Source organism: Clytia hemisphaerica, unplaced genomic scaffold (genome assembly GCF_902728285.1).
Source record: "Clytia hemisphaerica strain Z4C2 unplaced genomic scaffold, Clytia hemisphaerica genome assembly, whole genome shotgun sequence".
Classification (NCBI taxonomy): domain Eukaryota; kingdom Metazoa; phylum Cnidaria; class Hydrozoa; order Leptothecata; family Clytiidae; genus Clytia; species Clytia hemisphaerica.
Genome location: NW_027104448.1, coordinates 1,985 through 146,163, shown reverse-complemented (window position 1 = coordinate 146,163; position 144,179 = coordinate 1,985). Strand labels below are relative to the sequence as shown.

At 35.0% G+C, this 144,179-nt stretch overlaps 9 protein-coding genes and 1 long non-coding RNA gene across 10 annotated transcripts; 5 read left to right on the top strand and 5 right to left on the bottom strand.

Moving 5' to 3' along the window:
* Positions 1-3,019: 3,019 nt before the first annotated feature.
* LOC136821054 (uncharacterized) lies at positions 3,020-4,168 on the top strand. The gene is made up of 2 exons (XM_067077288.1): positions 3,020-3,497; positions 3,642-4,168. Exons 1-2 carry the CDS (start codon positions 3,020-3,022, stop codon positions 4,166-4,168), a joined length of 1,005 nt encoding a protein of 334 aa, XP_066933389.1.
* A 3,927-nt stretch (positions 4,169-8,095) lies between these two features.
* On the bottom strand, positions 8,096-10,257 carry LOC136821035 (uncharacterized). Its single transcript, XM_067077270.1, has 4 exons — positions 10,113-10,257; positions 9,801-9,852; positions 9,291-9,461; positions 8,096-8,599 (listed from the first exon to the last, which is right to left on the bottom strand). Exons 1-4 carry the CDS (start codon positions 10,203-10,205, stop codon positions 8,319-8,321), a joined length of 597 nt encoding a protein of 198 aa, XP_066933371.1. The 5' UTR covers positions 10,206-10,257; the 3' UTR covers positions 8,096-8,318.
* Positions 10,258-20,045: 9,788 nt separating this feature from the next.
* LOC136821077 (protein maelstrom homolog) lies at positions 20,046-29,470 on the bottom strand. Its single transcript, XM_067077311.1, has 11 exons — positions 29,285-29,470; positions 28,509-28,637; positions 27,630-27,714; positions 26,235-26,375; positions 25,608-25,649; positions 24,807-24,934; positions 24,054-24,108; positions 23,110-23,266; positions 22,321-22,395; positions 21,257-21,492; positions 20,046-20,830 (listed from the first exon to the last, which is right to left on the bottom strand). Exons 1-11 carry the CDS (start codon positions 29,423-29,425, stop codon positions 20,307-20,309), a joined length of 1,713 nt encoding a protein of 570 aa, XP_066933412.1. The 5' UTR covers positions 29,426-29,470; the 3' UTR covers positions 20,046-20,306.
* An 18,368-nt stretch (positions 29,471-47,838) lies between these two features.
* Positions 47,839-57,299, top strand: LOC136821075 (uncharacterized). The gene is made up of 4 exons (XM_067077308.1): positions 47,839-47,979; positions 48,336-48,969; positions 55,282-55,437; positions 56,004-57,299. The coding sequence occupies exons 1-4, from the start codon at positions 47,963-47,965 to the stop codon at positions 56,466-56,468; spliced, it is 1,272 nt and encodes a 423-aa protein (XP_066933409.1). The 5' UTR covers positions 47,839-47,962; the 3' UTR covers positions 56,469-57,299.
* An 11,374-nt stretch (positions 57,300-68,673) lies between these two features.
* LOC136821038 (uncharacterized) lies at positions 68,674-73,556 on the top strand. Its single transcript, XM_067077273.1, has 3 exons — positions 68,674-68,789; positions 70,183-71,737; positions 71,974-73,556. The coding sequence occupies exons 1-3, from the start codon at positions 68,777-68,779 to the stop codon at positions 72,314-72,316; spliced, it is 1,911 nt and encodes a 636-aa protein (XP_066933374.1). The 5' UTR covers positions 68,674-68,776; the 3' UTR covers positions 72,317-73,556.
* Positions 73,557-75,921: 2,365 nt separating this feature from the next.
* LOC136821039 (homeobox protein Nkx-2.8-like) lies at positions 75,922-79,922 on the top strand. The gene is made up of 3 exons (XM_067077274.1): positions 75,922-76,166; positions 77,784-77,986; positions 78,710-79,922. Exons 1-3 carry the CDS (start codon positions 75,992-75,994, stop codon positions 79,139-79,141), a joined length of 810 nt encoding a protein of 269 aa, XP_066933375.1. The 5' UTR covers positions 75,922-75,991; the 3' UTR covers positions 79,142-79,922.
* Positions 79,923-80,232: 310 nt separating this feature from the next.
* LOC136821037 (uncharacterized) lies at positions 80,233-91,072 on the bottom strand. The gene is made up of 9 exons (XM_067077272.1): positions 90,962-91,072; positions 89,787-89,944; positions 89,010-89,178; positions 87,445-87,597; positions 86,110-86,262; positions 84,559-84,843; positions 83,365-83,523; positions 81,253-81,482; positions 80,233-81,023 (listed from the first exon to the last, which is right to left on the bottom strand). Exons 1-9 carry the CDS (start codon positions 91,005-91,007, stop codon positions 80,478-80,480), a joined length of 1,899 nt encoding a protein of 632 aa, XP_066933373.1. The 5' UTR covers positions 91,008-91,072; the 3' UTR covers positions 80,233-80,477.
* Positions 91,073-93,222: 2,150 nt separating this feature from the next.
* Positions 93,223-111,632, bottom strand: LOC136821036 (elongation factor G, mitochondrial-like). Its single transcript, XM_067077271.1, has 26 exons — positions 111,532-111,632; positions 110,942-110,974; positions 109,991-110,098; positions 109,618-109,692; positions 109,352-109,409; positions 109,107-109,195; positions 107,484-107,716; positions 106,789-106,862; positions 106,532-106,608; positions 106,091-106,171; positions 104,986-105,059; positions 104,491-104,566; positions 103,728-103,865; positions 103,093-103,194; positions 102,518-102,574; positions 102,251-102,340; positions 101,749-101,796; positions 101,105-101,190; positions 100,835-100,904; positions 100,003-100,098; positions 99,665-99,740; positions 99,142-99,210; positions 98,448-98,521; positions 97,215-97,301; positions 94,310-94,363; positions 93,223-93,991 (listed from the first exon to the last, which is right to left on the bottom strand). Exons 1-26 carry the CDS (start codon positions 111,598-111,600, stop codon positions 93,854-93,856), a joined length of 2,232 nt encoding a protein of 743 aa, XP_066933372.1. The 5' UTR covers positions 111,601-111,632; the 3' UTR covers positions 93,223-93,853.
* Positions 111,633-119,798: 8,166 nt separating this feature from the next.
* Positions 119,799-134,044, top strand: LOC136821012 (UV radiation resistance-associated protein-like). The gene is made up of 18 exons (XM_067077246.1): positions 119,799-119,882; positions 120,062-120,194; positions 120,539-120,573; positions 120,690-120,753; positions 120,981-121,084; positions 121,375-121,461; positions 121,625-121,681; positions 121,977-122,011; positions 122,220-122,325; positions 124,274-124,355; positions 129,246-129,290; positions 129,992-130,076; positions 130,598-130,685; positions 130,826-130,901; positions 131,796-131,961; positions 132,675-132,750; positions 132,932-133,023; positions 133,203-134,044. The coding sequence occupies exons 1-18, from the start codon at positions 119,820-119,822 to the stop codon at positions 133,960-133,962; spliced, it is 2,154 nt and encodes a 717-aa protein (XP_066933347.1). The 5' UTR covers positions 119,799-119,819; the 3' UTR covers positions 133,963-134,044.
* LOC136821028 (uncharacterized) lies at positions 127,038-127,649 on the bottom strand. The gene is made up of 2 exons (XR_010848677.1): positions 127,528-127,649; positions 127,038-127,351 (listed from the first exon to the last, which is right to left on the bottom strand). It is a non-coding gene; the product is annotated as an uncharacterized lncRNA (long non-coding RNA).
* Positions 134,045-144,179: the final 10,135 nt, after the last annotated feature.

The following is a 144,179-nucleotide window of genomic DNA, read 5'->3' as shown; positions in this document are numbered from 1 at the left end:
CAAATTAAATTGGTCTTGACTAAATAATTTTTAAATCTACTTTTAGCCATAAGGGGTCAGTACTAGAAAGTTTAAAATTCACAGACGTCATTCAGTTGGTGACATTGTGGTGCACTAAAGACTCAATTGTCCTTTAATATTACACCCCTGTGTCACAGATCCGCTGGGACTCCAGCCCCACTGAAAAATTACCAACCAGGCATAACAAGAAGTATTTTTGGTGAAACTTACCAAGGAAAGTTGTTTGATTTAATGAAGAATGCAGTCGAAACTTGATAGGTTTATGTTGAGCGAGGCAAAAGCCTCTTAGTTGCAAGCTTGGCAGAGAGTGCAGACGTCTTTCATGAAGAAGAAGAAATAGTTGTAAGAACTGAACTTTACCTTGTCAATTATTTGTGTCACTCCCTGTTTGTTGACCCCCAAGCAATTCGACTAAGTGGGAACTACATTGGCGACGAATAGACTTATGTTACCCAGTTCCAGATGATCAACAACCTAAAATAGACTCTTGTAGTTTCCAGAGTTTCCAAAGAAAAATTCCAAGTTTTGCTTGCTTCCAATCGAACCATCCACATTTTGTCTCGATAAGTCAAATCCAATATGGCCGCTAGAGGCGCTCTATTCCGCCCTCCCAACCTTCAAACGCCCAAAAGACGCGGGTGCCGCCCTCGATTCGTTCGATAAATATGTCAAGAAAGCAAACATGATTTTTGATACGGAGGACATTGACGAAGATAAGAAAAAGAAAGCTCTTTTGCAACTCTGGGGTGGAGACGAAATGATTACGTTTTTCGAGCACGAAGGAAAGGTGACGACAGAAGATACATACGCAGCCGCAATTGACAAAATCAAAAACTCCTTAAAGGGACAGATAAACGATGTTTACCCAGTATTTAAACTATTTAACGAGATGCCACAAGGGCAGATGCCGTTCACCGAATGGTACACAAAAGTTTTGGATCAAGCAAAGCTCTGCAATTTCGCCACCTACACTGCAAAGAAAGCTGCTCGCGACGCCATGATGATGCAGACGAATAACAATAAGCTCAGGAAACATGCCCTCGCGAAGGGTGCAAATTTCGATGATTTCGTTAAATACGGAATAGCGCTGGAATCATCATCGACACAAGCGCAAAACATTGAGAAACAGGAGAGTGTTAACTGGATCGGCAATAGAAGAGGACCAAGAAGACCAGATCCACCGAAACCAAACATCACGAGAGATTCGATCGGTAGGGGAAAGCAAACCGAAAGTTCCCCAAAAATTTGTGACTTTTGCGGATATGAACGTCGGAAAGTCCACTCAAAAGGAAAGTGTCCCGCAAAAGGGAAACGTTGCAATGATTGCAAGAAGAAGCACCATTTTTCAAAATCGCCAGTATGTCCTGGTGCACCAGAAACATATGTTAATGCCCTGGACGAATCGAGTGATTCGGACGATGAACAACTGATGGGTCACGTCTTGACCGTGAACTTCATCCCTCTGGTGAATGACCAAAATGAAATTGAAATGATCGATGTGGAAGCCAATGGTACGTGTTTGAAAATGAGAGTCGACTCCGGATGCAGAAACACTCTGATCCCAGAAAAAGACTTTCGCAAGTTTGCCAACACGACCAGACTGTATAAATCGAAAGTGAAGCTCCGCCCGTATGGTACTAAAGACCTGCTGCGAGTGAAGGGTAGGGCAAAGATCGAACCGACCACTAGCAGTAGAGCAACAGCCGAGCAACTCGTTTACGTGATAGAAGGAAACCACACGGAACCGCTCTTAGGTTTAGAAGCATCGTTGAGGCTCGGTGTATTGGAGATTCACCCAGAAGGCCGCAGAGACGCCAATGATCCGGAAACGCCAGTATACCACATCAACGAACCAGAGAAAGTCCCAACTTCAGTGACTGAAATCATCGACAAGCATCAACCTATCTTTGAGGGAATCGGCAAGTTCAATAAATCAGAAATAAACTTTGATATAGACGGATCGATCAAACCAATGATACAGAAGGAGTAGCCGATACCGTTCGCTTTCAGAAAACAAGTCACGAGCCATCTCAAAGAACTTTGAGACAATGACATCATCAAAGACCCGTTAGACCCAAGTGTTAACCTCGACTGGATCTCGAACGTTGTCATTACAAAGAAACCATCCGGGCAGATACGCATGAATTTAGACATGCGTCACGCAAATATTGCCATCAAAGATTCCCGTACCGACTGTCCATTCCTTGCGTCACAAGCTTAACGGCGCCAAAGTATTCACAAAGCTGGACATGAAACATTTATTTCACCAAACGCCACTCGGCGAGAAATCGAAAGAACTTACAAACTTTTACACGCACGAAGGCATCTACCGATTTAAGCGTCTTGTCATGGGTGCTGGACCTGCCAGTCAAGAGTTCCACGAGCGTTTGCGGCAAAGTATTGTAGACCTCGGTGGTGTGGAACAGATTGAAGACGATTTGCTAGTTTACGGAGAGAGCCAGCATGAGCATGACCTCCATTTGAGTGCTCTACTTGATCGATTACAATCCCTCGGCTTAACACTTAGACGAGAGAAATGTGTATGGAGTGCTCCAGAAGTTATTTGGTTTGGATATAAGTTTTCCAGCGAAGGTATGTCTGCAGATCCATCGAAAGTAGAGACTATCGTCAGACTCGCACCACCAACCAACGCAGCGGAAGTTTCTTGCAGATGTGTCAATATAACGCCCTCTTTATGTTCGGAGAGCCAGAGACTTACAGTGACATTTCAGCACCGTAAAGAAATCTAACGCGTAAGAAAGTTCCATTCCACTGGGATCAAGCTTGTCAGGACTCATTCGATAAACTGAAAGAGGGTTTATGTAACAACCGAGTAATAGCACCCTGGGCACCCGAGTTGACCGAGGACCGAAGGGTATTGGCGCCACATTGTTTCAAAAGGAACCCGACACTGGACATTACAAAACAATCAACTACTCGAGTAGATCGTTAACAGAGACAGAACGAGGGTGGAAGCTTAGCTATCTTTTTCGGCGTCATGACCAACCGAATGTATCTCCACGGAATAAAATTCGACACAATAACTGATCATGAGCCGCTGGTCTCATTGTACAATGATCAACGAAGACAAGCCCCAGCTCGCATCGAGAATCACCGATTGAAGTTACAACAGTACCGTATGACCGTAAAGTATGAAAAGGGAAGCACCAATCCGACAGATTACAACAGTCGACATCCATTGCCCATCACTGAACAACAGAAGATGCAAGCCAGTGAGGAAACCTTCCACATCAATGCTATCATCGACGACGATATTCCCGACGCTATGACCTTCGACATGGTTCGAAAAGCAACAAACGCCGATGACCAGCTCGCCCGCTTGAAATTTTGCATCCTTGAGAAAGGATACATTCCGAAGAATGCAAACGACTTACAGCCGTTCCGACACGTATTCGACGAACTTTCAGTTGCACGACAAGTCGTTTTACGAGGAGAACGACTTATTATTCCGGAAAGTTTGCAGCCTGACGTGATAGCTCTCGCTCATGAAGGGCATCAAGGCGCATCGAAAATAAAGCGTTATCTCCGATCGAAAGTTTGGTTTCCCAACATGGATAAGCTTGTGTAGAACTTTGTACAATCTTGTCATGCATGCTTAGCCGCTATACCTCAACAAAAGCATCAGCCGCTCATCACGAGGAAATTGCCAGAAGGACCTTGGAGACACATCGCCTCGGACTTCAAGGGCCCAATCGCCAAAGATTACTATTTCCTGCTTCTCATTGACGAGTACTCTCGATTTCCAGAAGTGGCTGTGCTAGATTCTACCACCGCCGACAAGGTGGTACCTCATTTCGACCGAATTTTGGCAACTCATGGCATTCCAGAGAAGGTCAAGACGGACAATGGTCCGCCTTTTAACTCGCACGACTTTACAAATTACGCAAAGAAGCGAGGTTTTAAGCACCAGCCGATTACACCAGAACAACCTTGGTCGAATGGGCTAGCCGAAAACTTCATGAAGGTAGCTCACACCGCCTATGTCGAATACAAGGACCCCAAAAAAGCGGTTCACAGATATCTTGTATCACAGATATCTCGTATCGGGCGACTCTCCATTCAGCCACTGGAAAGTCACCAGCGGAGATGTTGTTCAATCGACAAATTGCAACCTCTGTTCCAATGATGAAAAAGAAGGAACAAGATCGATCCGTTCTCGAGAAAGATACAAGTTACAAGGCCGCCATAACCAAATACCATGACCAACGACGACACGCGAAGCCCATTGACATCGACCTAGGGGACAAAGTCCTTCGCCCTCAAAAGAAGTCTACTGTTAAGACTCCTTTCGACCCATCACCATTGACTGTGGTGAAAAAGAAAGGTTATATGCTCACCGCCGAAACATCGAAAGGCAAATTTGTTACCCGTGCAGCAAACAAGTTCAAGAAAGTCCATGAGTGCGATCCGTTTTTCAGACGCTCACTAACACGAAATTACGTCGACGCCGACTCGGGTTATGATTTTCCGTTTCGTCACCGTCGCTATGATAACGATATTAATCCACCACTGCCCGACGACAGCCCTGTTGACGACACATCTTCGGGAAGAGAAAGTAACACGATTCCGTATCGAGAAGGAGAGAGTGAGATGGAAGACGTTGATCACGACGTTGAACACGTTGACCGTAAAAATTCAGGACTGGAAAGACGACGAAAAGCGCTACGTTATCTTGATGACTACGAGTTATAGTAGTCATTAATGTATATAAAATCTATGCCTTGGACTGAGAACCGCCAATAGCGAAGGCACTGTACATATGTAAATACCCAAAGGAAAGGAGAGGTGTAGTGACCTACCTTGATAGGTTTATGTTGAGCGAGGCAAAAGCCTCTTAGTTGCAAGCTTGGCAGAGAGTTCAGACGTCTTTCATGAAGAAGAAGAAATAGTTGTAAGAACTGAACTTTACCTTGTCAATTATTTGTGTCACTCCCTGTTTGTTGACTCCCAAGCAATTCGACTAAGTGGGTACTACAGAAACCAGCAGATACTTATATCATAGTCCGTATAAAAAACCCTGGTCTGGAAGCCTATTGTTGTAACTTTTGTTAGCTTTTTCCTTTGTTAATATCAAAAGATGAAAATCGATTTGCTTAGTTTTTGCTCACGTTACCAAATAGTCCTCTTGGGATTGGTTCAAGAGTTAATCACATTGTCAAAAAATGAGCAAAACAAGATAATTCCTCAACGCAAGTTCAAGTTCGCAACACTAGAAAGAAACAAAAGGCTTCCAGACCGGGGTTTCTTATACAGACTATGCTTACATAGAATGTAGATTAGTTTATAAGAAAAATCAGCTGATTAGAGATATTTGGTATGTGGATTTCTTCGATTTTCCTGAGCAAAACTTCAATATATTTTTGCCTCAACTATTTTCCAAAGTCGAGATATTCAAGTTTACAAGTTTTTGACTGTTAGTAAAAGAACACTGGAATTTTAACGTAAGAACCGTGTAAAAATAACGTCTTTTTTTTTAAGAAACACACTTTTAAGAAACATGAGGCTCAGAATGCCTAAAAACTAAGAAACATCTAAGAAACATGCTGAGGCTGAGAATGAGAAAATAACATTTTTAAGACGGTTTTATTAGAACCTTCCAATCTTTGCATGAAAAATAGGCCCGGGGGGGGGGCACTGGGTTTGTGGACTGACGGTATGTGCGGGCTAAAAATTGGCTTTTAAAATTGCACCCTCATAGTGCAGCAAAAATCAGTGAAAATCATACCCTTAGAGTGCATTTTCCCCCAAATTTTCGATCCCTTTCGTGCAAAAAATGGTCAAAATTCTAGCATTTTTGGTCAAAATATCTAGATTTTTCAAGAATTTTCTGAAATTTCTACCCTTACAGTGCATCTCTAGTTTTTCCGACCCTTACAGTGCATTTTAAACATATTGGAAAAGGTACCCTTAGGACCCGCACATACCCGTCGGTCCTTTTGCCCAGCTGCCCCCCCCCCCGGGAAAATAGGCTGATTATGTCAAAAAGTTTAGAAACATGTAAGAAACATTTAAGGCTCAAAAGGCCAATTTCTTAAGAAACATTGAGGCTGCTTGGTAAGACTAGTTTCTTAAAAAAAAAAAAAAACGTGTATTGTCAGAAGTTTCATATTGTGATATATTGACTTTGGAAAATGTTTAGAACAAAATACTTTCAAGTTATATTCTAAACAGGAGACCCGTCCTGTATTTTTATAATCTGATGTAAACAAGACGGGTATGAGCTGTGAGGCAGATTTCTGCCGTAAAAAGATTACAGTGAGAAATTCAAATTTAGCGCTGTCTTCACTTACTAAAATAAAAACCAAACTTCGGAACTTGCGTTCTGTCTAAGAAAGTGTGACCAGTAAAAGAATAACAAAATTTGATTGGCTGTGTTTTCAACTGTCATTGGGATCTGGGAAATTCAAACTCTCAGCCCATACCATGCTATATATTTCGCCATCAGTATATAGAATAAGAAATCATAGCATGGATCTCCAGGCTAGTTATACTCAGAACCACAAAATGTTTTTGCAGGCCAAATATCTCTAAACCGTCTGATTATCACTTCAAGGTCAAATTCGAATTTGTTTATTGGAAAAATGTTAATACTTTCAAAGAATAACAGTTTCAAATGTGTTATGACTAGATTTAACATTCCCATAATACCTTTCGCTCCTTGAGAAATTCATAAAAAACTTCTTGAGATTTTTGTCTGGAATAATAACCTTTTACGAGAATACGAAAACAAAAAAGATTGAGGTAATCCTATGTGGAAAAGTTGTTTTCATATACAGGTATCAACTCACCTTTTGCGGGGGAATTTGTATTTTATGAGAAAATTTCAAGAAAATCCAAGAAAATCTGTTGTTTTCGTTTCACTTAGTGTTATATTTAGTCCAGATATTTACCATACTGTACGCAGATCAGTTCCTTTTTGAATTTTTTAAAGTATTAATTTTGTCTTTATAAGAGTATTTGTTTTTAACTTTCCAGGGGTATGCAAACATTTCTAAGAATCTTTTTTCCCCTTGAAAAGGTTCATCCACCCCCTGTATGGAAATTTGATGGAGCAATAGAGAGCCCACAATAGAGTATATAGAGTGAAAACAATGTCAAGCACATTTAGAACACAATGGTAAAAGCAATGTTTTTCATCTCAAACAGAAAATAAATTCAACATGACAAAGTAGCCCTGATCTTTAATAATAGTTTGCTGAATTTTTCTAAATTCTAAGGGCGGAAAATTTTCTTTCATACTGTCTGAGAGAAAAGAAATGTGAACACAGAAAATACTATTTTCCCTGCTGTTTTTTTAAGCCAAAAAGACTATTCCGCTAAAGAACAGGTTAGTCTCTCCATGATGCATTGAAGATATATAATATGCGTGCAGTATAATTATAAAATTCCGTCAAAAAAAAGTCTACAATCTCGGTCAAAATATATTGAGAATTTTGGTTAGTTCCTCGTTTTTAATTTAAACTCAGAGTTAAAACTCTACCCCTTCCAAACTAAGTTAAAGCACTTCCAAATCCTTCGTGGTTATAAAATTTCGTGGGAATTTTTCTTTTTCTCAAATATTATGACTTTTATTGTATCTATTGGGTGCATAAACAACATCAGTAGATTCCAAATGTGAATATGTCCTTTCTGGCGTTCTATTTGAAGATTCAGCGAAAAAAACGAACGGCTTTTCAATGTACAGCTGACCAAGTCTTAATAAAGCTCTTTGAGCCAACTCGAAATGGGGCTTTCACCCGGGGGAAGGGGGGGGGGGTCACTTAGGTAAAATTGGGTATGGGGACGTGCCGCTGGCCAGGATCCCTTTTTTAGACTGAAACTTTCTGACAATTTTGCTACTCAAGCTAAGAATGCCATATTTACAGCATTTTCAATTATAAATTGCCAGTTACCCTTAAGTAGGGCTCACTTATTTCACAAAAGTACCATTTTACGCTTGAGAGATACTTAAAAATCTAGTCTGAATTAGGATCCTAACCTAAGAATGCTGTAAAAATTTTTTTAGGATGATTTTCCCAAAAAAGTTAAGAATATCCATTATGAACTGGATTTACACCATTCTTATAAAAAAAGCGTGTAATTCGATCTCAAAGGGACAAATTAGAAAGACATTCGAATTACAACTTTTCAGTCGAGTGGACCAATATTGTTTGAATTACAGAAATATTCGAATAATATAATTTCGAATTAGAGAGAAAGTCGACGTGTTGCCTGTACAGACGACCACAATTTTTGATCAATCGTGTGTCAGGATAGAGGCTAGACTGTACGTGGCATTACAAAAAGTTGATCATCTCAAAATTCGACACTAAACATGGAGCTGGGTCGTGATGATTGTCAGACAAACCAACAATGAGGTTATATGATTGTTTAGCTTGTGTATTCATCACAGAGTCTACTTCAACCCCATCAATTGAAATAGCATATCGGTATTGGCCATTGTTAACATAACGTTGGGAGATCTCAATGTGATATAGTTGGTCTATTTGCATGTCATTCTTGGAGTATATATAATTTCCATCGCCGTTCACCGTAGCTGAAATTTGCATCACATTATCTGAAAAATACAAAATAGCGTTCAAAGTATTTTTAGGCAGATTTAAATCTAGGGGCACGGGACGGCAAAAGGGAAGGTAACGCTGGAATTCACGGCAAGTTTGTCAAACACATAAGATATTGACTTTTTAAAAACAGGAAATGAACCTGGCCGATATAATGTGGAGCCTGACATGCCTGAATCTATCCATGAACTCTGATATTTTAGTAAAAGTGACAGAGATACAGTCTGACTAATACATCTTCCGAAATTTAGTGTTTTACTAAATATGTCATGCCCACCAATATTTTTTCTCTTAAGGTATGCAAGATTTAAAGGCACTAATTTTCTACATAAGTCGAGCGACACGCATGGTTTTCTTACAAACGTTGTATTGGAAGGAACATTTAAAACCGTTAAAAATGATAAATGAAAGACGCGAAAGCAAAGGAAGTGCTAAATCAGGCTCGGCGGAACAATCGTAAAATTGGAGAGGCTGAAAGCGCAAAATTAGATAAAATTTGCTAGGAATTTGAGAAAAAAATCTCATTTACTCAAAAGTGGGGAGGGTTAAGTCTCCCCAGTCTCCCCGCTTCCGCCGGGCCTGTAAATTCAATCTGCCACCGGCTAGTATAAAGGCTTTACTACTTGCCTAGGAAAAAATGAAAACTCGCCTCCAGCTTTTGGCTTGAAACTCAATGGGATAACTTACTCCAGATGTAAATACATGGATTTCTACTGCCATAAGCAGAATGTGTTACACAAAATATAGTATTCCAATATGATGTGACCGGAGCAGTCAATTTGAGATCAAATTCGATGTGCCATTCAGGAGAATATCGATATATGTTGGTGAGCAGATTGCCAAACGATGGACTTCTTTCTATAAAAAAATTCTCTAATTTGTCAATCATCTCTTAAAAATTCTATAAGAATACTGACAAATAGACCTTTTCATAAATTTTGTCACGAACATCATTTGTTTTGAAATTATTGCCAAGGTGATTAACTCCCAGCGGATTTTATTAGCACTTCTTTCTATTTGTAAAAAATTGTCTCAAGGGACGTAATCACCATGGCAATTGTTTGAATACGAGGTAAGTGATATTCGTGACGTAATTTATGAAAAGGACAATGCCAATGAGTACTGGCAAAATTCAACTTTTTCACACTGTGGAATGAACAAAATACTGGAAATTCCATTCAACAAAAACTTTTGTACCTTCTCGAAAAGCAGCAATTGGTTCAACCCCATGGTTATTCTTTGGTATGGACTAAAATGAAAGGAAAAATAAAAATGATATTTAGCTTGCTACCTCCATTAGAGAATGAAAATATTCAAAATTTGACCTTTAGATTTTTTCTAAGCCTAAGAGAAGAGACTTGGAAAAGCCGAAATCCCATCATTTAAGGTCCGTACATAATCAGCATTTTTTATTTTGCGCACCCTCCCACCGGGCTAAATTTTAGGAAAAAGATTATGTTCAATATAAAATGAATATATCATAGAAAGCCTAAATAAACAAATGTCTACCTTCTTATAGCATTTAAAAGACTCTATCACCACAATACGAGTCACCAATATAAATGACAAGGCAATTTTCCTAATGATACAGCCCTTGAGCATCGCATACAACTATCCTATCCTGTGACCCTCTATGTAAAAATTTGCTCGACAAATAATCACGATAAATTAACAAATATATAATTTTCTTCTTACTTAAGATTATATCATATGTTGTTATGAATAATATATTATTATCCTGTTTATATTACTAAATTGACGGTATTTTTATGTACATTGAGTATATTGTTTCAATCAATCATCAATCAAATGTGGAAATATATATATAGTGAAAAGAAAAATTAATGAATACGAAAATAATATAACCAAAACATTTATGAATAGGTATTAGTTATCGCATAGTGCAGAGTGCAATATGGGATTTATTTTTCAAGTTTTTTTATTTTTTACGAGCCTTTAGGCGAGTGATAATAACAGCTAAAATAAAAGAACGAGAAAAATCGACCCCTTTTGCACGAGGTATTATGTGATAATTGCTTTATCACAAGACTTGAAAAATCTACTTTCTTTATTTATTTCTCAAAGAAATTGACGTCAAAAAAAATTAAGCTGTTGCATTGATCAGTGCAATAAATGAAGCGCAACAGTTCAAATAAAACGAACAGTGCAATAAATGAAATTATTATCCGACGCGCGTAAATAGCGACATTTGATTGGCTTCTTTGCTGTCCAATATTTTCGAATATACAGGGTGTCCCTAATAAAAGTATCGAGTTTGAACATGCGATTGAGTAGAAAGTTTTAAGTGTGTATTCACAAAATTGTATTTTAAGCTCTCCCTCTTTTTTCTTTGTCATTACGTAACAATATGTGATGGAGAACGTTCTTATATTTTAGCGATAACACACACAAACTTTTTTACTCAATCGCATGTTCAAACTCGATACTTTTATTAGGGACACCCTGTATAGCTTCCAGGATGCTACATATTTCGAAAATTGACGTCACACAACGAGTTCAATGACAATTGAGCATCTTCTTTTTGATGTTACGTCACAAAATAGAAATAAGACTTTTGAATAAAAAACTACCAAGAAACCAGATTTACGAGCTTATAAATTGGAATTATGTTTGAAAACGAGAAATATTTTAGCGATGAACGAATAATAAACCATTTATTTGGACGCAGTCTCATCCAATATGAAAAATATTGGGCTACGAGAAAAGATATTGGACTTGGCGAAGCCTCGTCCAATATCTTTTCTCGCACGCCCAATATTTTTGCATATTGGATTCGTTTGGATGCGTTTTGGATGGGAAATAAGTGGCTTAAACTTTTCATGCCTGAGAAGGGTTAAAGTTGGTCTATAAATTTCACCTCTACTTCGTGGTACGCTAACAAAATTTTGCATTGCCCGAGTGCTAACGCTTTTTCACACTATTTCTTTATTTTTGCCACTGGAGGAAGCCTAAAGCTTCTGAGGATGGCATTCATAGCTTCACGCATAAGGAAGTTGGGCAGACATCTCATAATTTTGCGCGCGTTTTTCAGTATTTTAGTTCCGCTTAACGGTAGCATTCTTATCTTGCGGTCTCTCTATTATTTATCATCATCAAAAAGATTTTTCCGGAGTTATTTTGATCTGATTACTCATTTTGAAATTTCAGTTTGTCTTTTTCTTATCCCTGGAGAGTTAAATGAATCTAAGGAAGGAAATTCCCTTTTCTGGGAAATTCCCTTTTTATACCATAAGTAGTTATTAAGCGCTCTTCGTAGGTTAAAAATATTACTCAGTATTTGAACAGTTATTTTGCTAAACGTGCACATTAGTAAAATAACATATGAAGAGCAGTATCTTCAGATATATACGCTTTTATAGGAAAAACCAGTAAGTCATATGACTCTGGCTGGGCTGCTCTTAAATTTATATGAGTTTTTCAGTCTTAAATGTCAATATTAATTAAAATGGAAACATGTACTTCTCAGTAATTTCTGAAATCTGAGGTTCAGATTCTTCTTAATTTATTCTTAGGTTTTGGCCAAATTTCAGCCTCGTATTCTTATGAAATTGTTCTTATAAAAAACGTGTAAGACAAGGCACGGATGTCACTCTAAGTAGACTGTAAATCACTCCCTTGACATATTTGTTAGCATTTGAAAGAATTTTGTCTCAGATGAGAGGTCACTCTTAACAAAAATTACTGTAGGGCTAAGATCATTCCTTTTGAACGCAAATTCAACTCTACAGTATATGGCCCCCAAAACGGAGACGGCCCCCAAAACGGAGGTTTTCATTTAAATGAAGATTCTGACTTGTAGATTTATCAGAATTAAACAATTTTTGTTTATTTTGAAAGAATGATGGTTATACTTAAAAATGAGCATGTTTTTGCTGGTTTGAGACAGATTCAAAATAACATATTTGCGTCCAAAGGAAATATTTTAACACCAAAATTAGATAAAAATTGCATATAACTCACTCTAGCTCCTTGGATATTGAAAATAAGTTATGAAAACGGGGTATAGGAAACTTTTAACACCTAATGCCGTTCAGAAAATGCAAATACATCTGTGGCTTTAGAGGTTGGGTAAAAGATATAGCATCTTGAAGGTCAACCAGTATTTTGGAGCCCTAGAATCAGCATTGACAAACCGAAAATTCTAAATATGAGAAAAGCAAAAAATCGTGGAATTCTATTCCTATCACCTTGAGTTAATAGTTTATAACAAAAAATTAACATTATATATAAAAGTTTTCGCTGAATCAGCAAAAACGGTAAATTCTGTAATTTTTTTGCAAAACATAGGAGAAAAATATCTTCAAAGCTTAATATTTTCAGTTTCAGTTAAGCTTTTTTTCTAACATTGTGAAAACTTATTCCATACATGTATGGAACTATTTTCAAAAGAGATTTGTTTTCAAAAACTTGATTAAGACGTTGTTAAATCAAAATTGTCATTTTGAAAATCTCTAAATTTTCAGTTTGCACTTTGCAATATCGAAAATCTTGAAATATTTCATAAAAATCATAAATTTTACATCCATCGGGTCCTAAATTTAAGGGGAAACACAAATATGTTCATAGTTTTTCCCTGTATTACCACTGGGCTTAACTAGCCATAGCTTTCACTAACTGCCAACCGCTAGTACAGGGCAAAATTATTTTAAAGGGAACCAGAGACCTCCTTGATTTCAAAAGGACACTGTGCATAAAGTGAAGATTGTCATTGAATGATTTTAATTTCAGAGGATGCACAATAAAAAATGCTGAAAAATGAGAGCTCATACAAGTCTGTAGCACAAGCGAAACTAAAGTTATGGCATTTTAAAGCTCAAAAACTGCCCATTTTTTCCATGAAACAGAGTGTCACCCAAAAATTTGCATTGTTAAAGTGGTTAATAAATTGACACTGACTGATGATTATGCTATCAAAGTCATGATTTTTAGCCATAGCAACTATAAGACTTTGAGAAAATCAAAAAGATTTTCGGTAACACTCAACCAATTTTTTAAATTTATCATGAATGCGGTACACATGATATGAAACAGAATCGGCTGTAAAAATTTTATTTAACTTTAGAACCCTATATAGGGTTAATGGAATGGTTTTCAAGATAGATCAAATGCTTAGATTTTGATACAAAGTTACTGTATCAGCTTAAAAAATGTTTGAGGTGATATGGTTAAGTGAAAATTTCATAATTTTTATTTCAGTAAAGTAAGATAATTTTCCGTCATTCCGTAACCAAAATTGATTTCTCAATTAAAAACCAGTCTTCCCCCAATGACAATTAATTTATGCCTGGTTTGAAAGTACTCAGTAAGAGGTAGAAACTTGCCAAATATTTTACTCTAAAAATGTTTCCTTAACCCTTTAAGTGCCGATGTCGTATATATATGACATGGGCTATATAGGAGGGCGAAGCCCTCCTGTAATGCCCAGTTTGAGTTAGAAATCGTTATTTTTGGTCGAACTCGTAGGAATTAGATTGTCCTCTATGGTCAAGCAAAAAAAATTTCAAAAATGAGTCTTTCCAGCGAGATTTTAAGCAAAAAAGTCAAAAAAATGCAAAAAATTGACAAAAATTCACTTTTTTGAGATTCTGACCGTTTTTTGACTATTTTTGGTCAACGAGTGATCCAAGAACCTCCAAATTTGGCCCTGTTTTACTTTATTCTGTCTTCTAGTGAATTGATTTGAAGTTTTACCACTGGGCACCTTTCCATCAGTTCAGTCAGGTCCGCACAGCGGGTCTGACTGCTTTAATTCCCCTAACGTACCCCCCCCCTTGGCCGCCGCCCACCACGCCCTTCCTCAATCGGGCGGCGCCGAAGGCGCCCAAAAGAAAGAGGAGACTCTAAGCTATCCAACGAGCTATATACGAGCTTCTAATTCTTTCTAGATCAGGAGATATAAGCCCTTAAAGTTTGAACTAGCGATTTTTAAAAAAAAACTTAGAAAAAAAGACCCTGGCACTCAAAGGGTTAAAACTTTACAGCATTTTTTATTTTTCCGTCATTTCGTAACCAAGATTTTTGGAAAATAAAATCCTCAACCGTTCAATCCAGGGAAGGCCAAACATGCTGTAAATGAGTTTTCTTGATCAATTGTTGGCCTATGTTGGATTTTGAACAACTAAAACTGCAGCATTCATTGTATTTTTTGTGATATGGCCGTGGCTGATTTTTAGGCTAAAAAGCTTTAATTTCAAGGCTTTTTAGCCTAAAAAATGGCAAAATCATGTTTCGGAAGTGCTGTAGCTCTAAAACAACTGCAAACGAGTTTAAGATTCTATGAGAAATGATACATATTAATTTGAAAATGTTAACTGAAAAAAAATTTTCAGCTCCCAGATGCACTTTTTGGTTCCCTTTAAAATAATTTTGCCCTACAACAAATGCTTGTAAAAACTAATTAATGCTAATTAAGGCTTTTTAATGCTTTATAATTATAACAAAAGTTTGGAAATGATTTGGAATAGTTAGAATGATTCTTCTTAACAGCATTTTCTTTCAGATATCAATGAATAAGCTAACATAAATGAAACATACTTTTTTTCTAAAAATGTGAATTACTTTTAAAAAGAATAAAATACGAATCTTAAAACATTCATTAGGAAAAGTGTCCAGGTAGAATCAATTACAGACAGTTACATAGATACTAAACCAGTCAAAAGACATGCAACTATATTTATTTCAACCAATTTGAAATATAAATGAAACATAGTAGAACCAAACAGCATAAGAAATGCGGTTGGTTCGAAACGCAGGAGACAGGACACAGGACGCAGGAGACAGGACACAGGACGCAGGTCATACAAACTACAGACCGGAAAATTGTAACACACTCGTAACATATAATGTATAAAATGTTTCTAAAAACATTATACGCAATGGAAAATTATATATTATACAAAATACGCTATTTAAAAGATTTTTAAATGACAAGCCATCAATCCTTAAAACGAATAGAAGAAGGCTTCGAAAAAAAGGTGAGGAAAAAGTGAAACTTGATACATGTTTTTTCTTTTATAAGCTTTACACTTATAAGCATATCTAGACTCATGGAAAAATTTAAACATGTGCTAAGTATTACATTTAAGAGCCTACGAAAAATGAATTTTCCTGATCTTAGCTGGGATTTTACGGATTTTTGGAATTTTTCTTGGGATATAAGCATCCTTATAAGCATTTTTCAGACTTGTCAAGCCTCGACCTAAGCACCCCTGAGCCTGTTTTCAAATTTTTGTATGCTTACAAAAAAACATGTAGTCGGTTCAAGGGTTGAACAATCAAAAAGTGTCCCCGAAGGAAAAGGTAGTGGTACTCAATTTTTCTCAAATCGTAATGAACTATACTTAAAACAAGAATTTATCAATTTTTCAATTATCAATTTTAGGAGTATCAATTCTGATCTTTCTCGCTCTTTTAGCTTATTTCTCAGACACCTTCAAAATGTGGCAAGTTAAGAAAGTTCAAAAGCAGGACCTTTGGGAATCTGACGGGTGAACTTCCATGGGAATCAGACGTTGGATGGGACTACGATACGGTTGAGTCAACTGGAATTGTATTCTATCCAGGAGAAGGAGTTCGAGGACGAAGTAAACCACGAAGATTTTTGTGATGAAAGTTACGAACGTGAAAATTCGTATTACACTGATAGTGAATCGCAATATGAGACAGACGATGAAATTGATACTGAAAGTGAAAGTGGTGTCGAAGGGAACGGTGTTGAAGAGGATAGCGAAAGTGAAGATGAAGGACGTCGCGACCCGCATGCAGTTAAAAAAACGATGCATTGTGGGGTTGTTTCGGGGGTATTACAATAACAATCTCTCAGGAATTCCTCAAGGGAATTCTATTGTAATACCCCCGAAAAAATCCCACAATGCATTGCTGTTTTAGAAAAATCAAAAACTCCGATAAGATCAATTTTTAATGGACGGAGAGAATAATGATGATATCCTGATTGTTTGAAAGGAAATACATTGCGCATTAGAAATCAATTTTAGCCTATTTTTCATCCTTTCTCTTCACTTAAATTTGGGAGTTTTTGTATGTTTACGAGATAAAGAAAGTCTCCTCGTTGCTTTTTGAGCGTCTGCGACACACCCCCTAACCCTTACAGTAACCTGCATGCTTTGTCCCGGGCATCCATTGCTTATCTCCAGACTGGCCTTTCCTAATCTCAAATATCTCCAATAAGGCTTTGACATTGAAGAAAAAGGATACGTTTGAGGGACACTGGTCACGTGATGAATTCGTAAATCCATTCGTAGTACTGACCTTCCCTGATTACATACCCAGCGCTGCTGAGTATCTGCTCCGGCGCTAGAGTTAGTTCATCTAATGTTTCCAGTTCACCCAAATAGAGACTTATACGCATGCGTAATTTTGCGATCTTTTAAACCACTTGTAGTTAAATTCCCGTGAAAAACAAAGAAGGGGTGGTACAGTCACTTTCGGTAGGGGTTGTGGACATGTAAAAATGAAGATCATAGCACTACAAATTCTTTCTATGAGAATACAAAAATCCAAAAACTTGCTCAGAGATGCTTCAATCGAAAGATCGACAAGGCTAAAAATACTTAAGCAAAATTTAAGAGAAATTACCGAAAATCCATAAATTCCAGCCAAAATCGGAAAACTAAGGTAAGAAATTAAATTAAAAAATTAAACTGAAGGCTCAAGGTAATGCTTAGCATATGTTTAATTATTTGTTATATCTGAGTCTGGATATCCTTAAAATTGCAATGCTTAAAAAAACATGTAATCCATTGAGAATATTAAGTGAAACTCTTATATTTCTTTGTTTTTTCTTTTTTGATTATATTCCGCTCCAGATTATCTTTCTAACGAGCACAAAACCGTTTGATTCGAATTCTATTAAAAGTGACAGCCTTTTTTGTCTTCGCTGTACCTATTAATGCACACTCAAAAAAAATCAGGTCCGCTTAGCTCAGAGGAATGTAAAGAGATGGAAAAGCTTCTTGAAAACAATGGAAAAACGGCTCGTCATATACCAGGTCTCTTGCCCTTAAGGGAGTTTATGTCGAGTAAATAGGTTTCTTTTGTTGTCACTATAAAAAATCTGTATAATTAGCGTGTTGTGACAAAATTCTTTTGTTTTAAGCCTGATTATGCGTAAACTTTTAGGGCTTATATTTTGGGTACACCTCTCTTATACGAAAAAGTACCTATATCTTCTTGCTTAGAATTTCCTAGCGATTCTACTGATATAATCGCATCATGACCGCACCATAATATGGAAAGCTAGAGCTCGAGAACATTATAACTTCATCTTGATTTTACTCGACTTCTGACAGTTTTACAAGAACCAATTTAATATCATTGCGTTAAGAATTTCTTTTGCTATACATTGGTAAAAATATTGCTCCTTATTCTTAAAAATTGAATCGGCAAAAAAGGAAAAACAAATTTTCATTTTTATCGTCAAATCATGTAGAAACCGTCCGATTTGTATGGCGAGCCGTCTTTTCTGGACTTTTATTTAATGACCTAATCAACGTTTTTAAATTAGAATTTTCAATAGAAGTGATCGTTGAACTTTGAGTAATAAAGCTGTTTTTCCATCTCTTTACATTCCTCTGCTTAGCTTAAGTAAGTTTTTCGAAATGAAAATCGTTTATACATTTTTGTACAAAGGGTCAAAAGTTTGCTTTTTATTCAATTGACAGACGTTAAATAAAAAGGATCACGCCACACTTGGGGGTATTGTAGCTCGTAGTCTAAGTTTTTGATTTATAGAAGTTGTAGCCCTTAGAAATCGTTTCAGAATCCAGACCAATTCAAACTTTTAGAGAATCATAACATGAAAAATACTTTAATTACTAATTAGTAATCGTGTAATGTTAACAAAATATAATCTCTATAAAAATGAGAATAATAAAAACAATGCTAACACCAATCCCCCGTATCTATTTATGAAGGTTCTTATTTAAATCAAATTCACTAAAACAAATTTGTTTGGTCGGTCTTGGAATTTTTGCTGACATCAGCAATTACATCATAGTTCAGGAAACCTCACCCCCTTCAACTTGTAATAAGTTGTCATATTTTTCTAAGTCAGCATCGAAAATGCTTTCCAACGGTATGTAACATGACATATTCGGTAAAAATTTCATTATCTGGTCTGAAAAATACACAAAGAGGTGCCAATTGCTTGGATTTAGGTTTTAAATCGAATTTTAACCTCCAAACTATCACTGTGCAATGAAATAACTTATTAAAATCTTCCCTCGTGATATGTTATAATACCGGGTGACCCACGAAAAAGTTCGGACAGTTTTCTTTCGGCGTCTCGAGGCCGAACAAATGTCTCAAAGTGCTTGAAATTTTAATATGTAGAAAGTAGATATTCTATCTGAAAGTTTTAGCTATTACTTTTTAAATTTGACCCACAAGTTCCCTACTTATGAGCTTTTAAAGTAAAAATTCACTTTTCGGAAAGAGCGAAATTACGTCAAAAAAGAGGTATCAAATTGCTTTATTAGTGAGGTTAAGTAAATCAGCAAAATCACGACGACGAACGAAAATTTAACAAGCTAGTGAGTTTCAACCAATCAAATTTCGTATTTTCACTAGCCTATTACATTTTTCGTCCGTCGTCGTGATTATCCTGGTATGCTTAACCTCAGTATTATCAATCAACTAATTAAACGAGGTCGTAAAACATCAGCACATTCGAAAAACACAATGTTAAAGATAAAGAAAACAATTATAATTTGATACCTCATTTTTGACGTGTTTTTGCACTCCCCGATAATTGAATTTTGACTTTAAAAGCTCATAAATGAAGAACCACTGAACCAAATTTAAAAAGTAATAGCTCAAAGTTTAAGTTAGAGCATCCTCTATCTTTAAAAAAAAAGATTGAGTTTATATTACTTTTATTTCAGACCCTAGCCAACGAAAACCGTCCGAACTTTTTCGTGGGTCACCCGGTATATTATGTAATATCTAAGCAAAAACTTTATGCTATAGAAAATCTTGTCAAAAGTATAAATGTTTGTTAAAGCTTTGTGGTGTCATTTTAAAAATCAATAATCAATAAAAATATAAACAATACACTTTCAGATTAAAAAGACAACTTCAACTTTAGGGGTAGAAATTTCAAGCTAATGTGATAAAACATCTTCTGGATTGTGACAATTTGACTCCATGCTGGAAGAAATCAGAGACCGAAAAAGCTTAATGAATTTGAGGATACTCTCAAGTAGACTGGTTAACTCTCAGGTGTTCAAGCCTGCTTGTTAATTTTTCGATTTTACCCAAACCCCTGGACCTTTATAAGGTTTATCAATTCTTGAAATTATTTTCAGCTGACCAAGATTAGGTTAATTGTGTTAATTAGACACTCGAGAGTAAGGGGTTAGAGACGGGAAAGGTGAGAAAAGGAGGGTAGAAGAAAAATAGGACGAGGGAAAATAATAATAAACTGCTGAATAGATGTAGAATCAAATACAAGATTTGAGTATACTATCTGGGGACTATCTGCTAATGGTACATCAACAAAAAATAAAAATGCATTTTCAGTTTTGAGGGAGTCTATATATAATATAATACACTATAATACGATGCTAAATAGTCAAGTCGTCGTAAGCCATCAAAAGACTTTCATCTTTAAAACACAATGCTTCTCCGTTTCCATTCATAACTTAATATGGCCTAGATCTTTATTCAGGACATCCAAGCACGTGGTGGGCGGGGTGCCTCTGCTGCACTAGGGGCGCGTGTTGAGCCCGCCCATTTTTGCTCATCTTGACTATTGATTGTATTGTCTATTTGTTGTATATGAAGCTGGGTTCCTCGGCCACGCCCGATAGGGGCTCCGCTAAACCCGGGCGGTGGACCCGCTGAAAATCCAGGCGGCGGGCGTATGGAAGGATTTGAAGAAAAACCATTTGGCTGTTCCATAGTTGGGCTTGTTGATGCTTTTTCTCCAGGGCGTCTAAGATTTTGGATCGCTGCTGCACCTCGGCCACGCCCTCTACCCCTAGAGGCAGCGGGTGGTGGATTCGAGGGTTGGGCATTGTTTTGTTGCTTATTAGGGCTTCCCCTTAATGCCGCCCATCTCTTTTTTTGCTCCTCTTCCTTGGTGCGGGCGGCTTCTTCTTCATCTACGAATTGTTGATGGGCCATCATTCGATTGTTCTCTTCTAAACGTAATTTCTCTGCTACTCGAGCCGCTAAATCGTCAGATCCTGGTTGTAAGAGCAAGAAATACAATGTGTTTAAAAAAATCCATAGTTTTGCACATATGCTTTGTGGTTCCCCTTTGAATCTTACCGCTTTCTATAAATCCTCTACTCTCAAGTTTTCGGGAAAACGAAACAGAAAAAGAGAAAACAAAAGTACTTTATCTCGGTTAAACGAAATCTTTGATGTGAGCTATTTGAGTTTGGCACCCTAATGGTAACACTACTCAATTTGGGACTTTTTTAATAACAGACAAAAGGATCATATTATAAAATGAAACACATCGAGTTTTTAGTGCTACCATTAGGGTGCTAATAAAAAACATTCCGATAAAACATGGCGGATGACTCAGCACAAGCTTTTCATACAGGTTGATGCTGATACCTAATAAAATCCAAAAAAATAAGCAAAGCAAACAGAAGTTGTGAAACCTCCTATACTGGAACCAGGTGTTGAATAACCGCCAACACTATTTCCACCCCAAGTCGCACCTCCTCCGCCATTTTGGAATCGAGGCGACATTTGGTGTTGTTGTTGTTGTCTTCGCTGTTTGACGGCATCTTTACTTGGGATGACGGTATAACAGACGTCATTTTGTTTGGGTGGTAAATGACGGTCTGTAATTTGGATCTCGTGATTGGTACAAAAATAATCAGCCAAACAAAAACTGCAGGAAAACAAAAACAAAAGTCAAGGAAAGGGTAAGTTTTTAACATCGAACTTTATTAGCAGAATCAAGTGTGATTGCAAAGAAAAGGAAAAAGCTCAAAAAAGTGTATTCCCACGATTGATGCCATATACAGGGTGTCCCTAATTAAAGTATCGAGTTTGAACATGCGATTGAGTAGAAAAGTTTGTGTGTGTTATCACTAAAATATAAGAACGTTCTCCATCACACAGGCTTATTACAACAGGTAGTTACAACGTATAAATTAATTGTAATGACAAAGAAAAAAGAGGGAGAGCTTAAAATACAATTTTGTGAACACGCACATAAAACTTTCTACTCATAGTTGTGTTTCGACTCGATACTTTAATTAGGGACACCATATACAGTAAAAGCAATTAAACTCATCATTAAAATCGCACATTGTTAACTTCCAATTTTCCAGGCTGTTTGGGAATTTCATGATTGAAAGCTCGTTATTGAGACCATGTTCAGACGTTACGGTTTCGAATCGCTCCGGTATGGTTTCCGTTACGGATCAAGAGTGTTCATATTAGTTTCGGAACGTTTCGGAGCAAGAAAACGGAGCAGTTCCGTTACGATGAAAATAGTGGAGCGAAACCGTTTCAGTCTGTTTTGCTTTGTAACGTGTTCTCCTTTTTGACGTTTCGGAATCGTTTTATTTCGGAACGATACGGAACCGTAAAGTCCGAGCAGGGTCTAAGACTGACGACTGATATCGTTGTAATAACATTAAACTAAACGGGTTTCCGTCTACATTCGGAATACTTCAAATAGAACAAGGTTAACTTCAAAATAAGAATTCACCAGTATCGGTTAGCTTGGCCAAGAGCACAATGTTTTGTGTCCGTTTCGTTCATTTCGTCTTCATGAAATTCACATCTACAATTAGATAAAAAATAATTGGGGCTCATACTGTTTCGAGGTTCGATTACCTTAAGAGAAAAACTTCCGAGACAAGAAATTTTGGTTGGCTAGTGGGCGTTACAATTTGGTGAATCAACTAATAACTTTAATTTGACAAAAAGTAATTTTGAAGAATTTCGCGAGTTTATAGGAAAGGTCAGCAATAAACACCTGTTATGATTTGAATCTCTCTGTAATTTCGAAAAAAATTAGGTTCCCGTTTCAATCATCAATTTGTGAGAGTGAGCTTTATTCTTTTGATGACGTATTAAAATAAAACGGTAAAAAGAAAAGTCTTATCCACCTTAACAACAATAGGTTGGGTTCCGGTTAAGCTGGGTCAAATTGCAATCAACGTCATAATATTTGAGAAAAAAGGGGAATTCCCACGAAATCTTACAGCAACAAACGATTTGGAAGCGCTAACATTTAGGTTGGAAGGGTAGAGCTTTAACTCTAAGATGCAAAAGTTCAAGAATGGTCCAATAAAGCTCCAAATATAGCCTGGAAGTCTATAAAACCCATCCAAATTAAAAAATTCGATTACATTTAATAGATAGCCAAAAAGCGACTTTCTCTCCCGAACTTCAAATTTCCAAAAACGAGGAAATAATAACCGAAATTCTCTATATATTTCAACATAGATTGGAAGTCAAAATTATCAATATTTGTGAGACATGAAGTACGTACCTGCTTCCCTGGTCATAATCGAAAACGGAAGAGTTCAAGATATCAGTGGCAGGTTGTTTCATCTGCATCAAGTTCTGAGGTTCACCTCTCAAATGAGCATCCAGATCCAACATCAACCCTTCAAGTTCGTAAACACGTTTCAGGTGGTTTGCTCGACCTGCACGATTTAAAAAGAGAAAGATCGCCAAATTAATACCAGCTTTGTTGACCATGCTACACTTTGGAAGGTTATTCTAGATCGACATTTCTTTTAATGATGAATCAACACAAATTTGTTTGAGTTAAGGAAATTTCGAGTTATAGAATCAAATCGATATAATTTTAGGGGAGGACATTATGGATAATACGCTCATTCACACTTTTCACAGTGTACTCATTATCGCCTAGGGTAACTATTCTTTACCAATGCAATCAATTCTATACACTGTGAATTAACCCTTCGCTCGAGATGCATACAACCATTACAAGCCTCGTCTTCGAAGTCCCCCTTTTAAAATTTGGGGACTTAAGGCCGCGAAAATGAGCAAACATTTTTTGACAATCGTTTTTGCCTGCAGAAAAGATTACGTCATTAAAAAAGTTTCGAGCGAAAAAAATAAAAAGTTAAAAGAAGTTCTACTTTTTTAAATCGTTACGTCAGATTTGCCCAATGGAATTGCTTCATTTTTCAAACGACCAATGATCTTACAAAAACGTTAAAATTGTTTCGCTCTTTTCACGCGAAAGTGGAGGCCGGCCTTTAAAGGCTTTTTGACAAATCTTTTTTTCTGGGGGGGGGGAGTTCAACAAAAGGTTATCCAAAGTACGATAAATGAAATAAAAACAAGGAGTAATAAAAATGGACACCAGCCATCGATAATTCATTCCCAGACTACCTTAACTTGTTATAATTCTATCAACGAAAAACTAATTGGCAGTCAAGATAATAGTGAGAACTGTTTTACCAGCATTGGTTGCCAGCCACTTCAAACATTCTTCGACGCGTTCACATTCTGACATCTGTAGAATTAAGAAAGAATTCGAATGTCATCAAACAAGCCACAAATCATGTAAATCAATGAGCCATCTGTCCCACAAAAGAGCTGAAAACGGGTAATTCTCCCTGACTCAAAATGAGAATAAACTGTTGTATTATTCCCTAAAAAAATGACACATTCTTTGCTAGTTTTTAAATAGTTATAATTTGGAAGGACCCACCACGATTGATAACATTTGATAAAAGATTAGCGAATCGAAGACTGGCTAAAAAAACTCAAGTCAAGATCTTCGGAACATAAATTCCCTGCTTTTCCCTGACTTTTACTTAAGGGCTACACAATATATTGTCAGGCAATATATTGATGATATATTGCTGAATGTCGACAATATATTGAAAAGGTGTCTGCAATATATTGTCAGCACGATTTGCAATATTCCAACAATAAAGGGGGATTGTTTACAGAAAGAAAATTCCTTTTTATAATAGAGTACCAGTTGTTTACTTCGTACATTACGGTCCGCAAACCATATTGTCGAATATTGTTCGTCAATATATTGTGTAGTCTAAGTAGCCCTTTAAAAGAGGCTCGTTTCCACATTTTCCAGCTATTGGGAAACTGCGCAATTTAAAAGAAATAGTCCTCTCGATAAAAAACTAAAAAATGTACTTAAACATTTGATCTCTCTCTTTACCAATAAATTTTTTTTTCAGTTAGTACCTTCACGTGTATAGGAGGGATATGTCGGCCTCCTTTCGATAAAAAATGAAAAAGTTCGTCATAGATTTTGGTGTAATCATCTCCCAGCTGCATCTTTCCGGTCAGTGGAAGTTTGTGGGTAAGATCACCTGGAAATAGGATTGACAATTTAGAAGATTAGTTAGTATCTTTGGACATTTTGTTGTTATGTGGCATACATCTGTTAACTCTTAGTGGCACGGTCAGCTTTTGTGAGACTGGTGACGAAAATACAAAGAAAATTTTTCTTAACGGCGGTATAGAAACACAAGTGTAGAAGTGGTCGTGTCAGATACCCTTACATGGAAGCAATCAAGTAACGTGAATACAATATACTTTATAAGAATATTAATGATGAAATTGGCCAAAAAATTAAGAACATGGTAAGAATATCACCATCAAGGAATTTGGCTAACTCAACCTCAGAATGCCAGTTTTATAGAACATTTTACCATCAACTTGTCAATTATTCCCCAGCAATGCTAAAAGGTTCCACAAAAATGCCAAATTTTTGCCTGAGGTATGTTTTATTACACGTTAGATTTTTGCTGGCTTTGGATCCAAATCTAAGAATGTTGTAAGAATGTTTCATGATGATTTCCCCCCAAAAAAGGTTAAGAATATCCATGATGAAATGGAAAAACACCATTCTTAAAAAGCCAACCGCACGGCTAAAGGTTGATTGTATATTTTACTTTAATCGTTTTTCCTTAAAAATCTAAAAACAAAAATAAAACTCTTTAACATCTTACCAACAACGCTAATCACAAAATCAAAACTTACTGTGTTGTTGTGCCTTGAAACGGTAACCTTGAGGAATTGGTCCTGGACGTAAGAAAAAAATTAAGAAAGTAAAATCAGAAAGTCCACGCTCGTATTTTTCTAAAAGATTCAATCGTTTTATAGTTAGAGATGACAATTTGTTAAGCGTTTTTTTATCAAATTGCTTAGTGCGGAAAGGGGTGTGACCTCCCTCTTAAATGACCCCCCCCCCTTCTTGGCATCCCCGACCTTTAAAAATGCCTATCCCCCATGGATTTTGGATAAAAATAGCTAAAAAAATATATATATATATGAAATATCTTTAGATCGAGAGAAAGTGAAACTGAGTGAAATAATAAACTTCTTTCTTCTTTTTGAAACCAAATTTCATAACAGTGTGCTTGAAATAATCTACAACATACATGCAAACCCCCCTTTTTAAACTACCCCCCCTTCCTTGCTATCACCCCCTTTTTCATGAAAATTTCTGATTCCCCTTCTCCATTTTTTCGGAGGGGGGGGGTCCGAACTATGAATTGAAAAAATTCATTTATCTAAAACAGACCTTTTTGCTTAGAAAACTGTGAGCAATGCCCTACTAGAGCCTAAGGTAATGCAAACAATGAGTAGGAAATGAAGCGATCAAACCTGGATTTAAATGTCTGTGGAAACTTCGTTCGCGACCACCCAACAAACTGAATTCGGTCGCTGCAACTTCTATGGGTTGAAATGTCGGTTCCTCCAGAAGACAGATGAAAGATACGAAGTAAAACTTCTGGTCCAAGACGCCTTTTAAAGTGAAAGAATAATAACAAATAATAATAATATTTTCCCACCTTAATTGTTTCAGAGAACAGATTCCAGATGAATTATCAGGCTTTAGTGTATAATCAAAAAAGATATGGATTTTGACAGGGATTTTTGACTTTCAAGAAATAGACCAAAAGAGAAGTAACTACAATCATGGTCGAAATATATTGAGATTTCAGTGCATTTTAACGTTTTTCAGAATTTAAAGTTCCGGCGGGAATTGCTAATTTAGCACTTCCACTTTTTTCATTGAATATTTCGACTTTGGAGGGGTTCGGTAGCTTCTAGGCTATATTCCAAGCCTTATTGGAGCAAATTTTGATCTTTTAAATCCTGAGATCCTAAGGTCTTAAGAGCCATTTTTTTAAAAAATCTTCAGAATAAAGAAAGTCTGATACCTCACCCTCTTAGATCCTATTCAAAAACTTTTTAGACTCATTCAGAAATCCTACTTTGATAATAATTTGCGCTTTACCACAAAATTTCTAAGTCCAAGTGTCATGATTAGCTTTTAGACTGTTTTTTTCGGCCATTTTTGACAGTTACACAAAGATGGAAATCCTGAAAATGTTATTTTTGTGGCCAAAACCCACCAGTAAACCACTCCAGGTCAAAAGTTTACTTCAAAAAAGTCCCAAGGACCATCAGCAGCCAGCTAAAAGTGCTTCCAAACCCAGATTACGCAAAGTTTGAAGCCCTCTACAGGAGGTGAACTAGAGATTTTCAGGGAAAATTTGGAGACTCAATTTGATTTTTTTCTGATTCCCTACAAAAAGTTCTTGAAATCCACTGTAAATCAGCTTTCTAATGTACTTGAATAAAAATTCATTGGCTTTCAAAATCTGCTCCCCACAAGAGTTCATGATTTTTAGGGGTCAATTTTCGCTTAGTAGCCTATCTTTGAGACACTATATCTGCAAAACTACTTGAGATATCAAGGTGAAATTTCAGAGTCTTATTTTCTTGTGTGATAGATCATTTGGTCTAAATTTCAGCAAAATCCAAGAGGGTGAGGTATCACACCCTGTAGACTCTTAAAAAAAATGGCTCTTAAGTCTCATGTTAAAACTCAAGAGTTAAAACTCAACTTTCTAACTGTAGTTTAATGCGCTTAAAAATCACTTGTGGTGTTTAAAATCTCGCTGGGAAATCCAGTAGTAAACTAATGAAGCCTGATCCCAACGCCCCCCCCATAGGGGTAACATATCAAACCAAAGTAGAATAGATTTTTACCTCTTTCTGGTAGAAAACTCATGAAAACTTCTTGTCGTTCCTTTTCGCGTTTCACTTCCATAACCCTCACCAGATCCACACGTTCCTGTAATGTATTACGTAAAAAAAAACATGGTCAAAATGATTTTTCTTTATTCCAAAAATTAGAGAACATCCTCCTAAAGTTGAGGCGTGAAACTCATTTAGTTTTCTCAAATAAACAATTTAAAATGTTTTAAAGAACAGAAATTTCATTATCTTAAAAGTGTTCTTTAGTTTAGAAGTCTAAAAAAGATTCCATGTGCTATTCCATAAAAAATGTCACTCTCAATTATGAAGAGGGTGGTTTTGTAAGTAGGCAGGCCAGGGGAGGTGCCAGCTGGTGCAAGCGAAAAAATCCCTAAGAGGTCTCAAAAATTTAGAGAAAAATTTATGGTGTAACTCTGAAATTGTCAGAAAATTATAGGGAAGTATGACTTTTTGCAAAAATCCAGGTTGGGGACTGACCTTCCATAAGTGATGTCCTTCCATAAATATGAGCCGTTACATTTTATATTCATACTCCTAGGAAACTTTCCAGGGGGTAATCAGAAGAAGAATTTTCAGGGGGTTTGAGGAAAGGTTTATCCAGGGGGTAAAAAATATACTAAAAAAATATAAAAAAATATTGGTTTTTATATTTGTCCACCCTCACTTTAAAGGTGTGAAGAAGAATTTTTCCAAGGGTTTTTTATCCACACATTTTCAATAATTATTGGTTAAGGTTCTTCCACCCCCTCTATGGGTTTTAAATGGAACAGCCCATTCAACACAAGATCGTTTTCTTAGAAATGGACAGCCTATTTCTATGCGATTGTCTTCGTTCATTGAGCCGAATATCGGTGAACGGTAATGACTTACAGTAACGGGGGCGCCTGTGTTATCAAAATGATTCCTTGATCTAGATTGAAATTTTCCAGTAGTGTGACGATTATCCCACTCCCATTTAGCTTTCTCTTTGTAATATTCCCTCTCGTCATCCGGAAGTTGCTAGAAATGATGGCAAAAATATAACAAGTTCTCTTAAAAGGAGAATAACCAAGAATAATTTTGCGAATTGATTTAAAAAAAACTACCATAAAAAAACTTATATATTTTTTTCTGGAGGGCTATAAGATCAAATTTTAATTCACGCTTGTCAACCTTGAAGATATCTCAAAATTATTAGTTTTTCTGAAGAATACAATGGCCGCAGTATTTTTTAACAAGAATAAACATTTGCAAAATTTTCTCTGAGTAGATCGTAAAAGTTCCTTTAAATTTTTGATATGCACCACTTGAGAGTCTTCTAAAATCTTCCACCCAATCAGACCCAATAAAGCACTTAAAAAAATAAAAAGAGTGACGTATTGGGTGGAAAATTTGGAAAGTTCTCAGAAGACTCTCCAGTGGTGCATATCATGATTTGTTTGCCACAAGTCATCTGTTGCGCTTTTCAACATTAAGATTTCATCATTTCTAAGGGCTATCAAACACTATGAATGGTTAACTCACTAAAAGGTTTTGTGTACTAAAATAGACAATTAATCTGTAAAAAGTGTGTCTGTTTCCCCACTTCTGACATCATGCCCAACGACTTGAAGAATGTGAAAGTTTCTTCCCTTTTTTAAATAAAGTGATAAGAAAAAAGAGCATACCTGCCATTTAGGACTAGCAGTAGCAATCAAATCAGGCATGTTACGAATCGAATGACCTTCCTTCAACAATTGGTTTTTGATTTCATTTGCATAAAGAACAAATCCATTGGGCTTGTTCTGATTGCTTTTCTTTGAAGGCATTATTTTTTAGTAATTATGATAGCTAAAAAAACGAAGAGTAAAGTGTCATCTTGAAGACAATGTAAATTAAGGTTCAAAAGTTTGTTTACTTTATCCATATTGAGTCTTGAGTTTGATTTTTTATTGCACATCATTATTGACCTTTTCCTAAATAATATGCTACCATTTTGACTTTACTGTTACTTGTATCACTTTTTTTGGAGGTATTCTATATAAAGTTCTCAGGTAAGATTCTTGGTGAACCACACCCACACTCATCCAGCATATCTGTGAAATTGGGGTTCATCGGAGATAGGCCCCATGTTTAGACCAATCGTCCCAAATTAGAGCAGTTGACGGTACATTTTAACAACAACAACAAGCAACAACAAATCGCTTTGAAAAAGATAGTATCGGCTTAACAAGTATCTAATTTTAGAAGAAAAGTTTTAGTGTCTTTGTATAAACAAAGATAAGTGTCGTTTTAAAAGATAGTATTTATTTCTGCTTTGGTGCGCCACATTATGAGTGTCTAGCCCGTTCACGCCCTTTCCCTGTCCCTGAGAAACCAGAAAGAAGGAAAGAATTCTGCTGTCTTTGCAAAAAATTCAATTACTAAGCCCTAATAAAGTGCTAGCGAGGATTAGCGAGAATGGGCCTTTCGGTTCGGGCCTGATGTTACTTAAATGTCGCAAGTCAGGGACTCTAGAAATGCATTTGTTGGGTTTTTGAGTGGTTTTTGGTGTTTGTGATTCAAGAGAAAGTTTTGGTACATAATGATCCCCAAAATCCCCCAAGATCCCCCAAAATCCCCCATTTTTACAAACATTTACAAAGTTTTGGTTAGGAAAGTTGTAAAAGTGTGAAAGATTGGAAAAGTGGCTAGTTTTTTCCCAAAACTCTTTCCTGATTATGTGATTGCTTTGTTTTGTTTTCCTGCTTGGCTTTTTAAACTTTATGTCTATTGCTTGGTTTGTTGGTTCTTTTTTGCATAAAATTCTCATTTCTTGACAGAGTGTTTGATTGGTTTAATTTATATATTTAGAAAAATTCAAAAAAGCTGGAAAAAAACGTATAATTATAAAAATATTAGTCCCTTTTTATGTTTCATCTTTATCTTATCATGAATTCCATATGTGACTAACGGACGTTTCCACTGTTTAGCAGGCTAGAAGTCAAGCTTGAAAATAGGAATAAAACTTCTTTTGGTGTGGTAACTATCAGTGGGGGTCAAAGTTTCAAGAACCATATAAAACTTTTTCTCTTGACTTTCACTTGGTCAGAAATTGCAATTAATAGGCCCGTGACTAACGGACACAAAAATTAACATCTAAAATGGGACACTTTTACAAACAGCTGTAAAGTGCTGTTCCTAAAGCTACAGGTTGGGTTTTTTGCTTAAATTCACTAGAGGAAAGGTTGAATTTTATGTTTCAAAATTACTTTTGAAAAAAAAAAGTCAAAGTAAGAAAATATGACAAAAATTGGGCAAAAAATGCTGTGACTAACGGACATTTAAAAACGTCACTAACGGACAAAACGGTTTTTTAATGATTCTGACGAGGCAATCCAACCATTCCTATATTTGGTGCTTTTGGGGTGAAATGTTATATCAATAGAATGACAAAAGCCTAAAAGAATAGAAGAATTCTCATTTTTCTCTGTGTGGTACCATTCCTATCAAGTTCATAGATCTCGAAAATTTGAAAATTTTGAAATATAAAGATCTGTTGAGTTTTTATGGGTGTTTTTTGCACTGCATTGTTTCTTTGTTGAATCAGGACAAAGACAGACAAATTGGGTAAGGGTATTTTATTTATTTACTTTGGAAAAGGATTATTCTCCCTATTATGACAACTAGTCCATTAGTCACGAAAATGTAAAATGCACACACAAAGAAAGGATTGACTATTTAACATATATCTATGGGTGAAATGGGTAAATATAGTCAAAATAGCTTTAATAAAAACAAAATACATGGTTTTTTAAGCGAGTGCCGTCTATTATATTCTCCGAACTCTAAATTTTAAATCTATTTCGTGACTAACGGACAATTGCCATGTTTACTAACAGAAAACAACTTTTAGTGGAAAAATACTTCATTTTTGGTAAGTTTAGCCTCAATTTGTTTGCAATAAGGTGCTAGAAACCAAGCATTTTGAAAAAGTGATCTTATGAAAATTTTATCTCAGGTAGGATGATTTTCGTGACTAACGGACACTTCTTGATGAGCCTCTTGTGAGCTACCCACTAAACCTTTAGGGCTAAAATTTTGCACTTATTTTATGGTCATAGTACTTCTGTTTTTAAGACAAAAATAAAAGAAACATACAGCTTCCCTTGGCTTTCATTGGAACTTTTCTTCTTATCAATGTGACTAACGGACAGTCGGTTAGGCATGCATAACAGCCAGAAAAAAACAAATAGGAGTTAAGCAAAGCAGATTTTGATTATTGATATGTTTTCTATAATCGTTGTCAGTACTCTAACACAGATTTGTGTACTGATACAATCATATTTGGATGAAAAAAGTTTCTGGCAAAGTTCTTGGTTTTTTCAAGCAATTTTGTATTTTTTTGTATTAAAGGCTTCGCCCCAGCACAGAAGCGTGAAAAATGGACTTTAAAGAAAGATTTTCTGGATTCTCACACCTCAACATATGTATATTCAAGAGAAAATGAAAACTTATGTTATTTCTGAATTTGAAATTTTGACCTAGATGTTAATTTTCTCATGGAATTCATGTTATTTATTTTCAACACTTTCTCTTTTCATATGCCAACTGTCCTGCATTGAGCGGGACAGTCCTGCATTAAGCTCTTTGTCCCGAGTTCCTTAGATGTCCCACATTTTCCAGAAAACTCCAAAATTCGTAGAATGGAAAAAATATATAAATGCTACTAAAAATATGTTTCCACAAGCACAGACTCACTTCCATGTTTTTTCTCTTTGCTCCGTAGCGGTCCGCCCAATTGCGTGCGTCCGTATTCAATACATTGGATTCCCGTTGGACAGAGATGTAATAGTACTAGAGTACCCTGCCCAGTTGGCGAACGAAATGTTTTTATTCAAATTTCTCACTTACTTTTTACTTTTTTGAAAATCCTTTTCAACCAACGGTTAGACGACTTTTAACATGCTCTTCGTGTTTGTTTTGATTTTTTATTTGAGGCGATCTTCTTAGAATAAAAAACTTTCGAAGCGAGCAGTACTAGTGCCCAGTTCCCGACCGACGTACCAGTCTGCGACCGACCGCTAAAAAGAGAAAATCAGTGCTCTACTTGCAGGTTAGGTCATATGAATTGATCAGAATGATAAAAAAACTCATAAGCTTTCCCGTATTTAATTTCTTTACACTTGTTCTTTTGTTTAAAAAAAAAGCTCACTTACATTTCCCTTCGGCATTTTTTTTAGAATTTTTCTTCAAGTCACCATTTTTTTCTAAAGTTTGTTTTTGTTTTGTTTTGAAAGTGGTGGTCTATGGAGAGTCTTCATTTGATATAAACGTGGGAATTTTTTATGTCTACCCGGAGATTCAATATAAACGTTTTCCTTTATCATTTCAATCCGGAGCTAGAAACTTCGCATTGGAGTTGTCAAGTTAAGACCGTGGGCATGCCCCTTGAATGTTTTGATCGCAATGTAAAGTCTTCTTTTTTTCTCAGCATCTGGAATGTTTTGTTTTGATTGCAATGTAGAGTCTTCTTTTTCTTACTTTCGATTTTGTTGCAGTCACAGACTGGACAATTGCATTACCTTTTTTTTATCAATATTTCAGACGAAGGAAACCCTATCGAGCTGATTTTTATAGAAATGCTTTCTAAGTCTAACATACTCATTGTTTTGGATAAATATTTTTGGAGTGGCTGACAGTTGAAGCGTTTTTTCTTACAAAGCTTTTTTGTCCACAGGTAGCCATTTTTTATTTTTTTTTGAAAAATCCGGCTTTTTCGTGTGCTTCCGTGCAAAGTTGGATCTTTAGGATTCTACTCGTTCTTTTCTATAATTTTTCTTACACAGTACGGGAAATAAATAGGTCAAGGTAGATAACTACTAAAAGAAATTCTCCAGAGTTTTGTTTTTGTATGACTTTTCTGGGTTTGAAGACGTTCGGTCGCCAACTAGACCGGTTGCCAACTGGACTGGGCAGGGGACTCTACATGAACCATGTCCAGTACACCTAATATTTATTTATCTGGTTGCAGGGATCGAATTAGCGTATCGCATTTCGCAATTCGCGATGTGTTTTTGGATTACTTAAAAGCTAAAAATTGAAAATTGATCCATTTTAGGATGCCAAATCATGCTTAGGCAGTCATCGAAAAAATGCTCTGTTCGCGTTGCAACGGGTGTTAAAAATGCATGCGGGCGGACGAAAAAAATTCCCAGGTTTTTTTTTTAATCACGCCAGTAATTCGAGATCGGGTGGTAACGCAAACAAAACAATTTTTCGATGGCCGCCAGAGCGATTGAAAAAAAGCTATACTTTAAAAGAGGGTAAGTAGAAAACCACTTCTCTGGCCCAGGCCATATGGCCTACTCCATGGCCTACCCTTTGGCCATCCTTCAAAAGCTGATAAACTTCTTTTTTTCAATTTGCTAATAGCTTTAATGATTTTATTTTGTAATAAAAATGCTTCAAAAGCTCTTAAAACTTTATGGAAGGTCAAATTTTATAATAACTATCATAAAGTCTTGAGTCAGTATTTTATTATACCTTTTAATTTTAATATGAATTTCATTGGCTAATCTGAATCTATCTGAACCAATCATAGCGCCTACACGCTGTCGAAATTCAGATCGATGATCGACCAAAATGAGCTTAGCGTCAATTTGGTAGCGTCATATTCAGATTCGCAGCGTCATATTCTCAGATTCAAATCGAAAGTGCTATTAAAAGGTGTTCTGTCCAACTTGGATCAAACTGTATGGGTTCCAAATATAGAACAGACGGATACCACACCCATTAGTGATCTTTTAAAGAAAAAAAATGAAGTTTATGAAAAATAATTTTTTCTTTTGAAGACTTTGAAGGTGGGCCAAAGGTAGGCCATGGGGTAGGCCATATGGCCCGGGCCAGGTTTTCTACTTACCTTTAAAAGAGCAAATTGTTTTTCCGGGATTTTCTCCGCGTCTCCGCACCGGAAAAACAGCTGAAAATATGATGCGGGTGGGTGACGCGAATAGAACAATTTTTTGAAGGCCGCCTAGAAAGTGCATTGGGCCCGTCCGCCCGCATGCATTTTTAACACCTGTTGTGACACAAACAGAGCAAACGCCCTATCCCTTCTCGTTTCGATGGTTGGCAAATGATATCATACTCCAGGATGCATCATCTCATTATTTTCTCCCTATTTTCTACTTTCCTATCTTCTATCCTGATTTTCTGTCTTTCTCAAGTGTTTCTAATGTTTTCTAAGTATTTTTCTGAAATTTGCCCGTACCGGTGAAACAGGTCTCCGACCCCGGCTCGAACCACCAAATGCAAGCAACCTCGGTTTACAAACCCAATGGCCTAACCGCTTACGCCAACGTGACACGACAGAAAGCCGTCATTCACAAATACTTATAGCGTGCAATTTACAGACCTTAATTAAGAAAGCTCCCAACCCTACCGGTGCCCCTAAAAGGATCCCTACGGGATCCTAAGTTAAGTCACAGGGTACGAATGCCCCTAAGGCGGCAATCACAAATGTCTTCATTTCGCGTCCTCGTTGGGTCTAAAAAGTGAGTCGGTCGGTTGGTCGGTCGTAAAAAATTTTGGGTTTCCATTTTTCCATCCATTTTTGGAGTGCATTCTTAGAGGAAACTGCCAGCCGGCCAGCAGCCAAAACAACCGCGTGTAATTGGTGGTTTAAAATTATGACCTTTGAACACACTGTGACCTCCGACCCCAAAATGGCGCATGTAGTGATAAACAAAGTCAAAATGTTGCGAATGCGCTAGAAATCGCTCGCAAAAGATCGGCAATTTAATAAAATTTTTGAACGAAGGAAAGGTCATTGACAGAAAAAGTCCGACAAATTTACCGACTCGCCGACTCAATTCTACTCAATTGTCGAGAGTCGGTCGGGCAACGCGAAACGAAGATATTTGTGATTGCCCCCTAAAGAAGGCCGAAGGCCTTATATTGTGTCTCTCGAGCTCCAACCCTAACCCTAAATGATAATAACTGAACCCCTGTCTAGGTCCGCAGATTGAAAAATTTCACTTGCATCCTGGTAGCGACTCCAGAAGTCATGCAACTTTCGTTGACGTCAAACCAAATGTTTCATTTTTCCGTGAACTTTGAACCCTTGGAACTTTATTTCTATGTATGCTAAAGCGTCCGGTTTTTACTAAATGAAAGCCCGTGATCTTAGCTTTCCAGCGGTATATAACACTGTGGACACGGGCTAGACGGCAAATTGGTAAAATGCCGAACGTTTTGCAACATTTTGAAAATTGTTTGCCGAAGGGAGAAAAAAAATTAGCAACTATCGAAGAACAAATGTGTCTGGAAACGGAGGAAAATGTATTTGGAGGCTGAAACTTTGTATGTTTATCAGAAAAAGGGTGAGGAATTCAAAAATCACAATCGCTAATTCTAGTTCTTTCATTTTCATGTAGTTTTTTTAACTTTTTTGCTTCTTTAGCATGGGAATGTCCCAAAAAAAAGTTTTTATTTCTGCCGAAATGGATTTTCTTTTCATTTGGGGTTTCTCCTTTCAGAAAAACTTATTCTTTACTCATAAGTTTTTGTTCCTCCATTTCCAGAGGCCCCTTGAAAATGGGTCCTACCACCTTTTTTGACTCATTTCAACCTTTTCCAAGCTACTTTTCTTCAAAAACAAAAATAAAACAATGCAATGTCTTCTTTAAAAAAAAAAGATATATCTTTCGTTATTTTGATAAATATATACTAAATATTTTACAAATATTTTTATATAATAATATTTTAACACCATCAAAGAATTCTCCCTCCAAATTTGAGGTCTCTAGCTAACTAGAAAAAGAGATATGCAAAATTTAAGAAGCATGACTGGAAAATTTCTTTTTTTTCTTTTTTGACACATTTTTCGAATTTTTCCAAGCTATTTTCCTAACCTTTTTTTTGACATTTTTAGTCAAATTTTTGACACTTAACTTTGAATATCTTTACAACCACTAATCCTCTGGAGGCCTATGACCCCTCATTTTCTTTCTTTTTCAAAGCTCTACAAGATAGGATAGATTTTGAAAAAAAATTAAAATTTGAAAAATCTTTGTTGCTAATCCTGGAGTATATGATATCGTCTGCCAACCTATTTCGATGCCTGGGTTGAAAATTTTTGCTTTATTTCTAATTTTATATATTTTTTTAGCCATTCCTACGTCATTTCAGGCTTAAAAAATTTCTCGAGGGTGCTCCGCCTCCTAGCACCCCAGTTGGGGGAGGCTTAGAGCGCCCCCAAAACCCCCAGCTCAATTTTTTGTGCTTGCTCTGCTTGCTCGTTGACGTGTCCCTGTATTTCCATTCTCATAATACAAAATAGTTGGCAAATATGTCTCCTTGAGGTCAGATCTCTGATCTTCACCATATATAGATAGATAGCTAAAGTGCTTACCCAAGGAAATATCGAAAACTCTGTTACCTGCCTGGTAAAAACAGCGTATTAAAATCTGTTTGTCATTCCGCATTTTACTGAAAGAAGAAAATTTTGTTGCCATTTTGAACACCAGTCAAAGTCTATTGTAAATTAGGATAAATGAGTGTATTCGGTCTAAATAGGACAAGTTATCCTAACTAGGATAAATATTCTAGCCTATTTAGGATAAAAAGCCTAATTAGGATAATTTGTCCTACGTAATCTTTGTAAATGTTAATATTTTACGGTAGCCGAAAATTAATTATTAATATTTTACGGTAGCCGAAACTTTATTATTATAATTTTCAACCAGACCAGCAGAATTTTTAAAAATAGAGATGCAGATTTGCTAGGCCCCAGGTACTAACTTTTTTTTAGCTTCTTGAACGTTTTTATAGTTAAATCATCTCAATTTTATTCAATTCTTGATTCAGGTTGATAGAAAGTTTAATTCAATTGATTTTCTTTCAAAACAGAAGGCCTCACTTGCACATGCCGCATATACATACCGTTGCTCCTAGGCTAGGTATAGCATAGATAGATGCCTATCTTGATTCTTGTAGTGAAGGTGGTTGAACAAAATGTTTTTGGCATATTGATGTAACTGTCAATCGAACTGTGTCGAACCAATCAAACAATCAAACAATCAAACTCCATCGAACAATTAAAGTTTGATTAAAATAATTAATCTATCTCTAAGATTTTTAAAAGATATTGTGAGTGTTCGATTAAGTTCGATCAATGTACAATGATGGGTTTCGGTTCGATCAGTTCGATAAACAGTTAGGAACTTAAGCTCAAACGGGAGATTAGGCAAGAGGAATTTTTCTGTTTACCGTGGCGTTGCAAAAAATATTTGATGCTGCAAAATTTCATTATTCATTATTCATTATTCCTACCTGGTGCTTCCCATCTCCAACGAAGTTAAATTCCACCGTGAAAATGAAAATGACATGCGGACATGTTCATTAAAAACGTCAAGTTTTGTGACACCTTAAAAAATGATAAAAAATCACTTTTTTGTTAATAAGTCATGATATTGTGGGATCTAAGTAATGAAATTTTGTGGATAATTCTGTAACAATGTCTCTTAAAAGCTTATTGTATGGTCAAAATATTGAGGTTTTCTTTCTAGTATGGATTCCACGAAATCTCGCGCCAAAGATATTTTTCCGTGCAGCAAGCCTCACGCCAAGCAAAATTTCTTTTGTACCAACATTCAATTTTTCAATAAGGGTGCAAGATCAGTGAGGCTGGAACATCGATTTTTGAGGATTACGATTTTACCAGCTTTTTAGCGATTTTTGCCTCGCTAACCCAAATCTCGCAACCTCTTTATCTTAAAGGATGATCGAAATTAGAGTTTTTCAGCGTTCCGAAAAAAACGCAAAGCAGAAATTTTTTAATCTTCACAGGATCGATTGTCAACAACAAAATACATCTTTTGGTCTTTGGGTTTGTTTCTGACGTTTTTCCTTCAAAGAATATCGATCACTTTCCTTTTCCCCTTGAGCGCGCGAGAAAAAAATGATTAGCTCGCATTCTCACGCGGGCGAATAAAGATGAGGCGGCAATCTTGCACTGATGGTGGTACTTAGTTTCCGCCCTAATTTGCGCCCACCATAGAATGGTCCAAATACGGGGGTATTTTAAATGATAAACGATGTCGTTCTGAGTGTTTTATTTTCTGCTAGATACAAATAGTATATTGAATACTATTAACTTATTTATTTAAATATTTTTGAGCCCAAATTTAAATATCTGGTTAAATAAAAAACAAATGACAGCAGTTCTGTTTTTCCCTCAAACCCCCTGGAAAAGTTTTTTTGCCGACTTAGCTATTTTACAAATTTCGGAAAAGAACTCCCATAGGAATTCCGATTCATAACCCGATTGGTTCATTTCAGAACGGCTTCAAGAAGGTCATAATGGCAGATAATTTTAAAAGTTTCTCTGAGTAAATGTGTGTAATTTATTGATGTTGATGGCTTGTTGATTCTTTAAAGAAAAAAGATAACAGGTATAGCTTTTTCTAATCCTGGAATATCGAGGTTCCAGCTACACTGAAGATGGGAAAAGAGGCGCATGCGCCAACATAATTAATAAATTGACGCGAGCGCAAGCGAGCGAAAGCAAATTTAGCCGAACGGAAGCTAAAAATCGATGGATTATGGAGTCATTCACGCTGAGCTGGAATTATTACTTTACGCCAACTGAAAATCAAACAATCTTTGTAAGTACCCTTACGCCAATGCGCCAAAAACGTTTCAGTTGTACGCCGAAGAATTTCGGCGTTAGCAGGCTATTTTTTATGCCCTTTTAGCGTCCGGTTATCGGACGCTGCCCCTCCTGAAATTACTAAAATATTGGTAAAAACAGCCTTTTTAGTGGAAAAACACTGGAAAAGGCAGGAAAAGGTGCCCTTTTTGGCCACTAACAGACGCTGCCTTGCCTTTCTAAAATATGGCCTGGTTAGTTACACGAAATCCATCATACTGGTTTTCATTATATAACAAAATCTGGATAATATTGTAACTTTTTTTTTTTATCCACAGCAAGCAGGCAATAAAAATTTTGACTTTTTCAAAACCCAACCTATTCTATACTGAAGATTAAGATGTTGCCTAGCAACTGTTGTTATTTGCAAGAGATTACACAAAGGGTTGACTATATATTGGATAAAGAAGTAACACATGTGTTAAATAGGTGAATGTTGGTAAATAAGTTAGGACCATTACTGAGAGCTAAAAATTGAATATAGTACAACCATAATCATCAATTTAATGTTAAATTCTCTTTTTTGATCAGAAATTCATTATTTCACGCTCTGGATAATATTGTAACAATGTACAATATGTGACCACGCAAGGATATAGGCATCTATATTTTACTTTATTGCATTGGTTTTATTAAAGTAATGGAGTAAAGAAATATTAGTTAGCTTATGTAAGTGTACTTCATCCTTACTGTAGTTAATAGACAGTACTTGGATAACTTGTAACATGTAGCAGTGCTCTCTAACACAGCCTTAACATCGCTGAAAATAATTCTTTATAGAACTTATTAAAGGTATTTCATATGAAACTATATTATGGCATATAGTAGAAACTCCATAATATTTTATCCACTCTAAGGTCTATATTTTATAGTTTTTTTCTCATTTTGGATAATCATCGAATCATAAAGACTGAGAAATAATTTTTTTCTGAATATGGTATAATAAATTAGGAAATATTTACTTAGGAATTAAGTCAGGAAATTCTGGGAAATTACATAATAAATTAACTTGAAAATAATGTGAGAATATCTTTGCAAACGAGTTTAAACTAAAATAAAATCTATTCAACGACCTGTCATTGATAATCCAATTTCTGACAAAAGCTGGTACGTTGTCATTTCCATTTTCTGGCCTGATATATGTGGTCTCCTCAATCTCATGGATAGTAAGCATGCGTCGTTTTGGGTAGTCTGCTTGGTCTCTTTTTTTGGGTTTTTCCGTAAGAGCCATCTCCTGCCTTCTTCTGTGTCAGAGTTCTCCCCCTTGACCTACCTCACTCGTTCGGACTTTAGCTTTTCTGGGTCTTCAATTCTGATCAGGGTCAGGTGGAGTAAGACGATCCAGTTTGGTCAACGCATTGTTACCATTCCACTGGTTGCAAGCTCTTCTCCCCTGTGTCCAGTTTGGGCCGTGTCCCGTGCGTTCTCTCTCACTCCTCATACTCGTCCCAATGACCAGGCCTTTTGCTGGAGGGATTCTTCTCGTGTCACTTACCGGATCTTCACGTATAAGGAGTTCATGCATTCACTGCAGTTCTTCCTCACTCGTTTAGTCTCAATTCCGCTCAGTATGGTTCCCATTCCTTCAGAAGGGGTGGTGCTTCCCTTGCCCTTGAAGCTGGCGGCCCGCTGGACACTATAGCTGTCATGGGTGACTGGAAGTCTGATGCTATTTACCTTTACCTGCACATGCCTTTGTCCCAGCGCTTGCGTGCCCAACATTCCATCACTTCCTTTCTTGAGTGCTAGTCCTAGTCTTTCACTGTGCCCCACCTATATATAGCTTTTCCTTATATATTTTTTTTTTCCCACTACATTCTCACATTGGGTTTGGACCTATCTCTTTTTGTATATTTTTGTCCTAGCCCATGCTAGTCTATTCAGAAGAACTGTGATTGTACCAATGACAGGTACCCTGTGTCCTTTTCTTACTCTATGTGTTTAAATATCATCTATTGAAACCTCTGGGTACAAGACATGGTTTAATGTTATATAAACGATTTTCTTTTCAAGTAGCTTGTATTGGACGAATCCTTTTCGAAAATTTTCAACTGCTTTTTTCCAAATAGTTACAAGTCATATAATCAGAATCAGCTGGTATGAAATGTTGATAAGAGTCAAATATATTTTCGTTTGTATGTTTCTTTTCCAAGACGCGACCTAAAAAGAATGGCTCGTTTACATTATCTGAGTAGTAGATAGCAATGATTTGGCCAATCTTAATAGTGTCACCAAAATCAGTGTTTCTAAAATTTTGTTACAAATTATCCATTTATTGTCAATTATATCAATTCCAAGGTCTTGTCTATAGTTTCTATTAAAAACTTATAACTCATCACCTGTCCTGAGACAAGGTATCAGGTTTAAATATGAAGTAATAAACATGTTAATCAGCCATGTGAATTCAGAAGAAATCATATCGGCACGTAGGTGCCGACCAAAACCGGCCGTAGGCCGGCAAAACTTTGCCGACCTAGAGGTCATTTTAGGTCGGCAAAGCCGTCCTAAGTAGCTTGTTTAGGTCGGCAAAGACAATAAATTTCCTACTGTTAGTTTAACTATCCTTAATAATTGTGTTAATAAGTTTTATGTTTTATAAAGAGAATGGAATGAGGCTCGATTATCGTGTGTTATCAAATGATAGCACAATTAGATTAACCTAACAAATAATATTTTTCCTCTTTAGGTCGGCTTTGCCGACCCAAAACATTTCTTTTGTCGGCACGCCGACCTAGAGTGTAAATTACGTTGGCAAATAAAAGCCGACTTCAGCTCAGGTTACGTCGGCTTTCAGGTTGGCATTGCCGAATGCCGACCTGGATTCACAGGGCTGTTAATAGATTTTGATGTTCGCCATCAATTAATAGGCCCTTTGGAAGGATCTTGAAAATGACCTTGTTTTGATGTTACAATGTTATCCAAGACAATGCAGTATACTTGAAATAAACATTAGAAACCATACACTTGTTTTAATGATGAAAAATTGGTATCCTTATTTTAACAACATGTATGACATTTATTGCCAAAAAATGGATAACTTAACCCTCTGTCTTCAAGCTTTGACTCATGTTACAGCGTTATCCGGTAGCTCTTGTAACAATATTTCTTGAAAATTATATGGATGGGCGAAAACCCAGCTTAATTGATTGCAAAAGGTTCCAGTACCCCATGTCAAAGGAATATTAAGTTCTGGGTACCAAAAAATTTGAAACATTTAGATGTTACATCATTATCCAAAGCTTGGCAAGCTTCTTTCAATCGTTACCTGACTTAGGTAAAGAGTATAGAAAAACTGTCACAAGATTATCCACCTCCTGTCTATCTACTTAACCATCATTTAGGTTGATTTTCCATATCATATAGTATTAAAAAGTTATGGATAATTTTGTAACACAACCTAAAAATGTCACAAAAACCTTGAAAATTTGATGTGCGCCCTTGTAGCCGCCCACTGCTTAAAAAAATGCCTGCCCCATTCCTGGACGTGATTGGAACCATGTTTTTTACTTGAGGCGCACATTTTGTTAGCGAAGATGTTATTTTTGATTCAATTCAAGTGTTTTGGATAGCTTGGCACAGGAAAAGAAGAGAATAATAAGTTTTTAAGAAATAATGAACTTTTTTGAGCGGCGGCTCAAGAGCATGTGGGCGGTCAACGGTAAACAGAACATCAAATTCCCCTCGCCTTATCTCCCGTTTAGGTGAAAATCTCTCAAAAGGGAGATAAATTTTTGCATAGTTGCTTGGTTAATAATTTTTATTCTATTACAGAGTGCATCAAGTGTTAAGTGCATCGTCTTTTGGCATTACAAAGTGTGGCCTTTATTAAAAGGGCATTAATACAGGGGCCAAAAAATCGATGGTTGGTCGACAGAGAAATCTCCAAATTTTCAACCCTTAAACGGTATATTTAGGTAGAAGAAAATTACCCCATCTTGTGACTGGGGCCATGGCAGAACTGATAAGTAATGAGAGGGATCCACATGAATTACCCACCCCTTTAAATTCAAAATTACTTTTTCTTTTTTAGTTCCCTTAAACATAAATCCCCATAAATACATGAATTGAAAATTTCTGAAATTTCCCACTTAAAATTTTGCCCAAAATTCAAGTCTCCCCTTATTTTAAGGGGATGAGCTGGAGTTTTTACAAGATACTTCACTAATTGGTCATTTGAAGTGATATAGATGATTCTTTTATTGCATCTTAACAACCAACCAAATCAAATAAGAGCTTGTAAAAACTCCAGCTTGTCCCATTTTAAGGGGGCTGAAATTTATGTATCCTTTTTTATTTTCACATCCCATTTTATTTCTCAACATTATTTAATGAATTATGAGATTCCATATTCATTTATTATTGATTAAATTTGAGTTTTATTTCTTTATTCAAATATTGTCCTGTTTTTTTTCCTCTTGATTTTTGTTATTATTGCTTTTCCTATTTTAACAACTCTTGATTTTTTCATTTTTCATTTAAAATGTTATAACTATTAATGTCAAATATATCGTTAATTTAAAAGCCGTAATTTATTGAATATTTTAGGATAAAATAATTTTAAACACAGGCAATTAAAAAAAGTCTTTGTTAGAATACAATTGCTGTTTATAAGAACAAAGGAAATTTTCGGTTCTTATTCACTTTGGACATGAGTGAAAAAATAATGAGTGACGTCATCAAAAAATTTTTTTTGTCAAAAGTTACCTTATGTGACAAGGATCTTGTGTGCCAAATTTCATTAAAAATAACCCATTAGATTAAAAGTTAAGAGGTGGTACAGGAAAAGCCTCCCCCTAGTTCTGAACAGCCCCTAAAAGCTTAGTATGAATAAGGTTAAACACTTAAACCATGCAACACCCAATTATTATTCGACATCTAGTTGGTATTTTCTATGTCGTTGAATTGTTTTTATGAGTTCAACTAAGTTGAAAATTTTATAAAATAAGACAGCATTTTGTTTCAGAAACTTGCTATTCTTCAATACTACACGCAGGTGGTTAAAAAGATTCCATATTGGACGGAAGGTTGGCAAAAACTGGCAAAAATGGCTTCTAGATGCCAGAAATTCTCAACTGGTGGGCGGTTTTTATAAAATCGTTTCTGGCATAACACTTCAGATTTAAAAAAAATCTTTTTGCGAAAAAGCCTATGAGCCTTCTTTAAATGATCTGGAAAATATGGATCAGAGTCTTGGCGCTTCCATATTCAGTTTTGATAGAAATATTTAGGTGTTGATAGTATTGGTTACAGAATGTGACACTGATAGGGTTCCTGTTTGTAAGTCCCAGATAGGTGGTAAAATAAAATCACCAAAATATCATTCCCTCGTAGGGTACTGGTTTTGAGAAATTCCGAAAAAGTGTACATACTGAGTGTTTGACAAAGTTGTAAAGTTAAGATTACAATTTTGAGAATAGTAAGCAGCCTAGGAATCTGAAAGCATTTGGAAGCATACTCAGAAGAAAGGTGTCAAATATGTTTATCATCATTAACTTTCTGCATTATTGCACTACACACCGTGTTGTCCAATCTTTGTCAGTATTTGCTAGGTCACAGACCTCTTTTTTATTAGAACCAGAAACAGAAAAAATTTTGTTGAGGCTTTAGTTGTTCATATTTTTTTGTGATTTTACAGGCTTGTCATATTGTGTTATTTTAAATTGAAATTTCCTTAAGCTATTTCTGAAACCTGTTGCTTGGATTGTTCTTAATTTATTCTTAGGTGTTGGCTGAAATTTAGCTGAAACTTATTTTATTAAGAGACTTTTTTATAAAAAGGGTTGAACGTTGAAATTCTTCCCAGTTATAAATGCTAGAATTATGTACAACCATAATATACTCATTATGATAGCAGATGTCAGAGTTCTTTCGTGACATCAGAGATTAATTCCATTTAACAGTTTTAGATGGAGAGAATTAATTATATCACTGTGAATGTGTGACCTCTATCCCCGTTTTAGGGTTCATTAAGAGAAGATCTTGCAAAACAACTTCACACGTTTTTTATAAGAACAAACTATATAAGAACATAAGGCTTTGGTGGCAAAAATCTTTTAAGAACAAGTTAAGAAAATTTTAAGACTTTGCGGACTCTGAAACACCCAATTTCTAGAAAAATGGACGAAAATATTCACGAAATGATAAAAATAAGAACATGTTAAGAACATTTTTAGGCTTAAATCTCAAAAAGTTAAGAACATCCAAAAGCTTCAAAAATGTTTGAAGAAGTCCTCACCCTATTTTTACCCTAGTATTCAGTCATTCAAACCTTCTTCAATTGTTGTTATTTTTCAGAGTTTTTCAGTCTCAAAAAATTGTTCCAATATAAAAAAGAGTCTAAGCGTTTGCATTGTTTTTTTACTATCATTGATGACCTGGCTGTAAACAAATCTCTCTTTGCAAACCTAAAGTTATAAATTTCATCAATAAAAAAAAGATTATTCACTTCCCTCTTGATTAATCAACCTAAAGTTATGAAGACAATTGTCTTGGAAATCACCCTTTTTCTTTTCTCATTTTTTTTTTGTTTTCCAATAATCACTTCAAAATAGAAAGTAATATCCTTGAAAAAAACAACACTTTGATTTGAATTATTTTGTTCTCAAAGACAAGAGAGAGATGTGGTTAGTTTCAAATGACTTTTAAAAGGTATCGAAAGTGCATCATCTTATTGCACTGTTTTCATTTGTTATGCATATATAAGATGTTCAAAATTAGTTATTTCTCTGGATAAAATACAGTCGTGGTCAAATTTAGATACTTTAAATTTTGATTTTTAGGTGACAAATAATTTGTCAAACTTATTCGCGTACATACATATTTTTTATAAGGGTGTTTAACTTTTTGGATTTAAAAAGTCTGAAAATATCAAAATGTTCTTTAATTTTTAGTGTTTTTTAGTGTTTTTGTGCAATCTTCAGGTCCTAACAAATCGCATATATATCGCATAATTGCATAAAATAATCTTTGATAGGAACTAAAATTCACTCCTTTTTGTAATAAGAATATCCGACATTTTTAAAGCCTTAGGATGTTCTTAACTTTTTGAGTTTTACGCCTAAAAATGTTCTTAATGTTTTTGGGAATTGAACTATTAATTCATTAATTTATGAAGAAAATTGCCTTTATTATTTTTTTTACCTTTTAGGTGAAACACTTAGGGAAAGGGATTTAAAGGTTTATCTATCGATTGCACTTTTTAAATATCTCAAAACCACCAAACACACTGCTCTTAGGTTCCAAATAAAAGGCCCCCCCGCTTGTTAATTTTTCGAAAATTTTCCAACCCCCTCGGACCTTATTAGGACCCCCCCCGGACCTTATTAGGACCCCCCCCCGTTTATTAATCTCTAAGAATATTTTCAGCTGTCAAAGAGAAGCCCCTTATTTTGCTCTAAATAGCCTGATTTTAGTCTATTTTTACCTTATTTTTGGGTTTCAGAAGTACAATTTCCAACCCCCCCGGCAATAGGTCCCCCCCGTTTATAAAATCTAGAAAATTTCCAACCCCCCCCCGTTTATTCGAACCCCCCCCCCCGAATATTCTTCAAACTGACTTTTTATTCTTACGTTTTTATTGTTTTTTTTTCGATTTCAATTTTTAATGTTTGAAAATTTTATCGGAAGAAAGTTTTGGTTTCGAACAGTATTTTTAATGCTTTTTTGAAGAGCTCTTTTTTTATGCGTGTTTATTTTTAGGGGAGAATAGTTTCAAAAGATCAGTAGCAAGATTGGTTATAATCAGAGACTAGGAAACCAATTAATATGGTGTCGTGGATTGGTGTATAAGGCGTCAGAGCCGTGAACCGGGTGTTTATCTGGTCCGATTCCTTACTCCTTCTTATCTTCTGTTTAGTTGATAAATAGCTGGCGTAGGACTCCGTGAAAACAATCGCAAGACTGTCAAAAAATCTCCAAGAAAACTATCGACTCTATCCAGCGCTTCCTTTTAGGGAACTATGTATTGAAAAAATATGACAATTTTTGTTGTCAAGAAATGTATTGTAAGTGAGGCTTCTCCTTAGAATTACAAAGTGTCTAGAGTCTAGAGTTCTTTTGATACTACATCGTCTTTAACAAATCAAAAGGGCCAATCACAAAATTAGTGTCTGAGAAAGCTAAGAGTTTTTCTGTCTAGTTAGCCTTAAATTTGAGATTGACCCTTTTTGCATAGTGAGGGTCCCATCTACATGAAACAGAGTCAATCTCAAAATTCATGCGCAGACAAACAGAAAAATACTTAGCAAATAGCAATAATTTTGAGATTGTACCTTTTTGATTTGTCAACGCACGGCGACATGTGCTTTTTTGAGTGTTCTTTTATTTTTTATTTTTTTGGAATGTTATCTCTGTATTGAATGATATTACGTATCAGGAGAAGAAGTTTGGATGTTCGTAAATTTGTGGTGAAATGAATATGAAATTTTGGAAGATTTTGAGAGCATTATCTCTCAAAGCTGTTATCTTTACCTTTTCAAAGAATATCTTTACTCAAATTTATTTCTACTGATATGTCAACAAAGTATTAAATTACAATCTTCTTACTTTTATAGAATAGAAAAATACTAAGAGCTATACTATCTAAAGAAGAACCAGAAGAGACGTTTTGGGGAGAGCAGTCAAAAATACAATAAATAATATTCATTGGTTGTTTACTTCAAGAATATGCATTGAAATGGGCAAGCCGACTATGTAAGATGATTTTTTTAAATTCCAGCCTGGGAGGGAGGGGTACTGTCTTAAACGGCAAAACGACTCTATGTGCTGTATTTAAGATACTAATTATAACACATTTTGTGTTAAATTGGACCCTTAAGAAGAATTAAAATGAATTTTGCCGAGAATCAAGCCTAGTTTGCAATCTTTCCTATATCTTTCGAAATTACCCCATTTCTTATTTTCCCAAATTTTACGGTCAATAATAATGCATGCTGTAATTAAATCACAATCCTGAATTGACACCAGTTTCTTATTTTCCCAAATTTTACGGTCAATATAATGCATGCTGTAATAAATCATAATCCTGATTTTTTTCTTTTAATTCTTAGAAACGAGGCTTTCAATGGGTCAGGTCGTGGCAAATTCCTGACGTTGATGTCCAAAATACGGGCCACGCAAACGTTAGGAGCGACGTTGACCAGTAAAGGGAATCATGTACGTGCATCTGCAATGTACAAAAAACTAATCAATGACTCATTGAGTATGCGTGAACATTTTACGCGCCAACAGCAAAAGACGTTAGAAAGCGCGCTCAGTTTTATGGACGCTGATCCTCCGCAAGACGACCAGGCTGTAAACCAAGCTTGGAAAATGCGTTCAGCTATTGATACGGTCTATGACGAATGTATATCCGACTTTAACGACGTTCAATCCGCCATGCCGTCGAATCTTCAATCCGTCATTAAAGACACCATCAATCTGGCGTCGGATTGCGTTGCCAACGGTAACCTTTCAAAAGCGTTTATGGAATATACTAAATTACTAAAACAGATGAAACAGAACCAGAAATACAAAGATTTGGTGTCACTGACTGCAAAGAATTTGGTGGATGGTTCTCTTTGCTTTGCAGAAACGAGTACAGAAGATATGTCCACTAAAGTCCGCAAGTTACGCGACAGTCTGGATCGTGTCTATAATGAAATTCGCCTGCCCGATGTTTATGCACCCAGCTTGGGGCCATTGGTAAGTGTTTGGTACTTTCTTCTTCCAAAATTCTAGACTAGCCGAATCAGATTGTTTTACTTAGACAAATATAGTCTTTTTGAACTGCATCATTGTCGGCCTCGTTCTCAAATAAAACACCAGCGCACAACGAGAGAAAAAATTTTGGGGATTTTTCAGAATGCGTTATCGTGGAAAATTGAAAAACTGCCACCCCGCCAAAACATTTATCGCCATAATTTTTAGTTTGTTCATTTCAAATGCTCATTTTTTTGGTTAAAAAAAGAACCGACTCACCCTTCTTTATTTAGTGATTTTGATGCATACCAAAAAAAGTTCGTCCCTTAGATATGTTACCAATTTCTTAAGTCTTAAGTTAACGCAGAGGAATATTCGTTCTTTTAGTTTGTTTTCTTTTACCTGCGCATATACTTCTCGTGATGAAAATTTCCATCATGTTTTTCTTACATTCGGAAGCCTCTTGTGGTGAGATATTGACGTCTGTTTATTCTTATGAGAGCAACGAGGCAACATGATTGAAGCTATGAGACCACATACATACATGCATAGTTTAGGCAAAAACTTTAAGCGGGACGATAACCCCTATGGACGCTACCTATCCTTTTTTCTATCAAACCATAAAATTGATTTTCCAAATCTCCTATTTTCCCTGGTATCGAGGTATCAAAATAATGAGCTTTTTGGCATTGCTTGCTTGACTTTTGATTGAAATAGTCCTGCATGAAGTCTAGTAAATTTTCTGGCAAATAGGAAATTGCCATCCTGCGTTTGAAATTCGCTAAAAATTCTGCTCCCTTCGCTTGCAATCCAGATCTTTCGACACTCTGATATTTCTCATTCTTTTTTACTAAGCTATCTAGCCTTTCAAATGACCTTTAGGGAAATACTGAAAACGTTTCCATTAGTTTTAAAATGTGGCTTTTGAGACTAAAAGTTTGGAATTTCCAGCTTGGCGAACCTGTAGCAACCCTGAACAGAACATGATAAGAATACTTTTAGGCTTAAAACTCAAAAAGTTAAAAACAAAGATTTTCGATATTCTTATAAAAACAGCGTGTATTTAGTTACCTCTATTTCAAGATCTCGTTAAATTTGAATTTATTCAATTTTGTGGTGTAATTTGATATCAATATGGTACTTAGATGATTCCGACAAGACTAATAAAAGAAGTTTTCATTGAGATAATGATTTTCTGCATTGTCAATTATTATTCAGGGATTTATTTGAGGAAATAGAACAAATTTAACACGAAAAGTAACATTTTACGAATTCTCTATATGCGTGACAAAAATGATCATGATTTTTTTTTGTTACCTGTTATTTTACTTCCTGTCGAATTGCAAAACTCCTTTTCTATTGTCGAACACGGTTTGTCATGTCAATAAATTGTAATTATCTATAATTGCCTCATTGTCGTTTACTATACATTTTTTAAAACACTCTTTTAATCAAAAATGTTTTATGTTGGTGTTGACGTCAGAGTCGTTGTGGTATCATTAAAAAATTTCAAAATGTTTTTTTGTAAAAGTAATCAGCGTACAATTAATTGAACCCAATTGATTTCCATATGAAATGAAACAGGCCCAATATGATGCAAACCAAATATTTCTTGCAACCTAGTTGCCGAAAAATACATACATAGTATTTTGTTGCCTCCAATTTTTGTTGTTCTTTAAGTATCTGAATTTGAACAGCCTTGCCTAAACCCAGTTCCTAAAGTTAAGATCGAAAGTTGTGATTTAGCACCCCTGTGTCATAGACCCGCTGGAACCCCAGCCCCACTCGAAAATTTGGCTAAAAGTTCGTCTCCGGTGAGAAAAATACCCTAGAATTTCGGCCCCACTGGGAAATTGACTTTGATTTCACCCCCATTCGAAATTCAATGTTTAAAAATTGCACTCCAAAATCATCCCTACTGGATTTTTGGACCTATCCCGGTGGATGTCCTATAAATTAACCTTTGTCCGTTCGTTAGCTTTTCTCAAGATTGGCTCATTAGTTTTTTATAATTTTTGCACAAAGATGTGTAACTATAAACCCTCAAATGTGACGAAGCCCGATTTTCGAAAAAAAATTTGGGGGGCAAATTTGGCCAAAAAAACGGACTTTGCGAAAAACTGGATCATTAATTTTTTCTGATTTTTTTCATGAAAGTAGGGTACCATCATAGGTAAAAGATAAGCAGATTTTTGCAAAAAAATTTTGTTGGCTCAAAAAACGCATGTTTATCTATAAGAATCGCTATTTATAAGCATACATCAATGTTCTTAGTCAAATTACTCACTTTTTTACGAGATAGATGTTTTTTTTGCTCATGAGGGCTTACTTTTGAAGAATATGTGTGTTTAGACATGAAATTTTGGTTGCTTGGCATGTTTTTATAGAAAAACTGGCCAAATTCGATATTTTTTATAAGCACATTATCAATTACTTAGGTATTAGCTTTTCTCGAGATTGGCTCTTTCATTCTTTATGATTTTTTGCACAAAGATGTATAACTATAAACCCTCGAATGTGACGGAGCCCGATTTTCGAAAAAAAATGTTTTTGGGCAATTTTGGGCCAAAAAAAGGCTAAAAACGGTTAATGAAATGTGAAATATTGGATCATTGTTTTTTTTCGGATTTTTTACATGGAAGTAGGTTTAATATGGCTCAAGCAAATTTAAAAAAAAAGAAAGAATTATTCAGCTCAAAAAAAACGCATCTTTATCTATAAGAATCACTATTAATAAGCATACATCATTGTTATTAGCCAAATTACTCAATTTTTTGATGAGATGGATGTTTTTTTGTTCACGAAGTCTTGAACATGAAAGAATATTTCAAGAGCATGAAATTTTAGTTTCTAAACGTTTTTTTATAAGAAACAAACGATTAATTTTAATAGATCGTTACTATTTGTGTTCTAAATGATTGTTTAATGGTCACGCTCCCGTAGCTGCACGTAGATATTAATTATATATGTGTTAGATGCATAACCAGGTAGGTCCATAAAAGTATCACTTGTTTAATCTTAGAACAATACTCCCCATTGAGATTTCAATATAAATTTTTATTCCGCCCCGCTGTGAGGAAAGATATAGACAGGAGACCCGTCCTGTATTTTTATAATCTGATGTATACAGGGCTGTCGAATTTAGCGCTGTCCTCACTTACTAAAATAAAAACCAAATTTCGGAAGTTAGGCTTTCTCTAAGAAAGTAAAAGAATAACAAAATTTGATTGGCTATGTTTTCAACCGTCATTAGGATCTGGGAAATTCAAACTCTCAGCCCATACCATGCTATATATTTCACCATCAGTACATAGAATAAGAAATCATAGCATGGATCTCCAGGCTAGGAAAGGTATCACCGGGGCTGTGAGACAGGGGTGTGATTTAGGGAATGAACCAGGGATCATATACCTTTGACGGGTACATACATTACGTGGAGCAGGGGGGGTACCAAGTCAGTGTACTGGACCATATGGTACTAACTTGATTTTTGGATTTTTTTCCAAAAAATTAGACCACCACCCTTTTTAGTACACTGTACTAACTTTTTTTCACGGTCAGGGCTTTGACACCACCCTTTCAGTACACTGTACTAACTTTTTTTCACGGTCGGGGCTTTGACACCACCCTTTTAGTACACTATACTAGCTTTCTTCCACAGCCGGAGCTTTGATACCACCCTTTTAGTACACTGTACTGAGGTTTTTCTTTAACTAGATTATTATTACCACCCTTTCAGTACACTGTACTAGCTGTTTTTTCGATCAGATAAGTTTAGAAACAACCCCTTATAGTGCACTGCTCTAATTTCTTCTTGGCCAGATAAGTTCAATTGCCAGCATATACAAAGGTTTTGAAGCATTTTGCTAAGAAAAGCACTAAAATAAAAAAGGAAAGATTTGAATATTAAAATACTTGAATCCTTATATAGTACAAACACTGAAACAATAAAACAGACAAAGCAAAGTCAATCAAATACAGTGAAATTAGCTGAAATTAGCACGTCAAAACACTCAAAACCAACTTTGAGTTATTTCCCTTCTTTTGACTTGATTTCTGATTGTCTGGCAAGCTGTATCAGTTTTTCTTTTTTGAAAAATAAAAATAAAAGACTTAATAAGTGGGTTGGATACCAAGGTGCCTAACTGTAAAACAGAATTGACAAACGAATGGAATGATAAGATCTATAAATTGTAAAGATGTAAGATTGTTTCATAGAGGTCAATAGACCTGAGAAATACACTTCTATAAATAAAAAAAATAATAATAACATTGTACACAAACTGAAACGGAAAATCTTTTATCAAATGTAATATTATACAAAATATATAAAAAGGTGCTTTCCCTGTAAAACTTTATAAAATATCAAATTTTGAGGTAAAATTTGAGAAATTTAAAAAAATTTTGCCCTGAAAGGGCAAAAAAATTCGAAAAATTACACTATAAGGGTCGCTTTTCAGCCAAATTTTTCCTGCACTGTAAGGGACCAATTTTAGAGACCTGATTTTTGGCCGAACGTACGGTCGTTTTCACCCCCTCCCCCCGGTGATTTCACTTATATACAGATTTTTTTCAATTAACATCAATTAGTAGGGGGGAATTTGTAAAATTGCTCGATTTTTTTAGTCAAAGCACTTGTTATACATTTTTGGAGAGCTAAGGGGTAGGGGAATCAAAATAACTTGGGTGCCAATTTTTTTTCGGACACTTTGGTGTGATTTTCGGACAAATACGACGGTCTCAGGCAAAAATCATAGGGTGAAAAATTAATGAAAATTTTAGCTTGAGAAAACGGAGACCTGTTGTATATTTTTGAAAAGCTCTCAAAAAATTAAGATTAGTGATATATTGCGAGTATAGGTGTTTTCAGTACCTAACTCGAGATATTGAGCTTCCGAAAGCGCAAAAACTGGACAAAACAGCTGTTTCTGGCTAAAAAACACTAAAAACACTGTTATAAGGATTAATATCTCGAGTTAGGTAAAGAAATCACCTATACTCGTAATATATCACTGATCTTAATTTTTTGATTTTGGTCTCGGACCAGCTGGACCTGGCAAATTAGGGCAAATATACATGGAAATTCCCTGGGTTTGTGTGTTTTTACCATGAAATTAGTACAATGTACAATGTAACTTGTCAGTGTGTATCAATTCAGAACACCAACCTTTCTAGTACAGTATACTAACTTTTTCATTGTATTTTTCTCAGAGGACCACCCTTTTAGTACACTGTACTAACTTTTTCATTGTATTTTTCTCAGAGGACCACCCTTTTAGTACACTGTACTAACTTTTTCATTGTATTTTTCTCAGAGGACCACCCTTTTAGTACACTGTACTAACTCAATTTAACCTAAAAAATACACCACCCCACCAGCTATGGGCCAGTACACTGACTCGATCCCTCCCCCCCCCTGCGTGGAGAATAACATGTACTTTTTTCATATTGGCAAATCTCAATTGACCTTAACCAAAGTGCCATGGAAATAACAATAAGTGTTTATTTTTTTCTATTACGAATAGCGAAGCAACAATAATAATGATACCATTCAAAACGATCGGTATGTAAAAGAAAACATTAAATTGGTTTCCTTTATATTGACTGTTTTTTTAAAGAAGTCAAGGTCAGGGAATCCCCTCTGTTCATTACACGTTTTTTTATAAGGAACACGTATATAGGGAACTTGACGCTGAAAACGGTCTGTAAAAATAAGGAATTGTTAAGGGACTACTCAGGATGAGAACAACAAAAAAACTTAAGGAACAGACGGTTAAACTTGCATTTGCTCTCATTTACAAAAACCTAAACAAAAAGATGGCAAAATATTGATGAAAAAACATTCAATAAGTATCAATTCGAACTAAAACATTGGTCTCCTCTAATTTTTCTCTAATTCGAAGAAGATTCTTTATGCCTTGAAAATCGAATTAGAGAGAGTCAACTGTATATTTTTATTTTATTTTTCTTGTTTAAAAAAAGCCGAACAGGATTTAGATTGATGTTCATTTTCAGTTGGTTCGGTTGGGAGTCTCCCCGAGCAGTAACTCTGGTCCCGATATCACGCAATTTTTTGTACCCGGTCACGATCACGCAAATCAACAAAAAAATTGGATAATCACGCATCCCTTTGAAAAAAAGTTCGAATCACGCATCACGGCTCAATCTTTCAAATCACGGATCACGTATTGACCTCTGATCACGCAAGCACGAAAAAATGTACCTATCATTACATCACGCAGATATCTTCGGACTTACGATAAAGGCTTGTCTGAATTTACAATAGTTTTAAACTTGTTTTCATTCTGATTTCAGCAAAAATTGAACAAACGTGAGAAGTGGCAAAAGAAGAAAGGTTTGATGGTGATTGATTTTCGACAGAAAGACGGTTCACTATTTCAGTACGGTATGACAACGTGCAATGATCGAGTGATGGGCGGATCAAGTGAAGCCAACACACAATTCGATGAGGTTCGTGTGATAAAGTTCGCATTACCTTATTGCACGAATATTACTAGTCATTTTATTAACACGATTTGAAAAATTTCATGTTGATAAAAAAACCCTTAATTAAAACCAACCATTTTCATTACTACATGTTAACGACCAACCAAATCCAATAAGATCTTGTAAAAACTCCAGCTTGGCCCTTGCAAAAGCAATAAAATTCGTGTTAATTTTTGGCGTGTTAATCTATAGGGCGTTAAATACATCTTTACTTATATTCGTGTAATAAGGTATAAAGAAATTTTTATAAAAAAATTAAATTAAAATCGAGGGACCTTTGTTGAAAGCTAATTTATACATATATAACGCTGCCTGATCTCCATTTGAATATCATTGACCTGGCTTTAAATAGGCTTTTTGATTTTGTCCCTTGAGACATGAAATGATTTTTTTATGAATCGAAAGTAGTTTTGTTAAAATCCGATGGGAGTTGATCACCATGGCAATAATTTCAAAACGAGACAAGTGTTGTTCGTGACGTAATTTATGAAAAGGTCTATTAAATTTGTGACAACCCTTATATTTTCTAGGTCAAAGAATGCATCGAATTTTCCGGATCCTTGTCTAAAAAAAACCGGGGTGGCTTTGCAAGTGTTCGCATTCTACCAGATAATAAGGATGAAATGAAAGAATTGTTGAGTGGTACCAAAGCTATATCGTTAGAGGTAATGAACCTCGATACAAAAAATATTCGTTACAAATTCCAAATGGCCAACGAGGCGCACTTGAAATCGTTTAATTGGCAAGCTGAATTTATTGTGGAACCAGATGGCGAATGGCACACTGTTGTTTTGGATTTGTATTCTTTTTGGCCTACCATGTTTGGTCACGTGTTATCGTCTCCTGGCAACGTAGATTTTAGTAAAGTTGACTTTCTTGGTGTATTGATCAGTCACGTGACAGTGGATGGGAAATTTAATCCGGACTTCGTAGAAGGTACTTTCGGTTTGGGTGTGCGTTCGTTGAGCTTGATCAAAGATGAAGATGAAAGTTGACGCAAAGTTTACGGCGTATTTCCACTTTGTAACTATTCTTTATTTAGCTTTATTTGTGTATCTTGCAGGTGACGATATGTTTTTTTCGTTTAATCTGTCTTTGTTAAAAGTGTAAAAGTTGTGTATAGAAGAATTTTTTTATCTCGTGATGTAGTCACACATGCAATGAGAATGACGTCACAAAAGAGTCGTCACACATGCAATGAGAATTGCGTCACAAAAGAGTCGTCACACATGCAATGAGAATGACGTCACAAAGGAGTCGTCACACATGCAATGAGAATGACGCAACAAAAGAGTCGTCACACATGCAATGAGAATGACGTCACAAAGGACTTGTCACCATAAAGTACCTCTCAATTGTTATTGTAATGGCATCATCTCATCCCTGTTCCAACCAACGATTTAACTGGACAAGAAAGCAACGATTCTTCTTGAACTCCATACAAAGATATTATTTGCCATGAACAATTTTAAATGGATTATTTTCATGCCTGTATAAAGATTTTACAAATTTTTGGTTTTATTTCAGCTTCTATCTTTTGAAAATTTCCCTATTCTATGTGGATCAGAATTGGGTCAATTAGGTGCGCTTTTCGCATTCTGAGTGAGTGTTGTTCATTCAAGATTACAAATTGTGATTACCAAATAAGTTCGATAACTTTCCGCGCTTTTTTTTCGAAAGAATATGGTTTCTCTTTTGTAAGATGAATGAATAAGCTTGTTATCAGCATTTTTCATGTGCGAATTCTATTTTGATTCCACTTTTAAAAACCATTAAAATTTCTTTGGGATTTGAAATAAATATATCTACTCTTGTGTATATAATAAGCTAAATTGGTCATTTTCTAAACAGTATTGGGCTGTTCTGTTTAATATCCATATGCTACCCTTCAGAATAACTTTAAGCCCTCGCGAAATCCAAATTATTATTTCGCCCCTGAAAAAGATATAGAAAGACCAACCAACCCCTTTGAAAAAATACAACTCGAATCAAACTTCCTGTATCAATGTCCTTAGACTTCTGGAATTTTATTCTTTGAGGACCCCCTAGAAATGTTCGCCCCCCCCCTCCCCATGTATGGATATAAAATGGAATTGCCCATTATTATTCCAATATCCTGCCCCTTTCTGACAATTTTAAAAAGGTGATTTTAAAAGCAACAAAGTCCTCCGTGTCAACAATGTCAAAATAATTCATTCTTTTTATACCGGAATCAGTAAATTTCTGATGAGGCTCAGCCGGGGGGGGGGGGCAGCTGGGCAAAAGGACCGACGGGTATGTGCGGGTCCTAAGGGTACCTTTTCCAATATGTTTAAAATGCACTGTAAGGGTCGGAAAAACTAGAGATGCACTGTAAGGGTAGAAATTTCAGAAAATTCTTGAAAAATCTAGATATTTTGACAAAAAATGCTAGAATTTTGACCATTTTTTGCACGAAAGGGATCGAAAATTTGGGGGAAAATGCAATCTAAGGGTATGATTTTCACTGATTTTTGCTGCACTGTAAGGGTGCAATTTTAAAAGCCAATTTTTGGCCCGCACATACCGTCAGTCCGCAAACCCACCGCCCGGGGGCCCCGGGTGCTCAGCTGTTCTTATTTCCTTGGCAATATTGAATCTATTCTTTATTTTATTTCTAGGAAAATACTGAGGTCGTGAGGTACTTTAGGTTTGATACCACATTTTTAATGATAAGCTCCTTAAATTGCTTTATATATCAGCATTGTTCATAAACTATTATATAGCATTTCAGACTTTTTCTATCTTCGAAATTCGTTAATTACTTGCCAATTACGCCCCCATAGGTGAGGCTTTCCTAGAATTAAACAGAAAAGAACTTTAATTGAAGAAAAACCTCAAATAGATACTAATTTATTGTTTGTCAATTTGTTATCATTGCTGAAACTTTTCTCGACATTCTTTAACAAGAAGTGCGGGAAAATTTTTCCTGGGAACAGCTAAGAAACTTAAATATGAAACAGTTAGGTTTTCAGAACAGCAATCATTCAAAAGTTGGATTCCCGTTTCATATCAGGACAGCGTCTGCCTATTGTTACATTGTGCTGATATAAGCAAAAAATGTTTTTGTTTTCGTTTTTCTGACCAAGCTTGCTCCACACCCGTGTCAATCCAATGCTGTGAAAAGGCTTGTCTATTAGAACTGATGAGTCAGCAAAAGATATTACTCTTATTTAAAAACAAAAGCTTTAAACTCAACATGGATTTCATATGATTTTTGAAAATTGACTTTGTTAGATTAGATATATCACCTAAAATATTTTAATTTGAAAATTGATTTCGTACTGGGTGGTGAGATAAGGAAAATGCATTCGCTTGGTCCTATCAAGAGATAAATTTTGATGTTGGAAAACTTAATTTATTTATTTATCAAAAAGGTTAAAAACACTTCTCTTGATAAGCTAGCCCTCCCCAAGTTTTTTTGATTCGATGGGACCGCCTTTCTAAGCTCTCATTTACGAAGAATGATTAACTCTTAGCTGGGTATTTTAGCGAAAAAAATAAAAAGAACCCCTCACTCTTTAGTACTGAGCTGAGGTATAGAAATAAATTTGTTAATCCATTCAACTTAATTAAAGATCTGAAAATTGGACTGAACTCTTAAATAGGAGCGTTATAATGTTAGAAAATTATTTTTTCTTCGTCTTTATTTTATTTTTCCTTCCCCAAATATTTCTACCAAAAAGCAATTTACTTTTTTTGGGTATAAAACAGTGCATGATTTAACCATTGAAAACTTTAAAACAATAATGATATACAATCATGGACTTGGATGTTTGAGAAAAACACTGGAAATACTGGAAAAACAATGGAACGCCCCCCCCCCCCAGTGGCAAATGTTTAGTTTTTCCAGTGAAAATGAAAGTTATACAAGATCTTCATTTTCATCTTCGCTTTTGGAATTTTTTTAAAGAACTTTTTATTTCAAATTGTTCCACTCGCAAACATCTCTCCAATGATACCAAATTTATAAAGATTGAAGAACTCCTTCAAAAGTCATAGGTGAATGAAAAAAGAGTGCACACTTATCGTGAACAGACTTTACAATCGTGGACGAAAATTGTGAGACAACCCCCCTTCCCCCCTCTCCCCCTACTCACTAATATCTTTCCAATGATGCCAAATTTATAAAGATTGAAGTATTCCTTCTAAGAGTTATAGGTAAATGAAAAAAAGAGTGTACACTTATCGTGAATAGACTTTAGAAATAGTCACAAAATTTTTCCTGATGGGAAAGGAGCACCAAAGTCTCCCTAAGTCTTGACCAAAACTCGAACCCAGTCCATTCGTTCGACTAAGATACCCCTGTCTCACAGACCCACTTGGATCACAGCCCAACTGGGAAATTTGGCAAAAATTTCATCCCCGGTGGGAAAATACCCTAGAACTTCAGCCCCATTGGGAAATTTTAATCGCCACTGAGGAAAAAGGTTCCACCGGGGCTGCGAGACAGTGGTTTACTAAAGCTTTTGATATGCTTAGCCAATGCTTCAGTTTCTTCAAGATTTGAGCACATAAAAAAACTTGTAATCAAAAATAGAATGTTGACTTGCACTTAGCACTGTAAAAAGTATCTTAAAAACAAATTTTGAGATATGGACAGGAATCCTGTTTGCTTTAGGCTGAAAAAAATACAAAGAGAGTATTTGAGAAATAAACGATATTCAAGTTATGACAAACCACAAAAACATCACTGCGTTATACTTAAGTACTGTGGCTTCCAGGAATTCACCTTTTTTTTAACTTTACATGCGTTTTTTTATAAGAATACACTTTACAAGAATGTCCATGATAAAAATGGCCAAAAAATTAAGAATAATGCTAAGAATATCATCATCATGGAATTTTGCTACCAAGCTAAGAATGCTATTTTTAGAGCATTTTCAATTATAAATTGTCAATTGCCCCCCAAGTAAGGCAAGGCTCACACTCCTTTCACAAAAAATGTCATTTTATGCTAGACGTCTGTACTAAATGTTAAATCTAGTCTGAATTAGGATGCTAACCTAAGAATGCTGTAAGAATATTTCAGGATGATCTTTCCAAAAAAGTTAAGAATATCCATGATAAAATGGATTTACACCATTCTTATTACTAGTCATAGCTTTCACTAAATGCCCACGCAGAAGATAATGTCATGCACTTATAAAGCTTTTAATGCTTTAAAGATTTAAAGCAGTAAAAATAATCAGAAATAATTGATTGATTTAATTATTGAATGATTGATTAATTGATTGAGGCATATGCTTGAAAAGAAATATATATTCCATTAACACAATACTTGAAGAATTCATACAGCTTGATAATTTGATCAAATTTAAGGAAAAGCTTCTCAAATATATATTTCAAAAATTTATGGTATCATTAGCTTACTGGTTTTCACATCTCCTGTTTGTTTTTTTCTCCCAGTTTCTTTCTTACAACAATATATGTCATGATTATAATTCACAATAGACCTTTTCTGATAATGCCGCAGACATCTTAGAGTGTAGGCAAAATATATAGCGGTGAATAAATCAACAAGGCAACCAATCCGAAATAGCTTGCTTTTTTCATTGACTGCTATATTTCAACAATTCTCTATTGCTACTTTGCCTAATAAACAATAGTCAAGAGAATACTACGTATAAAATTTATCAAAAAGTTCTGCGCCATCTTAAATTGGGTGAAATAGAAACCAATCCTAGTTAAGGCCTGGGCTCCTCTTGTGTACGCTGTGATTGCACTTCTCAAGCAAAATCTTCTATGTTGTTGGTCAAAAGAAAAATAAAGGAATGCCATTGTGGTCTATTCAGACTTACAGTCGAGAAAAGTTGAAATGCGCTTCAATTTTTTTTCAAGTGCATAGACAGTTAGGGAAACCATCCAGGATCCTGCCATTCTATAAGCCAGCAAAAACTAAATGACACTTGTAAACTTAAGTTTCTTACCATTTTCCATTGAAAACAACCAAAAACATTGCTACTTCCCAAAGCCGGAGACCAAAACAAATTATCTTCCAAGATTATGGCGCCCTTTTGGATCTATTGTTAAGGCCATCTAAAATGTAGCCTATACTAGACGTCACCCGCGTTTTTTCTACGCAATTAACGAGATACGAGATAAAAAATCCCGGTTTTTAGTGAGGTGCTCGAAGAGTTGCGGAAAGACAAAGGCGCTCGCTGCTTCGAGGGTGGTAACGCCAACACGCCCAATATGATCTTCCAACAGAAGGCGAGTTAGTTGCCGCGCGAGTTACGTCATGCACTCCACCGCAGCGCATAACGAAGCGTGTTTAAATGAATATCATTAATTATAAGAATATCTTATGTGCTTAATTTCAGTAAACTTTGAGTGCTTCATTAAAGATGAAGAAGGTAAGAAGATAAAAAATGCGCTGGATAATTTTCATTGTAACAGTTTGATCAATCATCGCTGAAAGTTTGAAAAAGTTTTTCCGACGCAAAAGATATTTTCAGCCAATCAAAAGCACAGTGTGCTTATACTTACTATGTTTGCTACATCGTCTAGGCTAAAAAAGTGCGAAAAGACACGAACGCAATTTTTTATTGAGTGACGTTATGATTTTTTTGATTGCGGCCGCGTACAGGAACTCGCCAAATGTTCCTAACTGATAGAACTTTTTCATGATGCAATCTTTTCTCCAAGCTGAAAGGATCGAAGCCATTAAGATGATCGCAGCGCAGACAATGAAGAGACGTGCCTCCAGGAAGCTAGACTTTATTATGTTTCCGTATGAATGTCTGTTTATCTAGTCTAACCACCGTTAAATGCCTTCGGGAAGGTCCCTCCTAACTTGGAAAACCAGAATTGGAGCTATTTCACCAAACCACTGGAGCGTAAGTTATTTAGAAAAAGTTGAATATGCGCCTACATGCGCATATGTAAAGTTAAACGAATGTTAACAAACTTTTTTCAGGTTTTTGAAATAGATTTCACCACACTGAAAAAACTCTAAGTGAGCTAAATCTATTTTGAATACCAAAAGAAAAAGTTTGTTTACATTGAATGACATTCAACATTCATTCAACCGCACTTTTGGATTCAACTTTACATATGGCCATAATGCATACATTCAACATTTTTGTACTTTGCCGGTATCTTGTTTTAAAAAGTTAAGGTGGTCGTTAACACTTCTGAGATAGGATCATCTTGTTTGGGTCGATTTTTCAATTTTTGGTTTAAACTAAAGTTTGAACCTTACTAAACAATATCCCAAAGATTTTATTTGATATAGAGAAGAGGAAAGTGGAAAAATTTAGGTCTTTAGACACCTACCTGAGCAGATCTTGCGGTCCGCCCTAAACGCCCACCCCGCCGCCCGTCACGAAAACCGCAATATTCGCTCTTCTGGTCCTTGGAGCGACTCCAAATTTTTACCGTCGCTACTTAGAGCCACAAGGAACATTTCCGGAAAATTTTACACCGGTACTGTTAATAGTTCCGGATTTAAGACAACCAAAACAAACCCGCCATCTTGAATCTTGTCAAATTTCAAGTGTGGTTTTTTGGTAAAGGGAATAACTGTTTCATGGCTTATTTTCTTGTAGTAAGGAGGGCGGTCAAGGAAAAATCTCGTATAGTAAAGATTACATCATTAATAACATAATTAGTATAATTATGCTATTGTTTCGGGCTCCAACCCTAACCCTAACTGGAAAGATCGATATTCTTATAAAAAATGTTTCTTATAAAACATTGATATTTATAAGAAGTGTTTCTTATAAAAAATCGATATTCCTATAAAAAATCCCCATTGGGATCAAATTTCAACGCCACAAATGTGTGACAGGTATGTGAAACGTTTCTTCTGTTTTCTCTCTCTTTTTAAGGTGGTAGTCTACTGAGAAATGGAAAAAGTCATTTTTTTACTTTTTTTGTAATAACTTTTGAAATATCTAAGATATCTCAATGAAACTTTCCACAATGGTAGTAAAACTATTAACAATGCAAAATATGAAAAAAAAATTCTAAAAATAGCACAGACGGGGGTGATACCGACCAGGGGGTTACATACTATAGTTTTCTCCATACAGGTTTTTAAAGACTTCTAAAACGTTTTAGCAAAAGATTTTTGGTATGGTGGTTGGTATTCATCAAAGGCAGAGGATGAGTGAAAAAAAAATTCATAATTATTTTCCAGGGGGTCTGGAACCTAAAAAACGTGATTTTTGAGATTTAGAACCAATGACAGATTTTTTTGAATTTTTTCTTCACTCATCCTCTGCCAAATGGTACAAGAAACAACCCCTGAAAATTTCATGGAGCTAGCACTTTTCAATCCCGAGAAAAACCTGCATAGGCGTTAGCAAACCCCCGGAAACGCGTTTTGAGAAAATCAAGGAAAAAGACAAAAGTCTGCAAAAATGGGTATTATTTTAAGCTGGAAAGCTCCTTTCAAAAAATTTCTTCACTGAATACTCATCCAACCAGTCAGGTTTCTAAAGTTAAAGTTAAAATTTCACAAAAATTGATAAAATATCCAAAAATCAACAAAAACATGTTGCGCTATAAAGTCATGTATACATAATAGCAAAGTTTGCGGTAATCTTGCGATAACATCAAATTTGGGTGAAAACAGCCACATAAGTGTGTCAAATGAAAGTCCAGCATGACTCTCTGTAGGCATGAAAACTTTTTGTGTGCATATTTTTATTCACATAGACTAGATGACAATGAGCAATGAGCTGGCTTGACCGAAGGAAGGCTGTTATGAGTGGCGGGTGTCAGATGAGAATGTGCGTCTCCAGAAGTTAGGTCCAGTTCATTATAATGCACATTTCCATCTCTGTTACATCATGTTGTGCTTGGAAATATCTCAGTTACATTTAAATCCACTTCAAAACATTATGTGAGCCACCAAAAGCACACCGCCAATGCTCAAAACAAAATGGCGGCAACTTAAATGTTTTTCGTAGAAATCCAGCAACATAACCAATGTACAGCAACTTTATAGCTTCTGTAAGGTCTATTCTTCATTTAAACAAATCATTTCCATCAAAGAAATTAAGTTTTGATCTAAAACTTGCCAAGAAATCTGCAGAATCATGCTTACAGCTTGCTTTTCGGCTTGTTTTGATGTGTGACACTACTGAACCTACCATCTTTAATTTTAAGGATGACGTAATGCCACGGAAAATAATATTTTGACGCTCGAAAAGGGCGTAAAAAGAGCTTTCTTTTGGTGTATCACATTGCTATGTTCCGACCGAGATTGAAGAAATAAGTCCTTAGCAACGGGATTTTTTCCGTTGCTAGGGCGATTTTTCAAGCACCCAGCAGGACAAAAATGCTCACTGCGACCTGAAAAATAAAGATATCTCTCTGAAATTTCCAGGAGATGTTCAGAAAGACCTAAGGATCTCAAAACACCCAAAAACCAAAATTCGACAATTTTTTCGATGATTTTCCATTTCTCAGTAGACTACCACCTTAAGTTATTTAATTGATAATTTACTTTTAAAAACGTCCATAATATCTTCTTGAAACTATTCATACACCTTTAGTTGGGTTTTGATAGTGATATAGTTGATTTTGGTGCATTTCGGGGTTTTCGCAAAAGTGAAAGTGAAAGTGCTCTTTACTAGACTTGAGCGCAGCTTGTATTTCAAGTAACGGGGATGGAAATTTGCTTTTCTACAATAAAATGTGTTACTTTAACCAATGAAAGGGTCAGGGAATACTTTTCAATCACTTTTCACCAACTTTTAGCTTTTTCGCAGGCAAAAGTAACTTTTTTGCATGTTTGCGGTATAATCTCAGGGTTCTACGCGAAGCCATGAATTTGCTGACACATGCAAAAAAAATGGCTTTACTTTCTTTTTTATATTGAAAATTGGATTAGTGCATCAAATTCAACTGAAATATGTCAAAAATCCCATATTAAAAGCTTTTTTTCCCTTTATTTACAGCAATAAATAGTTTTAAGGCCAGTTTACGCAAAACAGCAAAAGCGGGGTTTTTTGATCTCTTGGCGGAAATATCTCAGGATTGGATGGTCCGATTGGCATGAAATTTTCAACACAGCTTCCCCTCATGGAAAGGTGTGATCTGAGTGAAACAGTTTTTTAAAAAAATGTTTTGTTGATTTTATAATTATAAAAAACAGTTTTTTGGGTTTTTACCCCCTGATTTTATTTTTTTCAATTTTTTTTTTCACTCAGATCACAGAAGGTCACTAGGGTAACATAACTACCAAATATCAAAAGCTAACTCTTTCTGGTTGCTGAGATTTTTCTGCCAAGAGATTTTCGAATCTATTTTTAGAAGTGACGTCATGACCCCCGTCTTTGATATTTTTAATTATTTTTTCTATTTTTAGAACAACATAATAAGAAGTACCATCATACAAAGTTTCAACAATATATATTGAATAGTTTTTGAGATATTCCATTTTGAAATTTTTTGGACTTTTAAAAAAAGTTTGTTAACGACCACCTTTTAAGAAGGACTTTCTCGAGTTACGACCATATGATGGTATTTAAAGCTCAAGAAGCTCTATAAACAGTAAAGCTAGTTATTGATATAATAACAGACAAAGATAAATTACACCATAATTACAGTTTGAACAAAAACATCAAATCAAATGTACGTACATTAAAAAACTTGAGCAAATTTCTTTAAAGATTCCAGAAAAAGAATTGAAATCATTGCTGAAATGAACTTCTGACTAAATTACAGTATTTAGTATTCAGTTTCAAAGACAAGAAACAAAATTTGACATACAAAACACTTTTTCCAGTCAATGAATCAGCTCATCATCATAACCAGTCTGCCATTTTGTTTGTTTTGATGATTTGCGCGCAAGTAATATTGTCATTCGTGTTATATCATACACTGTTATAATTTGCATTTATAACACTCGCTTCAGCTTTTCAAAGCTAAATCAAAACTAACAAGAAGCCCGTTAGGCGTGAAGGCCCAGCAAAAGCGAAATTTACGCGATTTTCGCGAATTTCGAGATTTCCAAAAATTCCAAAAAATGTTTAACAAGATTTCAGGAAAGGGATGTCCAAAGGATTTAAAATTTTACTGCGTCGAGCAAAATAAAATGAAAAATAAGTCGACAAGGATAATTCTCCCTTTCTTCATTTCTTAGAACAGGGAAGTGAAAAAATAAACGAAACATAATGTACAGTAGTCAATCAAAAATAAATTGAATGTTGAAAGCTTGAAACTTTCTACCCGAAGGTAAACAATCAAATTCAAAATATCATTAAATTCAACTTCCATAAGAAACAACATCATTGCATGAAAAAAGTTCTAATCTTGTTCAAATTTACACATGAGCTGCATTTTAGTCTACATTTACCATGTCCATATTCCATTTAAAATTAGTATTTATAATAATTCTGTGTCGAGTTTGAAAAATCAAGCCACCAATTCGTTGAACGAGACAGATCTAGAAATATATAACTATTTTCACACGTAGCATCATGGAAAAAGTTCCAATCTTGTTCAAATTTACACATGAGCTGCATCTTAGTCTCCATTGCCATATTCCATTTAATCGGTATTTGAAATAATTCCGTGTCGAGTTTGAAAAATCAAGCCACCAATTCGTTAAACGAGACAGATCTAGAAATATATAACCATTTTCACACGTAGCATCATGGAAAAAGTTCCAATCTTGTTCAAATTTACACATGAGCTGCATTTTAGTCTCCATTGCCATATTCCATTTAATCGGTATTTGAAATAATTCCGTGTTGAGTTTGAAAAATCAAGCCACCAATTCGTTAAACGAGACAGATCTAGAAATAACCATTTTCACACGTAGTATCATTGAAAAAGTTCCAATCTTGCTATAATTTACACATGAACTCCATTTTAGTGTTCATCAGCAAATTCCAGAATCAAGTCTTTTTGAAAACAAGAAACTAAAAGTGAAAGTCAGAAATTGATTTAAGGTATAGAATTTTCACTCAGAAAGCTTTATGAAAACTATAACATATGACAGAATGTTGAAAAAGTTTACAAAGAAAAATCACTACAAAGTTTCTTTGGTTTGAAAGTCTCTTGACCAAAAGCAAAGAAAATGTTCAAGAAAGTAAGAATCAACACATGAAATCAATCTCCTCGCTTCAACCGCCATCTTGTATCTGTTTTGTTTTGAAAACGTTTGTTGTTTAAGGAGCGCGAAATCAGAAAATATATCTTTTTTAGCCAGTACCCGACTTTCGCAAGCTTTTCCCTCTCCAGACGGCAAAAAGTGTGTTACTGATATAAAGCGCCGTTTCTACCAAAACGGATACACAGAAGGAAACACGGAAAAAAAATAGTGACACTCTCTTTAAAGGCCCACTCGCTAGCGCTGGGCCAATAAATTGTAATATGTAATAATGGTAATAGCATATAACGTAATATGAAAATATGCAAAACCGAACATTTACGGAAGAGACTAACTACGGGGATGCTTGGGCGACAAAACACAAAAAAACAACAAAATTTCGAGATTCCAGTCCAATATCTATGCGTGAAACTATGAGTGCCTCCTCGTCGCTACGCTCCTGCGGGGGCAATAAAAAAAAAGTGTGTACTTTCTTTGAATTACAGGAATAGTACCTTTGTACTGTACTTTGAAGGGGGGGGGGTTTCAGGGGGTACCCGATTCCGTAATTCCGCCAATTTTTTCACCAATTCCCGTCACACCGTCTTAAATTGAACCAAAATTCCGTCACCGAAAATTCCTTTGAAATTCAATATTTTTGTCGAAAATTCCGCAAATTTTGAAAATCTTTTACCAATTCCGAAATTCCGCCAATTTTTTTGCTAAATTCCGTTTTTCCGCACTAAAATTGTCTAATTTTCCGTCTCCGTCAGAGAACCCAATTTCCGTAATTCCGTCTAAATTTTCGCCAAATTCCGCCACTCCGTCCGAAAAAAGGGCCGATTCCGCTCCCCCGCCAACCATGAAACCCCCCCCCTTTGAACATCAAAGAAAAAAAAGAGATAATCATATGAATGGGAAGTCATTAAGAAAGATAAATATTTGTCTGTACTTTTCTCATTTGAGATTTTTTAAACCGACTACTGATGCGATGGAGTGTTGATGAGAGAGGGAAGACGATGAGAGAAGTGTTGCAATAAATCAAACTTCATTGCAGAGGTCTTCGTTGGTCTTTTGTAAAGTACCTTCATTGGTGAAAAGTCTATAAAAGCGCAAATACCTGTGTTGTTGTTATGAGAAGTTGAATGTGTTTTTTTTATGCTGCTACCTTTACAACAAGAGAGACGATCGAAATTTTAAAGCACAAAAACGAAGTCCAGCGACGTTTATTGAAATATGGCATCACCTGGTAAGCCATTCGTTTTAGTATCCCCTAAAGATTCTAAGCGTAGCGTCTCGTAAAAAATAAACCTGGGAAAAAAGTACTCGCGCTAATTTAACACTAAATTTCAAGTTTTTAAGGGACAAAAATAAGAAATTTTACTTTTTCTCAAACTGTTTTTTTATAAGAACATCCAAAAATTTTGAAGCCTTCGGATTTTCTTAACTTTTTGAGTTTTGAGCCAAATAAACGGGGAGGGGGGGTGGAAAAGTTTCGAAATTTTAATAAACAGGGGGCCTAATTGTCGGGGGGGGGGGGGGGTGCTGGAAATTGTATCTTATGAAAACCCAAAAATAAGGTAAATATAGGCTAAAATCAGGCTTTTTGGAGCAAAATAAGGGGAGTTCTTTTTGCCAACTGAAAATATTCTTGTAAAAATGAATAAACGGGGGGGGTTCCTCATAAGGTCCGGGGGGGGTAGGAAAATTCGAATCGAAAAATTAACAAGCATGGGGTGTTTATTTGGCACCTAAGAGTAAAGATGTTCTTAAAATGTTCTTATTTTTGCAATTTTTTACATTATTTTTGTCCATTTTCCAAAGAAAATCGGTGTTTGAGAGCCCTCGAAGCCTTAAAATATTCTTAACTATAAAAAAACGACTCGACTCTGTACTCTCCACTTGCTTAGGTACAGCTAGCCTAGTTAACTAAGCCCGTATTCGGCGCTTTAAAGATTTTATATATAATGTTTTCAATGAACCTCGGGGTTATTAATCCCAAATCACCCTCTAAACCATGTTATTACTAGTACAAACTTATAAAAACATTCGAAACTATAAAAAAACATTCGACTGACACTCTCATTTTGATTGGCTTAAAAATTTCGTACGATATTTTGTTAACCAATCAAAATATCGTACGATACTTTTCTTTCAACCAATAGAAATGTTTGTTTACATCAGGGCGATTACAAAAAAGCGGGGCTATTACGGATTTATCGCCCCGCTCGTCTTTTACAAATCTAAGCTAAATGTAATCAACCATATAATTAAGGTTAAAATAAGCATTTTAGGATTTTAGACTCAGGCAATTTTGAAGCCTTTGCTAGAATACAATAGCTATCTAAAAGAACAAAGGAAATTTTCGGTTTTTGCCCACTTTGACGTCATCAAAAAAGATTTTGTCAAAAGTTACCTTGTATGACATGTGTCTTGTGTGTCAAATTTCATCCAAAAAGACCCACTAGATCAAAAGTTAAGGGGTGGTACAGGAACAGCCTCCCTAGTTTTAAACCGCCCCTAAAAGCCCATTATGAATAGAGTTAACGGGATACGTACTAATTCCGACCGAGATTTATTGAATAATTTGGAGTAAGTAGGTTAGTAACTCAAACAATTGATCATTACAAATTTTGTTATAGCTCACGACCCAAAACCAGCTGACGAAGACATTTCAAAAATATTGGACACATTGCACAGCTTGATGGCGTTTCATGAAGCTGACAAAAAATGGTGTAAAAAAAGCCAAGTTTTAATCGACGAATTGAATAAGACGTCTGCATTTCTTCCTGGTATTCCATTGAGATTACGTGGAAGCTGCAAAGATGGAACTGCTTTGGCGCGTTGGTCCAAAAACAAAGGTGATAAACTATTGGAGTGGGATGTCATGTATGAAATTGGTGAGATTTGCCATCGTCCTACAAGTAAGGCTGGTGTCTTGTTGCTCCCTGCCAGCATTGTCAATCCTTTTGACATACTCAGTGAGGAGTATGTTTTTCTAAAAACCTTCTTTGCGCAAGAAAATGGTGACCATACTGGTGGCAAGAAAATGGTGGCAAGATTCCCTTTCAGGGAAACCCTCAACAACAATGATTCCCGAAATTTAGTTGATAGGCCTCGTTATCTTTCTTGCTCTGAAGTAAAGGAGGATTTCAAGAATGAGCTTCAAAAATACTTCAAAAAGTATTCAAATGTTCTACGTCAGAAATTTAGAGAGAATTTCAAAGGCGTCGAATCGGTGTGCGTGGGTGATTTAGACCAAGATGGAGTGTCAATCACCTTTGATGTTAATGGTACTTATAAAGATAATGATGGGAAAACGCATGCTTGTGTCTTTTCTTGTGATAATATCGCATCTGTGTTCTGTAGTGATCAATGGCCAGAAGTTTACAAGGGTGGGAGTCTATTGAAAGCTGGAAACGGTATTGTTACAGTTGATGAAGCAAAAGAAATCCGAGAAGGAGGTTGCCATGTCATACCTAAAGCAAACCCAATAAATCATGTTATAGGCGATCTCATGTGGCGTTGGTCAATGTCAAACGCCGAGGCATCAATCATTTCATTTTTCTCAGAGCAACAAAAGTTGGCCTTCCTTATGGTGAAAAGCTATTATTACAAATTCTTATCAAAAATTGGAGAAAATCGTCCTGATTTACCAAAGAAAGAACTATTGACTTCATTCTTTGTTAAGAATAGTATGTTTAATATTTTCAATCAGAAATGTAAACCAGCGGATCGAAGCAATAATGGTTACATCAAAAATGTTCCGGCGTTGGCATGTATGATATATAACTACATGTTAGAGAGACTGGAGAATAATTATTGCGAGCACTTCTTTTGCCCTAATATCAACGTTCTTCGCGATTTGCATCCAGAAGTTAGAGAGGAAGCCAAACTTGTTATGCAACAAAACGAAATATTCCACAACGCGATTATAAATAAGAAAGAATATGATGACATAGTGAAGATTTCCCTAAAGTTTGTTGATCCTTTGGGACCATTGGACCATGTAACTGACGACCTGGCCCGTCACACAAACGAGATATACCAGGCTGTAAAAGAAGCTTTCAATCCAGCTGAAAAAGGCAAAGAAACCCTATCTGCTATTGCGTTTGAAGATGGTACTGTGTTGGAGATTTTCATAGATCAATTCCATATCGTCAATACTGATCAAAGTAAATATGACAAGTCAATAAGGTAATTTTTTAACGAGCCAAATTTCTTAGAATTTGATTGACGAGCCAAGTTTCTTAGAATTTGACGCGTTTTAATGAAATCAACAAGATTTATCATTTTGTGGCGCAATTGCTTTTCGCCAAATACAGCGTGCCCCGAGAAAAGTCCTGTGTCAGACCACATATATAAGTAGAAAAAATAGTTTGTGTATCACAAAATCTATATCTTATTATCTAATAATCTCGGTATATTTATAGGAAGATGAACTCACTTTGGAAAAATACAATCAAACCCCTTCACAGAAACAATTTCGTCATCAAAGATATTATTAGCAGCGTTACACAACAAGGTCAAATCTCACGACATGAATCAACCGGTCTAGTCCACAATTTATTGCGTGGTCCACTAAAAGAAGCCAGTATGGTTAAACTTAATGATGGAGTCCAAATATTCCGAAAATCATATCCCGATTTATTGGAAAATCCATTTTTCCATGCTCGAATTCCGATTCCGTTTGGTGAAGTAGTGGATATTCGCACCCCTGGGACCAACGTGAGAAGAGATGAACAGGCTCAGCCATCGAATTGCTTAATGTCATGATTTCAATTTTTTTTCTCTAAGATTATGAACAAGGTTCCAGACAAATGGTGCGAGATGATATGAGTGGAAAGTATCTGGAAGGACTTAATTTGAAGTAACTTAACAAATCCGACTAGTAGGGGGTAAAGCTCCCATTGCACAGTCAACTCTTTGTAATTCGATGAACCCCCGTAATTCGATGAACCTCCATAATTCGAATTTCTCTGTAAATTCGAACTAAAACAGTGGCCCCCTCAGATGGAAAGCCCTTTAAAGTTACCTTTATAATCCGAATCTTTCTCTAATTAGAAGAAAATCATTGGCCCCTTGAAGATCGAATTAGAGAGAGTCAACTGCAATATCTGAATTCTGCAGGCTACGTTGCTCAATTCTCAAAACACAAGGGTGAATCTGAAGGTCTGAAAACTGATGGTAAAATTCTTGCCCTGGAAGTCAAAGAAATCAAAGTATTAAAATTACAAACATTATTGTTTTTACATAAACATATATTATTAAAATGAAAATTTTACTTTCCATTATCACTCCTCAAGCTTTGAAATGTGAAGATTTCTAATCCGGCTAATTTATTCTTCATTTACTTTGGGCGAATTGGCAATTACAAAAAAAATTAAATTGAGCGCAAATTAATTTTGACTATCAATTTGTATTGTACTATTGACCATTTAGAATTGAGTTTTCGACTAATTAGGATGATCATAAACTTTCGTGGAAGAAAATCTCATAAATTTAACTTTTCAAAGTATATTGTGATTTGTATGTAAACTTTTGCTATTTTTTTCAGATTATTACTAATTTTAAATCAGATTTTGATTTTAAATCTATTGACCCAAAATTACTAAAATAAACTTAAAAATTACTTTTTAAGTGGTTTAAGAGAAAATATTATGATATGATGATCATGGGTAGGTTTTGAAAAAAGTATACGGTAGTTCTGCGAGAAAAAACTACCGTGAAGTCTTATATTATAGAGTCTACATTTGGGATTCCATGGTTTACCTCTAGGTGAACGAAACACTTACGCCAATTAATTATGTAGAGTAACTTTCCTTATCCCCAATTCTTATATAATAACGATATTTTTTTATTGTACTAATTCGCCATTATTACAACGTGATTTATATATTATACTGATACCAAACTGTTTTTTTTTTTTAATTCTGAAAAAGTGATTTTGTGAGATAACCGAACTCCGAAGTAAAAAGGATCGAATTTCGAAATATATGAAATACACACTTTTCCCAGAATTTTCCAGCCAGGTAATTATTTCACCCCTAGGACTAAATCTTTTTCGAGAGCATAAACTTTCACAATGACTTAGAGGAACAAATACTTCTTAAATAATTGGATTAAAACTTTTGTCTTTTGATTTATGAAGCTTTTAAACAGCCTAAAACTAGCTTTCCCTGAAAGTTAGGCTGTGGAGACGGACTGTAAGAATTGCTGTTACTCCCAAGTGTGTAACAGTAAACCACTCATTGATAGTTTTCGATTTTCTGTGCGGCTCCACTCTACTTTTGTGTGCGCGTTTAATAAAATCAGAATAATTCTTTCATTAAGCTAAAAAGTTTGAAGTCTTACATATTTTCGCAAAAAAAAAACCAAAACTCATAATGAGTCGCGAAAGTTTCTGCTCGTAGAAGTTTGTATGATTAAAATATTTTCATAATTCATATATTTGTAATTTTTTGTTTACGATTTTAATAGCTTATTATCATAGATGCATGACGGTAAATTCTTTTTTATTCAAAAGCACATACACATTTTGTAAGAATTTTTGAAGAGTTTGAATATTCTTAAATTTTTGAGTTGTTTTAATCATTTTGTAAGTATCTTTGTGTGATTTCTTAAGAAATTGGGTGTTTTAGAGTCTGCAAAGCTTAAATGTTCTTAACTTTTTGAGTTGTTTTAGCTTTAAACGTGTTTTTAGAATTGTTCTTGTTTTAATCATTTTTGTGAGTATTTTTGTGTGATTCTTGAAAAATTTGGCGTTTCAGAGTCTACGAATTCGTCTTAGACTAAAGCATACTCTTGTCTCCCAAATAGACGGGGGGGGGGTCCGAATAAGCAAGGGGTAGGAAAATTTTCTAAATTTTAATAATCAGGGGGATGGAATAAGAGGGGGGGGGGGTAATTTGAAGACAGAATTTTTTTAACTGATATCAATTTCAACAGCAAAAAAGAAACTTTAACACATGAAAACGTAAAATAAGAACCCAATAAAGAACCAATACTAACAAAAAGGAAAATTTTAACAAGTTTAAGGTCTATCTACACTGTAATAAAATATCAAAATTCGAATTTAATTAGCGGGGGGTCTTAATAAGAGCAGGGGGATGGATTTTTTTTCTCTTAACAATTAGTGGGGGGGCGTCTATTCGGGAGACAAGAGTACATAGTCTACCCTTTCGTTAGAGTTGTTTATAGGGGCCCTTTATACTATATATTTTTGAATGTTCAAAATTCATGATATTCATGACGTAACGTTTTCTACAGAAATACCCCGGTTTTAGCCAGTAGTGGCAAATTTAAACTAGTGGCAAAAACCGGGGTCTTTCCGTAGAAAACATTACGTCATGAATAATATGCATTACTCTAAATAAGGAAATGCAGAGGCATAATTTTTAGAAAAAATATAATAAAAAACAGAGTACTCTTAAAAATAAAACGACTGGAAAATCTTAAAAACCGATTAAAATCGATTAGTTTAGATAAACGACTATACTCGAAATAAAAGAAACCTTGACTGAAAAAAATATTGATTCGGTAGATTAACTTTAAAATGTATAGGAAGGAAGGGAGTGGTCTATAATTTCTGTTTTAAACAAAAGAAAAAGATTCAAGATTTTTTATTGATACTTTTTGACAAGTGAGTGTATTTATAAAATTAAAAAAAAAATTTTTTTTTTTCGATAGATAAAACAACAAAATTAAAAGAAAAACGAAAGGAAAAAAATCACAATAAAATAAGCAAAACCCACTTCCCTGCTAGGCTAAGTGATTGGCTCAAAGATGTTTAAGGGGATATTTCTTAAGACTTTTTAGTATCAAACTTAGAATCTTTGATTGGAATTAACTAAAAAGATCAAATAAAGTAAAATAACCTAGGGATATTTCAAAATACCCTCTGGAGAGAAAAATTAAAGACTCCCTAGTAAGTGTTTTTTTATTCTCGAAATCAAAGTTTATATAAAAATCAAACTTTTTCGCATAAACAAAAGTGTGCAAAAAAAGGGGCCACCTACCCAATATAATTGACTTAAAGTTCCTTATTGGTGGAATTTGAAAAGAGGGGAGGGGAGCTATTAAAAGTATAAAGTTAATTTTTTTTCTTTCCTTTTGTTCTACTAATTATTCTTCTTGAGACAAACAATAGTTTTCTGAAGTTGATTAACTTTCTTTTGTTTAAAAGCTCCCATAGAACAATAACCACAATAGAGTATTTTATTTATACTTTGATTTATAATATTTTTTGGAACAAAAGAGTTGCAGGGGGAGGTCAACCCCTTTTTTGATAGTTTGTTTTAATTTGGTTAAAAGCCCATCGAGTTTTTCTTTTCCTTTTTTGCGTTAAAATAATTCCGATACAACGAGTAAATTTCACACAGTTGAGAACGCTTACTCATTCGCTTTCAAAACATAGTTTGAATTAGCCGTCGGGTTTTACTCTAGGAAAACATGTCCTTTAGTATTGATGCTCTTTTAAAGCCTGATCATAAGGAGAGAAGAAATTCAGGGAGTGAAACCGTAAGGCATCACTTTCATTATGATTTTGACGATTATGGAAGTGTTAGATCGTATCGAGGAGAAGACCAAAGAAGACGGAATGTTGTGGAAGACTTTATTAAAAGTGGTAAGTAAATATTTTGTCTTCAAGATCAAGTTTGTACCCTTCTCAATTTTCTTTCAAGACAAGAAAGTAAGATGATAAAGACACCTCTGTCTCACAGCCCCGGTGGAACTTTTTTCCTCAGTGGGGAATAAAAATTCCTTTTGAAGCGGGGCTGTAATTTAAGGGTATTTTGCCACTGGGGACGAAATTTCTGCTTAATTTTCCAGTGGGGCTGGGGTCCCAGTGGGTCTGTGACACAGGGGTGTAGAAATTAAGACGACAAAGTCTGAATGCGAGAGCCCTGTCCCGTGAAAAAAGTAAAAGCGTGTCTTACAGATGATGAAAAAGATGAAAGTTCCAAAAAAAGCCTTTGTGCAAGCATTTTTAGCTACTAGTATAAACCTTCATCCAAGTTAAAAGGCTGGCTCTGACCATAGTCAAACAATTTGTTAAGGGATTTGAAGATAAAATTTTGTTTGGGTTCCTTGACATTTTTAACAAAAAGATTGCCTTTACAAGTTATTTGATAATGTATTCTGTCAAGAGTAATTAAGAATTAAATTACAGAAATGACGTTATGAACTTTAAAAATAAAATTAATAAAATGTTACATTAACCTCTTAACAAAAATGCTTTTCTTTCGAAATTGTTTTAAATTGTCCGCAAAGAAATGAACTGTTTTAATTTTTTTCGGAAGAATTTTCTAAATAGATGTATCAAAAATTATGACCGTTTTTCCACTAAAAATCGGCATGGAAAATTGGTCAAAAACCACTTTTTTAAGATAAAATTGATTCAAAGAAGCTTTCACAAAAATGTTCCGAAAATCTAATTTTAGTTTGGTTAAAGATCATCATCTAACACAAAAATTTTTCAAAATGTTTTTTCTTCGCCTAAAATAAGGTCCTCGAAGTTGAAATGCTCTTTTTCGCAAAAGTCTTCATTTTCTTCTTCATCAAGTTTTTTAATCGCATTTTTTAAATTTTCAGATTTAGGAATAGTTGGCCTAGCAAAAAATCTATAAGATGCCATAGTTTTGAGGCAAAAATCTATATTCTATGCATGGCAAATATGAAAAATTCACTATGGTCAAAGCCCTTAATACAGTAACGCCATACCTCGAACACGGACGGGGGACACAGTAAAATTGTTCGAGTTATGGAAATTTTGTTTCGAGGTATCAGGTTAATGTAATTTGAAACAATCGAAATCAGCCATATTTGTTTGTTTTTTTTTATTTTGACATGTGACATTTGTTTTGATTTTGTATCCCGCTGCATACGGTTTGTTTACAAATTTCGCCATACTTTTATGTCCCTTTAAGACACGAAATCGGATTGATTAAAATTAAAGATAACAAAGAGATTCGAATATTCGGTATTCTAGGAAATTCTGCCTCTGTGGTGGGTGTAAAGCCCGGTTGAGGCACTCAGGTGAAAATGGGACCGGGACGTGCCGCTGGTCAGGGTCCCTTTTCTAGGTTCTTAAAATATATGACAGTGTCCCAAATTTACTATTTTTAACATTTGTACCTGCCAGAGTCATCTTTTGGTTATTTTGGACAATTTTCAGGGTGGAAATTAGAAAAATTTATTTAGACAATGAAAAAGATATATGATCGATTTTTAAACTCTATAGGTCCAGATGAACTGCTTGAAGAACACAATCACAGTCTTGAATCACCAACGACTTCATCTGATGTTAAGACACACCGCAAAAGACGGATTCTCTTTACAAGAGAACAGACGTACGAGTTACAAAAAGTCTTTCAATATCAACAATATTTGACAGTTCCACAACGTGATTTCTTATCAAGGAAAATCAACTTGACACCAACACAGGTATGAGTATTCATGATAGACACCACTGGAGAGTCTTCTGAGAACTTTTTCTATTTTTTAAGTGACGTATTGGTTGGAAGGTTTTAAAAGTTCTCAGAAGACTCTCCGTGATATCAGTTTTAAGTTTCTTAATTTATTTATAAGAACACGAGGCTGAAAATTGGCCAAAACCTTCAAATAGATTTCAGCTCTATCAAATATTTATGAACAAACTAAATAAGACATTGCTATATCGTATAATTTTCCCGCCAAATAAAGGCTTGAAACGAATGAATAATGTTCTAAAGTCACATTATATTAAGAACATTTTAAGAATAAAATTTAAGCATAAAAATTTCAAAGAGTTACAACAGCCCTGCCTAAGCTAATCTAGCTAACCAGATAACAGCTGTAGAGTTTTCTCAACGCAACACGCTGAAGCTTCAGCGTACTGGGCCAGAAAATACGCAATCTGTTATCAGGTTAAGTCTATCAAGTTAGACGACTAATTCAGACATAGTAGAAATAAAGCAAAAACTAATGGAGGCAACAAATTTTAGTTTACACAAACTAAATGCCATAACAACAATCGTATTATGCCTATACTGCTGTATTACACGCATTATAAACGACTCCAGTCAATTCATGAGCCAAAATTTACCGGTTCGTGTATGGAACGTAAATGTTTATTTTATCAACTCTAATCAACTCTGTTTTCTGAATTTTTTTTATTTACTCTTTCAGGTTAAAATTTGGTTCCAAAACCACCGATACAAGTTGAAGAAATACGTTAAAGAATGCCATTCAAAACCAAAACCCAAACCCAAAACCACATCCTCACATCAGGAATCAAAAAATTCCACAATTTTATCTGGTTATGACAGGCCACCATTCTTAATGGAGCGATTATCACCTCTCTCTAGAAGTGAATTACGGACATACCGTAGTCAATCACCACCGGAACGGCCGACAATGTATCCATTCCGGAAGCCGTATACACGGGTATGCAGTAGTCCGGATAGGTTCCCGTCGTATAGACGTTCACCTCCTTATACGGCGTCATCAAGTAGCTTAGGTTGTTGCGAGTGTGAAAAATACGCTCCACCGCCCACTTTAACGAAATGGAAGAGATGCGAAAGTGAGTCTGGTACATCGGTTAGCGAAGAAAAAGATTGAAAATATGATGTAATCAATACGAGGATTTAAGCGTATAATGTGACATATGAAACTATCTAAAGCTCTAAAGGCTAAGCAAGACGCGATTGCTGCTTTTTGGAGAAAAAAAGAAATGTAACCGCTTCCATTATCAGAGAGTATACCCAAAACTTCTAACTAACCATCAATACAAACTACAATGGTTTCTGACTACAGTAAAATAGATCGAAGAAAAACTAGGGAAAAGCCTCCCTCCCTACCTTTGGATCGAAAGCTAGAGAAAAGGGAGCCTTCGGATGCCATCGACTGCAGTTGGAAATTTATGTAATAGAACTTCGAGGAAAAACACCGATTCGATAAAAACGAAAACAAAATAAACGAAACTAATGACGTGTGTATGTACACTCTTTCTTTTATAAGAACAATTTTATAAGAACAATGACGCTCAAAATCACCAAAAAACAAGAACAGCCGACCCTCAGCAAAATTTTACTGGTTCTTATAAAAAGAAAAGAAAAGTGTGTATTACTTCCTGATCTGACGACTGAAAATTTTAAAAGTTTTTGAAGAATGAAGAAATGAAGAATTAAATTGCGAAACTGAAAGTTCCAATGTTTTGAATCATAAAATAAACAATAAAATTAGACAATAGACGATAAAATTATTTTGTAAATATTATAGATATAATTCTATTTTTGATAGTAAATGAAAAAAGTTGAATAACATGGTAAATAATGTAATGGTAATACAAGTTACTACATTTCATGTTCACTCGTATTTGGAAAAGAAATGCTTTTACATATACAACGAAATATCGGTTGATCTTGATTGAAAGCACATGCTCCTTGAAAATAACTGGTTGTTAGTCACTGGATCACCCTAAAGGGTTCCTTAATCCTACTCTGTTCGATGCTGTTATTGCGTGGGCGGGGCGCCGTAAGGTGTGTTCAACACGCTATTCCTTCACTCTTCTACCCCATCTTCCCCCATTTACTACTGCAAGAATTCATTATTCTTTTGCGTCTGTAGTTCAGCTTTCCTGTCAAATGATGGTTGTGTTGTGCATTACCAATGGTCTGATATATAGCTCATACAAGGCTCTTTTTAAGATGTTGAGGTACAAATGTCATACTTCTCCTACGCTTACTTCTTTCTATGATGTGATGGCGACCTGTGAGCTTTAGTGCCTCCTCCAGATGCTCCTGTTCTATGATGACTAGCACCTGCGGAGACTCCAGACCTATGGCTGTGCTTACGATGTGAAGATTTCTTACGTTCTGTAGCTGCTCCTTCTAACGGCGGTGGAGGAAGTGCTGACGGGAATTTATCCATTGGCGGAGGAATCGCGGACGGAAATTTATCCATCGGTGGAGGAATGGCGGACGGAAATTTTGGCATTGGTGGAGGGATGGCAGACGGAAATTTTGACATTGGTGGAGGGATGGCAGACGGGAAATTTTGACATTGGTGGAGGGATGGCAGAGGGAAATTTTGACATTGGTGGAGGGATGGCAGATGGGAATTTCGATAATCCCGGCGTATAGATATTTTCCAGAGGAGGTGGGATATCCCCAATGGGAATGTAGTCATCACCCTTTCCGGCTGATTCTTCGTCCTTAGATTCTTTATCCTTCTTCTTCTTCTTCTTGTCCGCACTGTCTTTCTTTTTGTCCGCAGTTTCTTTCTTCTTGTGTTTTTCTTTCTTCTTGTCCTTTTCTTTCTTTTTATCCTTTTCTTTCTTTTTATCCTTTTCTTTCTTTTTATCTTCCTTTTCTTTCTTCTTTTTATCTTCTTCATCTTTCTTCTTTTTATCTTCTTTATGTTTCTTGCTTTTTTCATCGCTTTTTTTGGCTTCAGTATCTGGCTTGATTTTGTCATTGCCTTTATCTTTTTCTTTCTTATCCTGTGAAAATAGAAGCAAGATGACATACATAATTTCATAATTCCCAGCTTCGCCTTCGGTTATGCTTTTGAACTTTTAAAACCGAAAAATTAGCATCCGGGGGTTGACGTTTTTGCTTTCTTTTCGGAAGGGAAATTGCGAACGGGGTAAACCGTCTTATTATTGACCTTAGTGATGAGAAATTCGAAAGAAATTACTGAAAAAATTTTTTTTTAAATAATGTAGATACCTTCTTTTTCTTCTCAGACTTTTCAGAAGTCTTCTTTTCATCCGCTCCAGCCTCACCACCAGCCACACCGCTCTCTTCCTCGGCAGGGTGTATTGTCAATTTGCCATATTCTTCATCTTCATCTACTAGTAAAGCTAGCCTTGCTGCCCGTCTCCTTCGCACGACGCGTACCACACAGTAAATAATGGAGGATAAGACGAGAAGAAATCCACCAAGCAGTATGCCAAGACCTACGTTGATGGAAATAACAAGAAAGAAATTAATAAAACATTCACACTTTGTAATACCTGGCGCACTTTGTAATACCTGCCACACTTTGTAATAACTGCCACTTTGTACACTTTGTAATAACTGCCACACTTGTAACTAACTTTGCCACCATTTGTAATACCTGCCACACTTTGTAATACCTGTGCCACTTTGTAATCCCTTGGCGTACCTTTTGTAATACCTGCCACACTTTGTAATAACCTGCCACACTTTGTAATAATCCACACTACCACCTTTGTAATACCGCCCACACCTTTGTAATACCTGCCACACCTTGTATACCTGTACACACTTTACCAACTTTGTAATACCTGCCACACTTTGTAATAACTGCCACACTTTGTAATACCTGCCACACTTTGTAATACCTGCCACCTTGTAATACCTGCCACACTTTGTAATACCTGCCACACCTTGTAATACCTGCCACACTTTGTAATACCTACCACACTTTGTAATACCTGCCACACTTTGTAATACCTACCACACTTTGTAATACCTGCCACACTTTGTAATACCTACCAACTTTTTGTAATACCTGCCACCCTTTTTGTAATACCCACTGCCACACTTTGTACTGCACTTTGTAATAACCCACACTTTGTTTGTAATAACCTGCCACACTGTTGTAACTAACTACCACACTTGTAATACCCTTGTAATACCACATTTGTAATACCTGCCACACTTTGAATAACCTGCCAACTTTGTAATACCTTTTGAATACCTGCCAACACTTTGTAATAACTGCCACAATTTGATAAACTTGCCACAATTGTAAAACTGCCCCTTGTAATACCTGCCACCATTGTAATAAGGTAATTACCTACCACAACTTTGTAATAACTGCCACACTTTGTAATACCTGCCACACTTTGTAATAACTACCACACTTTGTGATAACTGCCACACTTTGTAATAACTGCCACACTTTGTAATAACTACCACACTTTGTAATAACTGCCACACTTTGTAATACCTGCCACACTTTGTAATACCTGCCACACTTTAATAATACCTACCTGCCACACTTTGTAATACCTGCCACACTTTGTAATACCTTCCACATTTAATACTGCCACTTTGTAAACTACACTGTAATAACACCACACTTTGTAATACCTACCACACTTTGTAATACCTGCCACACCTTGTAATACCTGCCACACTTTGTAATACCTGCCACACTTTGTAATACCTGCCACACTTTGTATATACCTTTGTAACTTGCCACACCTTTGTAATACTGCACACTTTGTAATACCTTTGTACCACACTTTGTAATAACTGCCACACTTTGTAATACCTGCCACACTTTGTAATACCTACCACAATTGTACCACACTTTTAATAACTGCCACACTTGTACACTTGTAATACCTGCCACACTTTGTCTAAACCTGCCACACTTGTCATACCTGCCACACTTTGTTAATTAATAACCTGCCACACTTTATACCACACTTTGTAATACCTGCCACACTTTGTAATACCTGCCACACTTTGTAATACCTGCCACACTTTGTAATACCTGCCACACTTTGTAATACCTGCCACACTTTTTCCAACACTTTGTAATCCACACTTTGTAATACCTGCCACACTTTGTAATACCTGCCACACTTTGTAATACCTGCCACACTTTGTAATAACTACCACATTTTGTAATACCTGCCACACTTTGTAATAACTGCCACACTTTGTAATACACCTAGTCTGAAACGCAGACCTCCTCTTTCAGGAAATATTTTTTTTTAATGAATTTCTTTCTTCCTTAAAAATGAAGCTGAAATCCAATCCCCATTTAGTGCATCCATTAAAAAAGAGAAAAACAATAGATACCTTTAAGTGCAGCTTTATCTTTGAATAAATCACTGAATGAAACTTGAACAACAGTCCTTGTGCCATTTCCATAAGTTCCATTACGAAATCTTTCGGTTTGCCTTTTCTCCATATCAGAAATACTAATTTTGCTGTTATTAACCACCTTGAACGCTACTCCTGTAAATATCCGGAAAAGCTTCATTTTTTCATGCTACTATAATCGTATAAATTTTAGCGAGACTAATTTTAGCGTTTTAGCGAGTTTTCCTCGCTAAAACACGCCGAATCGACAGATCGCTAAAATTTTTTGAAATCGTGATTCGCTAAAATAAATCCAAAAAAAATCAAGATTTTCCTGACTCGATAATATACGCAAAAATTAGTCTCGCTAAAATTTCTACGATTAAAGTAATACTTATTACTATCTTAAGGGAAGAAATTTTGGCGGGAAGAGAATTTGGCGGATATCAAATAAAGTTTTCGTCAAATTTAATTTTTCCAGCAAAATTAAAATTATTGTATTCAAATATGTGCTATTTCAGGCCTTAAAACATGTTTATTCTCATTTCAAAGCGTTTTTGGCCAAAAATATCCTTCACCCGTCAAATTAAATTCCCACCATTATTAAAGTTACATAATTAAAGTTTTAAAGCCATCCACCAAATTTAATTTCCTTTGGAAAACTTTCGAACTTCATGGGCCACCAGCCAAATTCCCGCTAAAATTTCTTTCTACTCAAGCAATTTACTCTCGGGTACCTAATAGCCGGGGGGTTTGGAATAAGCGGGGGGGGGGGGGGGGGGGGGAATAAAAATGTCCTGGGTGGGAAATTTTTGGAAAGGAGGCTAATACAGCTGAATTAGGACAAAAGAGGGAACTTTTAAAAACATTTTTCCAAAAATTAATAAGCAGGGGGGGGGGTTGGAATAAAGAATGAATGTCCTGGGTGGAAAATTTTCAAAAAATTAATTAGCGGGGGGGGACGGCTATTAGGTAGCCCGAGAGTAACTTCGCGAAGGTGGTGAAAAAAAGCATAGCAAAATCCGAAAATTTTTAAAGTGAAAAAGGAAGGGGCTAGTTGAAACGAGGCAAAGAATCAAACTTAATGAAAAAGGTTACAAAAAAAGGCAATATCAAATTATAGGTGAGAAAAGAGAATAAAATTTTGACTGAAAGAATATGATAAGGGGACCAAACATATAATAGACTTACCAGTAACGAGATTAAGCCTTGCCATGTCCTGGTTGTGAATATTAGAAGCTGAGCATCCCAAATATGTATGTCTTTTTTTTTTAAGAACAACTTCTGCATATCCTGTCCGATTGTCATTTAAATAACTCACTTTAAAACGACCCTTGCTAACCGCACCTGCTCCTTCCGTATAAAACGCAAACAAAGGCTTTGGTATGCCAGTAGCTACACAACGTACCGTAATTAATTTCGATTTTTTGTCTTCGACCACTATTTTGAATCTTGGAATAAGTACTTCTGTTTTTTCTGAAAAAAGAAAGATATGTAAATCTGTTTATCCCGGGATCACTTTTCAGATAATCAACATTAATCATGGTTGTAAATTTTACGAATGGAGTTTATGATAAAAGACAAGACCAAATCAAGTTGTTGTTTTACGGACAAAGTTACTCAAAAAATAGATTCGATTGTCTCTGTAGTTGGAAAAAACTTAAAAATTTGTTTTTTATAAGAATGACAAGGCTCAAATTTGCAAAACTTTAAGGTATTTTTAAGAATCATACAGTAATGGGCCTTTGAAATCTGTTCAAATCTTTTTACTAGTAATCCATCTTTTACCTATAACGATATAAATCCGGCGTTACCATTTTCGGATTTTCAAAATTTGAAATTATTTGTTTTTGTTTTCTTGCTCTTTTTCATATGTTGAATGTTAAACGTTGAAATATACTGTGAATGGATTACTTTTACCAGACATTCCTAATTATGAGCGGGTGAAAAAGTATGACTAAACCCGTCATCACTCCGTTTAGTTTTCTATCTATCTGAGCTAACTGACTGACCCAGCAATTTTCTCAATCCGTTCAGTTAGTTATCTGCCATTTTTTCGATAGCCAAGTTTTCGTTCCATTCACATTGTCAGTTATGCTGACACTGCATTTCCCGATTCTCAAAACGGGAGCACAAAAATCGAAAGCTATAAACTGTAAACAAGTGAGACCAAGTGTGCCATTATGGATATTTTTATGAAAGCACAAACAAGGTAAGGCAGTGCAAGGTCTTCATTTTGGTTCAAACTTTTGACGATTGCCTTGTCCACTAAAATTAGATTATGTCCCCTCAGTTAGTAAAGCTAGGTAAGTCTGGTAAAAGAAATGCACTCTAAGAGGGTTTTGACCAAAGTTTTTTAATAGTTTCAGATAATCACATAAAATCATTTTAAAGCTCAAAATTGGAAATTTTTAAGGAAAATAAATTCCTCAAAAAAAATTGAAAATACTTCCAAAGTTTTGGAAAAAAGCAATCAGTATATCAAAATGGATTCCAAAAGTTAAATCAAATTTTTAAAATCGTCTTGCCGAATTATTTTACCGTGTTTTTAGCTTAGAAACCGGTGTAAGAGAAGTAAAAGAAAAGACAATATTTAACATCCTCCACATTGCCCGATGATGGGAGAAGAATCTCTCGAAACGTAGCCAAACGTAAGTCTTGTGATCCAAGCCACGATAAACTTCCAATATGAATATCACTGGGTCGATAAACGTAAACTTATTTAGATTAGACAATATTTACCTTGTAAAATGACTTTGATCTTGTCCGTTTTAGGATTGTAAGGTTTCTTAGTTAATAGATATTCGAAAGTACCAGTGTCGTTTTTCTTGATATCATTCACCATCAAATTACCATTTGTAATGTCAACATAATATTTGGATGAGTTCGAAACACCTAGAACGGAAAAAAACGCAGCTACCATGAAGGAACTTATTGTGAGAGAGAAGAGGGAAGCGGACCCTCCGATATCATCGGACCGGGCCCTATCCCGGGATAGTTTAATAACCCTAGATAGGGAAATCACAGCTCTGTGCTCGCGACACATGATTTCTTTTAATTTTGAATTTTTATCGTATATTATTGAAAGCAAAGGCCGCATAAAAAACACCCTGGACTGAGGAAGCTTTTTTGCTACTTAGTAGTTACTGTAGTAACAACTGGGACTGACTTGCGTTTAAAAATTGATTAGTTTTCGCTCTTTCTTTGATCGCGTGATCAAAAATTAAACCTTTCCAGCGAGTTGGGTTTTCAAGTCGGTTGAAAAACCTACGTACAGTATATCATTAAAAACACGTAAAAGTCAATGAAGATCTGTGTTGAACATTATAATTAAACTTTAAAAACACAGTTGCGTATATGCGACGTTTCGACGGTTTGTCTGTATTAAGTTGATAGTAAATCATCAATGTAGACTTCCAGACAGTGGTTTTTACCGACTTTTCGGGTGATTTCGGGTTGAATAGTCTCTCATATTTCAATGAAAACATTTTAAAATATTACAATGAAACTTGGGGCTATAAATTCCAAATCACCATCGAGTAGGAAAGGTAAACTTTAAAATTTTGATGGGTTAATTATCAAACTTGGTGCACAAAAAACAAGCATAGGCATAACATAAAATTTTTTTGCTTGTAAGCTAACTATTTGCTTGTCATCATGATACAAGAAGTATCGAAACGTCAAGAATGAACAAAATTTTATTTTTCGTCTTTACTTTTTTTTTGTTAATAGGCATAACAATCATTTTCTGAGATTGCTTAAAGGGAACGACGCATGGTAAATTTTAAATGAAGACATTCTATTGTGAATTTATTCGAAAACTTCTTTGCAATCTTTTTGTTTACATTTTGTCTTCATTCACTTTCGTTTACTGTTGAAAACATAACAAAGTTTTAGCTATACTCTTAAACCTCGTATAACTGTCGTTTAAGCCAATCAGCTTTCGGGCTGACATCAGCATGCATTTCAGAGTGTACCATGGAAGCCATGGAAGTGCCACCAAATCCGACCCCTACTATAAGTATAGCGCTATAGCCTTTAAAACGCCATAAAAAAATGAAAGGTGTTTCTTCTTACTGTTAGAATTAGCGATTTCTTTTTTCTTAGTACCAGCTTTATCATATTTGAACCATGCAACTTGTGGCTGAGTTCCAGTTATACCAATGGAAATTTGATTTTTCTTTGTGTTTGTGAAGAAAGCTTGCTCTTTTTTATAATTGCCAACTTCATCTGGAAATTAATGTCAAAAAGTATACATAGATATTAGTGAAGTCAAGTAAATCGGTAAAATGACGACGACGAACGAAAATTTAACAGGCTAGTGAGTTTCAACCAATCAAATTTCGTATTTTCACTAGCCTATTACATTTTTCATCCGTCGTCGTGATTATCCTGGTATGCTTAACCTCAATATTATGTGGAAATGTAAGAAATTCAATGCAAAGAACAGGTAAAGGTCGATTTTCAGAGGTCTGCTCCACTACCGTGAAAAGCACAGCCCGAAATCATATATCGACCCTAGTACCCCCTCCATCGGATATCACTACAGGGGGATATCACAGGCTTCATGATTTTTCTTTCTATAAAATAGTGAATTCATACCGTACCGTACCTCAAGTACCTAATCAACACCCTTTTTGGTTGAATTTACGAACCAATATTTTAAAGATCATTTGTTTTAAAGGGGCATAAAAGTAGTAAATTGTAAAATTGCATGAACCACTTGTCATTACAGAGAACAATTAAAATAACATGTCCAAAACAAACTTGTAAAACAATTTAAATATTCAAAGTCAGCCATATTTGTTTTGATTTTTTTATTTTGACATGTGACATTTGTTTTAATTTTGTATCCCGCTGCATACAGTTTTAGCATACAGCTTTATTACAAATTGCGTCAGTACTTTTATGTCCCTTTAAGTGCGAACACCTTTCGTGCTAGCCACCGTGTGGAAACCACTTTTAAAAGAGAATTACAGTTGAACTCATGTAATTCGAATTCTCAAGGGACCGAGAATTTTGTTCGAATTACATGAGTTTCGAAATAGATGAGTTTTTGTATTTTTGACCTAATTCGATAAAAAAAGTCTTTCCCAGGTTTACTTTTGAACAATTTTTTGTATTCGTACTTATAGATGCGTCTTTATTGGACATACCATCCTCCAAGTCACGGAGAGCTCCAAACGAATGTAAAAAAGAAAACATTAGATTGGTAAACAATAATTCTACCATCAAAAACGTTTAATTGAAAACGTTCGATTGATAAAATTTTTGAGTTTGTCAGCTTCAAAAACTTAAAAAAATCGAAAATTTCGAATTACATGATTAAAATTTCTTGATGGGACCGGAATATCTGTTCGATTTGCATGATTTTTCGAATTACATGGGTTCGAATTATAGGAGTTTTCTTGTAAGGTTTTCAAGGTAAATTCTGAGGGGACCACATAATCTGTTCGAATTTAAGTGAGTTTTCGAGTTATAGGAGTTCGAATTACATGAGTTCAACTGTAATCTAATTACGCTGATATGGTTTCCACACGGAAGCAGAAAGGGATGCACGAAAGCGAATGAAGATTGTGACAATTGCCAACTGGACAATGATGGTGAAAATGAGGTCCCTTTGCATGAATAATGGAACTTACACTTGATTTGTACATTAAATCCTGCAGTGAAATTATTCCTTTGTGTTTTACACCTATAGTGCCCTTCATGCTCAAGAGTTGGCCTGGCAACATCAAGACGTGCTATATTTGTCCTTTTATAGGTATACAAACGATTGTATGGGTTCACCCATGTACCAGGATGGAGTTCCTAAAAGAAAAGATGAATACACATTTTTAAAAAGAACATAGTAAATATGACACAAAGCTTTGAGAATAATTTACGACTTCGCAGGCTCAAAAAATGCCTTAGAAAGTGGTACTAACTGGCGAAGATGGACGGAACTCCCTCGCTTTTATTTCCCGCTGTAGAAATTTTCTTCATACTGATCCAGAGGAACACAAGGAAAAACTTGGCTTTGCCTTTAGATCAGAAAAGTAAAATGAAATTGGTTCTAGAAGTATGACCGAGTGAAGGAAATCTATTTCGGACGAATTAATTTGAATTGCTAAAATCACTTGACTGCTAACATATTTGTGTTCCTTTCATTTTATTAAATTACTTATAATTTTATAGAAGTGTGCAATTCAGGGGGGGGCAGCGGTTTGTGTGAATGCGTGAATTGGAAAACTTTACGTGAACAAAAATTGCGTGAATTGCGAAAAAACATTGCCATGCGTGAATTTGCGAATTGAAGGTCCACTGGGGGGGGGGGGGGGGGCTCATTCAGACCAAAGAACTACAATCTTCGAAAACTCAGATAATGTTTACAGTTTAATATTGTTTTTCAAAATATGAAATTAAAAGAAAAATCATACCTCGCTTGTTTTTGGGTCAACTTTATCAAAATATACCAAATGATCACCCTCGTCAAAATCACATTCCAATCTGAAAGGCACACCACGTTGGGCATATTTTTCAATTGTTTTTCCATTACCAATCCCATTTACAATACATTTTAGATTGTAGTTTTGATCTATGACAATAAAAATATTGAAAATTAGTGTTAAAATTTAGACTTTGAATTTCTTTTTCATTTTTTAAATTCAATGAAGCAAAAATTTATCTGAAAGACTTTGCGTGTCTGCCTTTCGTTATATTATGCTGATATAAGCGAAAAAATGTTTTTGTATTCCTCTATCTGACCAATCTTGCTCCACATTCGTGTCAATTCAACGTGAAAAAGAGCTTGTAAATTAAAATTGACGAGACAAACGATATCACTCTTACTTAAAAACAAAACCTTCGTAAAAAAGAACTTGTTTTTTCCTCGAATTCGCTAAAGTAAAAAAGTTTTTATTTTTCGCGAAAATTTGTTTGACCAAAGAATTACAACATTCTTAAAAGAATTACAGTCCGATAATCACAAAGATGTATCAAATTAATCTTAAATTTCTTCATATGAACCAGATGTGAAAGGAAAGGTTATCTCTATCTCAACTGAACGAATTTCTGTAAGGAAAAGTTGTAACATTGAAGGAAAAGGCTTAAATGATAGATTGTACAGTCTGGACTATTTCATTTTCTGTTTTCTGGGCAAAGAAACTGCCTCCGAAAAAAGGCAAAAAATAGAAATAAGGGTATATCTTCGCTACAATCGGCGCCGAAATATATCGGCAACTTTGGGTATTTTAACGTTTTTCAGAATTTAAAAATTGGGTGAGAATTGCAGTTTCAGTACTTCCACTTTGTTTCATTGGATTTTTCGATTTGGGAGGGGTTAAGTGGCTTCCAGGCTATATTCTCAGCTTTACTGGAACATTTTCGAGCTTTTAGATCATGAGATCCTAAGGTCCTCGTAGGTCTTAAGTCTAATGTAAAAACTCAGAGTTAAAACTCTACTTTCGAACCGTACTTCAAAGCACTTAAAAATCACTTGCGGTTTTAAACTTTTGAGGAAATTCCCCTTTTGTGCCAAATTTTTCAGCGCCGATTGTAGTAAGGCAACTGTTATGAAGTTGACCTTATCTAAATTTGAAAAATAAAAACTTACAGTACAAGAGAAGAAATGAAAATCGCAATATACGGCCAAATGACATCGTGCCGATGATCAGCCATAATCCATCTTTATCTGCATTACTAAAAGTCTTTTCAACGAACTAAAGATATTTTCTCGAAATGAAAAAAATCTTATTTCATCGTTATTTAATCGAGAAAAAAAGATGAAATAAAAATTGACGTCAAATAAAACTAACCAACGTCAATTACGATATGATATGATATGATTTGTTGTGATTGTTTTTTTTTTGGTTTTCTTTCTTTTTATCTCATTTAATATTCAATATTCAATAATTTTAATAATATGTAAATTATTCTAGTTTAAAGGTCATATATTTTTACATAAGTATTCCCGTTTCATATCAGACACATGTTTCATACCCGGACAGTGTTTTGCTATTCTTATATTGTGCTTATATAAGCAAAAAAATGTTTTTCTTTTCCTTTTTCTGACCAATCTTGCTCCACACCCGTGTCAATACAGTGTGAAAAAGCTTGTAAATTAAAATTGATGAGTACGCAAACGATATCACTCTTATTTAAAAACAAAACCTTAAATATTGGTTCAATGTCAACAAAATGCTTTGAGAGGAAAGAAATCACAGTACACTTTGTTTATAAGAACAAACTATATAAGAACATAAGGCTTCGCTGGCCAAAATGTTAAGAACAAGTTAAGAACAATTTAAGGCTTTAAATTCAAAAAGATAAAAAGAACGTGTATGCCAATAATTTACATGTGTCCTCAGTACAGAATTCACTATCTTATAACCTGAAATCAGATCGTCATTGACTTCTGCACACCACGTTGCTTTAAAGAGATTTTTGAAAATAAAAGATCTGAAAAAAAGCTACAATTTGCAAGAAACACTCATCTTTACAAGGGCCTGGGAAGTAATTGTTTTAAATAGGGCCTTGTATGAGAAAAAAAGTTCAATTTTTGATATCGCGGCGCGAAACAAGATTATTGTTATAGATATTATAGATTTAACTATTTTATTTATTTAGCCTTCAAAGGTTTTACTATGAGTCAAATACAGAAAATATATGTTTTGTCCTTATCGAAACAAACTAAATTTTAACATTTCAAAAAACAACACATTCTCTTACATAATTAAACCATGAACATATAAACGACTGGACATCCATCTCCTTTGTATTTTTGAAGATAACACTGCTGGCTTCGTTGCCGCCTCGTTAAAATCATCAAATGAAACAATAAATTCTGATGGTATACCTCTTGGGAATACCTTGCTAACAACGTCAAAATTTCGACAAAAGTCTTTGTTGTTCTACTTTTCTCAAGTCTTTTATCTATATCATAACAAAGATAACAGAGGCAAAATCATCGTCAGCTTGTCAAAACTCCGACTAATATTTCCAAATTTTGACTTAAAAGTGTCTAATAATTTTAGAGAGTGTCACATTCTAATTTCGATATTCTTATGACACAGGCACTCAACTTTGGCAAGCTATTTTTTTCAAGTCATAAAAAAAATTATTGGAGTGACAAAAGGGATTCAAAAGTATACACGCAGTTGAAATTCTGCATTTCAGAGTTGAAAATGTTGATAAAATATATTGCAAACTCGTGAAAAAATTTGAAAATAAACTTTTTGTGCATTAGGAGTAATGTTCAAGCTCTAACAATAATTTTACCTAAACAATTCAAAGAAATAAAATTACGACGGAATATTGTCGGATTTTTTATAGCAATTTTGAAATACAGGCGGCAACGAAGCTCGCTTCAAAGAGACAATAAAAGATAGATGTCCAGTCGTTTATATGTTCATGATTAAACTTATAAAATTTAAAATATTCGATAAAATTAATCAGTTGATCGGTAAAATTTTTCATTTTATATTTAAAGTCTGTCTCAATATAATCTGCAGCGGAAACAATAAAGACTATAACTTTTGATAGAATTAGAATTAGATAGCAGTTTTGTGCTCGTTGAAAAGATATTCCGAAGTGGAATATTATCAAAAAATAAAAAATTCAACAAATGGAAAAAAGAAGATGTAAATTGAAAAAGAAGAAAATTAACTTCTTCTGAAAGCATTTTATGATTTTCTTTTAATATCAGAAATTCTTTGATCTTAGAACGTCATAATTGAGATAAAAAATCCAAAAAATATTTATTCAGTCAAAAACTACAGCTTGAAACTTTTCGCTGGTTGACTTGAAAAAGGGCTCTTTTTTGTTATTTTTTTATGGTTTCCAAAGCCAATCAGTGATAAACGTTGAACTATATCGTTCGATTGATTGAATTTATTTGAACAATTTTTCACATCGATGATCTTCGAGGATTGAAGGATCAGTCGTGATAATTATAGCAGTAAATTATATTCAGTAACTTGTATGCAGTAACTATAAAAATACATTGTTTTGTTTTCGTTTTTATTATTCATAGAACCACATCAAAAGCATTCAGAATAGGTGTTTTCGGCATCAAAAGTTAGAGGTATAACCAATTGTCAGAATAGTTGTCTGCAGCGTCGAAGTAGGAGGTACTTAGACTATGTTCGCACGTGTCGGTTCCGTTTCGCTCCGAAACAGAATGAAGCCATTCTATTGGTTAGAAGTAACGTAACACTTGAATGTCACCAATAGAATGGCTTCATTTCGTTTTGGAGCGAAATGGAACAGTCACGTGTGAACATGGTCTTAGCCAGTTGGTTTATCTGCCAGAATGAAAGATGCCAGAAACTCGTTGTTCATTGTTATCGATGGGAGTTCGAGTCATACTACTCATTTCTACCATTTTGACTACCTTACCATTCTCCATATCTGCTTATTCAGCATTTTTTTCATAGAAGGAGTCTGTGGCGACAGATACAAAACTCTCATACCCTGCATCACATAAGTATTTATGAAACGTGTTCAATTATTTCTTCCCTTTTTGTTTCTTTCCGCCACTTCCGCCACTTGCACCACCCCCAGAATGGGCGTCCGCCAGCTGTGCTTGGGTTTGAGGATGTGCTTGAGAATAACGCTTGAATTCCATACTGAATTCACCTTTACCCTAGACATTTTGAAACGAGGAAGGAGTCACATAATAGATGAGAATAGTACAAACTAATGGTTCTCGCCAAAATTAAGTTATTCGTAAATTTCCTGGATAAACCACAATTTTCGTCTACAAAATACTAAATTTTAGGCTAATAAAAACCTTTATTACCCTACCGTTCGCCGAATCAAGTTCTTGTCAAAATCAAGAATCTGCTCCACTCGCCAAAATTAGCCCTCGCCAAATTTAGCGTTAAAGTTCTATTTTTATGCTATTATAAAGTACGGGAAAATTAAAGACAATAACAGCATGAATTGAAATAATAATATTCACCTGGGTGAGTGAGCGAAGTTCGTTTGAGTAACCAAACATTTCATTTAACGGAACCTAAGGAAGAGAAGAAAAATTAAGGATAGTCCTATAAAGATATCCTGAAATCAGCATAAACGTGGACAATTTTTTTTTGCTATTTTTAATAACTTAAGATCATTGAAATAGAAATTTAAAGATAACTTTTATTATTATCCATATAGCGGTCATTAAGTAAGCCATTAAAGGTTCAATCGGCGGGCGGTATTGAAAGGTTTCGTGACTTAAATTGTCTTACCTGCGCTGAAGAAACTAAAGCGCCAGGCTTCAGAGGGCTAAAATATCATTAACGGCCCGGGTATTAGGGCAATAAAGTCATTTGCGGCCCGCTCGGAATTGGATTGAAGTCGTTGCATTGAAGCGAAGAGACTAAACTAACGTCAGAAAAAAACACTTTTTGGTCATTTGCGGCCCGCTCGCAAGGTGCTAAAAATTTGTTGAAGACATTGCATTGAAACGAAATAAATTGGTTGACGCTAGAAAAAAACGTTGTTTGAATGTCCGATATGGCTAATAATAGTAATAGCGTCAAGTTTTCGTTCGTTGTTGTCATTAATTCTGCCCTTGCAATTTGATTATTAGCCCTCTAGTGCCATTTGCGCCCTCCGCTTCGCGTCGGGCCCAAATGACACTATCGGGCGAATAATCAAACTACGCGGGCAGAAAATAGCAACAATGATCTCAAACTGAACGCTATTGTTATATTTACAAACAGTATGAAGTAAGCCCTGAATACTAATGCATCAATATTACTAACGAACAAAACTTGATTTACAAGCAGGAATATCTAACCAAACGACATTGGATAGCTTAAACGGTCAACTTGATTTTCTTTATGATGAACCATATAGATGAGTCTACGGCCGGCTCAGAAAAAAAGATTTTTTCAGCCGGCCAGTTTTCGGAAACACTACATTTTTTTATTTTCGCCTGAGGTGTCTATAACTCGAACCTCTACAACTCGAATGTTTTCATAACTCGAACAAGTTTTCTTGTCCCTTCAGTTAACTTTAAACCAATTATAAACCAATTTCCATAATTCGAACAAATTTGTGTTCTTCGTGTCTATTCGAGTTATAGAGACTCCACTTTAAAAGGTTTTCAGATTATTAGCCATGACAAAATATTACTAAAGGGCCAAAGTAAAATTTCTTTTTCTAACAGACAGACACCCTTTTATATAAAAAAAAATTATTTCAAATTATTGCTATTTTAAAAAGGTTATAAATTTTTGGCTTGAAAGGATTCATTAGACACGGAAGAATTGAGAACACTGTAGCACAGGTGAATTTGCTTACAGTAAGTGAGACGTACAAAATCTTCCGGGATGGTGTGGGGGAGGTGTGATCTTTACTATTAGATTTCACTTGTAAAAACAGTTTTGAAAGACCTGTCTGTGGTTTACTCTGGAAAACTTTTACTCTTTTTTCAAATTAATATCTGGGATGTGTGAAAAACAAGAGTGATCTGGATATAAACCACAGAAACACAGACGCTAACGAAGCATATCTTAAACAATAACCTCATTAATCTTAACACATCATAGAATTTGACAGACATTCTCCATTGCTTCTTACTTGACGTTATGAGTAGAAAATTTTGAAAATTCTCGGAAGATTTACACAATTTCATGGAGCGTTTGAAAGGAACTCTCCCTCTCTCCTACACAGTCGGAATAAAAATTGTGGTTTTAGATCATCATAAAGTCTAACAGCCTAACTGACACACAATGGTGTTTCAACGTCCATCTAACGTTATATGGACTTTATGAACGTTAAATAAACGTTGAAACAACGTTGTGTGCCAGCTGGGAGCTGTTCTTGTATAAAAGGAGGTCAATGTCGGTCAGTGATTATCAAATTTGAAGTCACTTTAAAAGGAATACAAACATATTTAACTCTAAGAAGCAGAAAACATGGCTGGCAAACTTAGCATTACAATTTTTGCAACCCTTTTAATTGTTTGCACAATTCTGAAAGCATCGGACGCAACAAAGGCGGAATGTCGGATATCACCTTGTACAATACACGTTCCTTACCTACCGCCCCCATGGAAGAAGGTCGGCGAACGGAGATGTTATGGATGGGAGATGAATAGCAAACAAGGAGTGAAGCTCGCAGCTAATTTCGATTGGCAGTGGTACTATCGATACACGTTTTGCAAAATTTGAAGAAAGAATATTGAAAGATCGGATTTGATTATACCTAACTGTCAAAAGCTTTTCGTACGTTTAATTTTTAAGCTTTGTAAGTAGCTAGTGATGTTTTTTTTTCTGACCGATTATACTTCATTAACGATTATACTTCATTAACAAAAAATCTTTAGAAATTTTGTACAAAAATATCAAGAATTACTGTCTCGTATTCTTATTTAAAATAACCCCGAATTGAATCTTTATTGAAAGCTGGGAGGGAAAACTGAAGTCCGTCTGAACTAGGGCTAAAACTGGAACAGTTCACACCAAAAATGCCAAAAACTGACCTACTTTAAAGGTAACTTTCTAACTAAGAAAGAAATGGAAAATCTGGATCCACAAGATTCAAATTTTCGTAAAAATGTTAAATCGTGAATTTTGAAAAGAAACCTTTAATTTTCATCTACATTTTTCTTTTTTCCTTTTTCAATTTTTTAATAATCTTTAATCTATCATTATTATTTACCCCTTGAAATATCTTTTCAACAAAGTATAACGTTTTAACATAGCATAAGTGTATGTGCTAGAAAAATGTTGTTGAAAAGCAAAGTGTCCGCATACTAAAAGACAGGAATTTATGGGGCTATGTGTTAGGCAAACTAAGTATTTAAGATCGAACAATTTTATAAATCTCCCCTTATTAGATGTTACGTTGTGAAACAAAATAATCCTTACGTCAGCGTAAACTGTGAAATATTCATCAGCTGCTTCAGTACCAGTGACCACGCCTTTCCTCTTGTTCACTCCACCCATTACTGCACCCTAAAGAAAAAATACAAAAAAGGGTCCTTCATCTCAAAACCTTCAGAATTTTCCGGTCACTCATGATAAACTTTTGATCTTCTAAAATGATTAGGTTAGGATTAGGATTAGGATTAGGTTACCGAAAACTAAATGGGCTTTTCCAGAAATAGTCCGCGTCCCCCCTGTTTAGGATATCGGACATCCAGGGGTTAATAAATGCTATCTGGAAATCCAGGGAGTAGAACCCTATAAGAGGGAGAGGATAGTTAGGGACAAGTTGGAGTTTTTACAAGCTCTTATTTGATTTGGTTGGTCGTTAAGATGTAATAAAAGAATCTTATTACTTTTTCTAAATCTCTATCACTTTAAATGACCAATTAGTATTTTGTAAAAACTCCAAGGCATTTCGATATTTAGGGGGTACAAAACAAAATGCCTGGATATCCAGGAGGTACATAACAAAATGCTTGGGTATCCAGGGGGTACAGGACAAAATACCTGGATATCCTCAACCCTTCTATCCACTCCATCCTTTTGGATATCCAGGGGATGATTTTTTTTAAGTCGGATATCCAGGAGGCTTCTGAACTCGAAAAATGAATAGTATCCACAATAGAGCGAGTACGGAAAATTTCTGGAAAAGCTCAATATCGTAATAAACAGTAATAAACAATGGAAATCTTGCTTAGAGAATTCATTGCTTTCATATAATCTCAAGGCGTAGTGGTATAGTGGTTATCATCATTGACTCCCGCCTGGGAGGCCAGAGATCGATACCCACCGTGTCTCTACGATCCACTTGGCAAGTGAATATACCTTCGCCCGGGTCAACCCATGCCATGTGAGGGGAATTGGGTACCATTACTCTGATACAAGAGTGTGGGTAGATTAGACAGACATTGTGACGTGCCGTGGCACTCATAAGGTTCGGCCTCGCGTGAGCATCGCTCTTCCAGTGTCGTTCGAGTGTCATGGTATACGCCATTGCTTGGCAGCTCGCGTCTGTCAAGTCGCAGTGTCTGTCAGCGCCGTGATTCCTACTCCTTCGTGGGTAGCAGGACCCATTCCGAATGGATTCGGAGGGCTCATATCTATATAATCTCAATCAGTTTTTTTCTGGAATAAAAAATAGAAAAGACAACTTGATCACCCAATTATAGTTACCTGTGTTTCGTTCGGGGCGACAATTTCGACAGCCATAACCGGCTCCAATACACACGGGTTCGCTTGTTCAAATGCTAGAAAGATGAGAATAATACGGTTAATCTTTATTTATCTCCACCATATAGTAGAGTCTTCTCATACGTCTTTTTCCAATCTAGACTGAAGGCCACTGATTTTATCCTTGGCTTTAGTAATAATGAGATTGAGTTTATTATTAACCAAACCAAAATGGCTAAAACTACTAGCCTCTTCGCTTCACGCCATACAAGTTGTTTGTTTTTTTTTAAACTATAATGGCGCAATATTTTGTTTCAATTACCGTGGCATGGGAAAGATAGAGAAGCTCTATGCATGATATGCACCATTGCAATGTCTTCCATTCCACCCAATAGCTGATTGGTTCAAAGTGACGTATTGACTGATTTTACGTCACTTTCAACCAATCAGCTGTTGGGTCCGTGATGTAATGTCAGAAGACATTGCAGTGGTGCATATCATGAATATAGTGTGCTTTATATGAGGGACGGCGGAGTGTCTGAAACAATTTTGAAAAGCCCGCAGTTTTGACCCGAAGAATCGGTAACGGTAAAAGTGCTTAGTAACCGTCGTCCTCAGTTGATCGGGATCTAAACAAATCAAAAGCTAAGCGTCTTCGTCGCAAAAAACCACAAATACATAAACTCGCTAATCATACCTTGTTTGACGGCACCGATAGCAGCTAGTCTGAAAGCCAACTCACTCGAATCAACAGCATGATGAGCACCTTATGAGAAAAAATATTGAAATAAATCAACTCATTAAAAATAAACCAAAACTTAACCTTAATTGGAAATAAAAATTTTACGTCGAGATTGTCAAGATTTTTCGGAAACCCTCTCCTCCGAGATGTTGAGGATGTCATATCTTCCATTGCAGGGAGGGAAAAATCTTGAAGATCCAGGGGCTTTAGCCATCCCATAAATTACCTCGATAGGAAGTGAAATTTTTTTCTGGAATAGGCTTATACTAGTATAATATCCATTGAGTTTAAAAGCCCAAAGAGCTTAAGTGGATCTCTTCGATGGAAAATATGAAGCCAATTATTTTTCAGATCCAAAACGCGTGATACGTATATGACAAAGAAAGTGTTAAAAAGAATTCAATCCGCTTTTTGTTGAGTGTTGAGTGTTGATTAACTTTTTCTCTAGCCCTTCCGGAATTTAATCCAATTTTCATACCGTCTTCGAGAATGAATCTGAAGCCACACATCTTGTGTCCAGTTAAGAAACCACGGTCACAAGCTTCGAAAAATCCCTGCAAAATGAATCAAAAAAGAGTCTTGAAAATAGCGGTAGATGCAAACCTTACAGGACTGTTAAATCGTGAATTTTGAACCTTTCAAAAAAAATCTTTATTTTTCATCTACAATTTTCTTTTTTCCCTTTTTCAAGGCCAAACTAAAAACCACCGCAATTTTCTCTAAATTCTCTCACACCGTCACCAGTAAAGACACAACCCGAACTGCGGTACCCTAAATCCAAACTATCTCAATATTTTAAGGGGCAAAACTACAAACCTTCTCAATGGAAGGGATGAAATTCTTTGGGATGTTCATACCAATGGTACCATCGATAAATTCCAACTTTGTGTTTTCACTTTCGTCGTCAAATTTCTGCAAAAAGTAATGGTCAAAGAAATTGAAACAAAAACCTTGACCTGCCGATTTTTACCTAGATCAAGTTTATAAGTTTAGAATCCTTTCTATTCCTCCTGATCCTTTATCATCGTTTTCATAATAAACCATTTTCTATCTGAGAACGTCATTACTATGAAAAATCTTTCAAAATTATAATATGTGAAGAGTTAAGAACTCAGGAGACTTGGGTGGTAGAGCAGCATATGCATCTCGTCCTTATTGGGACTCATCAGCACTGCATACTGCACCCTGGCTGAAAAGATCGATTTAGCCGGCATCTCTGAACCACAAAATCATTTGTGTAGTCTATTTGCTCCATAATTTAGCTGGTTGACTAAAAAAAGCTCTTTTTTTGTTGTTTTTGATAGTTTGAAGTCAGTTAGCTTAATCCTTCGGTTAAATAAATACTATTTGGAAAGTTTTCTGACAGTGATGATTTTAATGACCAAAGAATCGATGTAGTGAAAGTGTAGTTCTTCTAGAAGTAGATTTCCAATTCTTCATTTTTCATCTTCATTTTCCGATTTCCTTTCGAATTTTTTACTTTCGATAATATTCCACTTCTGAATAAACTTTCAACAAACAAACAACATCTTTTTATTCGAACTCTGAAGTTACAGACTTTTTTGTTTCAGCTGCTAATTATTTTGAGACAAACTTTAAGTAACATATTTTGTCAGGGGAATTTCGATCAGAACAACTTAATGTCTACCTCAATTCTGCCGACTACTTTACCATACTGTCCAGAACCTCCAGACTGCTTCTTGTGTTGAAAATCAAACCTGAAAATTGTGAAAAAAGTAAGAAAGTTTAAAAATAGTTAACAATTTTCTTCCAGTTATAAAGTTTAATGTAAAGTGTAGGTTTTCAGAATTTTTAGCCGAAAATTTGATGTTGTCAGTGATAATAGGCCTCCTTAAAATCCATAATGTTATCATATAATATTTTCCATGTAGTAAACCATACGAAAGATAGAACTTACTTTACAGTGGGTTTCATAATAGTTTCACGGAAGGCAACTTTGGGTTTTCCCGTCACCACTTCACAATTATATTCTGTACGCATACGCTAAAAAGGAAACATGTTAAAAACCTAGTTTAAAAATGAGTACATGTTTTTTTATAAGCATTGCACTTATAAGCATATCTAGGCTCAGATATGGTGGAAAATTAAGCACATGGCAAGCATTACTTGAGCCTACGAAAAAAGTTTTTTTCCTGATTTTGGCTTTTTTTGGCTGGAATTTTACGGATTTTCAGTATTTCCCTAAATTTATGCTTTAGATTTAAGCATCCCCTTAAGCATTTTTCAGCCTTATTAAGCTTTTGACCTAAGCATCTCTGAGCCTGTTTTCGGATTTTTGTATGCTTATAAAAAAAACATGTACTTCAGTCAATATTTATCTTTTGAAAGATGAAATTTTTTCCACATCTTCTTTTTTTCTAATAAATTCGCATAGTTTCCAATAGCGGATGGAATACTTCCCTTAACAGATACTTAACAGACTTAACTTTGTTTAGAAAAAATCAACTTTATTCAAGTCACGTGTTTAGATTGGGCTAGAGAATCTACATGCTGATATATGTTGAACTATAAAGATATAAAAGATAAAAAGCATTACGTTACCTCAGTATAAATTTCTAAATGAAGTTCTCCCATTCCTGAAATGATAGTCTGTAAACAAAAGAAAAAGAATTCAAAACCTGTTTAAAACTCTTTGGAATATATTTTTTAAATGACCTTTCTTTGTTTGTCTTTTTCAAATGGGTAACCTTTCCCGTGTACAATATTCAAAAATATCCTATCTTATTGAAATCGTTTTACTATAGATATGTGCCAACGTGGAATACCCTACCAAGAGAAGTTGTATCTGTACAATCGATTTAAGTCGTTTCAAGAGAAACTGAATGATGCATGGAAAAATCACCCACAAAAATTTGTTACAAGAGGAATGTGAAAGAAGATCGGCTAGAGGCCCATCGTGAGGCTGAGGCTTCTCCTGAGATAAATCTTTATAACAATAATATTAGGAACAGTTAACACTTTGGTAGCATTTACAAAGTATCCTTCGCAATGCTACAAAATGAATTCCATCAAGATACATACGCATATTATGACTTGTACAAACCTCTTTGCTTTCTTTATCAACGTGAACGCGAAATGTTGGATCTTCCCTTGAAAAGCGATTCAATGCTTTGGAAAAACTTTCAACATCGTTCTAAAATAAAACGAAAGGGAAAAACTCAGCTAGATTGTTCTTGGTCAAAGATTTCACTTATGTACACTCGGGTTAACAAATACGAAACGATAACAAATTAATTTTTGAAATTCCTCCTTTACTTCAAAAGTAATTGTTGGTAATAAAAAGACCGAAAAATATTGGAACCAATGTTACCTTATTTTTGGGCTCCACAGCTAAAGAAATGACCGCATCAGGCACGTAAATCGATTCCTATAAATTAGAGACAACAATTAATATTCAATTGAAACTTTAATACCAACAAGGTAAACGTGATGAAAGCAAATTTGGTAGGAACAAGATGAAATTATTCCAACAAATCATTCAACATGCCAAATATAAGAACAGAATTACCCAGAGGTATAAAAAACACTTTTAATCCTAGCATAATGATGAGTTGCAAGGTTCGTCATATTGTTTTGATCAAGTATCTGTTGTAATATCCACTCTTCCCTCCACACGTGACCGTGAAATCAAAACATCGAAAACAATCTACAGCGGAGTCTCATCTTCTTAACTTCTGAGTTCACAACCTCATAAACCTCCATGACTCCGTAACTCGAAATTTGTGTTCCCATCCCGTTCGCGTTCGAAATATGGAGACTCCACTGTATCAAATCAGTTTTTTGTTTGGTTGGACATCAAGGACGAGAATCATACTGTTCTGATGTACTGTAGCACATACATATACATACATAGTGATTATTAATAGAAAGTGCAGTACTTCTTACCATGGAAAGTGATGAGGAATTTTCACTGACAAAAGTGTCACCGGAAGAACAATCAACACCAAACAAAGCACAAATGTCTCCAGCAGATGTCTTTGTGATATCCTAGAGTAGAAGTGCAAGACAGTTTCATAAATGGAGAAAAAAATCTACAAGTTTTGTCTGAATGGACCACGACTAAAAATTTGATTCTGTTACATTCAAATTTAGAATCACCAAGACTCGAAGTGAAGTAAAATTCATTTTTGCAGAGAAATTGTCCTAGTTGAATGTTGCTACTTGTCTTTTAAACTTTTGACTTTCGAGACCACTTCTCAATATAAAATTTCGTCAACTTATCTTGTACTACTGTGTCAAATCAATAAAAATTCTCAAATCTTTCATCAACAAGTAAGATAGGTAGTAGTAAACTTCGACCGCAGTCGGAGGCGACCTGAAGGCTCCTCTACCCGAAGGTAGGGGAGGGCACCACTCTTTTTCCCTTGATTTCTCCACTTACCCTTGACCCTTCTCTTAATTACTGAGCATTAAGTACCATTTTGAGAATCTTTGGTATGACCCGGAACCTTGCGAACCGTAGCCGGATGCTCTACCACTGCACTACTTTCGCTTAAGAGATTGAGAGATAGGATAGATACCTTCATGTCAGCAGCATGCATTTGAACAAGTCTCGGTACTTTGACTTTCCTACCAGTTCTTGTGTTAACAATTTGTTGACCTTTACTTAATTCTCCTTGATATGATCGAATGTATGTCAGTTGCCCATAACGACCAGCCTGGCGAAAAGTTAAACAAAATTGGATGTGTTTCAGCAAAGGTCATTTCAAAGTCGGTATAAATCACGGAATATAGTACTGTAATAACGACAATATTTTTGCCTTGACGCGACTTTTGATCAACATTTGCCGGTTTTCACAGTAAAATCACTACCAAAATACATCAACAAATTCCGATTCATCGAACGTCCGTCAATAAATTGGTCTTTTGTTTTTCGAAAACAGAAAGTTTGATAATAATAAAATTCAACTCATTAAATTTCTGATGGCAGTGAACTACTAAAATGATTCTTAAAGCCGGTCTCCACTTTCGCATGACACGAGCGAAAACTTTTTGACGTTTTTGTAAGACCGGTTGAAAAATGAAGCAATTCCATTGGTCGAAATTGATGGATGAAAAAAGTAGAACTTCCTTCAACTTTTTTTTTTGCTTGCGCGAAACTTTTTTATGACGTAATCTTTTCATCAGGCAAAAAAGGTTAAGAAAAAAACTGTCAATCATTTCGCGCGAAAGTTGAGACCAGCCTTTAGAGACCCAAAATAAAATATTTCTTTCCAATTTTGACAAATTCTATACTGCATTGAATCCATCTAGCTAGAAAGAGCCATCAAAATGATAGAATACCTCTAGTTTGAAAGCCAATCCCAGAAATGGTTTCGAAGAATCTCCGCTTGAATCCAATAAGAACTTTTCTCCATCACTTTAAAAGAAAAATCCGAAAAATCAAATTGTTTGTATACGAACATAAGGCTTCGATGGCTAAAATATTCAGAACAAGTTAAGAACATTCTATTAAGGTTTTTTGTTGAGAGGAGCTTTTTTTAAAAACCCATTTTAGAGGGAAACTGCACAAAAATATACATTTTAGAATTAGAACAATGCCAGAATTTTTTTAGTAAAGAACATCCAAAGGATTCAGTAATTTTGGATCTCCTTACTAAAAAATAAGCTGTATTATTATTATTTCGGTTTTGAACTGAATAATAAACAGTAAGAGGAAAACTATTGATAGCGAGAGCTCGATATTCACATTCTTTATAAGTAATACCAACAATGAATTTGTCGTTCTTCAATCGGGTCGATTTTCAATAAGTTAAAATCAAAAAAAAGAATCCCTACTTGTCATTATTGATGGCATAATTATCAACTTCAGTGGGGTTTGGTAAATATTGTAACACAGCATCCAATAATGGCTAGAAATTGAAGAAGCAATAATAATGCGCTACCTGATGTAACAATCTTGACGATGCATAGGCCCGGGGGGGGGGGCACTCAAGGTAAATGAGCTACCAGACGTTCGGCCCTTAAGGGTAGGTTTTTCATAGTTCAGCTAGTGCACTGTAAGGGTAGGAAATTACAAAACTGCACTGAACTGCACTGTAAGGGTAGGAAATTGTGATAAAAGGCCAATTTTTTGTTAAATTGGCACAAAATCGGTCAATTTTGGAGGAAAATTTCCACATTTTCTTGGAAAATTGCAAAATATTCGCCCTTACGGCCGAGAAGTTTTTAAAAGGTCCACTGTAAGGGTATGATTTTTCATGGAAATTCACTGCACTGTAAGGGTCCGATTTTAGAAGCCAAATGTTGGGCCGAACGTATGGTCGTTTTCAGATCGAGTGCCCCCCCCCCGGGTGCATAGGTGACATTCAAGCTAATTTAGTCTCACTCTTATTTGTCACAAGATTAACTTTTTTAACGTATTTACTTTGATTGGATGCATAACCATCTGAGTAGACTTATATACTAATGCTGACATTTGGCAATACTCATCCTAGAGGGAACTAATTTTGGCGAGTTAGTACTCCCAAAATATGAATAATAAACTCCTGTCTCACCAAAATTGTTGCCTTGTCAAATTTCTTGCCAAAATTAGTAGTTTTGCCAAATTAACCCCTAATTTTTGCCAAAATTCGCCTTAGAGGTTTAATTTCACGTAAGTGTTTTTGTTTCATATCAGATACATATTTCATATTAGGATAGTGTCTTGCTATTGTTTTATTAAGCTGATATAAGTAAAAAAATATTTTTGTTTTCCTCTTTCTGACCAATCTTGCTCCACATCTGTGTCAATCCAATGTGAAAAAGCTTGTGAATTTTAAGATTGATGAGTAAGCAAACGATATCACTCTTATTTAAAAACAAAACCTTTAATGTAAAAAGGAAAGAGATTTGCTTTGCAATTCAAAGTAATTCAAAATGACTCGAATTATTTGATTATTACCTGTACACCTTTGTTTTTGAGAGCGGAACCGAGCAGGACAGGAGTGAATGTTCGTTGAATGACAGATCTTCTGATTCCTGCCTAAAATGCAAACACAGAAATGCAACAACAAAGAAAAACTATGAAACGTGATGAATTTTCTCACTATTTGGCTTATACACCACTTTTCTTTTTTGACCTATTTGCAATTTGGTTGCTCATTGTTGCCTGCTCAATACAGAAAGATGGTTCCTACGGGCTTGCTCTGCTATATGAAGAAAAATATTGCAGAAATTATTTTGAAAGTTGTTTAAAACAAAATGAAAATATTTTATCAAAAAGAATTTGTTATCAAATCGAGGATTGTTTTATGTTGTTTTTAAATGAATATTACGCATTAAAAGGTGAGTGAAGAAAATATCAAAAAAGTCAGTATCAAGTAGGCTGCATCAAAATGCTTACGGTTAGCTCTTCAATGGTAGGAACACGTTCTTCGAGGAATATTTCACCAAGCATTTCGTCGGCATTTGCAACTGCCTCTGAAATTAAATTTCAATTATTTTTTCAAAACCAAATGGCTTGTCCAAATTGTAATCAAAACGAAACTTAGTAGACTGGATAAATTTCATTAAAAGTTTAAAGAGTTGTATCAAGGATGGTCTCATATTTGTGTGTCTTTCAATTTTGAAATTTACTACACTTGAGAATAAATAACCAACCTATAAGCATTTCTCTTCTTTCACCAGCTTCACTTCTCATCTCCTTTGGAATTTCATCAAAAACCATTTCTGATCTGTAGAAACAAAAACAATGTATTCCACTTTTTCTTGACAATAACAACTTTTTTGTGAATAGAGAAAAATAATATTGACAAAATGCTTACGCCAAAGAATTGTTGGAAAAATTTTCAATCTGGGACATTTTTAATTTTAACTATAGTAGGGGCAGCCCTCGAAATCTGTAGCATTTTTGTAGGATGCAAATCCCATGTGGTCGGTTTGAAAGTAGGTAAGATTAATACCTCAATATTTATATTTTAAGAAAAAGTTCATTTTGCAAGTTCCTTCTTTTGTCATGAATCTTCAAAAGCCTCAATAAAAAGAAATTACTGATCCAAAAGTAATCACAAAAGTTAAAAATGGAAGGAAAAATCTTGAATAATCCATAGTAGTAGAATGGAATTTCATGTCAAAAGTGCACAAAACTTATGGAATTATGATTATTTGCAATTATTTATAAATATAATTCATAATTTTTTGTTGTAACTGTTTTGATGCCCCTTGTTGAAATCTGTCTGCTATTCTGTCCCCAGCTATAGTAAATTAGAAGCATAATTTTGTTTTCATAACACAATGCAGAAATTAAAAATGAACAAGACAAGAAACAAGCTCAAGGCAACAACTTTTCAACTTACCCATAATCTCCTTCGAAATATACAGCTTTCTCTTCAACCAAATCAACAAGTCCCTTCAAATTACTTTCCAGTCCAATAGGTAGATGAAGAAGAGCAGCATTATGGTTCAGTTTGTTTTGAAGTTGGCTAACCACACGTAAAGGGTTAGCACCTGTTCTATCCAATTTATTGATAAATGCCAAACAAGGGACATTGTATCTTTTCATTTGACGATTGACAGTTAATGTTTGACTCTGTTGTAATAGAAATGAGAGAAGTAAGCTTTGAAATATTTCTTTTAAAAACTCAGATAGAGTCACCGCATCGTATCTTTTTCCCAAATTTGTTTAATATTGGCGTTACATAGTCATCTAAGTATACTTTACCAACTATAGAAAGTAAAATGAGTATTGCATGCCTTCAAGTAAATTGGAGAGATACGAATGTGCCAAACATTGTAATTTTGCTACATAAAGCTGCAATATTGTTATATTGAATGTTACAGCTACCAATTGGCTAGTTATTCAACAAAGTTAGAGACGTAACTACAAGTTTTCGTTTCGAGGGCAAGATTGGAAAAGTTTTGACTTTTTCAATTGGTAATTTCTGAGGAAAATCTTTCTCATAAGTTATGTGCCGCGGATGTAAAAATTGTTGCTCCAAACAAACTCGAGTAGCTTAAAAAAGAGGCATTGGAAGGTCAAATTTAGCAAGAATAACGAAGATCACAAAAAGTGTAGTAAACATAAAATTTCATGTTGCAGATAGTTATCTTTGTAATCTTGGCGTTGCAGGTAAAAACCTTGGTCAATTTTTATGTTGGGGCAGGGGGGGGGGTCGGTAGTAGAATCTCAGACATATATGAGTAGTAAAAGGATTTTTACGAATTTTTACGTACCACCACCCAGACTCTTGGAAGAGGTATTTTACTACCCTGGTAGTAAAAGTTTTTGGGACAATTTGTCATGGAGACCACCTATTTTTTGGTTGCTTTTTGGAATGATTTTATAAAAAAAGCTACAAAACGATTATTTCTGTGACACATTTTTCACTTAGTGCAAAAATTAATGTTTTGCCCTTAGAATTAAAGTCTTTTTTATTTTGACAAAAAATTTCGAAATTTTTTTGTTTGCAGCAAACAACTTTCCAACAGAAAATTTTTTCAAATTATAAAAATTTTCAGATTCTTTCAGAAAAGTCATCCAAAAAATTAAAAGAATTACAAAAATAGCTAAAATTTGCTAATTTTACCAGTTTTAACTACTCAGGTAGTAAAAAATGTTCAACATTTAACACATAGATACCACCCATTTTAGTATTTAACTACCCTGGGTAGTAAAAATTTTTTTCGATTTTTCGTTACACCACCACCGTAGTAAACGTCATTATGTCTGAGATTTTACTACCGACCCCCCCCCTGGTTGGGGGGACCTTCCCCTTGCCCCCCCGATGGATATGCCATTAAAGTTTGATATAAAAGCAAATAAGAAAGGTTTTAAAGTAAAAAATTTAAATTACCAGGGCTGCATTATATCTTACAATGGAAGCACCCAATGAATGCTGACCTGGCAAAACAATTTACTGTGTAACATCAATGAATTTCGATTTCTTTAAATTCTTCAAGTGAAAAAAAAATTGACTTACCTGTACACCTCCAACACTGCAGAGAACCAAAACGGCACCATCCAAAACCCTCAAAGCTCTTTCAACTTCAACTGTGAAATCAATGTGTCCTGAATCAAAGAATGTTTCATTTTAATCAGAAGTAAATTCAGTTTCAGTTAATACAGTTCATACCCTCCAGACCGTTGATGAAATCTGTCAAAAGCGATCGGTTCCTTTTACTCAATCTTTTTTCTTAAAGTTTGATTACTACACAAAAGAATTACCAGGAGTATCAATAATATTAATGTTGTGATCTTTCCATTGGGTGTAGGTGGCTGCAGACTAAAGAAAAATGAGTAAACAAGGTAAAGATTGAAAGTAAAAGAGAATTATTTTTAATAATCCTTATAATTAAAGTGTCTGAAAAATATTGAAATTAATTGATTAAGACTTTAAAGTAAAAGTAAATTTTCATCTACCGTAGCTAGAAATGCATTTTAGAATTTTTATCAAAATGTAAGTATTATAAGATAGACCAACTAATACTAACTTGAATAGTAATCCCCCTTTGTCTTTCAAGTTCCATAAAATCCATTGTAGCACCAACTTGATCTTTTCCTCTGACCTTTCAAAAAAATAAAATCAACGATTAAAAAAAACAACAATAAAATCAACGATTAAAAAAAACATAACAACATTTTAATACAAGAGAAGTTTTTTGACAAAAGTGTTTGCTGAAAGAGGTGAAATATTAACAATTTATCTATGACTGAGAGAAAATAGATCCTTTCTTATTCGTGTTAGATCAAAATTTGGGAAACTTAGATACTAAAGTCAGATTTTAAAAGTTGCCAGCATGGAAAATGTATAAATCTAAAATACCCAAACGTTAAAAAAGGTTTAAATTAGAAAAGCTGATCTACCTCGTGCATACTCTGAATACGTCCAGTGTAATACAATATTCGTTCAGTCAGAGTGGTCTTGCCAGAATCAATATGTGCAGAAATACCAATATTTCGAATTTTGGATTTCTGAACTCATAAAAGTATGTTTTAGAACATTTAATTGATTCAATATTATGATTTATCAAACTAAATAAGGTTTACTAAAGTCTATTTCAAATTAGCTGACAGTGCTTCAAACATCAATAACTTTTGATAGAATTTGAATCAAGTAGCGATTTTGTGCTCATTGAAAAGACAAATTGGAGTGGGATATTGTCATAATACATAAAGAAGAAACTCAAAAAAAATCCGAAAATGAATATTGAAAATGAAAAAGAAGAAAATCAACTTCTTCAATGATTGTGCTATAATTATCATTTTCACACAAGTGATTCTTTGATCTTAGAACATCATTAATGTGAAAGAAAAAAATTTTTTCGAAAATATTTATTCCATCGAAAGATATAGTCCAAAATTTATCAAAGATTGACCTCAAATATCATCAAAAACAACAAAAAAGAGCCCTTTTTAAGTCAACCAGGGCAAAGCTTTAAGCTGTATTTCTTGATTGAATGAAATATTTTTAAATCTTTTTTCCCATTTATGATATTCTAAGATTGAAGGGTTTCTGATACAAAATGAAGATCATAGCATTATTCTACAAGAAGTTGATTTTCTTCTTCATTTTTCACTTCGTTTTTCCATATTTTTAATTCTGTTTTTTTCTTTTTTGATAATATTCCACGCTGGATTATCTTTTTAATGAGCACAAAACTGCTTGAAAAAACACTGCCAGCTAATCTGAAATCAAAATTATGACGAAATATACTTTCAAAAGCATGATAATATGCCAGCAGAACACTTGAAAGAAAAGAAAAAATAGTTGGTGAAAAGGTGATGCTCAAACCAAAACATAAAAAGACAACTTACATCCAAATCATTTGAGATACTGTATTTTCTGATCTAAAAATAATAAAGTAATTTTGTTATATCATTTTGAAACAGATAGTTAAAGAAAGATGTTAACCTCCTGATGAGCTGAACATTGTTTAGTAACTCGTGCAGACTGACCTGCAAACAGATTCATTATTATAGGATACTCTTTTGTGCTTAATTGTAGGGGGTGGAATAAGCAGCTGGGGGTTGAATAAGCATGGGGGTTGGTGCTCTGGGAGAAAAGTGATTTTAGGGTGATTTTCCCAAAAAACCGTAGGAAAATGAAGGCACTTTTTCAGGAAAATTTCATGAAATGGGGGATCATTTAAAATGCTATTGAGGTAATTTTTTCCAGAAATTTTGTTAATGGAGTCAATACCTCCTGCCTACAATTAAGCATAAAAGAGTAGGTTCACAACTGCAGGTTACATTTTGTTTTTCAAACCATTAAAACAACAACCTTTTACAAGCAAGTCAAGACAGACTCTTCAATAAATTTTTTTTTCTTTTAAAAATTGTAAAATAAAAATAATCAGCAATTTTAAAATGGCATATAGAGAAACCAAATTAAATCTCAAATTCACCTTTACATGATTCATCAAACTTTGCCGCACACATCGTGATGTGGCTTTGCCTGCAGCGCTGAACATCATTTCGACAAGCCTGGTTTATATTTTTCACTAAAATGCAAGTATTAAAATAACATTGTGATTTTTAAATGATGTAGAAATGTTTGATAGAAAAGATAGAAAAGAGAAAAAATTCAGACGATCGTAAATTAACAGTATACTTTAGGGCACAAAATCTCAGGGGTTTTGGGCGAGTTTATAAGTAAATCTCTTTAGAAATTTTTTTAACAGAGCAATTAGTTTTATAGACCCAAACAATTCCTTAGCACAACATTTTTGAAAATATATAAAACTATAAAAATTACATTAGGCTAGTACTTTTTTTCTGGTTTACAAACATTTGAAGATGATCCCTTTTGGACCAGAGGATAAAAAAAAATAAAAAAAATTAGTAAAATTGCTCTTTCCAAACTTTTAATGTTGGAGAAAATGCAAAATACGTTTTGAGAAAACTAACATACATACCAGTACATACCATAAAATCAAAGAACAATTTCATTAGGGAAATTGTGTTTAAGAGCCATTTTTTTAAGAGTCTTCAGGGTGTGATACCTCACCCTCTGATCTATCACACAAGAAAATAAGACCCTGAAAATTTCACCTTGATATCTCAAGTAGTTTTGAAAATACAGCGTCTCAAAGATAGGCTACTAAGCGAAAATTGACCCCTAAAAATCATGGTGGGGAGCAGATTTTGAAAGCCAATGAATTTTTATTCAAGTACATTAGAAAGCTGATTTACAGTGGATTTCAAGAACTTTTTGTAGGGAATCAGAAAATATCAAATTGAGTTTCCAAAATTTTCCCCGAAAATCTCTAGCACCTCCTGTACAGGGCTTCAAACTTTGCGTAATCTGAGTTTGGCAGCACTTTTAGCTGTCTGCTGATGGTCCTTGTGACTTTTTTATAGCAAACTTTTGACCTGGAGTGGTTTAATGGTGGGTCTTCAGTGGCGTAGCCAGGATTTTCAAGGGGTGTCGCAAATTTCAATTTTCAAATGGGCGGGTAGAGGGCGGTTGCTAATTTCATTAGGGCGGTGTTAAAATATAACGCCCAAATACTTCCAAACAACCGGGGGACGTTATGGGCTGCAGATCCCAATACCTGTGAACCCCAAACACAGGCCACGTTGCACGTGGTTAACCGGCAACTCACCATTAGACGAGTTTACCATTTGTTGAATGGGTGGCAAAGCCACACATTGGAACGAAAATATTCAATGAGTGAGTGTGTCGTTCTTAATAATAGCTTGTGGTTTCTAAAAGAATGATATTGCCCTTTGGGAAATTCCTTTTGTCCTAGGGAAATTCCCGGATAAACAAACTCTCCGTCTTACAGTTTATGCGCTCTTTTTGTAAAATATAAAATGAAATTCTATTGTAAAGTGTGCCGATGGAGAGTGAAGGAAAAATTTTTTCATTTTTTTCAAAAAGTTATGTTATGTTCGTGTTATATAGAAAAGTCAACAAGAGAAAAATTCGTTTCTTGAGTGATAATTTTGTGATTTGACATAAAAGTATTTTGTATGATTTTTACAAAGCTCATCATAAAAATAACCTTCAACAAAATAAATAAAAATTACTTTAGACTAGCAGGCTAAAATACCGTATACAAAACAATGTAATCAATCCCCCCCCAAAAATAACATTTTCTTGAGTCTTGATCTCGTATAGCTGTCACTGAAAATAAGCACCGACAATTTTATTTTCTTCGAAAACGAAAGATGTCATTGTCTGTAAAATCGAGCATAAAGTCTCAAATTCATAAAACAACAAGAAACCACAACCAGTCAAAAACCAAGAACTGTCTATCATCTATCCATTACAGTATAATACAATATCATGTCATGCAATCCAATCAGAATACAGAACTACAGCATAGGATCTGTACAAGTACTCTCTCTTATATATTGCCACATACGATAGTCAATGTTCAATCACAAATCTTTACTTTATTATTTGCCATTCTGGAAACAAGCAACTTTTGCTGTCTTTACGACGAATAGCATTCTTTTTTCTTCATCAGTTCAATTCTTCCCAAAAACAAGAGAAGTACTATCAGGTCGGGATCAGGTCTTGAAAACTTTTTCTGATACAGTATTCCAAATATATCTCTCGGCTCTCTCATGGTAATAGTCTCACATCATAATATAATCGAAGAAAGATCTTGCATTCAATGAGTCCCCTCCTCTTCTACTCGTTTTCTGATAAAATAATTATAATTTACGGTCACCGACGAGACCTCTTTTGTTCTGCTAACAATTTAACAAAGAGGATAACGATAAATATTAAAGTCGGTAGCCATGTCATTGTTTTTGTGCAGACGATGAAGGCCAAAGTGAAGAAAAATTTCTTATTTTACGGTCCCAGAATTGTCTTCATTTCTACCGAGCTCTACTAAGCTAAGGAATCGCAATACTGAATTTTGATTCGGTGCCGTAAATTTATTAAAATCTAAATATCTCCGCCAATTTAAAACATCGCCGCCCAATTGAAAACCGCCCATTGAAGGCGACGTGATTTTCTAAAAAAGCCGCACGCCGCGCGTGTCCGTACGAGCGCTAGTCACCGCGCGTCGTCCTCTTACCAGCGCTTTTTATTTCTTGTCTTTCAAAAACTTTTGCTTGTCAAAAAAGGGTGTCGCTGAGTCTTCAGGAGCGACACCCTAGTGACGCCACTGGTCTTGGTCACAAAAAAAACATTTTCAGGATTTCCGTCTTTGAGTAACCATCAAAAATGACCGAAAAATTGCTATTTTGGCAGATCTGGAGCAAAATATAAGATAGCGTATCTTTTTAAGGCAACACCAAATTTTTTTGAAACTTTCAGCAAGGCTTCCTTAGTAGGTCTAATTTATAGCCTCAAAAAATCTCAATGGGCATCTGAAGCTTTAGCCGATCGGAATGTAATAATTATGTAGTCCAGCCATAAAAAGAATGATAGAGTCATGCATAATTACTGTATCATGCATATTGTAATAATTTTGCATGGTTTTATCATTGTTTTTCTGCTGGACTACATAATTATTCAACAGGGTGGCCTCTTTCAAAAAAGGTCTATTTCGTACCTGTTCTGAAAGTTTTTTTACCTCCTAGCTGGAAAAAATAACTGTTCTAAAGTAAAAATTTCTCCCCCGGAAAACGGGGAACTGTTCTTAATTTCGTGGAAATTCTTCTAGCTGGCAAATCATAACCTGATAGCAGCTGTGGAGTTTTTTTAACGCGACACGCTGAAGCTCTAAAGATCGATAAAAACTAACATCTGAGGAAAATGGCCCTATCTCTACAGAAATTTTGAGTCAACTTTTTGTCTTGTGCCGAAAACTCCAAAATTAAAAATCGGCTGAAATGGCGCTCCATGAAAAGTGCGTTTTATAGATAGGAATTAAAATTCTATCCCACAATGCTTTGCGACTGGAAAGATTTCAAATTGGAGGCGGAAGGTGAAAATGGATGTTTGTTATTGTTTTGAAACTCAAGTTTTTTGGTCTTTATACTTTATAAACTTTATAAAAGTATTCAGTAATGGTTTGTATTCATTTTCTATAGCTTCAGTTTTCTTCTACTGATGATATAAAGATGTTTGTGTATGATTTTTTTTTCTTTTTAAAGTGGTATTTGTGTGTGATGTTATTATACTTTGTTTTCTCTTGTGTGATCAGTTTAAAGCAAAAAAGATTCTTTTTTGACCATATTCATCCATTAAAGAACCTTGTTTGTGAAATACAATAATGTTTTGCATACTTCTTTTCCAAAAAAGTTCTGAATTTGCTTCGAGAGAACTTGACATATCTCCTGACCTAAAAGTTGTCGGCCATGACACCCTTCCTTGTCGACATTGCACTCGGACCTGTTCCACTTAAATAAAATTCTACGCGGTCCGCGTACAGGCGCTGAAATTCTTAGACACGTTATTTATAAATATAATATATCAAACTATTTTTTCATAAGAACAGATCATATTTTTCCAGCTGGTCCCAATCTTCAGTAGAACAGACCATATTTTTCCAGCTGGTCCCAATCTTCAGTAGAACAGACCATATTTTTCCAGCTGGTCCCAATCTTCAGTAGAACAGACCACTTTTTTCCAGCAGACTTTTTTCTTTAGTTAGCTAAGAACAGACCGCCATATCCAGCTGGAACGTGCCTTCAGAACAGATATTTTGAAGTCCCCCTTCGGTGGATGCTTTCGGCTGCTTCTGGTACTACTCAAGAAATTCTTATAGTATACAGTTCGACAGTTGTCATGTTTTATGATAGCTAGAGTTTTAATTATTCAACATATGGCATTACATTCCTTTTAGCCAGGTGAGCTTAAAGAAACAAAACCAACACCTCATGTTACCTTGCAAAATTCCCAAATACTTGGACGATTTCCAGGAAATGCAGCCTTGTCCGATTTGAAAACGAAAGTGAAATCGTGCACATGTTTGATTACGTAATCTAACAAATCATCGAAATTTCAGTATTTTGCAGAATGCCTTGCGATTTCATATGGTATATTTGTTGAACGCCTTTACAAATATACAGTTATTTTGACGATATAAAACCCAAACAGATCCTCCAAAACATCTTTTAAACAGTATGTATAGTGTAAGATATCTTAATTTTATCTGTATAAAACATATTTTCTAAGGAATCTACACGCCAAAAACAAGAATAATTTTTGCATTACTTGGGCGGTCTAGGGCGTTTACTTGATGCTCGATTTCGAAAGTGCCAAAGATGGCGAAAAATTCAGGCTCCATGCACAGGACAGGCAGGCTTCACGGCGGTTCTGACCTTTACTCCATTTTGAGCAGATTAGTACTGAATTTTGGTTTTGTGTTCATACTAGAAAGCTTAGTTTGTAAGTAGTATTCTGTAGAATCTGTATATATGACATTGAGTTCTTTTGTTTTACCAATTTGATTGAATCATCAAAGTTTATTGGCTGTGGAGTGTGATGGGCTTTTAAACCATACAGGGGTATATTGACGAACTTTTCCAGGGGGGACTAAGCCTGATTTTCCAAGGGGCTTTTGGTCATTTTCAGATTTTCCAAGGGGTTATTAAAGGTTTCCAGGGGGATCTCTCCTCCTAAACTGTCATCCAACAGTCACACTTTCCAGGCCCACAAAAATTTCACTTTCCTCCAGGGTGAAGGCTTCTTCGTTAAAGCGAAAGACATATGTACCTATTTTTCGGATCCGGCATGCGAGAATAGTGTCAGGACCTGCAGGCGACCTGGTAGGGTTGGGTATGGGTGTGGTTTGGGTGTGGTTACGTCTCAGATTGGCTAGGAATTTGGTTAAACTTTAGAGATTTTAGGAGGGGCAGTGTCCGATGACCGGACGCTAAAAAGGTATGAAAAATGGCCTGAAGGGGGTCAATCTTTATTGGGGTTACTTAGGCAAATGGAGGTATGTGCCGACCGTAAGGGTACCTTTTTTGGAATTCCAAAGTCTGCTAAGGGTCGGAAAAATCAGAAAATCAAATTTCAGTCCCACTAAGGGTCGGAAAAATAGGAAAATTTCAACTTTTTACCCCCTGAAAGATCGAAATTTGGTCAAATTTGTAAAATTGGTAAAGTGCCAAATGTTTTTGCAACATTTCAAAATTCTTCTGCTACACGGGAAAGAAAAAAGTTGCAACTATTGATGAACAAATATTTCTGGAAATGGCGGAAATCATAGTTGAAGGCTGAAACTTTGTATGTTTATCAGAAAAAGGGTGAGGAATTCAAAAATCACATTCTCTAGTTCTATTTCTTTCATTTTCATGCAGTTTCATGTAGTTTTTTTTCACTTTTTTGCTTCTCTAGCATGGGAATGTCACAAAATGTCTTAGGTGCCAAATAAACGCTCCCCCCCGCTTGTTAATTTTTCGAAAATTTTCCAAACCCCCGGACCTTATAAGGACCCCCCCCCCCGTTTATTAATTCTTAAGAATATTTTCAGCTGTCAAAGAGAAGGCCCCTTATTTTGCTCTTAATAGCATGATTTTAGCCAATATTTACCTTATTTTTGGGGTTTCAGAAGTACAATTTCCACCCCCCCTCCGGCAATTAGGTCCCCCTTGTTTATTAAAATTTCAAAAGTTTTCCAACCCCCATTTAATATAACCCCCCTGTTTATTTGGCACCTAAGAGTATCTTCTGGAGTACTATGACCCCTCGTTTTCTTTCTTGCTCTACAAGATAGGATGTAGTAAGTATATTCATCTGGTGGCTGTTGGCTGAGCCGGGAGTGAGGGAGTCTATCCCCTTTTCTATTTGTGCTAGACCTGGGAGATTGAATGCTGAGGTGGACACCACACCTACTCTCAGCTCCCAGTAACTTACCGCCTAGATCAGATTACCCAATCTAAGCTACTCATCCGCTGAGTTGGCGGTGACCTGGGATCGAACTCACAACCCTTAGATTGTAACGCGAATGCTCTACCGACTGAGCTACACGGCCACAATTTAGGACAGGATATGTTTTGAAAAAATACTAAAATTTGAAAATCTTCTGCTACCCTACCCACATGGATTTTCCGTAGCATTTTACTTTTGAAAAACTTCAATACTAATACTTGGTAAGAAAATAGACCAAATTTTATGGATTTTCTGATACATATGACTAAACTTGTCAAAAGCTACCTTATATGACAAGGATCTTGTGTGCCAAATTCCATCCAAAAAGACCCACTAGATCAAAAGTTAAGGGGTGGTACAGAATAAGCCCCCCCCCTAGTTTTTAACCGCCCCTAAAAGCCTAGCATAAATTGGGTTTACACAGCTATGAAAGTTGTAGAACTTTTTAAGGATGCAATTTATTGATTTTTTTTGTGGAAATTTAATTATTCTGAGCCCTTCTGTCACTTTTAAAGGTCAGAAATTTTGTTCTTTCTTTTTAGTCCAAAAAATTTGACAAGATTATATGTAGACACAATACCCTTTCACTGAAATACTGTATCATAATTTTTCGTTAAATCTTGCAATAACTTTAATTATACATGTATAACTTTATTTAGCAAAGTAAATTTGACTTTATAAATGAATGCTTCACAAAAAGTTTTCAGACCAACTGCACCACAAAAAGGAAGCTTTCCACTTGATCACGATGGGGACTGTAAAACATTTATGACCAAATATATGGCATGTTTACGCAAGAATGAACTTAATAGTTATAACTGCTCAGCTGAATCGAAAGACTATTTGAAATGTAGGATGGAACAAGGTCTAATGGACAAGGAAGAATTTTCCAGATTAGGTTTTAAGGACGAAAAAACAAATATTTGAAAAATGTTTTAGAATTTTTTAAAGTGCCAAATAAAGTAATGAAGATGTCACAATTAAATTCGATATAAAGACACCCTAGAAATTTGTAAATAAGATTGGAGGCTATTTTTGTGATCTATAACAATATTCTTAAAAGTCAAATACATTTGAAAAAAAAAATTTTTCATTGTCTTCTTATACCAAGATTATCAGAAGTGCTCAATTCAAGCTCTACTTAATATTTGATTGCATAATCTCCTCACCATAAATTTTTACTTTTAGCTGTCAAATGCATTTAATCTGTTAAACACTTTCATTTTCAGCAGTTGAAAAAAAGAAAATCTTTTAAAAATGTTAATAAAAAGTGTTTCAAATCGTCCGTCCGTCCGTCCGTCTGTTACCAACTTTTCTCGGGATTGAATCATAGGAATCTTTTGATTTTTGGTACAAAGGTGCAAAATGGTGGTGGGCAAAATGTGACGGAGCCTGATTTTCGAAGAAAAAAAATTTTGGGCAAATTTGGGCCAAAAAACGGCTAAAAAACAGGTTTTTTGGACTCTGTGAAAAATTGGATCATTATTTTTTTCTGATTTTTTTACATGAAAGTAGGGTACCATCATAGGTAAAAGATGGCTCAAGCAGTTTTTGCAAAAAAAATTTGTTAGCTCAAAAAACGCATCTTTAAGAATAAGAATCACCATTAATAAGCATACATCAATGTTCTTAGCCAAATTACTAAATTTTTTGATGAGATAGATGTTTGTTTTTGCTCACAAAGTCTTGAATATGAAAGAATATTTCAAAAGCATGAAATTTTGGTTTCTAAACGTTTTATTTATAAGAAACAAACGACTAATTTTAATAGATTGTCACTATTTGTGTTCTGAATGATTGTTTATGGTCACGTCACGTAGATATCAATTATAAATGTGTTAAATGCATAACCAGGTAGGTCCATAAAAGTATCACTTGTTTATTTTATGTTTCAGATAAATAATAAAAATGAAATCAATGTTTAGACCAAGGGATTATGCATCAAAGCACTCAAACTTATTTTCTCAACAGGTAGTGTTTATTTGCAAAGAATGACCTTTGTTAGATAATGAAAACTTTCCTGGGACTAGCTATTTTGAACAACAATTATACTTATCTTATTAAGATCATTCAGCATCCTAACCTTTTATGGCTGTTTGATGCATATTTAAAAGAAATCTGAAGAAATACTTACCTTGTTTTCATTTTAGCGAAGGCTGCGGCATTTAACATGCATCATTGGAAGGAATATTGATCCAAATTTAGTACCTATTTCCAAATCTATGAAAAGCTCATTGTTGATGCTTTATTTTACAATCCATGATGCTAGTGACTTGTCCACAGGTTATTTCAAATTTCTTTAACTTGATTCTATCAAACTGGTGTTTTATGACTCCTTTCAGCCATGTTAACAAATTATGTTCATTGATTGAACTTTATAATTAAGGTAGCTTGACAAAATAACTTGATTACTTAAAATTTACTTCACTTCTCCCCAAAAGAAATTAATCAGGGACTAGGTACAACTGTTATAAAGCATGAATTTTTGATTATTTAATCTCATTTAGTGAAAATGCATAACGTTATATTATTTTCTGACTGATATTTTTCATTTTTCTCCTTATTGCTATCTAACTTTCATCATCAGGTAGGTCCGTTCAGCATCTAACTTTTCCTTTTCATTTTAGTGTTTTACAAAAGTGAGATTATTGAGAATACATTGGTGCGTATGAATTTTCATGTATTTTTTTATATTCTCGAATTTAGCTTATCATGATGATTGACATTGCCTAAATGTTTGATGGTGCATTTATGATTTTGTTTCATATTACCTTTTAGAATCCAAATTGGAAGGAATTTGACAATGAGACATTTTACAAATCGCCAGCTTATAATACATTATGTATCTTTTCTATATTAACAATATAGTATCAATTTTCCTGAGTAAACATTTTTGCTTTTCACGAATGTACCTGAATGTGTGTGAATCCAAATATGTGCAAGCTATTTAGATTTCAAGTTTGACTTGAGTCCTAAATACTCTTCCATTTCTTCTGGAACAGACCAAAACATTTTAGTTTTTTGCTAGCTACTCTAATAAAGTTTTCCTTAACATGACTTAATAAATAGCTGAAATAACTGTCATCATTTGGGGTGCTAGAAAACTTGGTCAATTTCGTGCCATCTCGAGGAGTGATATTAACTTTTCTGGACTGGTATTCTTGCAAGAAAATGTAAGACTTATTTGAATTGATTTCTCTGAAAATTTGCTGATGGCAGAAAGTGGTTTGCAACATATTGAATACAAGATAAATCCACATTGGGTGTTTTAAAAAAGAGCTTGGATAAAACAAGAAAAATACTGATTTTGCTTTAAACGCCAGGGCACAGGTGTGAACAGAGTAATAATAGTGCATTACATTGCAATAGTTATAATAAACTATTGTACACCAACTACCTACTTTAATGAAAGCTTTTCTTTATATCTTATTGAAAATATTGTTATCTTTTTTACTTCTTAAAGCTGAGGAAACATGAAGGCCAGTATGAAAGTAATTGTTTACTTTTTCAAATGTTTGGAGGATATTATGCATCAGCTTCAGCACTACCGGTAAGTTATACATAAGCTATACAATACAATAGCTTCCATGGAAATCACTCAAAGATTTCATTACAACAAATCAATACCAATATAACCAAACATCTTCAGCCTTAAAACTACTTTTTAAAGTGGAAATGTGCAATGTAATATATTTTTGCTTTTTCTCAAACAGAAAGAAAAACTGGAAAATCGAATACTATCAGAAAATACAAGAGTTCCAAATCACCAGGTCTGTGTTTTTTCTTTAATTCATCCGCTTGATAACTTGAAATATATTCATAGTGTATAATATTATGTAGTCAGAAAAAAACACATCTGCTTTCTTATAAATTTTGACCACTGGCTTTTTCAACATATTATTAATGGATTTATTAGATATACTTTTTGAGATTTTTATGTTTTAATCATATCTTCCGAGATTGTCTTATAACATTTTCGGCGTAGTAACTGGCTTACTATCAACTTTAAAGAGGCCAAATTTTGAATCAAATTCAACATCGAATTCATTATATATGTTTTCTCAGGTGAAGTCATCATACAAACAATCTTCGTTAATGAGGTGATACTTATCTCCTTAATATCTTTCCTTTTGGTTTACAATTGTTTGTGAAATTAGAACAAAATTATCTCTACAGAATAACTAAACAAATCTGATTCATTTTTCAATCAAAAAGATATTTACATTGTTATTTTATTTGTGCTGCAATACATAATGCGGATTTGATTGCAAACTCTTTATATTAAATTTCTGTCATTATTTTTATAAGGTTGCATGGTGTTATAAAAGCCATCCAACAGACCAGACAGCAAGTGAACACAGTACAAGGACAAATGGATGCACTGCTTGGTGCACATCAATCTAATACTGAAAAAGTAAATAGAATATTTATCATCAAGCTTAGCTTTTACATTATTTTTAATCAATGTGTCACTCTGAATTGATGAATGTTGACATATGGGCGCCGTTGCGGAAAAAAATAAAAAAAATTTTTATGTAAAAAAAAAAAATTTATCCAAAAAAAAAAAAAAGATGTTAAAAAAAAAAAAATGTAAAAAAAAATGATGTAAAAAAAAAATGTTGCAAAAAAAATCTACTTTGTTTTCGGAGAGCGAATATATCGACTATGAATATCACCTAACTATTTTACAGAACACAAACATAAAAGCTCGCCTAGTATCGTAAGCTAGCGAAGGAATGACATCCCTGAGAAGCTATCGTCGAGTACGGCTTGAAGTTGGCCCAGTGGTATAGGGCGCCCGGTTCACGCACTAGCGATCCCCAGTTCGAATCGGGTTAGGGACACTATTGAAATCTTTATCCAGGTTTTGATATTTCATGTTTTTTTAGGTGTAGATTCAGAAAAAATAGGTCCGACGTCCTGAAAAGTTGATGGAAGGGCGCTACGGGGACCTTAAAGGACCAAAGGACTCGTACGGGACCGTAAATGACCCCCTCCAATAGCACCGGACTGGGTGGGTTTCACGACTTGAAACTTTCTGGAGACGTCAAGCATATCGAAGGAGGAAAGCATCCCAAATTTCATCACTCCACCGTCACCGGTCACCGGTCACCGGGCCACGAAAGGTACGCTGCAGGCAGGACGTCCCCGTAAGGACGATTTCCGGGCCGTGCGGCGTTTTTAGCCGGTCAAACTTTCTGTTAGGCATCTCTACCGGATGGAAAACAAGCCTGCAAAATATCTAAGACGTAGCATCAAAATTGAAGACACAGCGCCTGATTAGATTTTGCCTTAAATCGGTCTGGACTTTTTTAACAATTAATACAGCGCAAGACCTTCCCCGTAAGGGTGATTGCCGGGCCGCAAGGGTCTATAATAAATTTCGTAATTTTCCCCTTATATCGACGATCGACTCTTACTCGCTTTTTTAAAAACTGCTTATTCAGCAAAATCAGCAAGCCAAAACGTGGGCCATATAGTAGGCCAAATGGGCCGGGCCAACTAGGCGGAGGCGAGCCAGCCACCAAGCTGAAAGCATAGTCGATATTGTATGTTTACTTTTTTTCCGTTTTTAAGCATGGTAGATTTTTTTCCAGCTGTTTTTTTATTATTCTTATAAAACTTTTATTTTTCTGACATTAAAGTTTTTTTTACATCAAAAATTTCTTTTTTACATAAAAAAGTTTTTTTTACATAAAGAAGTTTTTTTTTACATAAAAAAGTTTTTTTTTACATCAAAAAGTTTTTTTTTACATCAAAAAGTTTTTTTTTTACATCAAAAAATTTTTTTTTTCAAAAAAATCTTTTTTTTTATTTTTTTCCGCAACGGCGCGCCATATTGACAAGCTACCAAAACTGTTATAAAATCAATAGACAACAGCACTTAAACATTGTACTTTGTACGCTTAAAAGCTTGATAATAGTAGGGGGCTAAACCTTTAAGACCAACTAACTGTCAGCTCTACTGTGATTTGACGTCAAATCTTTTCTTGGTCATACTGACGTCGGTATGTTTTTGAACTTCAAGCGGCTGTATTTTCATGTGTGTTTTAGTCAGAGAGTTGTTGTAATACAATTTTTTGCTCAGAATTTCATACTCTTTCAGATGGTACCAATCATTTCCCTCTATTTTGACTTTTGAAAATCAGCTATTTCTCTACCCCTTATATTTTCCCTTGCAGTTTTGCCTATGGCCTCACTATTTCGGTCATAAATAAAAAGTTTTCGCAGGCCTAATCCGCGTCATCCCTCTCAGAAATAGGCCCCCTACTATAAGGAACATAGTTTCTGAAACTTGTATTCAAATATATAGGTATTTTATGTTTGGTTTTTTAAAGAATTTATAAATTCTTTCTTTTTAGACATCAAAGAAAGAGTTACTGACATTTACAAATAAACTCCTTTCAGAGGAACTGAATCAATTGAAACAAAAACATGATGAAGGTAGAAAATGATTAAATTTGTAGGCTGACTGATTGTTTCATTTCCCTAATATTTTACTTAAATCAGATTAATTTTTCGCCTGATTTGATTTTGCGTTTTAAGGAATTTTGCCTTTTTTACAAAGTTAAATTCATGCGAAATTTTTCCACTGTAATTTGCTATGTTTGACAAAAATTGGCGTTCTTGAGGGCATTTTTGACTGACTATCGGCTGATTCGTGAATAACACACAAGAAATTTCAAAAAGCTGATTTGCGTAAAATTAGAATTAAAGAAATTAAATTAATCTGAATAAAAGTTGTTAAAGTTCATACATTATACGCTACTATTCCCGTTGTATCATTTTTTTGGACCTACCCCGGTGGAGATCCTATAAATTAACCCATGTTCGTTCGTGCATGCGTGCGTTCATTACCAGCCAGCTTTTCTCGAGATTGGCTCTTTCATGCTTTATGAAATTTTTGTACAAAGATACATAACTATAAACCCTCAAATGTGACTGAGCCGATTTTCGGGAGAAAAAGATTTTAGGTAAATTTCAGCCAAAAAGACTGCTAAAAAAGGTTTTTTTGAACTTTGTGATTTGATCATTGATTATTTCTTATTTTCAACATCAATGTTCGTAGCCAAATTACTCCATTTTTCGATGAGATAGATGTTTTTTTTGCTCTACAGGACACTGTCAAAAAGAAGGTACAAAATTGGCTTTTTTTGCACCATCTTTACACCCCTGGCTAGTTTTGAAAATTACAGACTCATAAATGTCTACTAAGCCCTACATTGATACCCATGGTTAAGTTAAAAGGTGCGTCTTCGGACCCATGCTGGTCCCGTAACTGTAAAAGGTATACTTAAAGAGATATAAGCTTTTGAAATGCGGTCCTAAAAAGGACAATGAATTGTCCTAACTGAAAGGATACACTAATGAGTTATCCAAGATCAATAAGTCTTGATATGGTGCTCCAGTCAAGTCAAAATTTGGTACACATGTAGAACATTATCCTACAACAAGATTCCAATTCTAAAATCTTGTAAAAAGGTCCAAAAATGGACAATAAATTGCTGTCCTAAATGTTGTAAAGTATGGGCAATTAATTGTCATGAAAATCAACTTTAAACAAAAATTTATTCAAGATCCTTACAGATCAGGTTCGAAATACCTCAAACATAAGATAATTAAAATTAAAATCGTTGAACGGCCCCTCTCGTGGACAATCTGTTGTCCTAAAGGCAAATGTATTTTAACTAACCACTTTTTGTGCTTTAACTAACCACTTTCTGTGCTTTAACACTAGGGATTCAACCATTTTTATCTTTTCTAAAATAGTGCCAAAACTATCAGCTTATTTAAGCTAAAATTTTTCACAAAACTGTATGAATGGTTCACAATTAATTTTCAGGTAGCAAATTTTGTTTATTCGGTCCCAAAAAGGACAATAAATTGTCCTTTTTGTAAAATATCACGGTCAAAATTAAGGACAACTTTATTATCCTATTTTGGGACCCAAGAACGTAAAAAGTGGGCCATTTTACTATTAGGAGTTAATACAACCATTCAGCTTTAGTTTAAACTAGGTTTGGTATAGACTAAGCTTAAATGGCCCTTTTTAGGACGATCTTTTTGTCTGGACAACAAATTAGCCATATTTGGGCCATTTAACCCCCTGGAGTGATTTTAACCATCTTTTACCCTTTCTAATGTTAATATAGAGGTTTTCTGAGATTTTCCCTAATTTTTGATGTAATTTGGGCAAGTTATTACAAAAACCTTATTTTAAGCCATTTTTGGCATGGTGCATGATCTGTACCTTCTTGTTGACAGTGTCCTACATGAAGTCTTGAATATGAAATGATATTTGTGTTTGAGCATAAGATTTTGGTTTCTAAACGTGTTTCTTATAAGAAACAAGAAGCCCTGAGGGCATGAAGGCCCAGCGAATAAAAATATGAACTTAACAAGACTTGAGTAGCAAAGGGGATTTGAACCTGGAGTCGCTAATACAAGCCATAGACGCCTTAGACCATTCGGCTATGTCTGATTTACAGCAATGAGAAATAATTCATAATATTTAATCTTATATACAGAGATGTTAGTTTTTTTCCTAACACGTGAACAACTGAACTGTTCACACACTCTCAGTTTTAAAGGTCTTTATTAAGACCTTTTGGGTGTATCAGGTAACGATCCGTTATCGCAGAACGTTTTGGGTCTTGTTCTAAATCAGACCTTAAGGTCTTGATTTTAATAAGACCTTTATCGCGCCCAATAGAGACTATTCTAGATCCCGAAAGAGACTTCAAGGGTTCTAATTCTATCATACCTAAAAGGTCTTATTTTAAACGAGACCTTTCGAAAAAAGTCCGTTATCGCAGAACGTTTAGGGTCTTGTTCTAAATCAGACCTTTAGCGCGCCCATTAGAGACTATTCTAGATCCCGAAAGAGACTTCAAGGGCTCTGATTCTATCATACCTAAAAGGTCTTATTTTAAACGAGACCTTTCGAAAAAAGTCCGTTATCGCAGAACGTTTAGGGTCTTGTTCAAAATTAGACCATATTAGTGCCTAAAAGAAACTATGTTTAGTACTCGTTTTTGAAGGTCTGTAATTTTCAAAAGGCCTAAATTACCGAAACAAAACCTAACAATAATTAAGAGAAGAAGAGAATAAAAATACATTCAAAAATTTCAATCTAAAAGATATATTATACCCAATAGGATTTCTAGATATTTTTCTAACAAATATCCATTATATTATGTATATAATAGTTCTTTGATATCGAAACGTACAAGAGATGTATTGTACGTGTCCAGTTTGTTCATGACAATGATGATGATTCACGACAAATTCTAGCTGTTTATGTAAGTACGACTGTAAACCAGATTGTCAAACAAACGTCCAAGAGTTGAAAATTGAATAGACGTTTGTTGGTGACGGTGACACGAAACTTTAACGAACTGGATAGTTGCGTGCTAACATGAAAGCTGGATAGTTGCGTGCTAAAAAATTCAAGAGAAGTGAGATAAAGATCACAAAACTGGCTTTTAGGCCTATTACTTCATCGGAATGGGAATGTCATTATTAGAAAATTTGAAAAATTCTTCACTTTTGATCCAGCTCTTCAAAGTTTTCCAGAAAAAAAAACAAATTGGGCAAAGATATATTCAATTCTTACCTCAGCAGAGAGTCGATTTTGTTCTGGCCATACTTTAAACAAACGTTTAGAAATTGTGATGGTGGGATTTACAGCGACAGTGACATGGGCTCACATGATGTTGGGTTAGATTCTCGTTAATGTCAAAGCTGAAAAAAATATATAATAAAAGATTTAGAACGAATATTGCACAAAAAATAAAATAAAATTTCGTAAAACCCTAGCTAGTAGGATTAATAAATACAAGCACAAAATTCGATCGAGCCTCGCCAAAGCAAAGCTTTCCATGGGTGTATTTGCAACAATAAAGCTCCATTTTTGTGGAAGAAAAAAGGATTCATCCGATCGAAAGATATATAGCTGTCCAGTTGACAAAAAAAAAGATTTTAAGAAATTTTATTACGTGAAGATTGTGTTACTTACCTTTTTTTCTTTTCGCTTTTCAGACTATCTTCAGAACGTCTTCACCCTTTTGGCTCCAAAATTGTTTTGATTGTAATTTTGCACTTTGATCCAATTTTGAACTTTTCGAATTTCGAACGACGTTCGAAAATTCGAAAGAAGTCGTTACACTGCTCTAGATTTTATAAAGCGCGCGAAATCGAGACCCTTAGAGGTCTTCATAAAAGCCCTTTTTATCGTGTCTATTGGATGTTCACTATCGTGTCTATTGAAAAGGCCTGTAAATGGCAGACCTGAAAAGGTCTTGTTTCAAACCAGTGAGCCTTTAGAAGTCTTGAAGGAGACCTTTTTGGCGACCTTTTACAGCGCGCGAAATTGAGACCTTTAGAGGTCTCCATTAAAGCCCTTTTATCTTGTCTATCGGATGTTCACTATCGTGTCTATTGAAAAGGCTTGTATCAGGCAGACCTAAGAAGGTCTTATTTCAAACGCGTGATTGAGACCTTTAGAAGTGTTGAATAAGACCGTTTCCAAGAACAGACCATGAAGGTCTTATTTCGAAAATACAAAGGAGACCTTTTTGGTGTATAGAACAAGACCTTGCTTGAATGGAAACCTTGCAAGGTCTCAATCGGCCACACAAGAGTTTCAATTCAGACCTTTCATGATATACTAACATCTAAGTAAATATTAGACCGGCTAAGGTCTCAAAACTAAACCTAAAAGGTTTGAATTCAGACTGATAAGGTCTTTCTTCAAATTAGCATCTAAAAGGTCTCATATAAAACCCTTAAAACTGAGAGTGCATGATAGAGAAATGTAAAAACAACTTTTTAAAAGAACATCTTCCTAAAGAGAAGGTTTGTTACGGTTATTTCTGTGTAAATCACATTGTTTTTCTTAAAACGTACTACATCTGTTATATTCTTATAGTTTTAATAGTTAATTGTATTTTCTCCTTTTATGTTTTTAACCAATAAAGACGATTTCAATTGTTTTTTATTCTGTCAATCATGTTCTAACAGCCAATCAAATCCTTCACAATATGTACTAGCCTGTGCTGTGCTTGAAAACGCGTATCGCCTAGTAAATTATTACACACTGACACCGGGCAGAATGCTAATGAAAGGCCCACTACGCTAAAGCTAGCTGGGCCAACAAACGACAAATTTTGATAGATCGTCACTATTTGTGTTCTGAATGATTGTTTTATTGGTCATGCTCACGTAGATATCAATTATATGTGTTAAATGCATAACCACGTAGGTCCATAAAAGTATCGCTTGTTAACATATATTTCATACATTATATTATGTATACTTATTTCCAATCCACAGAAAAACGTGCAAGAGATCGAGAGAAAGAAGAATTACGGAAAAGAGGTATAAATTCTTTTAAAAGAATTCAATGTGATTTTGTTGGAGACAAGAAATGAGCTAAAATTTTGTAGAAAAATCAATTTCGCCTAATATTTAGGGAAGCTTAATTTTTACACCTTAAACAGTAGGTATTAGTTGCTAAGGAGACTTAAGTATCTAAGGAAATGGAATCCAGGTGCTTTCTAGCCAACATTTCAGACAGTTTGCGTAAATAAAAATTCGAAGAAAAAAAATAAATGCTCTCTTCATCCCCCTACTGTTATAAAAAAAATTTTTTCTGAATGACCGGATATTTACGATAATGGGCTTTTCCAGAAAAATTTTTTACCCCACTGTTGAGGATATTGATTTTTCGAAGTATCAAACCCCCTGGATATCCTACTTTATTAGTAAAGATATCTACTCTTAAAAATATGCTCAACCCCTGGACATCCTCTTTTATAAAGATGCTTACCCCTGGATATCATATTTTTTACTTGAAAATCCACTTCACCCTGGATATCCACTCCCTTGTAGATATTTAACCCCTGAATATCCACTTTTGAACAAAAATCGTTAACCCCCTGGATATCCGATATCCTCAACAGGGGGCACAGACTATTTCTGGAAAAGCCCTATTTTTTTTGCGGATAAAGAATAATAAGAACTGGTAGATGTTTACACTCTTAACCTTGTGTAACATGATTTCAACAATTTATTTCTAGAGAGGATTTTGGAAGAAAAGACTGATGATTTAGAGCAATACATTTCACGAATGAAAATAAGCCATTCAGCGCACATGATCAATAAGTATGAACATAATGCAATACAATTAACTTTATACAATACACGTTTTTTTTTAAGAAACTAGTTTTACCAAGCAGCCTCAAATGTTTCTTAAGAAATTGGTCTTTTGAGCCTTAAAAAATGTTTCTTACATGTTTCTAAACTTTTTTACATATTTTTCATGCAAAGAAAAAAACATTTGTTTTGATTAGAAGGTTCTTAAAAAAGACGAATAAAAAAATGTTATTCTTAGTTTTTTAGGCATTCTGAGCCTCGTGTTTCTTAAAAGTGTGTTTCTTAAAAAAAGACGTGTAAACCCCCGCCATACATCATGATTTAAGTTCTTGTAGAGAGAAGTCCATTTTATTCCCGAGCGCTGCATCACTTTTTAATATGTTGTATTTCTCACAACGATTCATGATTCTCAAGAAGTTTTATGTTTTATTGGCGTTGATTATCGATTGTTAATTTCCATTCTGTACATTGCTTCTATCCTGTTCTCCTCGTGTCTCATGCTTCATGTATACACACATCTGCATTTTTAGAGAATCGCTCAGTCAATTTACAAGCCGTTTAGCACATCGGAGAAGGCAATTAGCTGCTGAATTGAGCTACATATTCCCAATTATAGAGGTAAGTGAGAATGAATACATATCTTTGGATACTTTGGCAACACTCTTTACAATTGGAGCCTTGTGGAATTTCGATTTCAGGTTTTTACAAGGATATTTAAATTTTTACACTTTTGTTGAAAATTTAATTTTTTCTCGCAGCTACCAGCATTAAAGGATAGCAAACACGAATATGCAATATCTGGCGTACGTTTGCCAAATTCTGAAGATTTTGTTGGTAAGATTGACTTGATCATGCTTTTTTACAATTCCTATAATTATTTCTCAATTAAATTTAATTCTTGACTTTTCAAATCGACTCATTGTAAAGTTGGTGCCCCAAAAGCATTTCATGTTCGTAACAGCTCCTCGTACCTGCTCGTCTGTTATAGCTGGGTGTCAAGGAATCGATTAAAAAATGTCAAGTGTATCGCATACTTTTGAGACAGATTTTGAGTCTTAAGAAATAAAGGAGTATTTGTTTGCAGGCGAGCTCACTAAGTTAGTTTTGAAGAACCCTTATTTTTCGGCATACGTCAACTTTAAACGATTTGATTCGTTAAAAAAAGCTCCAATAATGCAACACTCAAAATTCATACTTACTATCAGCCACTAACACTGCTCAGGTCATACAATATTCATAAATGCTACGTTTAGTAATTTTACTATCATCGCATTAAAGGTTTTGTTTTGATTTAAAGGTCCGATTAGCTGATGTAGTAAAAACAAGTGCAACAAGATTAGAAAAAGGTTTCGAAAAAATGAAAATACATTGAATAAAAAAACATTCCTCAAACAAAGGAATTTTTACTGATACTCTTTCGAATGTTTTTATGTTTATGATAAATAGAACGTTTTCTATCTTATAATCAAAACATTCGATTGTAAATTTGATCGAAACCAACTTTGCTATTTTTTGTTTACAAAAGCAATACATAGAATGTGAGGTCACGTCTCGAAACAACTTTTGATCTTTCACTTGTTTGCAGGATATCGTTGCGTAAAAAAGTAGCTTTAATTTATCTGACTCGTCATGAAGACACTGCCTAAAACAAGCTCCTTTTATTCCCGTAGAAAACCTTTAAGTCAAAGTCAAAATTTCTATAAAGTTATTTACAACTTTCTTTTCCAGGTGAAGATGACACCATGCTGTCTGTTTCCCTCGGCTACGTTGCACAACTGGTTTACATGATGGCGAAGTTTCTGGAGCTTCCGTTGCGATACCCGATCAAAGCGATGGGATCCCGATCGTCGGTGTTTGATCCCGTCACCGACAAACTGACAGATCGTCAACGAGAGTAAGACACTTTCGACTCGTTTTTTAACTTAAAACTAATTTTCTTTACTCTAACTAGTATAAAGCTCTGTTACTATTAACATTGAGTACTGTTATTGTTTTTTGCTTACACAAAGCATTTAAGATATTTTTGATTCAAATTACCCGTTATTAGTGTTTTGGGTCGAAAATTTCCTGGCGGGATTTGGAAATTTTCAGGGTTTAGGTGGGAGAAACAAGTTAAGGTAGGGATTAATTTCTTTAGGTGGGGTTATTGGTGTTTTGGTAAAACTTAATATTAGTTTTTTCCAATTTAATTATAATTTTTTCTAAATTTTATATTCTATAAATTATTCTTTTACTATACTAAACTTTTCTCCTTTTTATTATTATAGTGTATGAATTTTTGTTTCGATCCTCGAATTCGTTAAATTTTTTGTGGGGATAGCATTTTTAGCTGTGATCCGAGAGTCTGGATTGAGGGTGGGAATTTTAGGGCTAGGTGGGACCTGAATTTTTAGGTGGGACCTGGAACCCCCTCGCACACTATGATTGATCGAATTCCCACGCCAAACTTTTCTTATTCTTTTTTTCAGCTGTAAAATAATATAATTTGATATCCCATTTATTATAAAACAAGGCGTTTTTCATACCCATTCGAATCTCTTTTGTTTTATGAAAAATATGTGTTTCTAAAAAATACCTTAAAATTTGCCTTTATCTGTTTTATTACAGGTTTCCGTTATATCTGAAAGGAAAAGAGTTTCAATTTCACTATGGCGTATTTTTATTGAATAAGAATATAGCCCAGGTAAGAGAAACTACTTATTCGAAGTTAACACTTTTGTCAATAAAATCTTTTTTCAATATCTTGCGAATGAAAGAACTTGCACTCACATTGATTCAACACTGACTATTGCTTATCTAGGCATGTTTGTCGCATTCAGTTCTATTCATTCTGCAATTTTCCTTTTTTTTCTTGATGTTTTCAGTTACGTTACCACAATGAAATAGGAACATCTGATTTAAGAAACACTTTGGAAAATTTAAAGCGTTTATTAGAAGACAAATTTGGAGTACGAATGTAAGTGTTTTTCAATTATATATCAACCTTATTATATATCAATCAATAATGTGAAACGACACCTTGACAGCATAGTCTTTTAACTTTAGATTGTCAAATTACTGTAATCTTGGCTGAGTTTAAGCCACAAAAACTCGCTTATTCTAAGATCTAACATCTTAATTTTATCTCTTTTACAGTGTTATGAAATCAGGGAGTGGCATTTCGAACACTACAACATTGAGTCGTCTCAAAAATGTCAAAAACCATTCGTACAAACACACTACCGCAATCACGAGACAAAATTCTCTTCCAGTCGGTGCTTCTTCTCCTATAAACCCTTCAATGTTGGGTTCATCACCTAATTCTCAGCAACAGAATCAAGATAGTACAGACTTTCTATCACCTGTGGAAGAGGATAGGCCTTTTAGACCACGGAGTATGGTCCTGTCGTCGACCACCTCCTCCTCAGGGCTTCCTGCCGTCCCGATGAAAAGCAACCAACATCCCTACATCGCTCGCAAATCGTTCCAACGTAAAAATCAACAGTTGCGCAAAACGAAATCCGTTTCACAATCTATATCCCCTGACCTGATAACAACAACATGTGAAGATATCTTACGCATGGCACAAGACGCGGGCCGCGAGAATTCACAAGCGGCCGCCACAAATTTTCAGGACCCAACGAACATTTCGCATCTTTTAATAGACAGTAATACAAGGATAATAGATTGCGCCGAAGACTGTTTATCAAACGAAAGTGGAGAACACGAGTCGCATGAAAACGAGGCTAGTGGTAGCTATGGGAACCAAATAAGTAATGAAGAAGATGAAGACTTGAGGCCTTTAGAAAGGACCTTTAGTGACGCACTAATCATACCGGATCCGTTTGAGCGCGAACCGGATGATTTACTATCTCCGGACACCAATATTACAGATGTCAATAATTTGATTGTGTAGTGAAATTCCAATTTTTAGATATAATATTTTCAAATTTGCGACTATCCTATTGGGAGATATTTCATTCTGTTCGAGAAGGAGTGACTCTCTGGTGGTTTCCCCTAATCGTGGAACCTATAGGGGGTAGAAAGCCGTAAAAAATTTAGTCAAATGAGTTATTGATTTCCCGAATAATTTTGGCATGCAGGTAAAGCCTGGTCAATGATATTTGAATTCAGTTCAGCATGCATCTTTCATATACGTATAGACTGGCTTTTAAATACACCGGTGGGCAGGAATGCCCCCCCCCCCAGTGGAGGTTTTTCAAAGGGGCGCGGAAATAGAGAAAATACCCAAAGAATTTCGTGCTCGCTTCGCTTGCGTTATTTTTAAAACAATATTTACTTTTAATAGGAGGCACCGAATCAAAATCTTCTAAAATTGCCCCCCAGGTTAAGTCGACCCACCAGGCTACTGCATTCTTTTGAATTGGTAATGGTCAACCGCTCTTTAAATTTTTTTTTTCAAAAATTGACTGTGCATTTTTGTACTCCATAGTAAGTAGCTTTAAATAATAATTTTCTTCTTGTAGTGTAAAAGTGTTCATATTTTTTATGATTTTTATATAGATTAATTTATTTGAATTTTTTTGTTTCGCTTATAAATCCTTGCACAGACACGATATTTTGGTCCCTTTTTCTATGCTTGTCATATTTTAAACATAGGTCAAATTTACTGTAAGAGTCATTCTTGGAAATTGTTGACTCTAATTAAAGAGGTCATGTGGTGTGTAGGCTTACATCATAGTATAAGCTTACAAGATGACTTATAAGATACCTTTTGATAAGTTTTGTGAAGAAATTCTAGACAATTTCAATTATTATCTGATTTAGAGGCAAAGCAATTTCATCTATTTCATTTTAACAATTAAAATTTGTTTAATAGCTTTATGAAGATTATCTTGTGAATTTTGACCTAATTATTTTAGGGAAAATTTTGGGTACATTTTTTGGTTAACATTTTGTTCCTAAAGGAATTTCTCTTTTTTTTTAAGTATGGATAATTTTTTTTTTAATTGATAGAAAATTGAATTTAATTTGTAAAAGATGATATAGATATTATTCTTGAAAGAATTTGTTGGATTAAACTAAAATATTTACGTATCTTTGTCCATTGATTACCGGACCGTAGTCGCGCGGTCAGGCGCGTGCCACTTACTTATTTAATTATCCCACTAAACTCGATCCAATCCTTTTTGACACATTTCTCTATTGTCTATCGGTAAGAAAAAAAGGACTGGGGCGGTTTTAGTGGGATAAAGCGGATAAAGAAATGTCCGCGCGGCAATTGGCGGCTGCGGTCGAAAAGGTGTACACGAAAAACTTTAACACTTTGAGTTCAATTTTCTCAAGCTCTATCAGAGAAATGTTTTCTTAGGCATCGAAAAGAGGAAACTTAAGGCTTGGTTACACATGAGAAGGTTCTTTCTGGTGTCCCAACCCCATTTTTCTTTGTACCATAAAAAGTGAAATCTCACTTTTGTCCTTGGGACAATGGAGCAAAATTGATTCGAATCAATTTTGCTCCATCGTCCCGTGGGTATTTCCCTCACTTTTTGTCCCATAAAACAAAAAAGTGTTTCGTGTCCCCAAGCCTTTAGATTGTAGATTGTAATGAGTCATTTATCATAAAAGACAAAAAAAAATTAAAATTTACTTTCAAAAATCATCAAAAAGTGACCTTTAATGAATGAAAATTAAAGATTCATCTTACTACAACACACACAACTTTAGAAAATGGATTTCTAAGCGTTATCCGTGGTGCACCCCGTGTCATAATCGTTACCGCATAGTTAGTTAGTTTGGAATTGTCTGATCACAGACCTCTATAGATATTCTTTCTATATAACTTTTTTGATAAGAGATTGAGTAGAAGCCTAGGTTGTAAAATTCTTTTTCTTCTTGATTGCTCTTGATAAAGCTAAGGTGGCATAGCGCAATAGGACGAAAATTTGAAACTTGATGCGTGTGATGATGGAATGAACCATAACGAACAAATTTTTGGCGGCGATTTTCTTGACCATAGTCGTGACCAGAAAATCATGTTATGAAGTAGGTAGTGTAAACTTACTCTCTAGGCAAAAGGTTGACTAATAATCCTTCTCATTCCAGTGGCAATTCGTTGAGCGTTAAATTTTCCTATTTTTCTACTAAAAAATATGCTATTATTTTATTACTTTAGCTTGCATACCACTGTCGGATATGAATTATATGCCTGGTGCACTCTTTCTGGCTTATGAATTATACATACATACACTCATCATACAAGATCATAAGGTTTTGAGAGATTTAAATTTTTATTGCGGTGCACGTAGTTTAAGTAACTTGTTATTTCTGGTCTACAAACTTTCTCTTTCTGGCACACGCCAAACTCGTACCTAGTCCCTTTTGTTCTTTATTGCATGAGCCAACGTTAATCAATTAGATCAAAAAGTGAGTCAAGTTGCTTTTTTTCTCACGAAATATGACACATTTCTCAAGTTGTAAATTTTGTTTGTTGTCAATAAAAAGGAATACAACGGTTGTTTCTCTCAAAAACCATATAAGCTTAACCCCTTAACAAATGACTGATAGCTTTAAGATTATCTGACATGGCAACCACAGTCAGCAGAATTTAATGACGTCAGAAACGTAGGAAAGGTCAAAAAGAGATATTTACCAACTTGGTAAATTTCCTTATATGGGAGTTTGTGCGGTTCTGAACGTATAGTTCATCTTTGAGGACCCGGGACCCATCAGCATCGATTGGCTATTTCTAGATCGGTAAACATCGGTATTAGGGAAAAGATGATCGGTGATCGATACATTTCAAGCTCGATTTCAAGAGTATCTCGGTATCGTTAATTAAGACCTTTTTTATGTTGGTATTTCAGTATTTTTGGTCAACTATCGGTATAAAAGATAATAGTGAGATTATGTATCGGGGATATTCTACGGCTACGGTTGCGGGGCTGCCCGTACGGGTCGTCACCAAAGGCGACATGTCGTTGTCTACTTTGTTCTGTACGGGAAAAACACCAAAATACCGTATAAGCAAAGTCGATATAATGACGTAAGTCAAATATCAAGCTTGCTTTCACCCGCCATTACATGCCTTACTCGCCATTTCCCTCGCCACTTTAGCCGTAGCCGTAGAGAATTCCAGATGCATAATCTTGCTAATGTGAAATCGTGAAATCAAGAAATCATGTTTTCATCATTGAAATTTTTAAGACATAAAATGAAAGAAAGGGAGTCTAGAAAATCTACATATGAATGTTGGTATAGAATATTGAAATTTCGCTTAAGGGCTCTGACCATAGTCGGAAAATTGATTTTAGTATCTGAACATAAAAGTTATGTTTTAGATTCTTTAACACTTTTAACAAAGAATTGCCTTTATAAATTTTTTTTAAATCAAATCCCTTAAGAGTAATTAAGAACTTAATTACAAAAATGACGTTATGAACTTTAAAAAGACGTTAATAATATGTTGCATCACCTTCTTTTATAAAAAGTGCTAAGTTTTAATGGGTAATTAACCTTTTTGTTTCGAAGTTTTTTCAAACTGTCCGCAAAGAATTGAACTATTTCAAATTTTGCGGAAAATTTTTCTAAAAAGATGTGTCAAAAGTTATGACTGTTTTTTTAAGCAAAATCCAGATGAGAAATTGATGAGAAACCACTATTTTGAAGATTTCGAGACAAAGAAGAATTTACAAAAATTTTCCGCAAAAATTTTTATTGTTCGGTAAAAGGTACACCATCTACTGCGAAAAAATTTTCATAATGTTTTTTCTTCGCCGAAACTAAGCTCTTCAAAGTTGAAATACTCTTCCTCGCAAAAGTCTTCATTTTCTTCTTCGTCAAATTTTTTCAATGCCACTTTTGAATTTTCAGATTCAGGAATAGTTTGTCTAACAGAAAATGTATAACATGCCATAGTTTTGTTGGTTACATCAGTCAGAAAAAACATTTTAAACACGGCAATTATGAAAAATTCACTATGGTCAGAGCCCTTAAGATTGCAAATAATCTTATCGGTTAACTGAATAGCCTTTTTGCATAAACTTTTCTAAAATAGAGCTAATGAAGGCTTGAGTGTGATAAATTGCGTGGGTTGTATGCGTGGAAATAACAAAGAACAATAGAATTTCGTATCCCCGGTGAAAAAAAATCAGTTTTGGATAACCTTGTTGGATTTTATGTCTCTTTATTTATAACCACAAATTATGTCACATTGTTACGGCGTTTCTAATTTCGTTGAATTTTTTTTGTGAACCCACGAATTTTTTTTTTCGACCCACGAATTTTTTTCATGGACCCACGAATTTTTTTTTTCGACCCGCGAATTTTTTTCTGGACCCACGAATTTTTTTCATGGACCCACGAAATTTTTTCATGGACCCACGAATTCTTTTCCGACCCACGAAGGCACGCAACCCACGCAATTTATCACACTCTGAAGGCTTTTGTTTTCCATATTTTGGAGCCGACTACTTGAATAAAGGTGAAAAAATCGATCAGTATCGGTATTTATTTGAGCAAAGAATTTATCGGTCTATCGGTAATTGGTAAAAAATGATCAGTATATCGGTATTACCGAACATGTAAACGACTGGAAATCCATCTCCTTTGTATTTTTGAAGATAACAGTGCGATAACAGTGCTAGCTTCGTTGCCGCCACGTTAAAATCATAAAATAAAACAATGGACTTTCACCTCAGGGGAATACTTTGCTAAAGACGACAAAACTTCGACAAAAACCTCAATGGTCCAACTCTTTACAACTCTTTTAGTTACATTATAAGGAAGGTAAGAGAGGCAAAATACTTGTTAAAACTCCGACTAATATTTTGAAATTTCGACTCAAAAGTATGGAATCCTAGAGTATAGGATTCACATATAAGGATATTCTTATAACACACACCCTGAACATGCCATTTTTTTAAAGCTTTAGAAAAATTTATTCCCAGCGATAAAAGAGATTCAAAAGTATACACACAGCTTAAATTCTGCACTTAAGCGTTGAAAAATGCTTTTAAAATATATTGCAAATTTATAAACAAATTAGAGAATAATTTTTTTATGAATTACGAGTAATGTTTAAGCTCTATCAATCAAAGGATTGATACCTAAGCAGATTTACCTAAGTAATTCAAAGAAATAAAATTATGACGGAATAAAGTCGGATTTTTTATTCCAAATGTGAAATACGCGGCAACTTATCCCATCACGTGAGTTTAGTATCCCATATCTAATACAGTGCAGGCTCGGATACAGAGGGAGGCTATAACCAATGGCGGAGAGTGCACTTTATTATCGTATTACCTTATATGGAAACTAATTACTCTCCATGAATAAGATAGCCTACCTTTCTCCTGTATCCGACCCTGCAGTGTGCAACTCAATCGGTTTCCATACAATCACGTACAAAAAGCCATGATTTTACTGATGGACGTGATACACGTTTTTTTTATAAGAATATACTTTTAGTTTACAAGAATGTTCGTGATGAAATTGGCCAAAAAATTAAGAATATACTAAGAATATCACCATCATGGACTTTGGTAACAAACCATAAGAATATCGTTTTTAGAGCATTTTCAATTTTAAAGTGTAACAAGATTCGCAAATATGCGACAAAATATTTCCCAACAACAGCTTTTAAAATTGTAATTGAAATTATTTTCTAACGATGAAACAAAAATTCTTGTCCTTACTTCTTCTTATTCCTTAACTCTATCAATCACTGTAAATAAAGTTATCAAATAAATATACTATAGAAAAGAGAGTATTTTACAAATACACCCTGATAAGAATTTGTTTTCTTCGCACACGCACGCGGTGATAGGCGCGAGCGTTGCACGTATAGAGGTTGTTTACATCAAATTTCTCGAGCGATACTTTGTTAAATTAGTTTCCTTGTGGTAACATACACCATATATACACGCAACCGTCCGCGATAGATGATCTAGACATGTTCACGGACTTATATCCGGATGACGGACTTTTGGCTATCATCCATGTTTCTTGCCTTTATAAATATTGTGTATCATGATACTAGCTGGTCTCTCTGCCAGTTTTTTAGAGAAGTTCTAAGAAATTTTACTTCCCATCGACCGGGTCGTAGGTAAAATATCTTAAATTAATGAATGTGAAAATTTTGCTTCGTTTATCTTTTAGACCACCTCTCCATATCAAATATCTGCAATTAATTCAAGATTGAAGAATTCGCAGCGCTTTTTTGGTTGCGGTGGCCCCAAGGCGTACTGGAGATCATTTTATCTACATCATTCATATATACTATATAGCATGTTATCGTATTATTGAAATCTTGCCACGTGGGGCATACCCCCTAGATACCCAACAGTAGCCCAAATTAACTTTTAAATTGGATACATTTTTCAGCATCTATTTTAACTTTAATAATATGGTACCTCAAATTTTCTCAATTGGCGCTTTATTAAATTTTTGTGAATTTACTTTAGGTGCGGCGCGATATTAAAAGTTCAATTCAGTTTTCATATAAAAATTTCTTTTTTGTCTAAATAATAAATGAAAAAGGAAGCAGCAGAGAGATTTGGATGTAAATACGGATTATAAACATTGAATATTAATAAAAGGATAATCCAATAGTACGCAAATCAAAATATTATGGTCACGTGTCTGGAATTTGATTGGTCGAGCGCGATAAAAGTTTACAATTTGATTGGTCAAACGGGATTTTCACTTTCGTTTTCGTAATCTAAACAAACCGAAAAATACTTTGCGACATAAAAAAGTTCGAAATTGGGAGGGGAATGAAAAATCTTTCGTGTAATTTTTTCTGTTTTGTATCATACTTTTATATATGAAGGAAATTTTCTGTTTTGCTATGCCAAAATTGATTCACAAATGTAAATACTACACAAGAGTTTTTCTATACACAAAGAGATTGTGAGATGAGAAGATATAAACAGTTCTTTTTTGTTTTCCTGTGTTCTTTGTGTTTCATCAAGAGCAGATGAACAAAATAACAAATAGTAAATAAAGCATAAAACATTTTTTGAAAAAAATATCATCACATTACAAAATTCCTGTATATACATTTGGATTTTAAAACTATATATAGCATTTACAAATTCTTTATGGCTTCACTTTTATCAAGAGTGATGCAAAAGTATTTGAATAATAATATGACCTTCTCTTTGAAGTTGCATTCCAAAATATTTCTTTCCATTCAAAAAAAAATTCTCAATTAAAGCACGCTCAGAATTTTTCACACAGTAGCACTTCATAGGGAAAAAAGTTGCCTGGTTAATAAAATTTTATCAAAACTGTTGGTGAAAAAATACTTCCTTTTTTTAGCAGAAAATGTTTTTAATATCTTATAATTCAGTATAATTTTATCATTGAGTATATGTATTTATCGTCACTTCATTAGGGTGGACAGGCCAAAATTTTCCCCTCAATTTTTAGAAACCAAACTAATTTTATTTGAAAGTCCTTACCTTTGAGAGAAAAATGAGGGGTCATTTGTTAAAATTGGTTAAGTAGTTCCAAAGTTATTCCATTCTCAAACCACAAAAAAACCACCTTTTCAAAGAATCGCCTCCTTACACCACGCCAGCAAGGAAGAAATAATTTTCGGAAGCACCAAAATCGCGCCAAAAATGGCGGATGAAATCTAGTCTTCCGCGTGGCGGGGCGTGAGAAGTTTTGCTCGCGCGGTCTGAAAATCGGCCCGATGACTGTTAAACTTTAGCTTATCGCTAATGAGCTGGAAATGATAGCTAAAAACAAATTTCACCACTAGAAAGCTGAAATCCTCAGCTTTCAGATGGTGTAAGCTGCTTAAATGAAAAAATCTGCAATCTTGTTAAAAAATCGCAATTTCTTCTTATTTTTCGAAATTCCAGACGGCCTGTAGATTTTCAAATAAAGCAGGTTGTGATAGATTGTAGCCTAATCTTACCCTGGGTTTACTAAAAAAACCGCGATTGAAAAGATGCACCAGCTCAATATCGACAGCCATTTGTTTCAATGTGGGTCGAGAATTTTCCGGTGCCGTGGTCAGCGCTAAATCGCGTTTTCAACTTGACGTCGAAAAACATGAATATCTTTGGAAAGAAAATAGATACCTTGATGCAGTTTTTTTTACTTGTTTCCCTGATAATTCCTGATTGATTTGAAAAAAAGAATGAACACATTTGGATGATTTAAAGGTAAGTACTAATGCCTTGAAGTTCATTTTTGTAAATTCTTCCTCGTTCCGCGCAAAAAATCCCGACGAGTGCGCACCCTAACTTCATACAACATCAGTCACAATATTCCACATTCACTCAAGTTAACAACGTAAATAAAATGTAAACAGTTCTTCTTACAGCAGCATATTCATACCACTGTAAAAAATGCAGCTATGTCCATCCATCACGAAACAAACTGGTACGTGAAAAATATGCTCAACTGTTCCCAAATCATAGCATGTACGAGGACTTTCAAAAAGGGTGCAGAGATATGTAGCTTCAGAGTCGAACCATGCCAGAAGCACAAGAAGACAAAGTCCCTTGATCAATGGTTTGATCTTAATTTTCAATGATAGTCACAGGATTTTAAATTTAAATCAAATCAATGTATCCTACTGCTACTTCCTCAACATTATTTCATAAAATTCCAAATCAGTACAATATGATGCTCAGAACTAACCAGAGTTTTTCGTTCATCGTAGAGTTACTTTTCACTTCATTTTATTTGGTTCGTGCAAAATCTCATGATACAGTGCTTTTATCGAGAAAATAATATCCGCGTTCCATGATTCTATTGAAGTATTCTGAAGTTATGTAGACACAGTCTCCAGAGTTGATTTTTCAAGTCATTGGATGAGCAAAAACGTCCCATATTTTGAAGTACGAACCATGAAAATCTTCTTTGAACAAGGCTTTCTTGTCTTGATGAGTTTCATTCACTTCTCAGATCCATATATGCACACTTTCGAGATGAGTTTCATTTCACTTCTCAGATCCATATGCACACTTTCGAGAGAAAATAGAAATCTCTTTCTCCTCTTGAGTGTTCAAAATAGACTACATTGTTATTTAACTGAAAGAAGCAAGAGAAGATATAGTTCTGTATAAATTGGTTAGCAAAAGAATTCAACCTTGACATTAAATATCTTCTTGTATCTTCAGCATCATAGAAAAATAAACATTGAAACTTTGCACAAAGATAGTTGAATAAAAACACTTTATGATTTTGATAATATTAACATGTTATAGACACCTAAAAGTATATTTAATCAGTGGTAAAAATATAAAATTTTCACTGATCAAATTATTTCGCTTCCATTTTGAAAGCTTCGAAGCTTCTGGTCTGGTGCTAGTCTATCTCAACTAGCTACTGACACTTATTCATTCTATTATCACACGCTTTCAGATCGCGCGACCGCTTTCAAAAGTTTACATCGAACCTCCCTAAAAAGCCGATTTTAAAAACATTTCCCCCATAAAGCGGGAAATATTAATTAGATTCTAAATGTATAGTTTGAATTAGAGGGTCCTAACCTAAAAATGCTGTAACGTAAGAATATTTATGATTTTATCCAAAAAGTTAAGAATATCCATCATGAAATGAAACAACACCATTCTTGTAAAAAAGCGTGTACAAGCTTTCGTTAGGCGCTATCGAAATCATAAAAAAAGCAATCTAAGGAACTGGGTTCCAGTTGTGTGTAACTGGGATATATTCTCTGGGGTGAGGACTCGATTTTAAAACAACGTACCGGGTTTGTCACAAATAAGTTACTCTCATTGATTTGATATTACAAGCAGTAGCAGAAAGATTTTTCAAAGATTGTTTCGGAATCATTCAGAGGAAAGCCTAACTTAAAATTTGGTGTATTACATTTTAATTTTACCCCATTGGTTCAAAAGTTATGTTCAAAAACCTAAAATGTCAATTTTAAAAAATGTCAAAAAAGGCTAAAAACAAGGGTGTCAATTTATGTGAGAAACGACTTCTCTTTTACCAAAAACATTAAAGCCCGGGGGGGGGGGTACTACCCTTGTCGACCGACGGGGGTGCTCCGCTGAGGTTCGAAAAATGGACCCTACGTGGGACTCGAAATTTGCGAAAAAAGTGACCCTGAATGGGACTGAAATTCCAAAATTTTCTACTTTTTCCCCAAATTTTCCAAAAAAAAGCACCCTACGAGGGACTGAT

What these genes read in the sequence shown, in the direction of transcription:
- LOC136821054 (XM_067077288.1), top strand. Translation starts at nt 3,020, where the DNA reads ATGACCAACCGAATGTATCTCCACGGAATAAAATTCGACACAATAACT. An exon ending in ACGACTTATTATTCCGGAAA is followed by an intron (nt 3,498 to 3,641) that starts GTTTGCAGCCTG and finishes ATGCATGCTTAG; the next exon opens with CCGCTATACCTCAACAAAAG.
- LOC136821035 (XM_067077270.1), bottom strand. Translation starts at nt 10,205, where the DNA reads ATGCTCAAGGGCTGTATCATTAGGAAAATTGCCTTGTCATTTATATTG. An exon ending in CTTTTAAATGCTATAAGAAG is followed by an intron (nt 9,853 to 10,112) that starts GTAGACATTTGT and finishes CTTTCATTTTAG; the next exon opens with TCCATACCAAAGAATAACCA. An exon ending in TCCATGTATTTACATCTGGA is followed by an intron (nt 8,600 to 9,290) that starts GTAAGTTATCCC and finishes TGTATTTTTCAG; the next exon opens with ATAATGTGATGCAAATTTCA.
- LOC136821077 (XM_067077311.1), bottom strand. Translation starts at nt 29,425, where the DNA reads ATGCCTTCAAAGAAAAGCAATCAGAACAAGCCCAATGGATTTGTTCTT. An exon ending in CCACAGACATTTAAATCCAG is followed by an intron (nt 25,650 to 26,234) that starts GTTTGATCGCTT and finishes TCTTACGTCCAG; the next exon opens with GACCAATTCCTCAAGGTTAC. An exon ending in GTGGCTGGCAACCAATGCTG is followed by an intron (nt 23,267 to 24,053) that starts GTAAAACAGTTC and finishes TAAATCGTGCAG; the next exon opens with GTCGAGCAAACCACCTGAAA.
- LOC136821075 (XM_067077308.1), top strand. An exon ending in CACCCAGCTTGGGGCCATTG is followed by an intron (nt 48,970 to 55,281) that starts GTAAGTGTTTGG and finishes TTCTGATTTCAG; the next exon opens with CAAAAATTGAACAAACGTGA. An exon ending in CCAACACACAATTCGATGAG is followed by an intron (nt 55,438 to 56,003) that starts GTTCGTGTGATA and finishes TATATTTTCTAG; the next exon opens with GTCAAAGAATGCATCGAATT.
- LOC136821038 (XM_067077273.1), top strand. An exon ending in AAATATGACAAGTCAATAAG is followed by an intron (nt 71,738 to 71,973) that starts GTAATTTTTTAA and finishes GTATATTTATAG; the next exon opens with GAAGATGAACTCACTTTGGA.
- LOC136821039 (XM_067077274.1), top strand. Translation starts at nt 75,992, where the DNA reads ATGTCCTTTAGTATTGATGCTCTTTTAAAGCCTGATCATAAGGAGAGA. An exon ending in GGAAGACTTTATTAAAAGTG is followed by an intron (nt 76,167 to 77,783) that starts GTAAGTAAATAT and finishes TAAACTCTATAG; the next exon opens with GTCCAGATGAACTGCTTGAA. An exon ending in TCAACTTGACACCAACACAG is followed by an intron (nt 77,987 to 78,709) that starts GTATGAGTATTC and finishes TTACTCTTTCAG; the next exon opens with GTTAAAATTTGGTTCCAAAA.
- LOC136821037 (XM_067077272.1), bottom strand. Translation starts at nt 91,007, where the DNA reads ATGTCATTTGGCCGTATATTGCGATTTTCATTTCTTCTCTTGTACT. An exon ending in TTCATTTCTTCTCTTGTACT is followed by an intron (nt 89,945 to 90,961) that starts GTAAGTTTTTAT and finishes TTATTGTCATAG; the next exon opens with ATCAAAACTACAATCTAAAA. An exon ending in AGATAAAGCTGCACTTAAAG is followed by an intron (nt 81,483 to 83,364) that starts GTATCTATTGTT and finishes CCATCAACGTAG; the next exon opens with GTCTTGGCATACTGCTTGGT.
- LOC136821036 (XM_067077271.1), bottom strand. Translation starts at nt 111,600, where the DNA reads ATGATGTTCAGCGCTGCAGGCAAAGCCACATCACGATGTGTGCGGCAA. An exon ending in TCATCCCTTCCATTGAGAAG is followed by an intron (nt 99,741 to 100,002) that starts GTTTGTAGTTTT and finishes TTCATTTTGCAG; the next exon opens with GGATTTTTCGAAGCTTGTGA. An exon ending in AACTTCGCTCACTCACCCAG is followed by an intron (nt 93,992 to 94,309) that starts GTGAATATTATT and finishes CAAAATGTCTAG; the next exon opens with GGTAAAGGTGAATTCAGTAT.
- LOC136821012 (XM_067077246.1), top strand. Translation starts at nt 119,820, where the DNA reads ATGAAATCAATGTTTAGACCAAGGGATTATGCATCAAAGCACTCAAAC. An exon ending in ACATATTCCCAATTATAGAG is followed by an intron (nt 130,686 to 130,825) that starts GTAAGTGAGAAT and finishes TTTTTCTCGCAG; the next exon opens with CTACCAGCATTAAAGGATAG. An exon ending in AAATTCTGAAGATTTTGTTG is followed by an intron (nt 130,902 to 131,795) that starts GTAAGATTGACT and finishes TTTCTTTTCCAG; the next exon opens with GTGAAGATGACACCATGCTG.